We start from the raw sequence: 139,253 nt of genomic DNA, 5'->3' as shown, positions 1-139,253 counted from the left end.
CTAAACACCGAGTGCTGGTATTTTACTGCTCTGAGCATCTCCCCTCCACCAGCAGAACAGTCTTAATGGGTCAGTTCCCCAGCAAAGCCATCTTATCTCCACTCCGGGAAATTAAACCCCAGAGCACACAGTCAGAACCACTGAATCGTTTGAAAGGATAAAATCCACTTAGAAATCCCCTTTTTCCAATTCCCAAAACAAACATGTCCAGGTTAATAAAGCTACGTGCTCTCACCCAGAACAGCTCTGGCAGGAGGAGAATTTTAATGCACTGAGCAGCAGGATGGGATGGAAAATTAACTTGCAAGAAGAAGAGCCTTGGCTGGGTCCTCTCTGGACCTGGGAAGGGGCATGGTTTACAGACATGCTTTAAAGAAATTCCTCTTAAAAAGCAGAAAGGAAAAAAACCTTCTGAGAAGTCTGACTCTAAGACACCTCAAAGTTGAGGGCCCAGACTGTATGATACAAGGGCTCAGAGGAAAGAAAAGGGGGTGGATACAGGCTGAATCTCATTTAGGGGTGCAAAGTAAAGGAAGGTAGAGGATGGACAGGGAAACATTTGGCTGGTGAAGCTGGATTTTGGAGCTCTTTGAATGTCCCAGTCCTAGTCACAAGGAGTTGGAATATTCCAAGTCTTTATTTGTCCCCAGTGTTAATGAGACAAAATCTGACCACAACTCGGAAGAGAAGTCTATCTGCACAGCCTTAGGCGCTTTCTTCCTCTGCTGTTCTTCCTCATTTCCTTCCCACTCTTTCTGTACTCAGAGGCTTTGACCACACCAACAGGTGGGCTCACATCACCAAGCCCCATGACTGTGTGTGTCCATCCAGTAGCAGCCACCTGGCCACATTCACCCTCTGCCTAGAACAAGCCAGCTCAGGACACCCCTTGCTGGACTGAGCTGCATTGTGTGGCCCTCTGACCTACCCAGACTTTTTCAAGAAGATGTTGAGCCTGCATTAAGGCACTAGTTGGGTGAGATCTAAAGATCTCCAGAATTTTGACAGGGGTGGCCTCCAAGCATGCGCTTGAGGGGTCTGAACATGATGGAAGTGACATGGGTCCCAAGAGCAGGCCCAAACTGCAGTGTTCTTTGGGAACATGACTCCAGGCACAGTGGCTCCAAATGGAACCAGTAAGTCGACCTCAGTGGGACCAGCTTTCAGAGTCCCTCTAGCCTGTTGCCTACTTGGATCACATTCAATGCTTGAGTTTATTTCTGTTAGAGGCCCTTCTGGGAAGGAAGGACATGAAAACTCACCACACCTGAGGAACCAGGCAAAATAGTGAGCAACAACATCAACGAAAATAAATTAAATGGATAGCTGTGCACCAGAAAAATTGGATATCACCTTTCGCCACCTCTGTTGTCTGGACAGCATTCTGCAATGGAGATCTTGGACACAGACGATGTAAAACTCTCTGTTGCAATGTGAATATTGAAATTCCAGAGGCACCAGGCACATCTGCACAGATGGGAAAATTACAGTTACTGCGCTTGAGTGGTATGACAAGTAATTTTTTTGCACCCCGAAAAACAGCTCAATTGTGGGAGGAATGTGTCAGTTGCAATTTTGTGACTTAATGAAATAAGTCAACCAGATGGAAAGAAGAGAGGAAGGTGAGCCCACACAGTCTCATGGGAACACAAAGGCCAACGAAGCCAGCTGCTGGGAAGCAGACATCTTGTCTGGGAGACTCTGGAGTCACCAGTGGGGTAATGACAACAAATTCCCCAAGCAAGAATGCTTCTTTTCTCCAGCCTCTGGGGATGAGACGTTTCAGGAATGCATGGCCACTGCTTTACAAAAAGACTTGCTCAGATCAGCAACGATCTTAGGGGACTCCCGGTAGAGTTCTCCCTCTCTAGATCTGCCAGGACATTGGTGTCTCTCAGAAGGGAACACAACAACACAAAGGCTGAAAACTCATCATCACTCACAGAGGTCAAGAGAAGCAAAGACCCACTTTCCCTGCAGACTGGTAACCTCCCTGTGATGTGCTCAGGTGGCCAGGTGGCTGGGGGTGACTGAGCCACCATTCCTTGGTGGCTGATAGCTGCAGGAAGAACTCCTCTGAAGGCTCTATCAAGTCACAAAAGCCCAGGTTTCTGACCAAGCAACGTTCACACGCTCATTATAAGCTCACTGGGAAAACAGTGCTGTGAGACAGCCAGCTTTGAACTTTCGCTTTTATTATTAGGGCAGAAAAGATCAGGAGGTTGCAGAGGCTGACAAATTAAGTAGGAATCAACTATAAGAAGCTATTGCAAAAAAAGGAGGCTGATCTGAAGAAAAGTTTATTGAAGGGAATGCAGTTCATAAGGCAAGGAATAGCTCGGATCCCAGTGCTCAGTGCTGCAGGAGCAACGTTTGGCGCCTGCATGGCAATTCAAGCTAAGGTGCCAAGAGCGGCCGTGGAAAGGGTCAGAGCTGAGCAGAAAGGCGGGGAGAAACTACATTGCTTGACACAGAGATGGGGAGACACATGCTAGTGTTCATCTACAGTCAGGGTAGATGAGGAGACAGTCAGGGAAGAGCAGTCAGCGCAAGGCTGACACCACGCTACTCCGTTTTCACATAAAAGAGTCAGAAAATGTCCAGCAAGTAAACAAGAAGCATCTTTTCATAGCAGCAGCCCACTAAAACACACCCTTTGGCCAAGGATATACGATCTTGCCTGCTTAAAATAACCACTGAAGGCCCATGGTACATGGCTCTCCCGAGAGGAGGTTTTGCAGCAGGAAATTGATTTCCATAGGTTCACTCATTAATTTTCATGGCACCCACAGTGTGTTTTTAGAACAAGCAGAATTATTAATGTTCAAAGTTACCCGAGCACGGTTGGGTACACAAGGCCTTCTGGAAGTCAAACTGGGGCTGATGAATTGGGGAAGAAATGGTCAGAATGGACCAGGTCCACTCTTCAGACCTCAGCCGAAGGCAGGGCAGAGAGGGAAAAGCAAAACCCTTAGAGAGAAGGTCCCATGTCCTCCCAATGACTCTTCAGTTTAGAAGGGGAAAAGCATAGACATTTAGCTTTTAAAAAGGGAATGAATTGTTTATTCGCACTGGTTTGGATCTGCCCTGCTTCTGAACCACCCTAGGCTTCCAGGGAGCAGGACGACAAGCAATTAGGAATGGTGAAATACTCACAAGGGCTAGATCTAGCCCCTGGCTGGCAACTCTGATCTTGCACTTGAAATCACACCTGAGCTTTGGTAACATCTAAGCTAATTAATGCAATAACCAGCCCAAGTCTCCCATATCTAAGTACAAGCTGTGGCCAGATATAAGCTAGTATCCCCAAAAACATCCTGAATTATGTCCTGGCTAATACAGGAGGGAGGATAGGAGCCTCATGGCCACAAAGGCATCTCTGATCAGATCTTTTCCCATCCTGCCTTTGTACAGCTCCTAGCACAATGGGGCTGAGTCTGTGCCTGGAGCTCCCGGGAGCAGACAACCTCACTCCTCAGCACCTCAGAGTTTTTGGGCTGCTCCAAGGATGCAGCCTGGTCCTATCCACACTGCTGCAGCCCTCCAGCATGCCCAGTGCTGCTCACTTCTCTGCTTGTCCAAATAGAAGATCCAGGCACGGATAGCCGGAGAATTTTGCTGTGCCAGGGGATACTTGTTGGTTGGCATCACACAGCCTGTGATCTCGCCCCATTAGAGCAAGAGAAAATAAGTACCATTTGTTAACATGCCAATCGTTCTTTACACTGGCTGATTAAAAAATAATTACCCACAGCCATTATTGAGCACTCTTGCAAATGAGCTGTGGGAAGCTGTGACCGTGCGCTTAGCACACAGTGTGTCTTACTTGTTTCAATATTATTTTAATTAAGTATCTGGGTAAAAGGCTTTTTTAATGTAACTTTCTTTTCATAAGTGCAGAGCACGGCTCCATGCTCAGCTAAGCCGGTGCCAGACCAGTGTAACCTGCCACGGTCAGCAGCGTTACTCCAGGCTGGTGCCAGAGTGGCAGCAGGATTGGACCCACTTCTTAGACATATGCACAGAGGGGAAGAATGCTCGTCTGCTCCCGAGGGACAAGGTGGTAGTAGATCAGCCCCAGAGGGTGGCCTGGCCCATGCTGGCTGGGAAGCAGGTGCCACCTCCCCACATCACTCTTTTCAGCACCTGCATGGCTTCTGCCTGATGAAAGTCCTGGGGTGTCTGCCCACTTCCTCTCCCAGGGCATCCCCAAGGGGCTGGGGCACACCCAGGCCACGTCGGGAGAGCCCCCAGGTCCTCCACCCCGGCACGTGCTTGGCTCTGCACCCGCTGAGCAGGTCCATGGATCTCCCTGCCTCCAAGCATAGATCAGTGCTGCAGTTACTTTGGTGCACAACTCAAAGCAGCCACATTGGGTGCTTCCACCACTTTCTTTTTTGCACGATTTTTCCCCTTTCTGCATCCCAGCTGTGGCTGTAATTAGCAGAGGACACACTCACTGTCATTTATTTTGTGCTGTGCTTGGCCTTTCACATCTGCTTGCATTCTCCCAGGTAGGTTTTAAGCCACAGCACTTGTGCAGCATCGGTTTCAATTATCTCTTGTTTGCAAGAGAATTAGCTCAGCAAACACATTTCAGATCCTCAGCTGGTGTAAAACTAACATTGCACTAGAGAAATCGAATTACCATGTAGATTATACCATCGCAAAGCAGCTTCAGAGATTCCTCTTCATCTCTCGACGCTCCCTTATCAATATAAAATCCTTCTCCAGTTATTTCCAGCAGGTAAAAAGACGCCCCTGAGACAATGGACTCTGAAGTCCTTATGAAATGGGACTGTCTCTCCATCACAGCCTGGTGGGGGTCTCCTGGCCGAGGCAGAGTGCTAGGGCTAGGTTGCAGCCTGGATGGTACGGCTGGACTCCCCACTGCCGTGCTTCCTTTAACTGAGGCACAGGAGTGCACGGCACAGGCATGCAGCAGCCAGGGTTTGTGCTGGGCTATCCCCACTGCGCCAGAGCCCGTGCTCTGTTTCAGATGACGCAAAATCAGCGCAGGAATGAGCATGTCAGGGTCATGGGCAGAAAAGGCGCAGCTGAGGGACCTGGTAACAGGTCATCGTAGTATGAAGAGCTTGCAACTGAGGAGATGAATGAGCTCTGACTGATCTCGGGGAAAGAGTCAGGCGGGAGGGTTTGTAAAGCAAAGGCTCTGATCCTGGTCTTCTCCTGGAGCAAGACAGTAATTACACAGCTTTTTAGTCAAATGGACGTTTGTTTTTCCCCAGATAATTCCTCTTTGTGAGCTGAGAGATGTACTAATTTCCATAGATGCTCCAGAAACCTGAAACTCTGTGCTTCAGACTTTGCATAGACAAAAATAAATACAAATCCGAGGGCTTTTCCTTCATTTCAACAAAAACTTATCGCCTGACTTCTTTTTGCCAGAAAAAGTAATACATTTCCCAAGCAGCTCTAGTTACTGCAGACAACTTCATTTCCCATCCCAAATATTGCCATGGCAAGAACATAGAAAGCAGAATTGATGGGACTAGATTAGATCAGACAGGAAGCCTGCTGATGAAAAGCTGCTGCCTTTGACTCTGTGCCCATTCAGGACCATTAGCAACCTCCTTCTCTGTCACCCAGGGATGTTGCCCTGTTGTTGAATTCACCCCTATGTAGCAGTGCTGCGTCTCCCTGAATGTCTTCCTGCAGCCTCAGTGTACAAGTGCATTTTGCCCTCTGAGTGCACTCCCCTCCGGTGGAACTCCAGTGAAAAAAAGAAGGAACTGCTGTATATATAGTTTGGCAACACACTTTGGGATCCCTCGGGATAAAGCTTGCTGGATCAGTGCACTTTACTATTATGAGGATGTGATGACTATTCTATTCTCCTCTGAAAGCCAAGCGAGTAATTTCCAAAGTCTCTCTTTTTTTTTTTTTTAATGCAATAACCCTTCCTTGTAACTTCCCCCCATGTAATAGCTGTTTCCAGTGTAGCTTCACGGTGGGTCACCCTGATAGCCTGGAAAGGTGCATTTGCCAATCCTTCCTGTCTTTGACATAAGACCTACTATATCTTATTTGCCACCACATTAAGCTGGCTGAGACCGTAGCAGGGTTGTGGATGCCGTGCAGTTTGCTATAACATTCTCTTTCTCTTTTATTTTTCTTTTTTTTCCTTCCTCGGGTAATTTCACGGTCCATTAGATTCCTGTAGCTGCTCCCTGCAAACACACACACATCTCTGCGGTGCACGGACTTCCCTCCCACCAGCCCAGGTGCTGAGCAGACTACACGTGTAGTGGTCACGCTTCCTCCAGGGCTCTGGGCAAGCGACCTGGCCAGCACCATGAGCACGAGCCTCCTGGACACTGAAGTCCCCCTCAGCCAGCGCACAGCAAACATGGAAGCGCTGAGCCGAGCTGCTGGGTGAGCACAGGCCCAGGTTGTCCATGTCCCAGTGCGGAGCAGTTTGCATGGCACCCATCTGGCAATGGTACCACAAAAAAAAGAAAACATAGTAAGAGACTGGGACAGAGGGAGCAGCGGGGTTTACCCTCCAGCCTGCCGACAGCCAGGGTTATTGCAGGAAGCGAAGCATCCCCTGTGCTTGTCACCCAGAGCTGCCTCCAGGCTGCTTCAGCTCCCCATGGTGCCTGCAGCATCCTCCCCTCACAAGGGAGCAGCTGAAGCCTGGCGCAAGATTGCTGCATGGGAGCGGAAGACACAATCTGTCCCTTATTTTTAAACCACCTGGGGAAAAAATATCTGTGCGAGCGGATTTTGCAGCTGCGTTACACTGAGGTCGGTTCCCAAACTCAGGGAACTGGGGAGCAGTTTCCCCATGGCTAAGTCAGCGCAGGGAAGATGCGGTCCTGAATTTGCTGGAAGAGGCTACCCCTTCCCTCGGGAGTGCCAGGACTGGCCACCCCTCTTCTGTGGCCTCTTTGGACAGGCACAGTGTGGATGGTGGGGACTGATAAGACTAATGTCTCTCCAAAATGACAGCTTCTACTTGGAGTTTGCTTTCTCTCCCAGACAATTGAACTTTGAAAAAAGCCAGGAGCAGAATGTGAATCCTGCCTGGAAAAAAAAAAATTAAAACAAAAGGAATGAAAAGAAAGATTTGGTGGAGCTAAAGCACAAAGAAATGTTATTCATGGGCATTATTGATTAAGTTTTGCTCACCAACACATACGTAAATACTTATCTCTCGAATGAATAAGAGCCTCTCTAATGCCGGAGGGAAGGAGGGAAAAGATTATTGAAAACGTGAGGGTCAGAGAAGCATCCGGCTGCAACGGATGCATTGAAAAGATAAACGAAGACGTCTCTGTCAACAAATCTGTCTGCCAAAGACCAAGTGCGATAGAAGGCAGCGATTTTCGGGCCCTAGAAGCAACGCTTGGGCTTTGATAACAATGGAATAAAGATTGTGGAGCAGATCCTCAACCTGGGTTAAGTCAGCGTCACAGCCACGATCACAGAGGAGCTACACCAATTTACACCTCCTGAGGATCCTGCTCACTCTGGACAAAACAGCCTGTTAGCAGAAGGGCAGGAAGCCTGAGATTTATGACAGTACCTGTAGGGCAGAGAGAAAAGGAAAGAGAAAATCTCTCTCAGGGGAGAGCAGCAATAAGAGTGGGAGAAATGGGGGCTCTGACCCATGAGCACCAGCAGATCCTGCCGGAATCCCTGGATCCCACCCCAGCATTGCCTTTCCTGCTGGCTCTGCCGAAGAAGTGGTAGGACACGCGTGTGCCTGCAGATGTCTGCGGCCAGAGGCTTTGGCGGGTGTTAAAACACCAGTGCAAATCACGAGCATCCCAGGGATCCTGCTCCCTGACCCTGCTCCTCAGGGCCAGCTGGGACACCTGAGGAAGACAGCAGACCTGATGAAGCTAAATCTGGCTGGGCCTGCAAGCCGAAGCCCACTGTCTCATGTGTATAAATGTGGCACAGTGCAAAATAGTTTCAGTAACCAGAGCTGGGGCCCCCACATACCTGCAAAATGAAGGGTGCAGACAGGAAGGATGTGGTGCTGAGCATTTGGTGATATCTGCCCAGAAGTCCTTGAATCATCTGAAGACTGTGAGGGACCATCAGAATAATCTGTGCTGACATCCAGGATCCCCAGGGACCACGGGATCAGCTCATGCATCCTGCTCCCAATTTACAGCTCCACAGCCATAACTTTATGTTAGGGCAGCAGCACTGTCTCAGGGACATATTCTTCCCTGTTCGTCACAGCACAGACCTTACCTTTCTTGCCATCTGCCACTGCATAACCTTCCCAGGGCAGCTACAAGCTACAACCTCTGCTTGTGAGGGGAGTGAACACTGGGCACTGTATGGGCTCGATTTCCATTGAATGGGAGGTAGCAGCTGGCAACAAGGAGGACAACCCCAAAGCCAGCCATGGCCAGCTGGCCTCAGGCCCAAAGGGTCGTTTAACACAGGATCCTGGGGGCTATAATAGCATATGCCAATAGCAAATGCCCAGCAAGGAGTTATGAAGGGTTCAAGCATATGGAGCTACTTCTCTTGTACAGTCTCCAATGCTGCAGGGATTCGTAGTATGGGGACTCACTGAGATGAAATCTTTGCATTAATAACCTCAATAAATAGTTGTTCTTCCATGAATTTTGTCCGGTTGATTTTTGAATCCCTCAGAAATGCCAGCACCTACTAAGGCCCATGGCAAGAAGCTGCACAGCATAACTACAGCTCATGGACGTCCTTTCCTTTGCTTTGAAGCTGCCAGCTGCTAACGTAGCTGGGTGTCCCCACTGTGCTGCATTTACAGACGTGCCTCAGCCCTCTCAGTCTGCTGGTTTCCAGGCAGAAGAACATCTTTCCCTAGGGGGGAGCAGCCCATGCCTCCGAGCTCTGCTGCTCGCCCTGAAGCACTCCGCGAGTGTCCACACAGCAGGGACAGCGGGCCAGGACTAAGGCAGCCCCAGCACAGGGCACTCGGAAAGCATGTGCTAGATGGGGGTGTGCACTGGGTTTGTAGGGGTGTGCGAGACTGAGCTTGTCTCTGAGCTGCTGGGAGGCATTGGGGATCAGTCTGTGCTACACCTGCTCCACTTGTGGGACCTACACTAACGTGTGCTGGGATGGGGTCTCTGAACTGGACAAACAACTCCAGGGCTGAACCCTATCAGGACTGGAAACCTGCTCTAATTCTATGACTGGTGCAAAGAGCTCACAACCAAGTAAAACCCTCTGCTTTTCCAGCAGCATGCTCTGGCCCTGGGATGAAGAAGTTGGTCTGAATACAGCAACACAAACGGCCTTAAACTTTGATGTCTTGTGAAAAATAAAATGAATATTTTCGAACCCCAAAATCATGGCTTGCAGCGAGGCTTGGGGAAAGCTGGTCTGTGGTGGGATGTGATGGGAAAGTCAGGTTTCCTTCAAACACAGGGACCAGGAGACACCATGGTTCTCCCAAAAGCAGCTCTGCAGCTGCAGAGCAGCCATGAGCCACTAGGTCTGCCCAGCTGTATCCAAGGTCAGGTACCTCCAAGCCCTCTCCTGGGTATGTGGACTTTGCAGGTAGACCTGATTCCCTGAACACCCAGTATTTGCCCCTGCATCTCTGCTCAGGCAGGAGGGCATGTCTTCACGAATGGCAGCAGCTGAGGCCAGGCACTGGGGTCTCTGTCCGTGTAGCCCAGGGCTACAGAGCTGACCTGCCATCAGCTGTGCCAGCCATTCCCTCGTCTGTGCCTCATGCCTCAGTTTCTCCATCTGTGGAAAGGGACACAAGCTTCTTCCCTGAGGTCCCAGATTTACTGGGGCACCTGCTCAATCCCCTTGCATGGAAAGGAAAAGAAAGACTTCTATGCTTTTCCTATGTACTGTCCTTCTGTCTCTTTATTTTCTAAAACATAGGCAATAAAGTTAATACCAGCCTTGATGAATCAAGGCTCAGGAGCTGGAGCAGGGCAGCCTCTAGTGGCTGCAAGCCAGGAAATATCATTCCCCAGAACCCACATTCAGGAGATGTTTGTTCTCCAAAGCAGTTGCTTGAATGAGACACGGCCTCCGCTGCTGTTACTTTGTCCCAAAGCCCATAAATATAAACTCTTTGACTCCCCCTCTCTGTTTTATATCTTTAGCTCCATGCTGCCTGAGCAGTCTCTCAGCCACTGCTTCCATTCACTCCTCCGAAAACCTCCAAACCCAGGGGGCTCCCATCCTGTCCCACACAGTCACCAGTGCCGAGTGAGCTGGGACCCAGACCTCACTAACATGCCACACAACATGTTAGGGGTACTCGTTAGCATAGCTGGAAATAGCTCTGGCACCAGCACAGATGCTCTCCTGCAGCTGATTGCTGTTACCCATTGGATTTGCTGTGCAGTCCGTAATTGCCAACACTGACTATGGACAGCAGATCCATCAGAATTGTTGATGACCCACCTGGAGAATTGCTGCCCTCTTGACTGCAGGGTGGTCTGGCCAGGAGGGAAAGAGGGGGGCAGCATAGGTCTCCCTTGCATGGGCATGGGGAAGAAGGCTGCCCAGGCCTGCCCTGGGGAGGGATCTGCAGCTAACCCAGTCGTTACTCCACAGCAAGCTATTTGCAACACCCATGGACACAAGCCAACAGGAATCAGTAAGGCTTGGGAGAAGTGCTAGGGATCCCCTTGGAGAACACATCCCTGAGGAGCTCCCAGAGCTGACAGTCACTGGGCAGAGCAAAGCAGTCAGACAGTACGGTTGACATGAGGACAGTTCCCAATAGGCCTAATCTGTTGGGTGATGATAGGCCTCCTTGCAAGCTTGTGTCCCTCCTATGGAAGGAAAAATATTGTTCCCTATGGAGGGGAGTCCCACAGACCCATTGCAGACCTTCAACTTCCCCTCCTACAGGCAGCGTGAACATAAAAATGAGCAAATAGAACAAGCCAAGTGAGACAAAAGTCTTCCCAGCTGCCTCCAAGAGCCCTTTGGCTTTGGCTTGGCCCATTCCCACTCCCTGACACATCCCATTTTTATTTTTCTAAGTCAGAGCTCTACAGCTAATGGGTGAACATTGGGATGGGGAAGAGATAAGACAGACAAGATGCAGAAGCTACAGCTACATGAAGGGCCAGTCTGTTTGTGGGATGTATCAAAGGACAGATTCCTAGACAGACAGACATATATAAATCGATTGGACAGAAGATAAAGAATAAGAGGAATTCTTTATACTGCATTGTGGGACTGTCATCTGCCAGACATTGGTCAGAACATGCTTTCCTTCCCCATGTTGCATACGGATGGCCAGTAATACAGTGCAGTCTTGACACAGCAGATAGCTAACCACTGACTGCTGATTCATCAATTATGTAGGCAATTTAAACAATATGGTGTATGTCAATAATGCAGGCAGCAATTTTATTTGAGGATAGCCTAAAATAAAAAGAGGGTGGGGGAGAAGTCAAACAAAGAGCTCTCTCTGCAGTGAGGAAACCATGACTCACCACTGCGCGTGTGTGCGCACAGCAACTCGGGGCATCTCCTCCAGCTGCGCTCCCACTGTGACTGGTGGTGAAACAAAGTCTGCTGTGAACCTGCTCCACTGCATTTTCAGGGACCTCAAGCTGTGACATAAGATCCAGAGATGGGACAAGGTTAAATCCAGCATTGGAAACAAGGCCTTGAAGACCTGGAATCATAGCAGGTAAATCTTTCATGTCAATGACCACAAGCAGGTTTTCCTCCACATCTTTGCTCTGGCATACTCCAATTTTACTGGGGGATGTGGTCTCCTATCTAGGCAGCACTGGATCACATGAGGCCACACAGCTCATCAGGGACTTTGCAGCTGTTCTGGACATCATGCAGAAAACCCTTAGCTCCAACGAAGTGAGGCTATGTAACTCCCAGACACTCAATATTTAGGTTATGGGATGAATAGTTCTCAGCCTGTACATCTCTATATAAGATGTCATTTTCTAACAACAGAGGAGGCTCTAATCTTGCAGAGGGAGAAAACATTGGGTCTCCTAGTTAGAAGGAAAAGTCAACGAAGTTCAAGTTTAAAATACCTAAAAGTGTTTTGAGGTGAAGGTGATTAACCTTGAGACTGGATTTTTGTGGGGCTGGGAGCATCCTCTGTTAGATGGATGCTTAACATCAAGATAGGCTGGGCTGCATCTCTGTAGCATGAATCACTTGTCTGAAGCCAGCCAGGGAACATGGACATATAATAGAGAAATTCATGCTTCTATACTGAATATCACCTTCTTCCTTTTGGCTATTTCTCCTCTTTGTCTGGAGGAAATAGCTGGAAACATCTGAAAAGCCCTATGGGATTTCTTTCCCTTATCCTTCTCTTTGCCACTCTATAGCTATTCTTTTCAGAAATTGCTTATGATTTCAAAGGTAGGACAATTTAAAATAACAGATTACAGCTGCCTCCTCAGAAAATGTATCATAGGCAAGATAAGCCAGGGCAACAGCCAAACAAGCTCCCGAACAAGCTGCAGGGGTTACATGTGAGGAGATGAGGAAAGGGGCTGAGACATTTGTCCCTTCTTCATTGCCAAGACTATTGAACCAGAGCTCCTCTGACCAGCACCACCTTCACCAAAAGAAACCCAGACCTGAACCAAACTCAGCCTGGGTTGCATTGATCAGAAACCCAGCTAAACAGAAGAGGTGGCCATTTTCATCAGAGCGCTGTGTTCTTCTGCTGATGGGAACTCTCGAAATTGCCTGGCTGTGCTCGTTCTTTCAAACTGAGGCAACTGCAAAATTAATAGCTGTATTTCTGAAAGGGATTTAAACATTAATAATGAAGAGGGGATACAGCTCCGCAAGGTACATTAGCAGTCATTCTGGGTTTCATTCGCCTTGTGACTCTGTCATTAAGCATTGATGATGGCCTTTGTAAATTCAGGGTCCTTTTATGATGGAGATCCCATCTATTAGGAATGGGACGGAAACATGAGAAGGCATGGGTTAATTTTACCTCAGCTGTACTGATTTGATCTCTTCTCCCCTTCATTCCCTCTCCCCAAAGCACAATGGATCCAGATATTTGGTTTCTCCTAGGAACATGGAAAGATTGTGTTGGACCCACACCTTCCCTGATGGAGAAGTCATGCTGTTTCCTAGTCACTCACAGATTACCTGGCCTGCCATCGTAATTAGCTCTCCTGCAGAGATTGTGCATTTTGCTGTTTGAATGTTCAGCAGAGATTCTCTTGATCAAAACAGGAAAGGGGCCAACACAGATTCGTTTTCAGAGATTGTTAAAACCATTCAAAGGAGGAGCCACATCCAACTCACTCCCTTTATCTGACACCAGCACTGGAGCAGACTCAGAAAGCCGGCAGTCACAACATCTGTCAATTCTCACAAAATATTCCCCAGCCATCAGTGCCCATTATTTCCCCCATTCAGTGAGACAAATCACTCATGCACCTTGTTCCTCACTTCCCAGTAGGCTCCAACCAGAGATGTTGCAGACAAGCAAGCTTCACAGAAGGCTGTTTCTGTCATAATCAGCTCACGCACTGAGTGCTGAAGTGTCTTCAGATATCAAGACAGTATATATTTGGCTCCACTTCATCTGCATTGCAGGCAGAAGCATTCAAAAATAAGGAGTCAGGCCCTCACATCCCAAGTATGATAAAACATGCCCACTGAGTTCTCCATACTCACTTCCCAGTTTCTGAACTTTTGCAATCTCAGGCCATGACTTCCAAGCTGTTTTTCATGATTATGAAACAGTGTCCTTTTCTTTACTAAAAGCTTAGACTCACAAGAATTCATCTGAATCCAGAATCCAAAGCTTTAAAACAAACACTCATTCTTGCAAACATCACAATAAAATTATGTGAGCCAGCAATACTTGAAATAACACCCAATTTGTCTTCCTATTTCCTTGTGTGATTATGTCTTTCGTTTCTGTGAGGTAGAAAACCTTGAAAACAAATGAGTGTTTGATTCATTTCATGGAAAAGTTCATTTTCTAGCTCCTTTACTTGCTTGCAATGTTTGGCTACAGTCTGGGCTAGAGAATGTTTTCTGAAAAATAGGAAGACTTCTGAATCTTTGGGCTTTCTGATCCCAGAGGGGAAGTTCCTAACACCCTCCTGCCTCCAGCTGGTGTCAGAGTTTCCAGCGACATCTTGGTTGCAGCGGTACTCAGAGCACAGGATAGTTTTCCAGCCTCCCATCAGGCTTACTTTCCTTTTTATGACTTTCTCATGTCTGAGCACAACACTGTAGACAACTGATGGCCTTATGGTTTGTCCATATCATAGGCCAGATTTGACCTGATAGCATCACTTTAACAGGTAAACAGCAAATAATCCCCGCAAGTCTTAGACTGCATCTATCTACACATCAAACTTGGAAGCAAACTGCATTCATCCATGGCTGAGTTAGCAAAGGCAAGTTGTTGTCCCCCAGCCGCCCTCAGTGCCACATGAGCCTGTACTACAGCAGTGGGAGCAGCTGCTTGTGATCCCTGCTTCCCCGCTATGTAACCCCAACCACAGCCAGAGGGTCACAGCCAAGATGCAACACCTGAGCACCATTTTCACCAGATATGAAGTGGCCAGACACTCCTGGCGAGAGAGAGTTCTGCCTGGGGTCCAGGGTCACCTACTGCAAAAAATCTCTTCCATTTTGCTTAGTTGAACCTCTGGTTTTTTTCCTCCCCCATATATGTGCCATTCCAGGTCTTTTCGCCAACAATAAGTCCACAAGCACATTTCTACCCCATTTGTTTTACTGCATCCTGTTACACTGCAAGAGTTTGGACCAGAGAACACAAACGCGGAGTGTCTGCGCAAAGCAATCCCCAGATTCCCCCTATTGTTCTGTGCAGAGCTGGAACAATACCACATTGTCTGCTGACAATGGCTGACAGAAAATGAAAAGTCACTTGAACCTCAGATTTATGGAATGAGCAGGATCAGCTAGGCCTGAACTGTTCCTTTCTTGCTGCAGGGCACCATTAAAGACAGTGCGAGGGTACCTGAAAAAAAGAAGAAAGGAGGAGTATCAGAATATCAGCCCATTGCAAAAGGAGAATTGAATGAAGCCCTTCGGTAAAACTATTACTGAATTTTCAAACACGTTTTGGTTCTGTTTCTACTAAACCTACTTCGTTCTTGCTCCTGCTGCACCCTGAGTTAAACTGACTTTTTAAGGATGTTTTATACAGCAGAGAAAGGGTTGGCTGCAGGGTCAGGTTTGCTCTTAGGCCCCAGGATTACCCCTGAAGTTTGAAATGAGGTTCCTTGCAAGAGGGCAGCAGGGGTGCCAAGCTCTCCCACACCCATTGGATGATGCTCAGATTGGGGCAGGCACAACATCCTGCAGTTGCACGCAGCACTCATCTTTCTGTCTATCTCTAGTCTAGACCTGCTTCTTTGAGCTGGATTCCCAAACAGAGGAGGCCTCACAAGTAATTAAAGTTTCCTTTCATTGTATGCCACCGGGTTATGGGGTGATCCAGGGATTATTGAACCTTTTCCTTCCCTAGACCCTTGGGCAGCTGCCTCTCTTTCCTAGGTCTGTTTTGAAGAGGGAAGCCCATCAGCCTAGCCCAGAGATTAACTGTATCTAAGAGCAGCCCTGAAGCCTGCACTCAGCACTGTTCTCCATATCCACTGGATCAGCACTAAATCAGGATGCACCCAAAAAATCTGTCATCTCTCCAGCCTCTCCCAAATCTTTTCTTCAGCTCAGCATTTCATTTCATTCATGCAACATCCAGCTTGAGCTACCACAAAGTTCTCCAGCCTCGCAAAGAGATATGGCCAATTTAGCAATATAATGAATGTACATACATAAAAGTTCTGATTCAAACACTTCCATTAGATTTAGTCACTGGCTCCCAATACAAAATGATGGTGACACCAATTTCTCCTCAGCCTGAGTGACTAATTGTGACACAGAGGCAATTAGGCTTGGTTAAATGATCCATGTCCCTTCAAAATAATGGTCTGTCAAATTGCATTCACCCAAAATAATCTGGGATTGACTTGACAATCAAAATATCTGTTTCTTCAAAATTAATAGAAAACCCAGAGCTCCTTGTTTTTCTGTAGTGCAGCTGGGTAATGAAAAGGCTGCCTCTCTGCTCATGAGGAAGGATGGACCTCCCCCAAGGGAGATGGGAACAGGAATTAAAAGGCTATATGCTGCTGGAGACAACAGCTATCACAGACCACTTGCTACAGGCTGAATACAGTCGGCAGGGGCTGGACAGACTTCTATGGCCTTCTGCAAACCTCCCTCAAATCTCAAAACCACAAATCTGGCAGTTCAAAACACTCAACTGGAGCAGAGGAAGACAAGACAGGCAGGATCTCCACATCGTCTGCCCCAGACCCCTGAGCAGGCCACCTCATCAGAGGCACCGAGCCACCTCCATGATCTGTGTTGCTTACACCCAGAGGATGATGCTCTGGCAGCTTTCCTCCAAAGCAGCCCTGCAAACAGGCATTTGTGGCCTATGAGCTGATCCCACAAAATCCACAGCCCTTGGGTCCTGGGAGGTGGGCTGGCTACCTTGTGAAAACACCCTGCAGAGAGCACAGTCCTCCCAGGGATGGAGGCAGCAGTCCCACCTGTGAGAGATCAGCTGCCTGGAGGACAAGGGACAACATCTCCAGGGCTCAGACAGCAGAGCCTTGAGCCCAGAGTGCTCTGCACTTCTCCATCAAATATTCTCATCCAGCATTAATGAGGACCAACCCTTGAGGTCCTTACCTAGTTATCTGCCTCTGCAGGGAGCTTCTGCTAATTAAGCACAGTGGGTTAATTGGCAGAATCCACACAGACTTCCCTTAGGAGCAAGGCATCAGGAACACATTCCCCCTCCCCTGTTCATGCTGGCACCCCTCGCACTCTGCAGTCACTGTTACCTGCTGAGGATTCGACTACTCATGCAGCACATCCACTGCAGCAGCGGGGACCCAGCTCCACAACCCCAGTGAAAGATGGCCTTGCAGCTTAGGCAATTTCTACATTGCCCCCAGACTGGGCTGATGCAATTTACAGCCACCGCACAGCTCACTATACCCTGCTCTGAAAAGAGAATTACAAAAGCAATTACCAGCTTTAATGAAAATAGATACTCCAGCCTGCCTCACTTCTGTCTCTCCACTCCCCGTGAGGGGCCAGTGGCATGAAGGGGCCACAGTGCAACCCAGGCACAGCTCGGATCTGCTGGCACCCACATCCCGCTTGTTCACACTTGTTCTTCAACAGGCAGCAGAGCAGATGAAGGCAGCTTTTCAGGCAGTTTCACTGAGTGGATTCTCACATGTCTAGTTACGGTATGTTTTCCCCTTAGAGATGCTAATTGGGGTCTTTCTCCTTCCTCTTTCATTGAGCTTAAGAGGAACTTGATATCTTTGAGACTCTGTTCCATGACAGCTTTGGCTGAAATGGGTCAATAGGCTCAAAGGTATCCAGGGCTGGGGAGAGAGATGGGGAAAGTGGCTGTGTGGCTCTGATTCACAGGGCCAAGCTGCCAAATGAGAGATTTCAAGCCCAGAACAAGGTTTCTCCTCTCCTTCCTGCTCCTCTTCTCCTCTCCAAGCAGCAGGGTCCAGTGTGTCAGGCTCCTTCCTCCACACCATGTCATGTCCCTTCCCACATCTGTCATCCTAATCAATCTGTCATCACCACCTGCAGTCAGAAAGTGTTCTGGCCTGGCCAAAGGTAATGAGAAATGACTCAGAAGAGGAGACAAACTGAAGTATCTGAAGCCCAGACATGTAGTGCATCTCTCAGGAGGCATTGCTGGGGCTTGGGACCTGCAAAGAGAAAGCACAAAGAGCCATCATCCTTCAGGGCTTCCCTTTCTCCACCTTCACTTCTATAGTGGCCTCTTGGGACCACTTTCAGTAACAGGAGCTAAGGAGCATCCTCTGCTTAGACGTAGATTACCACCTGGCTAGGAAGAAGTTGTACTGCTTCCTTCCAGAACACTGGTCCATCCCATACAATTTCCTCCTCCATGTGACTGCTTAAAGCAGTATGGACTGAGACAGAGTTTCCAGAGAGACTGAGCCTTGTATTTATATACCAGTGGCTTTAGTTCTCAAGCTAAATGGATTAGCATACCCTGTTAAACTGAGCATGGTCATTTATTTTTAACTTCAGGCCTCCTCATTTGTGTTTCACATCTGGGGGGAAAAAAAAAAAGGGGGGGGATTCTGTGCCCAAAACCTTGTTTATTTTCTCCAGCTGGTCCACTAAGAGGATACATCTCCCCACCAACCTTGCCTTGCTGGTGTGACCAGCATGCAATGCTGACACAGGATCAAAGCTGACAACAGCTGAGCAGGTACCAGAGCAGTGATGCTCCAAAAAGGCCTCCCAGCATCAGGGACAAGCCACAGACAGTGACCCAGCCAGCTCCTGCAGCCCCAGGTCCCCAGCTTCTGTCACCCTGGGACTCCCACCACATCCAGGATGTCTGGCTGCTCCCAAAAATCCAGCAATGAGCAGAATCACACAAACACACACAGCTGAAGGAGGGCAGGAAGGCGTTAAGTCTCTGTAGCTGAGCTAGCTCTCCTTCTCCTGCAGTGGGGATTTCATCCTTTATTTATGGGCTGGCCTCCTCTCAATAGGAGAGATTTAAATTTTTCAGCAAGGTCTATGTCCCATCACCCAGGGCCGTTTAAATTTTCACTCACTTCATCACACACAGACATCAGCACAGGCATCAGCAGGAAGACAGTAATTAAAGCAGGAAAAAGATGAAGGTAGGGGGGGAGTCAGGTCTGCAATGATTATCTTCTATGTAAAATAGGATGATGTATATTTTACAAGATGAAAATGATCAGCCTGTTGCTCCACTCAGCCCTAACTGAACACGACACTTAAAACAGCAACATTAAAAGAGCTTTTCATCAAAATCTCTCCCCTGCCAGAGAATACTGCTGCTGAAGATTACTAGATGTGAGAAAGCCCCAAACTCAGCTGTTTTGAGCAGGATGCACCCAGCAATGACTGATTGCTCCTCAAAAGCAAGTTCAAGAACAGAAAGTTGTTTGGGACAGGAGTCTCTAAACATAATTGTAATATGGGACATTTCCATGTGGGGTCCTGACTTGTGCAGCTTAAGGGCCCTGATTTTCAAAGGCTTCTGAAAACCCAACTCTGAGACAATAGGGCACAGTCAGAGTCCACACGCAAGCTCCCAGGCTTGCTGCCTCCCATAGCCAACCCCACCACATGCAGAAACCACTGCTGCCAAAAAGGCCATGGACAGCAAGCAGCTCACAGCCTCAGGCCCAAGGGCTGAGGTGCAGTCCCTCGTGGTGCTCAGACAGGACAGGTTTGAGTGTCAGAGATAATTGGAGCTATCTCCAGCAGAAGCCACTGGGCTATTTTCACAGAAAATGAGCTCAATATAGTGACTTGTTCAAAAATGAATTTCGGAGAGGGAATGCTGCTTAAGGGAGGAGAGCTGGTCATCATCTTGCCATCTGAAGCATTGCTCCACACTCACTATGTCAGATCTCATTTAGATGGCTAATTACAGTTGCAGGAGAACAGAGACTGAATGAGCCATAAAGCAAGCAGAGGAGGAATGTGTTCAGTCAAAAGGGAGAGCAGGCACTAGAAGCCATCTGATCCCCATTCATAGCTGGGGAAACAGAGGCATGGAGAGACAGTGACTTGTTCACAGTCACACATGGAGGCTGCTGCAAAGGTAGAAACAGAAACCATGTTTCACAACACTCCACTAGGGAGCCTTCCCCCCCCCACCACCACCTTTTCAAGCCACTCGCCTCAACGTGAGGAAGCAGCCTGTTTGCCACCCTTCTACCCGTCCCAGGCCATTGCCCCATATGCAAAACAAGGACATGGCCCCCACAGACTCTAAGGCCTGCAAGGGGTCACAGAGCTTCACAGACTCAACTTTCCCTACCAGCGTGGTAGGGGGGACACAACACAGACTATCCTGCATAGAAATCCTCACTCCCAGGCCACCACAGCACAGGAGAAAGAGGTGCACCCAGGAACCCCACTTGTCACTTGTGGAATGGAAGGTGAGAAGTTTGTTTTTTCTTCCACATGCTGGAAGCTCTCTAATTGCACTAGACTGTTTACCAGAGAAGGGTGTAATTAAAAGTGAATGGCTGCAAGTCTTTTATGATCATGAATACTAAAGATAAACACTACATCAATATTCATTTAAGCAAAAACAAAAAGTGAAAGGCAGGACTTGATTCTGGCTGGCACTTCAGCCTTTTATAAGTGAGATTACACAGCTAGGGAAAAAAACCAAAAATAATAATAACCTCAAAACAAAGCAGCTGAGATCAGCAACTGTCCCACAGTGTCCTTCCCTGGTGCCCTGTCCACACAACCAGGTCTTTCAGAGTAAAGTACAGGATACTCCAGAGATGACAGTTAAAACAAAGTGGCCCTTCTCTATCCTTGTTTTCACCTTTTGGTTCTCTTTTCCAGCCCTCCCTGGCAGTGAGGGGACAAAAAGCATAGCAGCTACCACAAGCAGCAGGGCCGGATGGTCCTTCAGTCTCTCATTAGGGCTGCCAAAGCCACATCAGTGACATGTTTGTGTGGGTTTGGTACCTTTACCACTGTTTGTATCACAGTAGTGCACAGCATCCTCACCACCTACACAGTTTATAAATACAGCCCTACTACCAGCTAGGATTCACGGAATAGACCATTGATGTTACACAGCCAGGCAGTGCCAGGCCCCTAGGGCACCCAGTGCACATGATACCCACCAGCCTTCAGTCATTGCAGACTGGTTTTCCCCAGGGAACCCAAACTGGGAAGCAAGCAAAGGTTTCTGTGTCCCAGCTCAGCCCCCACAAGCATTATAAAGATATCATTAAGGAAGAAATGCATATAGATGCCTTGCAAAAAAGATCTTCTACAGAGACACAGGTCTATCTCCTTCACCTGCTAGAGGATCCAGGTGTCTCCCACCCACACCACCACAGCAAGTAGATTTTTGTCCTAGGGACCAGACACACCACAGCTCATTCAGACAGTACCCCAAGGCTTTTTTGGTAGGTACTCACACTCCTGCAAACCCTGAGTGAGCTTGGTGCAGACAGAAACAGGAAAGGAGGTAAAAGACAGGAGCAATACCAGGAGCAAAGAAAGTCCTCCCAAAACTTGATGCAGCAACACAACACAACTCCTAGTTCCTCTGTAGCTTTTTATGCAGGCTCCTGGGTTCCCCCTAACTGGTCTCCAGGCAAACGCAGTGCACCTGAGTCAGGTCTGCAAAGATGGTTAACCCACGGTTGCCACCAGCCCTCCATACCCTGCTGGGCAATGAGCCCACAGTCCTGAGCTTTATCCTGAGGCTGTGGGACCAAGTACTGTGATGAACCTTTCACTTCTGAGAGATTATCACCCCCAGTAAAAGCTGTGCTCTGCAATGAGCAGGATGGTCTTGGCCACAGTGCTAGGGGTGAGGCCTCAGCTTTGCCAAAGATATAAAACTGTTATTTAAACTTCTTCTATCTTTAGGCAAGGGCAGATGCATGTCTAGGTCTGTGCCTGATGGTATCTCAGATGCTGGCTTCAAATTTCTCCCTTCATCAGCTTGCACTCTGCTTCACCTCTGCTCTTATAACAGGCTCTTGGTAACTGCACTGTGCCCCAGAAGTGGCCACATCCTGACAGTGGGTGAATCACCTGTGCGCAAATTGTTTTGCAATGCTATAAATATCTGGTATCGATTTTTGTGCTCAAATACACCTCCAAGGATTCACTCATGAATGAATAATGGGGACGTTGCTCTCCACAAGTACAGCCCAGTGCACCATCGCTTTCTGCCTGCTGCTGCCCTCGGGACTAACAGTCTTCTCCTTCTCCCAAATGTACTGCTCATCTTCAGCTGAGTTTTTGTGTCTTGGGGAGTTGGTTTGGGGCATGAGTAAGAACCAGAATGTGACTTGAATGGCATTATAAATGTGGTTCTGTGTAAAAGTACAAGCCACAGTGGGTTTTGCAGATAAATAATGGCCCATTGCTGGGTCTCATAAATGCAGGTGGGTTGTTAAAATCCACCCAGCAGTCCTGTCTCCTGCTGTGTGATCTATAACCTATGTTCCCCCTCCAGCCTACAGAACATGTTGTGCATTGCCTGCCATTTGTAGGGTCTCTGCACACCTTCTAATGACAGGTGGCGGGTGATTAACAGGTTGTTAATGAGAACAGAGCTGGTGTTTGTCGATAATATTCCACAGCCAGGCCCACACAGCTGACATGAGGAATGACCATGCACCGTCTGGCTTGGCATAATGCACAGCACCTCCTTAGAGGAACACAAACAGCTTGCAGTCCTCTCACCACATCCCTCCTTCACTGAGTCCTTCTCTGCTCACCTGTCTGTTCATTGCCAGAAGTTTTCAGTCCTTGCATTGCTGCTCCAAGGGATGGTCAATGAAAAGGCCAAATGGGCCAAAATTTCTCCAGATGGTCCTGCTCTGAGGGCCAGGAGAGCTAACCAGCCAAGATGGATTATTTCTAGCTGTTCCCTTCAGCTGGCCACATTCAGGAAGGTCAGCTCTGGGAAACGCATTTATGTGTTAGCTGAGTAAAGGCTTTAAATGTTTTTATTGCTATTGTAATGGCTCATCCCTTCCAAAACCAGAGCTCACATGCTCACCCTCAGCATGAGAAAGAAAGTGACACTTAGGAAAACTGAAGTATGAGATGTCAGGGACCCTGCCATGCTGTGCCACACTGTGTTTGAGGTGCAGCTTCTCTGTCAAGATACAAATCCATCTGTGGCTGTGGGTGAGCTACTCATCTCTTGGGCTGTATCAGGGAGCACACTAGCATCAGTGGCCAAAGGATTTGTCTGAGACACATTCTTCTTGAAAAATCCCCTCTACACAGCTGTATTATCTTCCAGCCTTAGCAGCTTTACAGCAGCACTCATCAGCCATGTTCAACCCCAGAGGCGGCTGCACATCAACTCCAGAGGAACAATTCCCTGCGTGACCGAAAGGCTCTGCAAACATGTAGGTTTCTACACGGGCTACCACAGGGGACATTCCTACCCCTGGCTGAGTGCAGATGAGTCATTTGGCACTGGCACCTCTACAGGAAGAACTGCCTGGTGGCTGAACCAGCCCAACACCAGGGTTTTGCCGTTAGTTTTTGCCCCACCAGATCCAGAAGCCCTGGATGTCACAGTGGCATTTCTCCGTATACCAAGACTTCTCTGTGTACTTTTCTATTCAGGCCATTTTGTCTGAGGTAACTGGCATCATGAAAGCCTTTGAAAATGCTTCCTACCAAGGACATGGGCAGAGGACTGCAGCATAAATTTGCGTTGGCCACGGCATGCTTGGGCAGTGCCCACAGCCCGAGTGACAGCAAGCAGTAAATCACCACCCGTCCCAGCTCCTCCAGGAACCAAATGGCACCGCTGGGAGCCACCGCTCATGGTGAGTTGCTCCCTGACACCATCCTGCTACACTAGACATTCACAGACCAGGATCCACGGGGGCAGGATCCTTCACCTCTGCAGCTGAGAAAGGCTCCCTGGTCCATCTCAGCCTCGCCACAACCAGGAATTAAAGAGTCTATCCAACCCAAGAGAAAATGAATGTCCATCTCCTCTGGTAGGCAATAGTTTGGGATTCCCAGGCCTTTGCTTTTCAGGCTTCCTCAGAGGTGAAAGAGGCTGCAATTCAGGCAGAGCGTTACAAGGCCAGAACAGGGGCTGTAGACACAAATGCTGGGAGCAGCTGGCAGCTACAGGAATTGCTGTGAGCCCTCTGTGTAAGCAGGGACCGACGCTTTCAGGGCCATCCCTGGCAATGACTTATGTCGTGGTTAATCAAAGAGCCAAATTCAGACTGGCCAAGACTCTGGAAATGAAAAAGAGGAAGGAAACAATGCTCTGAGTTTTTCTGTTCTTTTTTTTTCTTTCCAGGGAAGCAAGGTCCTGCAAACAAACTGTTGATTGAGCTTGGATGGCTCGCATGTCATCTGTGCTTGGGAACGTGGCACAGCGTGCAGTCCCCTCCAACACTGCGGATTTGCTATCATCCCCTGCCACCCGCGTAATCATTTCAGTCATGGAACGCTCTGCCCCCGCTGCAATTTCACAGCCGCTCGGCTGGGGGGAAATCACAGTGATTTGGGCTTGTCTGAAAGTATTATGGTGGCACAGTTCCTTTTAAAGGGACACTGATGTACGTGGAGATGGAGCAGCCTTGGCTGGATCGTCGTGGGAGTCCTGAGGTCTCTCAAAGGTGTGTAAGGGATGCTCTGCTCCTTGTTGAATGCCTAAATCCTTTACAAATCTTGTACCTGTCTTTCAGTAGTGACACAGAAACAGCCAAGGACACATCCCATCAGCTTGGATTGTGTTTCAGCACCCAAATCTCACAATCTCAAAATCATTTAGGGGCCTTGATTCCAGTGAAATAAAAATCAGAGCAATACCAAAATACCCTTCATAGTTGGGGCCATCACCCATGGTTAAATACCAGCACAAAGACAGAGTTCTGAGAGCTGTCAGGAGCAGGCGATAGAGTCGCTGGGCCCCAGCAATGGGAAAAGATATATTTGCCTGGGCCAATATATGACACAATATCCTGATTCCTCTGGTTTTCTTTCAGTGTTAAGTGAAATTTTTCCTCAGTGCACCCTTCTGAGCTCCCCTGAGCATCCCCCAGTCTCAGCAGAGAAGGGAACACCAGGTGGATGAAATGACATCCTGACCATCTTGTATCAATCGCGAATGCGCTCTGCCAGTCAGGGGTGCATGTGTGTCTCGCTGTGTGCAGGTAGGGGCAGAGGAAGGAGGCAGAAAACAGGAAAAAGAGGGCTGGATATCTCCATTCACAGCGTTATGCATCTGATTTCCTTTTGTAGCCAAATGAAGCATCGATTTACTGTGAATAGCCACTGGGCTGTGTTGATAATGTGCTAGCTTTTTTCTTTTTGAGTACCTTCTGATCAATGCTGTGTGCTGTTTCAATGAGTTACTTCTTTAAATGGCTGTGGCATGAATCCCACCACAGGGCAAATACCAGAGGAGGCCCAGCATAGCCCAAGGGCAGGAAGAGACACAACTCACCTGTCCTAAACAACCACCCGGCCCTTAAAATTTCTCCCTGCCCAGCCCACAGGGCAGAATTATCCACAGGAGCATCATGCACAGAGCAGGTCCCCACCTGGCCCCCCCCAAAAGGTCATTTGGTCCAGACCCCAGAGCACAAGGAGCTGCTTCCTCCACTCCTGTTAAGCCCTACCGCAGGGATATCCCCAGGCACCTGGGCAAAAACAGCAGTCAGGAAGGACATCTCCTCCAGGCAGCGCTACGGGGTTTGAGGCCATGGCAGGAGGCCACCCGGATGGGGGTCCCCCAGCGGGATGTCTGCCTGAGCCTGCAGCCAGCCCCAGGTGGGCAGAGAGGGTGCGTCCTCATTGGCAGTGCATGGGCCGGGGGGGCTGGATGGATGACCTAAGCCACTGCCTCACACAGACCCCCAAAGTTGTCCCTCTGCTTTGGGACCCAGCACCAGCCCTCCCCGAGCTGGTCCCAGCATCCTAGGGAGGCCCAGCTGGCGGACACCCTTGAAGGCACCCTTGCAAGGCCAAGCGCTCAGGAGGACTTTCCCCGCGAATGTCGCCAAGCAGAGGTTCAAGTGCCATCTAGCGGCATGCAGGGCCAGCATGGGATGCAGGGAAGTCCCGATCCTGTCGGCTCTGCTGTGTGGCACCAGACATGGCCAGGCCACGGTGCCGAAGGCTGCTGCAGGAAGGCCTGGCTCCCACAGCAGCGGGGCCTTGGATGAACCTCTGTGTCCCCACAGTGCTGTCATCTCAGGGAGCAGCTTGCCACAAGGTGAAAAAAATGCACCTTTTTAGCAGTGAGGACACCGGGCAAATGTCCCAGCCACCCGGAAAGCCTGGTGGCTTCAAACTGCATCACAAATAGCTTTCCCCCATGCTCTAACCACTGAGCAAGCTTTCCTCTCTTCACCATTTCTGTGTACACTCCCTCTGAATGTGCCCTCTCCCCACCTCCGTATATCCACCTCTTCCCATCTCCATGTGTCTGCTTGCTCCCATCACTGTATATCCACTTTTGCTATCTCTGTAAATATGCTTTTCCCATTGATGCATGATGCTTCATCCGTTTCTCCTCACTTTTCACTCCTCACGTATCCTCCTTTTCCCACCTCTTTGTGTCCTTCTCACATATCCTCCTTTCCCCACCACTGTACCTCCCCTCTTTCCTCCCTCCCAGCCTCACAACAGTAGCTGCATCCCAGCCATGTCCACCCCAGGCTGTTACAGCACACCACAGAGGAGACAGCAGGGCAGATGACAGCAAAGCCACCAAAGGACCTGTCTCATCCAGGCTCACAAAGCAGCGAGATGGTTGTGCAAAGGGACCATTGTGCCCTGCTCAGGCTCCTGAGTGTCTCCACTGCCACCTCTGCACCCTGTCCCCCAGCAACACCCCCGAGGTCGGCATTGCTGCCTCCTCAGCACTGAGCCAGAGCAAAACCTCGCAGTGGGGCGCTGCAGGCCCTGCCCATGGCTCACCACAGGTGCCCTCTTGGGCCCCATCAGCAGCGAGAGCCACGAGGGGGCTCCAGGAACCCATCGGAGCCAGAGGACAGCTGCTGGGAGCAGACCTCGTGGGCCATGAAGCCAGGCTTTCCTCCAGCACCCAGGATGAAGGGAGCTAAGGAGATGTTGCAGCTCTGTCAGGGAGCAGGATCTGCCAGGATGTTCATCCCTGATGCACAGGCCAGGCCAAGAAGCAGTGCATGTGTGGCAGTGGGCCCAATACAGGGTCTGAGAGCGGCTGTGGCACTGGGCTGTGCTGGCCTGACCCAGGGAACAGCAGGATTGTGGCCTCTTGCAGGACACTGATGGTCAATGTAATATCATTTATTCCAGCTGTGCATTCATGATGCTGTTTTATTCCTGCAGGGCCAGATTTATCTCTCACAGCTGTTTTATCCCTGTCTAACTCCACTGAGTTTAGGGGTATTATTTCTAAGAGGCAGATCTGGTCCCAGCATCAAAGAAAAGCCTTGGACAGCGCTGCTACGTTCATGCCTTGGCCTGTATCATGGGGACACAGGAGCAGCTCAGCTCCAGGGATGATCTCTTCAAGGATGGGATCAATCTGTAAGAAAGCAGGTCCAAATCCATCTTCTCATTTGTCACAGTTTAACCCAACTGTCCCTTCAACACATGGGAAGAAAACACTGCTCCTTAAAGATTCAGCATGCCCACTTCTGATATTGGTGGTGAGGCCTCAGATAATGTGTATGCAAGGCAGGGACAAGACTCAACATCCTTGACATTACTGACATAGCCGTTTATAACCTGTATGTTTTAGGTAAAGAACAAATAGAAGTGTTCCAGGTCAGAATCAAGGTGAATCTTGTCTGGTGTCCTAGCTGGTCAGCACCAGATCCTTCTCTCAATGACGCTTTTCTCCTTTACTGTGAGCAGACAATTAAAATGGCAATGTGAGTGGCCAGGCCTGGCTCAGTTCCGCCGTGTATTTGGCACCAGTGGCTTCTGGCAGCTCTGTGTCCTCAGATTTCTTGGGGACAGTATGACAAACCATCCCAGCAGTTTGCTATTTCCTATCACTCGAGTACCCACTAATGCCAAGGCAGGGAATGGTGAACCCAGCATTCCTGTTCCAACATGAGTTTTGCCCTCCAAGTCACTTTTACTGCAGAGTTTTCTGATAATGTGTATCTTTTCTTACACATAGCAGGACTTATTTTCTTATTTCTTATAGAAGGACAGGAGTGAGGATAAAACAAACTGTCCTCCCCCAAACCACTCACTATACCCTATTCTTTGAGCATGAGCCAACATAAAGCTGTTTGCAAGTCTCTTTTCACTCTAGTTTTGCTTCAAATTGTAAAAACCTTGTAATTTGGGGTCCTTTCCCTCACAGACCATCTCTTAGACCAAGCACCTTCAATCTGCAATGGACTTCATTTGATTTAATAGCAGGGCAGGGGGTGATGGGGAGGGGTCTCCTTTTGAGGGTGCCTGGACCACAGTAATGCTCGCCTGCAGAGCACAGTGCAAGCCCATCGCTGTGTGCCAAGAACTGATGGAGGTATGGTTCAGTGCAGTGCTGGGGTGAACCCCTGCTCTCTGGGTTGTCTCGGAGGTGGAGTCTGGTTTTGAGAGGGGTTCGCAGGTAGGGGCATTTCCGACAGTATTTCTGGGGTGCACTATAGCAGTCCCTCCCCTTGGACAGGTGGGAATAGCCCCGGAGAAGGCACTGCAGCTTGAACAGATTCTTTCTCTTCCTTTTGCAGGTCCCTTCTCCCTCACAAAGAGACACTGCAGCCCAGGGCCTACATTGCTACAGCAGCCAGGGAAGACCTGGAGCGCAAAGCCCACATGGCTACTGGATGGCTGAGAAGCCCCCTGCTTGGCACCTCAGACCCACAGCAACCCTGGGGCACAGAGTCTCTTGAGGCTGTGCTGCCATAACCAAGGGAGGCACTGCAATTGCCCAGATGAATGGATTTCTTCCCTCTATTTTGGGGAGGTGGGCCGCATAGCAGTGGTGTGGGACACTGCATGCGCTGGGAATGGGGTTTGCATACGTGTGGATGCATGAAGAAATGGGGAGGCATGTGGTTGCAGAGAATTTTAGGCACTTGGGGACAGCAAAAGTGAGGTTGCAGCCACTCAGCCACTGCCTCTAAACCTTCTTTAGGAGCCCACACTGACTCAGGCCAGATGTGGTCAGAGAAGACCCTGGTGTCCAGGCTGGCCAGTGTGAGCTTGCAGGGGGCTGCACTTCCATGAAGCAAAGTGTTTGGGAGACTGGCATGTGGAGACAGGCACTGAAGCAAGGAAACCCCTCAGGATATAGGTCTGCAGCTCAGTCACGGGCATGAGTCATCCCTTTCTGCACTCCTCATTTCAGAGGCTCTTTGGAGCAGGCAGGCCTTTTGGACTCCACCAGCTCAAGCCATTTCATGCACCAGGCAGCGCATTAAGACATCCCTCTGCTTTAATGCAGCAACTGCGATATGGCAGCAGTTGCATCTGCAGAACCAGAGGGCACTAATTCACTCCATGTGAGGTGGACTTAGACCCAGGAGCCAAGCAAGCCCACAGAGAACTATCTTCTCTCCAGCATACAGAGCCTGACCAGGATTAATCCAGCCCAGGAGCAGAGGCAGCTCTGTGACAGACGGGTGGCCATTGCTGCAAAACATTGGCTTTCCAAGCCTGCCAGGAGGCAATGATTTGGAACAGGTTTCTGGGAGCTGTGCAGGAAGTGCTTTTTGGAGTGGTGGCTGTAGCACAGACCTCAGGCCCCCAGGTCCCCAAAGAGCCATGGACCCTGGTTCTCCACCCCACTAGCAGAGGTGGGGGGGTGCAGCAAGAGGGGAGAGGGCAGGCCTGGGCATCTATACCTCATTTTGCCCCAACCGATGTGTGCCTCAACCTGCAGGGCCATGTACACCCTCTCCTGAAGGGGATGTCTAAACAGTCCGGACACCGTAGAGGTCAGATGGAGAGAAGAGCTGCAATAAGAGTTTTCCATCCCTAAAGCCCTCTGCATGACAGGCATGGTGCCAAAGCAACCCTGTACAGTCTAGCAGGAAATCAGCCCCAAGGGCTGCTGGTATGGTGTTCGTGCTCTCTTACACTCCAGGGCCTATGGGGTCCATGCGGATGCTTTAAGCCCATGCTACACCCAGCAAGATGGGCAGAAAGCACATGGAGCTTGTGTTGCCACTGTGTGTGTCCCAGACAAACCTCGCAGCATAAACACAGGCTTTGACCCTCAGAGATTTGGCTTGAAAGAGGCGTCAGCAACTTCCGGTGTCCTCAGTGGCAAAGAAGATGTCACTTCAGAATTAAAGTTGCTCCTGAATTAGAGAAGCAATTCCAAAAAGCTATAGAAGGTTGTCGTGATGGAAAAATGAGGGTATGAAGGACCCACCCTGCAGAATAGACAGGGAAAAAATAGATCACAATGTATTCAGGGCTCAGACAAGAGCACACTTGCTTGCAAAAATAAAGTCTTGCATTTGACACATTGCTTAGATATTAATTAGTTTGATCAGCTTGCCTGGGTGTGTTAACATGAGTGAGAGTTGGTGCTTGTACAGTGATGAGCTGTTAAAACTTCCCAAACAGAGATATGAATAATGACAGACCCAGATCTCCCCTTTATGCAGAGCCTTTCCACTATTTTTTTAGTGCTTTTCCACTCATACTTTTCTATTTTACTCAACTTAGTCTCCTAGGTACTATTTCTTCCCCAGTGCAGAACCAGAGACCCACAAGAGCAAGCGAAGCAGCTGTGCAAAAAGCCAAGGAGATGTCAGTCCCCAAAGCACAAAGGCAAGAAATGGAAAAAGGAGAAAACTCTCTCTCTCCTCTTTCCCCCAGTCCCCTTCACTCCTAGCTTTTGTAGGGGCTGCACATTGCTAGAGGGATCAAAGACATCCCAGACATGAGTGGGAGGCCTGAGTTAACATTGCCCCTTTAACAGCGGAGCCACAGCCTGACATCAGAGGGCTGGTGAGTCCTGGGAGACTTTGGAAGCCGTGCCAACACATCCTTGTTTCCCTGCTTCTTTGCTCCTCTTGTTTGTGTGTGCATTTTAACACGCTGCATATGTATCTGTGCCTGCCAGTGGATGTCTGCAGGGTTTACATTAACCAGCTCAAGATGAAGTTGGTAAACAGCTATTAAAGTTCAGCTTTAAAGTTCACCTTTCTCACGTCTCAAAGGGTGTCACTTCTGGACGAGGGAGTCACTTGCATCCTTTGGTTTCCTATGGGCTGTTCCCTGGTTTGCAACCCAAACAGATTTTATTCCTAATACTTATGCAGACAAGTGGGGTTTTGGTTTGTTTGTTCCTGGCATGGGGAGGCGAAATGAATCTCCTGTGGCTCGGGGGGGGGGGTTCATGTTTTTACTGTTTCTTTGATAGGAGGGAGTCAGGATCAAAACCTGTAGCTCTAATGTTTAAAGTCCTCAGTTGTGAACAGAGCTGGCACCTAGAGCTGCTCTTTTCTCCCAAACAAAATGCTGAATCCAGCAATTCCTGAGCTTTTCAGGAGGTTGAAAACTGGCTCTGTTTTTTTCAGACTGTCACAATTAGAAAGTTTCTTGGAAGACAGACTAAAGTCCCAAACCCTGGGCAGCCTCAGCACAGAGCAGAGAAGTCAAAATCAAGTCCTGAGTGTAGATCCCAGCTGCAGAACCACATCTAAAGCTATTTATTCTTGCACAGGTTTTTTTCACACGTTCTTGCCTTCTGTTTTTGCTGGAGCCTCTGTCCCTATTGAGAGGCAAATTTTAGCCATCTGGCAAAGCAGCCTGTAGAAAAAAGAGAAAACACAATGTGCATGGGCACACACACACACACACACACACACTCACACACACACACAACTCTGGAGATTAAGAAAGACAAAAACTTAGCTGAATCCCCTGGCTTTTGCTGAAGTGCATCGGGCAGCCCGACAGAGCGAGAGGAGGGACTGCAGGAGCGGGCTGGCGGAGGGGAGGACAGTTTCAATGCCGTCAGGTCTGTGTGTGTGCGTGTGGGGATGTGGGGAACCGTTGGAGGCAGGGGAAGGCGTGACCTGCATGGAAAATGCCAGACAACTCCAGACACACACACATACACGCTCACACGCTCACAAATCTCGGCACAAAGATAAGGCGGACAGTGGAGCGCTTGGAACGAGGCAAAGCCATCCCCCAAAAACAAACAACCAACCCCGCGCTCCAAACCGACCGGGAAACTCTCCGAGCTGCAAAATGAGGTGAGTACCTACCGGACGCACTGACCCCGGGGTCCTGCACACTGTTGTCTCCGGGCCAGGCCAGGGAGAGGGGCGATCCCTCTGGAGAGCGCTTCCCTTTGATGAGCGTGGCTTCGGTTTCCCCGTCTGCGCGCGAGCAAAGCATTGCTCACGTCTCGCCTTCGCGCTGTAGCGCGGCTTGTGTGCCAGAGCAGCGGAGGAATGCGAGCAGGCTGCGAGGCGCTCGCGGCCGGCGCGGGCTGCTGGGTTCGCAGCAAGGGAGCGTGAGATTACTGCAGTGCCGCGCTTTATGTGCGCAGCGCGTGCCGAAAAGTGCAAGTTAGGCGCTGCACGGGATTCATGTTTCTGTGCACACCACGGTCAGTTTTCACTTTTGCATAAGGATAAGACTTTCCTGGCATGGGAAACTTTGATGTTATTTTCCTTCCTCTGTTTAAAGAGAAAGCGAGGAATTGCACCAGTGAAAGACCCATTCAAGTCAAGGAGGTGATACCCATTTACACCAGATGAGCATCTAGCCCTTGTGCATGTACTCTGACCAGAAGAGAAACAGATTTTCCCTTCACACATTTTTGTGGTTTCAGACAAGCTGTCAGAAAAAAGCATGTTCAACCTCACTCTGCTTGAAAGAAAAATCGATCCAAATTTTTCAGCTCCCATTAACTTTGCTTTGTAACCAAGAGCTGGGGAAAGTGATGGCACTACAGAAATGAGCCCCAGTAACACACTGCCCTGGTTTCGAAAGAACGCAGACAGGTTAAAAATAATCCACTTACATAGCTTCAATTTCCTCACCGTTGAGCCCTAATTTTGAAACTGTATGTACATATGTATGTGAGCAGTTCCAGCAACTGCAGTACACACCTACAAGTCTTTGCCAGGCCTTAGCACCTATTTTTAAAAGTCTAAATATTCCTCTCTAATGGCTGTAATTTTCTGTATGCTTCTTTTCCTATGTGCACTCCACTGGACGTAAAGGGCGTAAGCTGTGCTCCTCATTCTAGCTCCTGTGCAATAGTATGAACTTCTGTGTTCGGACCTCCAGAACGAGCAGAGCTGTGTGCGCCTCCCCTTGCACTGAGAAATGCTCCCTTTATGCTCACTTTCGTGCTGCAAATGGAGCTCAAGGCTGGTGGGAGGTCAGGTGGACTGCTGCTGATTTACCTACCTACTCTGCCCAACTCTGACACGAACAAGTTGGTGCCTGTGGCAAACTCTTTAGGCTTAGATTTTTAAAAATTGAGTTTGATGCTAAAAGAACTCTAAGGACCTTAACCTCTGTGTGCTTCTCTACCTGGGGGAGAGCTGCCCTGAGAAAGACGGAAGAGAGAAGAGAAGAGAAGAGAAGAGAAGAGAAGAGAAGAGAAGAGAAGAGAAGAGAAGAGAAGAGAAGAGAAGAGAAGAGAAGAGAAGAGAGGAGAGGAGAGGAGAGGAGAGGAGAGGAGAGGAGAGGAGAGGAGAGGAGAGGAGAGGAGAAGGAACATGCTAGGTTATACTTGCCCAGCTGCGAAGAGCTGTGCTGTGAGAGTCAGCGATCCCAATCTGACAGGATGAAGCTAAACAGTAATAATAATAATAATAATACTTAGCTGTTACTGTCATGATGCTTTCATTAAACTGATTTAGAAAGCATCATTATTTTATTAAGTGTCCTTATGTTTATTCTTCCATTAAATGAAGATGCCCATCAGAGCCCTTGCTGTGGTTTTTTGCACCTGCTTTACACACTTCTCCAAGGATCTTCCCATCCCTCCCGTGTGCGGCTGCATGGCACCCTGCATCCTGCCTCCCTGCAACTCAGCATGGAGTTTGCTCATGGGAACGCAGCACTGCATCTCCTCTCCCACCCAGCACCTCACACCAGATCTGCGCCCCCCCCCAGGCTTCCCTCTCTGGAGCATGGAGGAGGAGAGAGGTGGTTGTGCTGTATCCCAGAGCCCTGTGCTAAAAAGCGTCCTAGCAAGCTGCAGCCTTGGCCCCAGCCTCCCATGCCCAGTGGGTCCTGCGCAGTGGCCTGCACAAATGCACCTGGGAGCTCTGTTCATTGCAAGGCCAGGAGCCATCCCGCGCTTCCTGCCTGGCACCGTGGCATCAGGGAACTGGATACTTGCCAAGCATTTAGACTGGGACAGAGCAGGCCCTGAACACAGACGCCCCATATGTTGCCCTGATGTTGCAGGACCTGCTCCTCTAGGACCTGCCCCTAGTCATACGGCCAGATTCCAGCGTCTCTACCATGACACCTTACACGACCTGCTTGGAAAAACAGACTAAGCTCTTGACAGGATTTGGCATTGCAAGAGCTTCATTTGATCTCCCTTTGTGTTTTCCAGGTACCGTCTGGCTTGGTCCTTTTGTGTTGTTCTGCTCTCTGTGGCAGATGCCATTGAGCTGACAGATATGTTTGGAGAGATCCAGTCCCCGAACTTCCCGGATTCCTATCCCAGTGACTCGGAAATGACATGGAATATTTCTGTGCCCGATGGATTTAGAATCAAGCTCTACTTCATGCATTTTGACTTGGAGTCATCCTACCTCTGTGAATACGACTATGTAAAGGTGAGCTGTGGTGTCACAGGGCAAATGGAGGGGTAGCAGGGAGACTGGTTTGGCCAGCTGAGAGAGGGTAGTGCTGGAAAATCTGGGAACACACTATTTTTCACCATTTATTAGGTACAAGAATTGTCAGTCCAGTGCACGACAGGGCAAGCACAGATAAGATAACATACATTGGACTAACCAGTGAGTGGGACACTCAGGTTCAGAACTTAGCCACAAAGGCCCAGGTTTCTGAAGGTATTTGGGCACCTACTTCTCATTGAACACAATGGTATTTAGGCACCTAAGTGCTGATGAAAGGGAGATAAACCCCCAACCTGTGCTACTGTAGTGCCAAACACATGCAAGGAGAGTGCCTGATGAGTTGTGCGCCTTCACCAGGCCATGGCCGTGTGTGTCCCACAGACAGCCAGGGCTCCCAGCTGTGCTTACAGGTTCTTGGGACATCCCATCCAGTCCCAAAGGAAGCAAGAGGGAAGCTTTAGACCTGAGCTTGAGTGTGCAAGCTTGGATCTGCGTCCACGGCCTTCCTCCCACAAGCAGCACGGTTCAGACCCAAAGGCTTCCTTGGGTTCACTGCAAACCCATTTCACAGCTCAGATCCAAATTTCAAGGCCATCTCTCACAGATACCTACAGCATAAACAAGCTATGGATGTTCCCAGGGAGCTGTCATGACCAGTGACAGAAGATTTCGGCCCGCTTCAGCACAGAGCAGACCTCATCGAAACCACAGTGGGCCACACACTGCTGTGCCTCAGAGCATCCTTGTGCCTTGAAACATATCTCCAGACGGGGCTCTTCTTCGTGTCTAGAACAAGCTAGGTTCTCCCTCTCTTTGGACTAGATAAGGTTTGCTGCTGTCTGGGCCAGCTGTAGCAAGCAGGCACTTTCAATGTTAGCTCTGCTGAACAGGGCTGAAACTAGGCACAGGTCTCACTCGGCCCCTCGTACAGACACAGGTGGAGTGTCAGTCCAGGTCTGCAGCCATAGAGCTCAGCCCTGACACTAGTTGCCAGCTAAGCAAAATTATTATTTCATTCTTGCACTAAGAAAATGAAGCAAACGTTTGTGTTTGTCCTCTTGGATCTGCTGTTTGCTGTTTCAATTTCCCCTTTGCGCTGGCGCTCCTTCTGCTACTAACAGTTCTTATTGAGGTTTGATTAGTTCTTTCTGCTTCTCCTGGATCTTCTCCAAGCAGAAGGGCCAGGGACATATATAGAGATATATTACTTTAAAAACCCAATAGGCTCAAGGAGTGGATTTCTTGGAAACTTTCCCCATTCCAAGCTTTACCCCTCCTCCCACCCTTCACCCCCTGCTCATTTTTCCTTTTTCAAAAGGCTCCCTGTTACTTGGCCATGGTGCCAATTTGGCATCGTAACTATCCCTGCCGCTGGATTTCCATAAGAAGGCGGTATTTTTCACAGGGATTTAGATCTCAGCTGTATAAATTTGCTCCAGGCTGAAACTCAGCTTGCAGAGCCTCCACCAAGGAATTATATTTGTGTTGAAAATGTTCAGAAAAATGTCCATCTGGATGGATTACGGGGGATCTGTAAGCTCCTCCACTAGGTTGAGATGTAATCCTGATGCTGCTAAACCACCAGCTAAGAAAATGTAAGGAGAGCACACAAATGACTTCATGGCCATTTCCCTCCCTGGGTCTGTGTGTGCAGCTTCCGTCATCATCAGTACAAGGCATGAAAAGAGAATCAGCTCATGCCCTGTCTTTGATAGAGGCCAACGGAATAGTGCCTGTAGAATATAGTTATAGACCCAATGTATATAGGTGCTTCTCTTTAATACTCTGCCAGTTCCAGTAAAGAGGCTCATCACAGCTTAGAAAGCCAAAGGTGGCATCTCTGTGTTTGCCAGTACTTGACAGATTTCCCCTCCATGAATTTGTCCAGTTGCTTTCTGAACTCATGTATGAATCTCTGCAACATCCTGTGCCAGAGAGTTGCACAGGTTCAATATGTGTTTACGCGTGTGTGTGAAGAAATTCCTCTGCTTGTTTGTCCTCAACAAGGCCCTGATCCAAATTCTGTTCAACTCTCCTGTCAGCCTCTTCATTGTCTTCACTGCTATAAGAATGAGGTCAAACACCAGGGCTAAATAGTCCCAGTACAAGGCAAGAAAAAACAAAATCCCAGCTCAGGACAGGTAGAAAGCAACTGTGCATGTGTGGCCTTTGCTTTCATTACCTTCTCAGTCATCCACATGCCTGCTCTGGAGCAGTGTAGAAAGTAATCTTGAGTGGCAAGTTCAGGGGAAGCCAAGCTTCAAACATACACAGATCCCTGCCTTCGGGGTGGTCTTCTGAAGTGAACAGTTTCCAGAGCTCTGAAACAATGGCTAATTAAAACAATAGCTGTTTATTTATATATATAGATATATGCATGCATATATATATATAAAAAGAATATGCAGCTTCAAAAGCAATGCTTACAGGCCAGGAGGATTGTTTGTGCGAATGGAGATGGCAAAGGCTGTGAGTGGTGCGTTAGGGAGGGAGTGAGCCAGAAGGGACATGAGGGACAATCACCTCTCAAAATATGCACCCAAAGAAGGTCAGCCCTGCACAGGTAGGAAACACCAGCATACAAGCTGTCTTTGGAAGTTGAACTCAGGACCTTGGTGAGTCGGAGACAGCCTCTCCCAGGCTTTTGGATCCATGCCCTGAACTGTGTGCCAGGGCCAGGAGGGACCGGGAATAAGCAGCTGTGGACGCTGGGCTCTGTGCTCTCTTCTCGACTCCCACCCTCCAGCTTTCCACCCCACACGCTGCACCAGCCCTGCCAGGACAAGGGGGATGTTTGCTCCCCTGTGGCCTCTCCCTCAGCCCTCACCATGCCACAGACCTGCAGAGCATCCTCGGGTCCATCTCACCAATGATTTGGGATACATCACCTGGGGTGGTCTCACCTGGATTTGCACAGAGTTTGGCTCCCTTCCAGGGTGCCACAAGTGCTGCGCTATCCTGGTGCACCCAGAAAGCAGTGGCTGCAATCAGGAAAAGTGGGTTAAGTGACTTGACTAGTGTCATAGGGGAGCACTGTGGCAGAGGCAGGGAGCTGCAAGATGAAATCTGAATGGCTTTTTGTGTGAAACTCTGCTCCAGACTGGACAGATGGACTTAGCTTGGGCTGAATTTCTGCGTCTTGAACTGGGCGAAGCAAGAGGAACTTCCAAGGCTGTGATTCAAAACCTCCATGTGGTTTTTCAGGGTTTCTTGGGAAGCAGCTGTCACAGCTTTGGGTCATATGTCTGGAGCACCGCCAGGCTGGTGTTCACCCCATGTGGGAGTCAATTTGTCACAGAGGTGCCAGGTGTTTTCCAGGCCAACCATGGGGAGATGGGTTCTGCTAGAAGGAGTGTGCAAAGTAGCCTGCAGTTTTCCTACAGCTCACGCAGGGGCTGGATGGCTTTGCTGTTCCCTGTTCACTTCTGAGGGGCCTTCATGTCTAAATCCCCCAGCTGGTCAGGGAGACTGAGCCTGAGGTCCTATCCATGTGTTTTTGCACATACTCTGTCAAGCCCTGGAATTAAATCAGCCTTTGAAAGTTTGGCAGCATGGCTGGGACCAAGTTCTGGAATGAAGAAGATGAAGGCAGGGCCTTTGGTGAGATGACTTCCCCACAGTCAGCCTATGATGAGTCCTTGCAGGCTCACAGTCCTGGTGGGGTTGCCTATCTTCACCCCAAGCCCTGCCACTGGGTCCCAATTCAGGATGGCACATGCTTGAGGCCTGGTAGATTTCAGCACATGCCATAGGGCTTTCCTTTCACTCCTGCAAGCACAAACTGCGAGAGTGGGAACAGCCATGCCAGGGACATCGTGCTCGGGGAGAGCAAGCAGTTAATGCCCCAGCTCCAGGAAGCGGCTCGGGGGCAATTGTGAAAGCTCTGCGATGTGATGGAGCCGCATCTCCCTGAGGTTTGGCAAGGCATTCAGGGCACGTCACAGACCAGCGCTGCATGCGGCGTCCTCGGCTTGGGGTTTGCCGCCTCCTGCCCGCAGGCTGGCAGAGAGGGAAGCCCATATTTGCCTGCTTTTCAGCACTTAGGTAATGCCAGGGAAGGGCTGCAAACTGCACTGTGGCCTTGTGCCAAGCACCACGGTCCCTGCAGAGACTGTGGGTAATCTGTGCTGTCGCGGCCCCTGCAGTGCCAAGTGAGGCCAGGGAAAGAGCCCGCTGCCACCTCCAGGGCCGCACGCAGCCTGGGGCACCGGGGACCACGCGCCAGTCCCATTTACCTGTTTGTCTGCTCAGAGAGAGCAGGGAGGGTAGAAAACCAAAAAGCAGGGCTTGGCATGAACCTGGGCGGGGCGGGGGGGGGGGGGGCAGTCGTGCTGTCAGCCAGGCTCAGCTGGGGGTAATCAGGGCCCTGGAGCTTTGGAATTCCACGTGGAGCATGTCAAGTATCCCAGAGGCAGCCAGGAGGACAGAAGAGCCCAGGGCTTTGCTGCCTGCATTTCCCATCATGATGGCTCTGACCAGAGGAGCCCAGTGACACCTGCCACTGCCTGCACAGTTAGGGGCTGTGGTCATCTCCAATGCAGCCCCAGAAGGAAAGAGTGAGGAACAGCCAGGGAAAGGAGCCAGTGGCTCCACCACAGCCCTGGTATCCTGTCTCACATGCCCCGGGAGAAGCAAGCCCAGCCCAGGCATCCTGGAGAATTAGGGCATGTGGGCACAGCAAAACCGCCAGAGGAGACAATCTCGAAAAGCCAAGCCAAGTCCCCAGCAGAAGCTGCCCATCCTCCCTGTCCCATTGCAGTGAGAGCGCTTTTCCCCAAGCTGCTGTGCATGTTCCTGTGGGAATTCAGGTGCACATTGGCATGCTGAAGGACTCCAAAAGCACATCAGGGAGAGGATGGACGTGTATTGAGGAGAACATGCATGCATACTCAGAGATGATCTCTGGGAAGCTGAGATGCAGGCTTCTGCTCCTGACTTGGGCTGTCCCATCCAAGCCTTGTTTCCAGCAGTAAGTAGCATCATCAGTCATTTTGCAAAAGCCCTGTTAATCTGGGTGTTGTCGTCTTTCCTGCACTTCGACTCCACAAGGGCTATTCTGTGCCCTTCCCTGTCTCTGAGCATCTCCTCCCCATGACATGTTCCCAGTGTCTTCAGCCTGGGACTGCAATTTCTCTGCCTAATGAGCCATTTATATATATTACAAGCGGTATGTTTTGCCCTCATCAGCCCAATTAGTGCATTCCTGGAGGGCCGAGTGTGGGGGTGGTGGCCACATTTCCTTATTGCAGCTTCGTGCTCTTTTCCGGTGGCAGATACCAAACCGCCAGGCCAAATTCCACTTGGGGTTTGGGAAGTTTCGTTAACTCACCCATTGCAGGAGGTATCTCTGAAGCATCGCTGCTCCAGCCTCTTCAGGAGCTGATGCCCTGGGGAAGGCTTTCCTTCTCGATGAGCATTTGGCCAAACCAGGGTGCCCCAGACCTCCAGCCGCAGCAGGGAAATGTGCATGGGGCACTGGGGCTGTGCGGCTTCTTTCACCGCTTCCCATTGCATCACGCCAAACTCTTAGTCACAGTCCAAGACAAAATGCAGGGGACAGAGCCCCAGCTCAGGGAGGGACCCCGTCTCCTTCCATTTCCTTGGGAAGAGAAATCCTAACAATGGGCTCAGGAGCAAAGCGGAAATGGGAAAGACAACAGGAGGCAGGGGCATTCACTTGTCCAGCTTCTGCAAGGGTAAATTTAAGGCACGAGAGTGTCGCTATACTTTATTTTTCAAAGGAGGATTCTTTCAGCGTATTTTTATAGGGAATTTCTCTTCGGCAATTGATATTTCCCTCAGGGACACATCTTCTCTAGTGAAAACGTCGACATCATGACCCTAGAGGGAGAAACTCCAAACAAACAACCAGGATTTAATTACCAGCCTGCTCGCTGGATGTAAATGATCTACGAAAAAGTATACAGTCCTCAGCAGCAGCAACAAATATTAACCAGGGAGGATGACCTCTCTGTTTAGTTTACTGCCGGAGGGCTGTCTCTGCTCCCTGTGTCTCAGGGCATGGGACACATCACAGATAAGGGGCTGCGGATACCCTCAGCTGCAGCCCCCCGGGCCGGGACCCCGGGCATGGCCAGGGCTGCGCAGGAAGGGCTTCCCGCTGCATCCTGCTGCTCAGTGGCTCTGGCGCGGTTTCGGGCCAGTGGGAAGGGGATGAGTTCGCGGCCGCAGCTCACGCGTCCCTGCAGGCAGAGGTGACAACTAGGGCTGGCCTGAAAATAGAGGAGATGGCTGGAAACAGTTCCTTCGGACAGAAGATGCTGTGTGTCGTGTATTCACACTGCCTCAGACAAGATTTCACATTGGGGAAGGAAAAACAGTGCACTTTTCAATGTGGCTGAAATGCCAGGTTTTTACACTTTGGGAGGGAGCAGTGCCCAATTTTCACTTTGAGATGATATTTTGTTCCAAATCGTTCTTTATTTTAGATTTAAAAAAAAAAATCCAAAGCATCACAGTGTATTTTAATGTGATTGAAACCAGATGGACCCCAAATAACTTTTTGTTTGTTTGTTTGTTTCAGAACTCTTTTACACACACATTCACACACACAAAATTGAATTGGGTTTTTGTCCCAATGTGGGATGCATGTTTTTTCTCCAAATTCTCAAAATTTAGCATCGGAAAGTCTCTCTCTTTTCTGGCCAGCTCTGGCTCGTATGAGAGTATGGAAAATATCTGCAGGCAATGTCAAGGCGTGCAGAGTTGCCATTTCCATGTCGTCTTTCCCTGGCGTGAGCGAGTTTCCGCCTGTACGCTCAGCCCTGGGAAATTTCCCCTTTTGCTCTGGTCTGGAGGGTCTCTAGGCACCGGTGGCTGACATGGGAGCCAGGGGCGGCAGCACAAGGAGGGTCTCACATCACCGAGTCCAAGGTGAGCCCAGGATGGCCCTGCAATGCCGCGTGGTCCCTGGCCAGGCAGGCCACTTTCTGCAGATGCTTCATGGCAGTCGCTGCGCTTCGGCTGCTGGCTCACTGCTCTTCACACCAGGGAGCTGCTCTCTTCCTCGTGGCCTCAATAGCCACCACTTGGCGTGAGCGGCGGCAGGCTGGCATGCTCGCAGGAGCCCGCATTCCTCCGCAGAGTGGTTATTCATATTCAAATCTCCTGGGGAAAAGCAGACAGTGCTGGGCACTGGAGCTGGGAGCGTTTGCGACTGAGAAGGGGGTTGGGGGGTGGAATAGCAGGAAACCAAGATGGGATCATAAGGACTCAAACCTGAAATGTTCTTGGGGAAAAGAGTGAGGAAAAAGGAGAGGAAGGGGTTTCCAGAAAAGGCAGGAGGGTTTTCTGCAGGGATTGCTGGGCCTCCAGGCACCAACAAGGCCATGCTTTAAAGGTATGCAAATAGAGGCTAGTGAGCGTGTGAGGATGGCAACTGGACATGCTGGCCCATTGGCTTCTCCCAGCGCCCACTGGGCCACAGGACATAGCTCTGAGTCAATATGTGCCTGGCGCTGCACATTTGGGACTGGCCGGGACCTGAGCAGCAAGGATACACACAGGGACAGCCGGGACGAGACTAAGCATGTGCAGGCCAGCCTGGGGGATGCAAATTAGAGATGATTGCAAATTAGACCTGACTGACCTGATGCAAACCAGACATGGGCTGCAGCCTCTCTAAATGGGCCAGCAGTGAGGTTGTGCATGGCTTGTTCCCAGCAGGCAGGGGCGGTGATAACGGGGACACGCATGGGGACCATGTGGTGTGGAGAGAACAAGCAACCTCAGAGAACGAGACATCCCAAGTGGAAGTGATTAATGTCTGGTCCACCCAGAGTATGCAGTGACTCCAGCTCTCACACTGGCACTGCTAACAGGTTGTCTGCTCTGCTTGCCGTCTCAGCATCCCCAGGGCTGAGGGGCAGAGAGTTTCCTCGGGAGTCCAAGTGCCCTTCCAGCAACACCGCCTGGCCCTGCAGCCATCAGACAGATGCTGCTGTGCTGATGAGCGTTTAGGTGGAAGGAGGAGGCATCTCAGGAACCGGCAGCTTCAAGTGGGAATGACATAGCCTGGGGCTTATTTTCACACACTGTCTTCTGCAGCACCTGCCCACGCTCTCACCTCACCTCCCAAACAGGATCCCTTCCTGCACCCTCTCCTTACAAACTCCCAGCAGCTCTCTACATTCAGGATGTAATGAAGGGGGAAAAGCTGGAAATTGCTTCTCCAAAGGTGGCCAGGCTTCCTGGATCGCCCACCTGCAGTCCACCTTGGGAAGGCTGAGGAGGTGCAGGGCAGAGCAGGATGGGGCACCCAGGGGAACATGCTGAGGTGCTGCGATTGCACGGAGGGTGCAGGGGTGAGGAGGACACACGCACTACAGTGCAGCCCAGAATTCAGCTCTGTGTTGGAGTAGTATGTCCTTAGCCTGTAGCTATCAAAAGCTGTGCTTCTGACCTGCTGGAAAATCTCAGGCAGCCTTAGGAGGCTCGGACAAGTCTGCTGACCTCTGCAGCAGTGAGGGGAGGTAATGTTGCAAGGGAAAGGGAACTGGGCTGGAGCGGAGCAGCTGGGGCAAAGGAGGATGTGCAAACCATGCAGCACTGGAGCTCCCGAAGCCTCATGGTTCCTCATCACCAGCTTAGCCCTGAGTGTCTGGGCAGCCGATGGGCTGTTGATTTGTACAGGTGGGAAAAGTCATCTCCTCCCATGCAGAAAGCATAGAGTGGAAAAGGCTCTGAGCAGCCAGGCAGATCAATGGGTTACAGTGCTCTCCTGTGGCCCAGTGTGGCTAGGTGTGGAAGGCTGAGGTGAAAGCACTAACGAAGAGGACTCTCCACAGGCTCTTCCAAACCACATAAATTGACTTGACGGTCTGGGAGCAGGAGGATGTGAGAATGTCTGGTACCGCACAGGCTCAGTTGGCTCCTCTACAGAGCCAAGTGCTGAGCAGAGTCCAGATAGCAAGTCCTGAGCCATGCCAAACACCAACTCAATCTTTCTGCTAATAGATTGAAGCTGAAGACCAAGAGCTGGCAACTTTCTGTGGCAGGGAGACGACAGACACAGAGCAAGCCCCTGGCCAACAAGTGATCCTGTCTCCAGGTCCTTACATGGGGCTTACCTTCAGATCCGACTTCTCCAATGAGGAACGCTTCACTGGCTTTGATGCCCATTACACAGCCGTGGGTAAGCAGCACTTGGCCTCCAGGACTAGCTTGTCAGGGTAGCGTAACAAATTCACTACCCGTTGGATCCCCTGGCTAGGATCACATCCCAGCCCTCACTTCCAGGGACCCGATAAGGGAAGCTGAGGTCTTTGTCTGCAGCCCAGACCCTGCTCCTTGGGGTATCACTGGGCATTCGCAACACATAGAGAGGCTGCAGAGTCGAGATGTACCTGTGGCTGTGTGCCCTAGCAAAGCCTTGCCTGCCAAGGACCTGTTCCCAGCAGCTACAGTAATCCTCTGCCCCTTCTCCACCCTGCCATGTCTGCAACATGATCCACCCCTTGGGATAACAGATTTCTCAGTTCCTGTGATAAATGCCTCAGTGGAGAGGGATATATAGAGGGTCCCAGGGTGACCTTCTTTCCTTTCTGTCTCCTCTCCATCCACCCTAGATGTGGACGAGTGCCTGGAGAAAAGCGATGAGGAGCTGGCATGTGACCACTATTGCCACAACTACATCGGGGGGTACTACTGCTCCTGCAGGTTTGGCTACATCCTCCACTCTGACAACAGGACCTGCAAAGGTACCATCCAGGCACAGCTTGGACATGGGGATGGTCACACAGAGGGGGCCCTGAGCAGGCCACAGAGCTGCAAAACACAGGCAAAACTGCTTTCTCTTGCTCGCAGGAGGGACCTCTTCCCCTACAATAGCCTGGGACTGAAGAGTGCCCAAGGCCTGCTGTCATCTTGCATGGGAAGGAGAAGTGGTTTCCCTGGTACTCCTCATCTAAGCTCTATAGACCTACTCAAGACAGAGAAATGAAAAAGTTGAGCCTCTGCTCTAAATCTGAATGAGCTGATCTAGATAAACTGGGATTAGCTCTCACCCTGAGACCCTCCATGTCAAAGGCATGTTTGGAGATGGCTATGTTGGGTCCTTCTTGTATGGACCCATATTCAGAGCCATGAGCATGGCTCCCCTGTCACACTGAGCCACCCAGCAGATCCCGCTCCGTGCCTGCTATGGGGATGAGCAGGCAGGTAGCTGGGTGCAAGAAGGGTCTGAAAAAGATGCATCTGTGAGTGGGATGAGGGAAGCTGAGCTGCCGGGCATCTCTTATCACAGGGGCTTCAAAGTGCACGCAGTGTCAGTCAGGGTCATAGGAGAGCCAACAGCCCTTTCAGCCCTGTACTGGGGCTAAAAACCAAAGAGGACTTCTCTGTAACCACCTGCCCAGGCTGAGCATGGGGCATGCAGGGGAGGCTGGATATGGGGAGAAGCCAAGTACTGGGAAGGCGAGTCCACAGGGGCTTCTGAGCATGGCCAGGACTGGATGCCGGCTGGCCAGGCACTGAGCAAGCTGCGACTGTGTTTCAGTGGAGTGCAGTGACAACCTCTTCACCCAGAGGAGTGGGGTGATCACCAGCGCTGACTTCCCCAGCCCCTACCCCAAAAGCTCAGACTGCTTGTACCGCATCGAGCTGGAGGAAGGCTTCTTCATCACCCTGAGCTTCGAGGACAGCTTCGATGTGGAAGACCACCCCGAGGTTACCTGTCCCTATGACTTTATCAAGGTGAGCTGTGCTCTATGTGCTCCCCCTGTCCTGCTCTCTCTTCCTATCATTTCCCCAGTATTACTGTGTGATGGTCCCTGGTCCCTCATGATAGGACCGAAATTGCCCCAGTCTAAATGGGGGTGATAAAGCCAGAGGAGCCCAATGCTTGACTGAACCCATTTCTCTCACCATGTCTGATCTTGCCCTTCTGAGGCAATGATGACCCTTTTTCTGGTCCTTGGCCCAGAAGCTGTTCACGTCCCATCACCACATGATGCAAAAGCTCCAGTGACCCCACTGCAGTGAAGTGTCCCCAACCGTCAGCCTCAGGGTGAAGTGAGTCCCCAGCATTCGTGCCTCCTCAAGCCACCCACTCAAGCCACCCACTCTTGTTTCCCCTGGCAGATCAAAGCTGGACATAGGGAGTTTGGCCCTTTCTGTGGAGAGAAATCACCGGGACTCATTGAAACGCAAACCAACAGTGTGCAGATCCTCTTCCACAGTGACAACTCAGGAGAGAACAGGGGCTGGAAGCTATCATACACAGCAATTGGTAAATCCTGCTGTTTTCTTCCATTTTCTAGGCTTGGGGCAGGGGAAGGATTTTGTAAACCCTGCAGGTGGACACTGTGGGTTTGGTGGTCCATGATCCTGTCTCTGGAAAGGATTTGTGGCAGAGATCACAAGAAGAGAGGAATAAAATAACATGGAGACCTCCCTTCAAAGGGTGCTTTTTCTTCCTACTCCAGCTGGGCCCTGAAATGATACCATACTGCAAAGCAATGCAGCTCTGGGCAGGATAATTGCACAAGCTACTGTTTTTCACTCCCAGGCCTGTAACGCCCAAAACCAGCCCAGGACTGGGGCAGAGACCTGGAGCCTCCTCTCCTTGGGCAGAAAGAGCCTAGCAGAGCCCTGGTAGTGTAGGCTAATAGCAGAGAGCAGAACAGAGGTGCTTCACTGCCAAGGGGACAGGATGGTAGAGCTGGGATTCTCTGTTTGCTCCAGTTATTCAGCTAAGTTTCATTTTGCTTTGCTTGCTCTTTATTTGAAGGGAACCCATGCCCACTGGTGCAACCACCAATCAATGGGAAAATCGAGCCTTCCCAAGCCAAGTACACCTTCAAAGACCAGGTTGTCATCAGCTGCAACACCGGATACAAAGTACTGAAGGTACAGGGCAATGGCATAGAGCTGGGCACTTGAGTAGGAAGGGAGGGATCCTTCATGTTTTCATCTTAGATCACTGCAAAAGCAAGAGCTCTTCTGCTGGACAGGGATCTGAAGGGACTCAAGCACCCCTGTTTCCTCATTTAAGAGAGGAGTGCTCTTTTAGAGCAGCAAGACCCAAGCACTATGGTGTGACACATCATCACACACTGCCACCAGGCCTTGCCAGGCTCCAGCAACACCTGGCTTTTCTCCTGCCATCAACTTATCTGCCCACCATGGGCAAGACATATGTGGTGTCATACAGCTGGAGGGACCCAGGGAATCCATCCCCTGACCCAAGGCAAGCTCAGCCCCCAAGGGTGTGCTGATGGGCTGTGCCCAAATATCCCTAGGGTATGCAGTCCTTTCTCCTAAACAGGGGTGATGCTCCCTGGCCACATCCACCTTTACTGTTAGAGGGGTTTTATCACTGTTACAGTGGGCTCATCTGACACAGCATTTGTGACTCCTCATCCCCCCCACAGCAGGCACAGAAAGGAGACTATTCCCCATTTCACTGCACCAATTTTTACACATTTGCCAAATGGATCCCCCTGGTGCTGTTATACCAGCTAGCTTAGTCCTTCCCTAGCTTCTCAGGCATGTCCAATACCCAGTCATTGCTCTCCTCTGATCCACCTGTCTCTGCGTGCCCAAAATAAGACTCTTTCCTTCCTGAGCATCAGGAGCTTTTCAGTCCTGCCAAAGCCATTGCATCTCCATTTGGGAGAGTGAACTCGACCCACGCACCACCCTTCCCCCCTCCTTAGGGCAAGGACGAAGCCTCCTTTGAAAGCCACAAACACTCCCTTCCAAAGAAGCAGGAGGAGAGAGGAAATGGCACTTTTCTGAGCCATCCTCTTAGCATTCCTCTGGAGCTGGCCAGCTCAGAGGGTACGAGGCTTGGCACCTCCGTGAGAGAAAAAGTCACTAAAATCCCCTGGGGAGCTGCCAGGACACTGCCTGCTCCCCACCTCAGTGGGCTCTGATTCAGCTTCCAGGGAAACCCGTCGGCCGGGCACGTGGGCGGCCAGCCTTGGCTGGCCGGGTGGTCCTCTGGGACTTTGTGAATGCTTCAGCAAGTTGAGGGGGCTGGGATTTTGGCAGGCCATCCCCAGGAAACAGCTGAGCACCACAGGGAGTGCAAGTGACTCACGTGGTGGCTGTCTTCCCTCCAAACCAGTAGCCCGATTTGACTTCCAACATGGATCTGAGTATTTCTTTAACCTCTTCCCAGACTCATCCTCTATGCAGAGCCGCTTCCTTACCCACCTTTGGCCAGAGTAATCCAGCACCTAGAATAAGAACAATTGTCTCCAATTCTTCTGCATTCAGCATGCCACTGAGTTGCTGGTACTAAGCAAAAGAAAACTCTTTGAACGCTTCTTACGATTTTATTATGATTTTTAGCTATAAAAATCCTCTTCCAGGGAGTCTGGATATATCTTGACTAAATCACCAAGAATTTGATTTTTTGTAGAAAGCAGCATTTCCTTGCTTAGTACATTGATGGTGTTTTTTACTGGCATCTTCTGCACAGGATAACCTGGAAAGCGACTCCTTCCAGATTGAGTGTCAAAAGGACGGGACATGGAGTAACAAGATCCCTATCTGCAAAAGTAAGGACACCCTTCCCCACCCTGCCAATGCCCTTTTCCTGCTGAAATCATTCCATGGTAAATGGAGCTGCCCTGCCAGAGCGGAGTTCCTTACTCAGAGGTGCATACCTAGCCAAAGAAGCTACATAACTCTGCAAAGCTCTCTTGGCTCTTTCTCGGATAACATAACTGGGCTAGGTCCAAATGCCATAGGCAAGAGGTTTGTTCCTGTCTTTAGATTGCTCATATAACTTGATTTGTGACCAGCTCTACTGTCTCACTGTCAAGAAAAGAGCCACCCTGGCTCTTGAGAGATGGCTCCCCAGCAGTGAGGTGAGAAGCAGCACTGTCTGAGACAGGTCCACCATGATGTGAAGGATGCTTAGGTCATGGGGACTGCAGATGACTTCAAGGGGAGATGAATCCAGATCTCAAAATATGAGTGAAGTCTAGGCAGACTCCTTCCCGTTTAAAACACCTGAGAGCTTTAGCATTGATCAGGGCTTCCTCAGAGCCTATTTGACTGCAAAATCTGGGCATCGCTCACATCAAACTGCCTTTGTGGCAATGCCCATTAATGAATGGTTCCTGCTGGAGGGAGGGAGGGAGGGAGACGGCCAGTCCCAGGTGAGTAAGAGCGTTTTGTCCAACCTGTTAGATAAATCTGGGACACTGATAATCTGGTTTCTTGTCTGAATTTCCTTCCAAATGAGCCCAGTGGGATCAAGGGCATTGGAGAGGTCCCAGGTCCTAGCCCAAAGCAGGTGCTAAGTGAAAGGGTTGAGAAAAATTGCCCACATATTTACAAATCTCAAAAAGGGAAAAAGGGCAGAAGAAAGGAGATTCCTTTTGAAAGGAATTGCATCATCTCTTCTTTCATCTAACCCCGTTCCTCTCTCTCAGCTCGGGCTTGGGAGATGCGCTTTTCATGTGCCTGATAACACTTCTTTCTTTTCCCCAAACACATGCTGCTATCTTCACAATCTACTGTAAGGCTGACCCAGGGAAGAGAAATGTAACAAAGACCTTCAAAGACAGGCAGGAATAGATGCACTCAAGGGATGTGGGATCCAGGCTCTTCCCATCGGGGCAGATTCTTTTTATTTTCGTGATATTGTGGATCCTACCTTAGGAGAGTATTTCTGGAAGTTTAATTCATGTTTGCTCTCTCAAAATGCAAAGTGGGAGGCTCTTAGACCTGCTAAATAATTTCATATCTGAAAGGGCTCCTTACAAAGTATGGGGTCAGTGATATCTCTGCCCTGCAAAAGAAACTCCCCAGTCATACTGCTCTCACTACAGCAGTCTCCCATGGATTTTGTCCAGCACTCTGCTTGAGCAGAAATCAGTTAAAAATTACCACTGGCTAGAAAAAAAAGAAAAAAAATCTGGGTAAATAGTTTTAACCCCCAAAAGCATTATTTTTTTGGAGAAAATTGAAATGTTTACCTACGTTATTCCAGGCAGGCTGGAACTGCTCCCTTCTTGTATGATATGAATCACTACACTGAAATTCCAGGGCTTTTTTGGAAAGCCAAAAAGCCCCTAACTGGGCAATTCAGGCCATTCCCACCTCCCCTGCCTCCCACCTCCCCTGAACGTCTAAGAGAGGCAAAGCATGAGCAAAAATGGTTTGGAAAGAAATGCAAAAAAAAGATAACTTCTCAGCCAAGGTGGATAAAATCCAGCTCTGCGGCCTGGTGAGAGAAAACACCAACCCCATGAAGGCTTGTCCCAGACGCTGCCCCAGGTTGCCGCGGTGGAGCAGCTGGAGAGGTTGCCCAGTACGGCACCGACTGCACCGCAGCTCGGGGCCCGCAATGCCCCGCAGGGCTTGCTGGGGCGACAGGGTCGCTCATTAATGATTTCTGGTGTTTTGGGGGTTGGGTTTCCTGCATGCCTCTCTCTGCTCATCTACTAATTCAGCTTTCTCTCTCTCTCTGCTCTCCTCCTTCCCCTCTGCCTTCGGCGCAGCTGCAGATAGAGCCGACAACCAGACAGAGAGAAGAGCCAGTTCGGAACAAGTGGCGGCATAAGGCTTGCGCTGGCCGCCCCGCCGAGACGGCAGCCTGTCTCGGTGTCCCTCTCCGATCTGTCCGGGATCCAGGGCAAGTTCCCTTTGTCTCAGGCCCGGCTGCCAAATCCATCTCTGCGGCTTGTCTAACTGGCATGGCACTCTTAACCCCTCCACGCCTGGTGCTTCCTTAACTCCGGCTCCATCTCCAGAGGGGGGAAGGAAATTTGGAGTCAAGACCCCTTTCCCTCTGTCCTGCAAGAACGGTGCCTGCCCGGTCCCAGCATCGCTGCTCGGGGCGCAGGTGCTCTCGCGAACCCCTGCCACGTCCTCCGCATCCCTCCTGCTCCGCTCGGACGCCATGGCCCGGCTCTGCTCTCCCTCAAAGACCACAGTTTCGCAAGGAACAGCCACCATGCGCGCGGCTGCCTGTTTGTTTGTTTGTTTGGATTTAACCTCCCGCTGCCCTTCCTCTCTGGCCCAGCATCACAAATAAGAAACACTCCTTCCTCCCCTCTCTCCCAGCGTCCTGGTGCCTCACAGACCTTCCTCATGCAAGGGAGGCCCAGAGGATGGGCTGGCATCAGAGGCTGCACACCTTTGCCTGCAGGGCACTGAGCACCAGGGCACAGGAGGTTGCTCTCCCCAGCTACCCCTTTGCTCCCTGCTGCTGGCCTGGCAGAGGGAAGTGTGAGCTGGCATCAGGCCGGTCACAGCCAGAGGAGATCAAAGCCACATGTCTGGCCTCAGCCATGTCCCAGGGGCCCAGGGCATGCACCCTGGGGTGCATCAGGTGCCTCACTGGGAGTGACCAGGGATGTGGCCTGGCAGCTGGAAGAGGAGGGATAGGTGCACACTGGGGAGCTTGGCACTAAATAGCCCCTTTCCCAAGGCAAAAGTCTGGAATGGCCTGAAGACACAAACGTGCTCCCCTATCCCTTTGGGCAAGTCCCAGGATATTGGGGGGGGGGGGGGGGCGCGGGGGGGAGGGAACAAGTCTATGCAAATGACTGTTCTCCAGGCATCAGGCCTCCCTCAGGCCTGTGGCACACACAGGGAAGGAAACAAGCCATGTGCATTAGTGAGCCTATCCCCTGCAGCCATAAACAGCCCCAGAGCAGACTTGCAAGCTGGATTGGTCCCCAGACATCACTTCCCTCTTTCCCGCAAGCTGCGGCATTCCTCAGCATCTTATAAAGCCCCTGTGGTTGCTGGCACCACAGCCCCAAAGCACCACGCTCCTGAGCACCACAAGAAGAGAGCGGGAAAGCTCAAGCCAGACGGGGACCCATGGGGACTGGTGAGAGGAGGTCCATGTCCCCCTCTTCTGCCCCTCTGCAAAACCCAGGTACCAAGAGCCTCCTCCCAGCTGCACTGCACCCAAACACCCATCTCCCATCACCTGCTGTCCCTGCCCACCAGGTAGGAGGTGGAGAGGACCCTGGTGAACTGTGGGCTGCAGCATTTTGCCATAAACCAGGGTTTTCTCCCCCAGACAGGTGGCTAACCCTGAGCATCAGTAAACATCCATGGTGCCAGCAGCTGCTTCTAGCTAATTCTCTCTTGGTCAGTCTGGATCACTGCATGAGGAGTTAGGGCTCCTGCGCTCAGCTCCTTGTTCTGATAACCAGCTCCCAATCCTCTTGCACATAGAAGAGGCCCACAGAGTTCACATCATCCCTGGTCCACAGGATCTGCTCCCTGCAAAGGCCCCCATCCCTTACTGAACTCCTCATCTTAAAAGTGGCAGGGTCTAGCTGTGGAGAGCCGCATTTCCTAGACAGGGTTGGAGCCAGGTTCCTGCCCTCTCACAGGAGCAGGTCTCCTGGGGTGGGAGACACTGAACAGCATCACCCAAGTATGCACTGCCAATCACTCACACTACAGGGAGTCAGCAGGTCCCACGGGGCACCCACAAGGTGACTCCTGGCTTTGGCAGAAGAATGGTCTTGCAGACAGGGGATCCTTCTCAGAGTGGGTGGCACAAGCCTGATCTAGGGGACAGTGTTGGGGGAGAGGCTGGGGAGAGCTCTGTGAAGGATCTAGGGGGGAAGGGGACCATGGACAGGCCATGAGAAAGGCAACAGCACCCAGAAATCCTTCTCCCTCCACCAGGCCCTAAGCCCTCATCAGGGCTGGGTGAAGCAGAGCCAAAACTGCCCATATCCTTGGCATGGAGCATGCAGGGTCTTCCCCACATCTACTCATTTTCCCCCCCATCTGCAGACCTGTCAAGCCACTCTCTCTGTCCTTCACCTCCTGCTGTCATGGGACAGCTGGGATCTGGGGTTGCTCAGCCTGTGCTGTAAGCACCAACCAGCACTGCCCGGTATACAAGGCCCAGAGCAGGAGGGATGGGGCTGTGTTGTTGGCAAAGCCTTGCACTCAAAGGAGTCTACCAATGCACAAGATAGTAAATCACTGCATGCTTTTTCCTGCCCATTAGCAGGTGATGCAAAGACATACTCCCAGAGCTTCTCCCAAAGTTTCTTACCTGCCTGTGCAGTTTCTTCCCCTCTCAAAGATACAACAGAGAGATCTTGCACTAAATGCAGGGCTCAGGAGGGGCTCTCGGCATGGGGTCTCCACTAGCATGAGCAGTGTCAGCCACAGTCTGTGGGATGCTGCTGGTGTTCAGAAGTGCTGCCAATGTGCCCCATCTTTGCAAGAAGGCACTGGTGGGTTTCATGGGGCCAGGCAGCGAGGGGACTGCTGCCCTGCCTGGAGATGGGGGACAGGCAGCGAGCCAGGAGCACAGAGAAGCCTGGCCAGGGGTAACGCAATGGCGGGGCAGCGGAGGGGGGACTTGGAGGAGAAGGCTGGATCTGGGAATGTACCTCTGTACTTCGGCAGGGCTGGGACTTCCTCCACCGCCTTCCTGGAGACCAGAGGGGAGACTGAGCTTGCCACCGAGGAGAGATGGAAGAGGCAAAGACTTAAATTAAGCAAAGTCACAGCCTGAGGCTTTCCACGTCCTCTCCTGCACAGTTCTGGAGGCCCTTGAGCTCCTCTGCAGCAGGCCAGAGGTGACTCTTGACCCCTCAAGAGGCAGCAAAGGTGGAGAGGGAGCAGCTGTCTGCCCCTCGGAGAGCCCCACAGCCTTTCCAGGCAGCATGCGAAGGGAGCTGCAGGGACTCCCTGCTGTAGGGTGCAGAGGCAGCCAAGCCAACACAGACGTTAGAGGAGTAGAGAGTTAGGCAGTCCATTGGTGGCTAGGAATAGAGCTGGCTTGCCTCCAGCTGCCACCTGAGGCAGACTAAATTGCTGAAGGGGTAAGCGTGTCAAGCTGTGCTCCCTGCAGTGCCCTAGATGGGGGATACTGGGCTACACGGGCCTCCATATAGGACCGCTGCTATTTGCTGAAGCCTGGCGTTACCTGCCTGCTGGCAAGGCACCCTGAGAAACGGTGCAGTGCTCAATCTCGTTTCTGTGTTGACTTTCAGTTGCTGACTGCAAAGCACCACCGGAGCTCGAGCATGGCTTTGTCACCTTCTCCTCCAGGAACAACCTCACCACCTACAGGGCAAGCATCCGATACCACTGCCAGCACCCTTACTACCACATGGCACCCAACAGCACCGGTGAGCAGTGGGGCAGGGCCGTGCCCCCCCCGGCACAGTGCGGGTGGGTGTGCAAGTGTGGGGGGAGCTAAGGATGGCTGCCCCAGCATGTGCTGCAAGCAGCAAGCTATGCATATAAGCTATATACATGCACTCTGCATCTGCACTACCTTGGTGTCAGACTGGTCTCATCCTGCTCCACAGCAAGGTAGGACAGAGCTGGCACCACGTGGTGCTTTGATCATGGCTTTCATAGCGTTGGCAGAGCAGAGTGGCCAACGCTCTCCATATGCACATGGCCAACGCTCTCCATATGCACAGGGCAGCCAGATCCATCAGCTACACCTGAGGTCCAAAACTGCTGCAGAGCCCAAGCGCATACTCCAGCCCTCCTTCCTCCTCCCTCAGCAAGGAAAGCCAAAGGATTTCCTCCCATTACAGTGTCCCTGCTCATACGCCCCTGCAAACCCACTGGTCCTGTGCATCTGGTCCCAAGCATCTGGCACTCATTAGTGTAATGGGCACTAGCAGCATTAATGGGACAGCAGCTCCAAAGTGAGGCTGCAGGCAGAGCACAGCCCTCCAGAGGACTCAGGGCAATGACACCAAGGGTGGTTGCATGTCCCCCACACACAGAGACAGGACTGCCAGGACCCCTCAGGGAAAAGAGCCCAGAGGACTTGACAGGGAAGTCACATCCTGCTCTAGAAAAGTGCTCAGAGGCTCCTGATGGCTGGGCAGGGTCTCCTCACTGCAAAAGAATCCCCTCAAGCCATGCCACAGCCCAGCTAACACTTTGCTCTCTTCCAGCCACCTACACGTGTGATGCACTGGGCATGTGGAGGAGCGAGGAGCTGGGGACCAAGCTGCCATGCTGCCAACCAGGTACCAGGAGCTGGGGTGAGAGCAGGGTGCCTGGTCCCACAGTGAGGGGTGCAGAGGGGACATGTGCAGGGACAGGGATGTGTCTGTGCCTAACATGACCTGGTGCTTCCCAGATAAGGACCCTGTTCTGTGGCAGCAGTACCATACGTCATGGGCTATACGTATGCTGCCTCTGGTTGCAACATATGGCCAAGAGAGTGATGGGGACACAGGCCTCCTGCTATCCTGGCTTGCTGGGTGCTGGCTACAGATGGCCAGGGTGCAGAGGGTGTCTCCAAGCAGCAGTGACAAGGGCATGTCTGTGGTGGTGCGGGGCCAGGGCTTAGGCAGCAGGGCTGCTGCAGCCACTCTGGCTGTCCAGGTGGCTCCGAGCTCCCCGCTCCAGCAGAGGAAAGAAACCAGCAGCCCCAGCACCCAGAGCAGAGCTCGCTGGCCACAATCAGCCCAGAGTCACCAGAAGTGGCATGTGCCATGCAGCCAAGGGCAGAGCATTACCTGTCAGCTCCCATTAGCAGTGTGTCCACATCCAGGAGTAATTAGCACCTCTCCAAGCCTTGCAGAAAAACTCAGCTGGTTCACGAGGGAAGAAAAGTCCCAAGCTTTCAAGCAATGGCAGAAATGTTTGCAGCCAGCAAGTTTCCAGGCCAGGCGCCCACTTGGGATCAAACAAAAGTCCCCAGGACATTGGCTGCCCCTAGCTGAGCGTGGGGCTGGTCTGGCTGCCAGGCAGGGGGGGAGCTGGCAGCAGCTTTGGGTGTGGGTTATATGTGCTGTCATCTGATGTGCAGGGATGCCTCTCTGGAGAGGCGCAGGGGTTCAGCCGCTGCACAGCACCTGCAGCACCCCACACACTCAGGAGCTCAGGACCTGGCTCATCCCCATGGTGGGTACTGCAGGGTGTCCAGCTGTGTTAAGTGATCTGAAGGCCAGAGGAAGGATCCCATGAGATACCCTGGTGCCTGTGGAGTTCAGAAACCAGGCTTGTGGTTGCTCTTGTTTCAGCGGCTGCTCCCGGCATCCATCCTTGATGCTTCAGCCTGAAATAATTTGAGCTGGGAGCATATGGGGACATCTTTTGGGGCCATAGTTGCTTTCATGGGCCATTTCCAGACCTCCTGATTAGTGACAGAAGTCAGAGAGACTTCAGGAAAATGGAAAATCCCAGAGAGAGGGCGACACCCTCCTGAGATTGGGATCTGCAGGCAGCAGCTGGCCAGCTGCTCTTCAGATCTTCTCATGTCTCACGCTACCTCCCTATCAGTAGAAACTCCTCTTCCAGGCCGCTCTGTGTCTGCCTCTGCCATTAGCATTTGCAGCCTGGTCAGCATTTTTGATATGTAATTTAATAGAATAAATATTTGGCTGGATGCGCTTCCTCTAAAATCATCTCACTGGGATGGCTGTCAGCTTTGGTGCAGGAGAACAGCTGGGCTGGGCTGGGACAGAGGAATTATTTGCCTAAGCATGTTTCCTATTCCTTACAGCACTGGGAAAGGCAGGGGAGCTAAATGCACAGAGAGGCACACTCCCATGCCGCCTGTGGGAGTTACAGTTTTCCTAGCAGCAGATCTCAGCCACAACAAATCAGTGTTAGCTCCTGCCCTGCTTACAAGACTGCCTGCAGCCTGACGTCGTCGCCCTGGGGGGTCAGGCTCTCTTTTCTGTGTGGCTCTGCGACCCCACATCCCTGGCAAGGGAGCACAGCTGGCATCAGGGCAGAGTGCTGGCATTTTCCTTGGAGGACATGGATTTTCTTTGTGGGCCTAGAGCAGTGAGAGCAGTCCTTCCGGTCCTCTCCCACCTGCCTCCCAGCATACCTGTGCTGCTGGGATTTTGGGGCTCTTCCAGCTGTGGAAGGGCAATGATCTTCCCTGTCATTGTCCAGCCTGCCCAGTTCAACCCTCTCAGAGCTACCTTCAGTATGCTGAAATCCTCCTGTTCCTCGCACCAGGTTGCAGTCCCTGGCTAAGATGGTCAGAGGCAAACCAGGCAGCACATGGGGCTCTTCAGACATTAATTCGAAGGCTGCCAAGGAGCTGAGCAAAGGGAGGCTGGTTTGGCTGCCACAGTTGTGATGAGGACTCAAGAGGGAGGGAGAGCAGCCCACGGTGCTAGGCAACATCCCACAACCAGCCGTTCTCCAGCCACAGCTCCTCTGACAGCATGAATGCCACAGCCCTGGGACCACAGGGACCTTGTGACGGGCCCCAGAGTGAGGGGTGAGGCCGGGCTGGGCTGACATAAGCCTCCAGTCCTCCCATCGGCGTTCCCCTGAGTTTCTTGGCACATGCGAAGCAGGAGCCGGGCAAGTGGCAGGATGGTCTGGAAAGGGCTGAGAGAGCTCACAGGGGAGTGTGAGGTTGCAGGATTACTTACTTTGCCTTTCTGTTTCTGAAGTGATGCAGATCCAAACAAATCACTCCAGAAACTGAAGTGCAAAGTCAGGAACTGATGGACTCCTGCAGAGCCGGGACAGCAGCCAGAGGAAGCTCCCAGCCCCAAAGATGCCACCTTCTCTGTGCTAGCATGGGGGACTAGTGGCTCAGCTTGATATTGATCCTGTCTCATTGCCAGCTGAAGAATGGCCTGTTTTGGCCAGGTTGCCATAACCATGGGAACCCTACAGCCATATTTCAGATGTGCACCCTGGGGAGATACAGGGAGAGTTCAGGCCCTCTGCCCCACTATGAAGATATTGCAGGCTCCAAAGGTGCAATGATGGATGGGGTTGAGCAACATGCATTCATCAGAGTAGGTAGATTATGCCGTAGGCTTAGTGGCACCTCCTGAGACAGCCACTTGAGATCCTCCCTTGGGTCTTCCAGGCTGCTATTTAGGAGCAGATGCCATGACTGGGGTTTCCAAGGGCATGTGGGGGAAGGGGGTACAAATACGGGAAACCAACAGGCTTTAGACTCTAGTCCCGGCCTGCTACTGACCTATAGATAAGACACTTCCTTACTCTATGCCTCATTGTCCACAACCACAGAAAACATGGGACAGCCCTAGGGCTTGGTATGACCATTTTTACTGCTTGGAGAGTAGGTCCCTATTGTCCTTGGGCTGTGAGCCAACAAAGATGCCGCATGCTCCAAAAGTCTTGCAGAAATAGCTCAGTCCAACAGAGTGATGAGATGTGTCCAATGTCATGTAGCAGGTTGGTGGCAGAGGCAGCACTAGCACTGAGGTGTCCTAGTCTCATGCTTGAGCCATCAGGCTTAGGGAAATACAGGGTGGCTCCTAATACACAGAAATAACAGGACAAGCCATGCAGGCTTCAGACTGGCCTCTTTCTCCCTGAGTAGCTTCAGTGAGGGCTGAACAGGGTCTGCAGGTAACACCCCCTTTCCCTTATGGAAGAGTAATAGGCTGCCCCTCTCCAAGGGGGGACAAATGATGGCCAACAGAAATGGTCCTACCAGCAAGGGAGACACAAAGGGAGCTGGGGCTGCCTTTAGGAAGCAAAACCCTGCAGAAGGACAGACATGCTCCCTTCCAGACATACTTCCAAGGACTTGTTAGCATAGGGGATGGGATGCAGTGCCCAGCCTGCTTCAAGCTCTTAAGTGCACTCTGCCAAGAGAAGGCGAGGATGGCAGAGAGGATAGGCTTTATCCACTAGAAAAAGGAGAGTTGTCCTCTACAGAAAGAAAAGACACAAGTGAGCATTTGGTTATGAAGATAACCATCCATGTGGTATAATCTACAGGGGTGTCCCTTTTTAGCTGTTCCCTAGATAAGTGCTTGCTCAGCCGGGAGTAACTGTCCTGTCCCTTTTGTCCCCAGTGTGTGGCCGGCCAGCTCGTGCTCTACCTGGAATCATCAAGCGCATCATTGGCGGGCGAAACGCAGAGCCCGGTTTCTTCCCCTGGCAGGTCCTGATTGTGGTGGAGGACATGTCCCGGGTGCCCAATGACAAATGGTTTGGCAGCGGGGCCCTACTCTCAGATTCCTGGGTGCTGACAGCCGCCCATGTGCTTCGCTCACAGCGGCGGGACAAGACTGTCATCCCCGTCTCCAAGGAGCATGTCACTGTCTACCTTGCCCTCCATGATGTGAGGAACAAGATGGATGCTGTCAACCGGACAGTAGAGAGGATAATCCTCCATGAGGAGTTTGACATTCAGAATTACAACCATGATATTGCTCTAGTCAAGCTGAAGGAGAAAGTGACCATGGGGAACTATGTTATGCCTGTCTGCCTGCCTCAGTTTGAGCATGAGCTGGAAGGGCCTCACCCCAACACACTGGGGTTGGTGGCCGGCTGGGGTATCTCCAACCCCAACATCACCGTGGATGAGATTATCAGCTCAGGCATGAGGACACTGTCCGATATCCTGCAGTATGTCAAACTCCCAGTGGTGCTCCATGCAGAGTGCAAGACCAGCTATGAGTCCCGGTCAGGGAACTACAGTGTGACCGAGAATATGTTCTGCGCCGGATACTACGAAGGTGGGAAGGACACTTGCTTGGGAGACAGCGGGGGAGCCTTCGTCATTCAGGACCCAGGGACCCGGAGGTGGGTGGCCCAAGGGCTGGTTTCATGGGGTGGTCCAGAGGAGTGTGGCAGCAAGCAGGTGTATGGTGTGTACACCAAAGTCTCCAACTATGTGGACTGGGTGGAGAAGAAAACAGGCTCTTCTGAAAGGTGGACATTTCTGGACCCTGAGCTGGAGAGATGAGTGACTAAGCAGCTTGCAGCTGCTGCTTTGTTATTTTTGTTGTTTTTAATATGCTCCAGACTCTGGTCTTTCGCAAGCAGTAGCCACAATGCTCAGCCACACTCCAGGCCTTTGCCAGCCCTCCACACCATGTGTTTCACTTGGTCCCACATCCCTTTGCTTGTGCTCTTTGGAAATGTTTTCTAGGGAGCTGGGGGAAGGCAGCAAAGGGTTCGATCTCAGCCAGCTTCCTTAGCTTTTATTGCTGAGCTCCAAAGCTTGCCCACGCTCCCGGGGAGGCTCCCTCCAAGCCATGACAAAGGCACAGTGATGGAGGAGGCATTTTTCTGCTACCTAAGCCTTGTTTATGTACAGAGAATTTCTCCACACCCCAAGCTCTCACACCTGCTCTTCCCATCAGACAATGTAACTGCAGGAGCAACAGGGGCTGAGGACAATGTGGAAAACCCAACGGGGCAGGCCTGGGCCTCACAGGTCCCCCACACTGCATGACAGCATTTTCTTGTGAAGAGTAGTGAGAGAGCCCTGGGGTTTGCCAATATTTTTATTTGCAAACAAATGTCCCTGCTTGATGGTATCTCAGGTGGTGCTCTACCTGGCCCTGGGGGTGCGAGGATGTTTCCACATTAGCCCTAACCTTCAGCCATGGCTGGAAAGCTTATATCATGTCATCAAGCTGCTGAGACAGCACCGACCCAGATGGACTACTCTACGTACCATGTGGGGGTGGCAACTCACAGGAATGGGGAGCAGAGTTTGGCCTCAGTGTCATCCTCACATCCAGCCACCACCTTCTTGCCTCCCTTCCTTATTCATCACCTCCATCACCTCAAGTGCTCTCCAGTCCTCCCTTCAGACCAGATCTTGGGCTGGTTTCCAGCCGCAGTAGACCTCCTAAGGAAAGATTTCCAACACACAAGACAGCATCACATCTTCTGGGATGGCAGGAGACATGTACATAACAAACATTGATTCTCAGCAGAAGCATTTCAGAGAAAATGGACCTATTGCCACTGAGAGCTATGGGAATGGAGCCAACCTGCCTGCAGCCCTTCCTGGGGATTTAACCTCTTCTACGGGGCCTGAGCAGTCTTGCATGGTGATTCGTCCATTGTCGCAGGAATCAAGTTCCTTTTGGTTGTTTTTAAGATCATTGACCTGGCTAGTTTACAGGTTAGTGATGGTGTCCAGAGCTCAGTTATGACTCTTTTGGCCTATTGTGTATGTCTGAGTCTCTCCAGCCCTAGACTCAGCCCACCTTGCCCAAAGTAGTGGAAGGATTCATATCTCCCGCAGCTTCTTCTGTGACCTGTGCAGAGAAGTAAGCCCTGCCAAGGAACAAGGTCAGGTAAGCATAGTTTCCTTCAGCAGGGACATCTCCTCCACTTCCCAGTAAAGGCCTCCTATAGCTGTCAGCATACAGAAATGTGCCTGCTTTCCTTCCTGCACCCATTTAGCCTCCTTTGGGCCTGTCCTCCTCCTCCTTCAGTTTTGCTGCGCACAGAAGGAATCAAGAGCAAATGAGTTACTCTGCTACTTTGCCTGTTGTTCAAAAAGTCATCTGTAGAGAACATAGAGGAGCAGGAGGCCTAAGGAACAAGTCTAACTTGAAGACATGCTAAGAACTGTACTCATGGCTATGCTGTGTAACTCCAAGGGTTTTTTTTTTTTCATTTTTGATACTCCATTCTGTAAAATATCTGATGTCATGTAGGAGTGGTTCTGTGTAACCTTCCTCCTGAGGATAAAATAAAACTTTGGTATGTTATGATCTCGTGTCCTGAGGCTTTCATTCCATGCAGGAGATGGTCGGGGCTGAGGGCAAAGGCTGGTCACAAGTCTCTGCCTTGCATTCCTGTTCCTTCCCTGTGGCATCTGCTCTCTGTCTGTGAGCCCCCATCCACAATGACCTGAGCTCAGCACAGACCAGCTCTATGTCATATGTAGTCTTCCCATGCCCAGCACAAAGGTTGGACTGCAGAGCACAGAAAACATGGGAGAGGTGAGGTCCAGCTGCAGCCAGTCCCAGACCCTTGACCCTACATGAACAGACCTATGCATTCCCAACAAACATTCTCTACTCAATGAACTGAAGGAGGGTGAACAAAACACTAAAACAGTCCAGTGCCACCTATGCATGTACTGCATGGGCAACTCAGCCCCCACTTTGACAAGGTTTAACCCCCTCCATACACTGGCAGGGACTGTCATGTTGTGTTGTACCTCTGCCAAGGAAGAGAAGGCATCAGGGACTAGTGGCAATGGAGCAAGTCTGTCTGAAAGAAGCTTTTTAGGAGAGCTAGTCTATGCAATTCTGGATCTCACATGGCTTAGTGGCATCCTTCCTGCCCAGCCACAGCAATGCTATGGAATACCAGGTTCTAAAATCCTCGCTCAGGTTCATCAGTCCATGGGGTTTACAAGTTTGAATACCACCCAGCCTCCCAGGGATCTGTGCCTGTGAGCATCCAGATCACTTTGGGAAATCTCAGTCTTTAATTACCATCAGCATCAGCAGCATTACCATTCCATGTGGCCTGAAAAAGCAGGAACAAAAGGCTCTTTGGAAACCTTTAATAATGCCTGGAACAGGCTAGGAACCTGCTCAGAGTCCAACACTGGGACATCTCACTATAAGATCCAAGTGACAGGCTTGACATGCCCATCACTCAGGTTTTGAAGGGAGGTGCTCTGCATAGTTTTGCTCCACCAAACCCCAGTAATAGTGACTGCTATATCTGTATGGGGTACATATCCCTAGCATGTCATTTTCTTCCCTCTGGTTTCAGTGTGTGGGAAGTCCAAGTCTTCCAGAAGCACATTGTCCCAGGTCACAAGTGGACACTACTCCCAGCGAGGAAGCTCCCCTTGCGTTGCTTCTCTTTCAGAGTAGCTGACTCCTCTGTGCAGGTCCTCTGCTGCCACCACAGCACTGCAATGGACCACCTGATGGGACTGTGGCCCTGGCAAGGCATGGCACTGCTCCACGTGTCTGTGCCCTCCATCACAGCGGGGAGATGATTCCCTCCAAGGGGATGAGGCACAAGCAGTGCTGTGAATTAAGGAGAGATGGTGGTTTGAGAAGTGCTGCAGACACTCAGAGCCAAGAGGACTGGCTCCCACACCCCAGATCCAGACTGGGAGTGGAGGAGGAGAGGACACACTGTCAGCACCCTCTAGCAGTGATCCCCTGGTCATCGCCCTGTTTCCAGCAGCTGGGCAGCCCTTCCCCAGAATAGCTCCACAGGGCTGGTGAGCAGCAGAATTTCACTGAAAAGTCAATGTGCTGTGACTGAGCCGTGAGCAAATATTATCACTTTGCTCAGTCACTCTCCCCAGCTGTGACGTGAGAGTGCTGACACTACTGGGTTCAGAAGAGTCCAGAGGAGAAATAGGTCAGCTTTTCAGCAGGAACAAGGCAGCGCAATGTTTAACCAGGCAGGTAGCTTTTGTTAGAACTATTGATTCAACTGGATAAAAAAAGAGGCTTTGGGGAAAGCAGGAACTGGCGACACAGCACAATGTGTCATGCCAGTTGCTCTGCAAACCCTGCCATGGGTGGTGGACTTTTCAGTAACAGACTGTGGGTGACCTGGTTTCTTGCCAGGTTGCCAATGGCTCCATTTCAGCCATCCAGGGCAGACAGGGTCTGAACTCAGAGAAAGCAGAAGAGGCTGGATGGGGAGAAGCAGGAAGAAATGAAATGAAACACTAGGCAGACCACTGCAAGTTCACTTCTTCACACTGGTGTCTCAAATCCCTGCCCGTCTCCTCCTGTTGCTGGGACGCTGTGGAGCCCTAGCCACTTCCAAGGCTGTCTCTGCCTCTGTTCTGCATGTCTGCGGTTCTTCCAGGTGGGTCCATGACCCATCACACTTTCCTATCAAACATCCCAATCCACAAAGCCGACAGCATGAATCTGAGCTCCACACTAGCCCCTTTCCAGGGCTAAATTCTGCCAGAGACAGTCTGTTGGCTTTTCTCCATCTCAGGTTTCCATGGGTCAAGCAAGGTGTTTGCCATTTCAAGCCCTGTACCAGTTTGATGCAGCACGGTCGCCCTGGGGCATTGATGGGCCCACTGCAGCCACCCAGACCCCAGTGTGCTAGCAAGGAGAATAGAGGGCCATAGCCCAAGGCAGGCAGGACTCAAGCTCAACTCTTCTGCAGGCTGAAGCACAGCTTGCATTGCAGGGAGCCCATGCTGACTAGCTGTCCAGACTCACAAACGAGCCATGCATCGCGTTGCGGATCGAGGTCTCCAGCAGTAAGCATGGCGAGTGCAGTGATGCCTATGCCAAGCTCCACAGAGCCATGTCAACAACATGATCTGTGTCGAGAAGAAAGAAGGTAAAACTTTGTGCCATCTCCAACCTCACACTCAGGCGCCCTGCGCTCTTCCCCCTGCCTGAGCCAAGGTGAAGAGCAGTCACCAGCAGTGAGCCATCAGCAGCTCCGGGCTTTGTGAGAAGGGGAGAGCTGTCAGGGCAGGGAGTGTGGGCTGAGGGGTGCTTTTTGCTAATTGTAGCAAAGCTAATTTGCTACCATCAGCAAAGTAGCTGCTCTGCAGTAAACACACATGGAAGTTGAGGCAGGGACACAGCTCTGCTGGCCCTCTCTTCTCCACATCACAGGCTGTGAAAATGCAGCCCTTGGAGAGAGCTTAAAATCATGGGAACTGTTTCCCTCCATGTGCCTGGACCTAGGGCTTGGAGCTGGGTTACTTGTCCCCATTTTCCTGAGGCACAGATCTGAAATAACCCCACAGATCTCCACTGGATTCCTCTGGGCTAACAGCAGGCAGCGGGGTGGAGGGCAGATGGCCTGGCTCGTTCCTCACGGGCCAAAAGACATCAGAAGGATGAAGGGGAGGAGAAAGCAAAAGCAAAAGCAAAGCATGGTCCCTTGGGTATTAAACCATCAGCTGTAGGATCTGGGCCTAGACATCTCCCAGGCATGTTACAAAATGTTGCTGCCCCAGAAGGGATCAGTCATAAATACTTTCCTCCTCCTCTGTTCATTAGCTCTACAGTGAAAACCCCCATGCAATGCACCCCCTGTCCCCTGCACCTACTTTTTCCATCTTCAGAACTCATGCTACCTGAATAAAAGTAGGTGTTGGATAACTGTGATACCCATTAAAAACTATCACAAGAAAGTTTTGACCGAAGGAAAATAAAACAATAATTCATAAGATGGTGATGCTGCAACTTGAGCTTATGCTTTAAGATTCAGTACATATATATAAAAATGTCAGTTTCTCCCACGGGAGATTCAAGTCTGCTTTATTCGTTTAATTATCAGGCACAGCAGGTGTTACTGATAACGCCTAATTTAGGCCCATGACTTTCTAGTGTTATACAAAGGTCTAAGATTCAAAACTTTAGTAATTCTCCTCATTGACTATACAGGAAAATTGTCTATAGGGAGATGATTCACAGCACATACCCCGAGTGCCTGAAGAAGGTGAGAGTAAATACTGAACATCAATATTCTCCACAGAGTGCTGTGGATCCCTGCAGGTAGCTACGGAAATCACAGCCCTCGAGGCCTCTCGAGGCCGATGTTGCTCGCAGTAGCCATCGAAGGGGATCGACACCGAGTGCTCTCAATATTGAGCGGCATCGATGCCTGTCCAACTGCAGACCTATCGACGGGGTTCAATATCGATATCGAACCCCATTGATAGGCCTCAAAACCGCTCGTTCTCCGCAGGCATGCCTAGCTTTTGCTCTGGGGCCCAGGTTGCTCCCGGGAGGCGCCGCAGCCTATCGCCATGGACCGTTTTTCACACCGATGGGCCTTGAGGAGTATGGATTTCCCGACCTGTCGCTGGGGCACCACGTCCATAGCGATTGATCCCCCTGACCAAGCACCTTCCCCTGTGTGCCTCTGCGGTCACCGTTGCTCCTTGCAGGGAGGCCTAGGAACAGGCAGCAGATGAGAGAAAGGAGAGCAATAGGAGACCTTGCATTTGCTGACACTTTGCAACCTGCCAGAGCAGTGAGAGCCCCTCTTCAGGGAAACAGGCATGGAGACAGCAATTTATCAGTCTGGCTGCAGTGAAAGACCAGTGAAACACCACCCCACAGAGAAGGTTTGCCCATCCCTGGCTGAATGTGAGTGCTAGGAGTGAGCTGAGACTCAGCTGCAGCAGTGCAGCCACAGACAGGCTGGTGCAGCATGCCGGGGGCACAGCCATGGCCTGCCCAAGACCCTTGGGGCTGTGCACCGCATGCCATGTACTGCACTCCTGGCCATTTGCCATGCATCTCATCAGAGAGACTGCAACAGCCCAGGGGCAGGACTGAGCCGTGGGGGCTTGCTCTGGGCTCCAAAAGCACCACAAGGCAGGAAGAGCTTCACTTCTAGGGCAGTGTCCTAGGAAATACTTGCAAGACTGGCAGAACTGAATGTCAGAGGGAGCAGGTTGACCTGGAAGGACCCCCAAAATGAGGCTGTGACTGAGGCAGCCGTGTATGCACGGGTGTCTCTAAGTGATGGGGAGAGGGCAAAGGGGCAGAGCATCCCCCCAACACACATCACATGGGATGCGGGAGGCAGATGGGCGTGCGGGAAACTTTGGAAAGGAGATGTGGGAAAAAGCAGCATACTCAGCCAAGGATGTAACTGGGAGAGCTCAGGGTGCGTGGGGAGGGCGTCGGGCAGGCTGAGGGATGGCTCTGCCCTTGTGAAAGAGCAGACAGAGCCAGGCAAGAAAATCAGGACCCCTGCAGGGATGTGGTTTCCACCAGAGACAGCTTACCGGGCGGAGGCAAGGGAGTTCCCCTCAGCTGCTGGGTGGTTTGGGAGGCTGCAGATGGCCAGAAATGACGACTGGGGCTGGGAAAACCTCAGCATGGAAAGAAGAGGACTGCAGGCAACGGCAGCAAGAAACTTGGCCCTGTCTTAGCCTTCATGACATAATGCTGGCGGGGAGAGGGCAGGCTGGGAGAGCTGCCGCAGGAGGGGAGGAGGCCATCCAGGCGGCAGGATCAGCCTCCCCCTTCCTGACAGAGCATCTCAACACCAGGCCGCCCCAAGTACAGTCTCCTCCAGAAAGACAGGTCCATTTACTCATGAGCAGAGCAGCCCTCTGGGTCCCCACTGCCACTGCTGCCCCACCAAAAACACAGATATTCATTCCCTCAGCAAATATCAAGGAGGACCCTCATCATGGGAAGCTCTGAGGGAACTCTGAATGGACCAGAAAGCTCCAATGTGAAACCTGCTGGAGGAATCATCCTCGGGCTACAAGAGGTGTCCGGGAGATGCCTCGCAGAGGGCAGGGGACATATCCTGCCCAGGCACAAGCCGAAGCACAGGATCTCCAGACTTTCTTCAGTCATTCCTGTGGAGATCTCGATGCCTTTAAACTGTTCATTGAGCCTGCACCTTGTTCCTTAAGGCTGGGGGTTGCTCAAGTAATAAATATTTTGGGGTTGTCACTGCAGCAGTCACAACGTCCCTGAGTCTGGAAAGTTTGGCACTTTCTGTCCCCTTGGGAAAAATCTCCACAAAGGATATGGGCGGGGGGGCAATGCTACAGGGAGCCAGGTGGTTGCAGGGATGGAGACAGGACACCCCCCACATGGGGAGGGCTGGCCAGTCTCAGTGCTGGCAGGTCACTGGTACCAGTGTAGCACTGGAGCTGGGCTCCAGAGATCTCACAGCTCCATCTGCTGGCTCCACACCTGGGGCTGAGGGAGGCCGTGGAGGAGAGAAGGTGCTGGGGGAGGAGGAGAGTTGTTGGAGTTAGTGGGACCGGGTGCTTAGGAAGCAAAATCGACACAGCCCCTGCACCATACAGGCTTTTCCTGGTTTTTTTTTTTTGCCAGTGGCTTGCAGGTTTTTACACATGAAAATACAGGCGATTCTGACTCCAGCAAAAGGGGGAAAAAAGCAAACCCCAAGTGAGTAGCGCAAATGACCCTGACACAGCAGTCAGGAGAGCACCTGGGTTGTGTGAGCCACAGGCTGACTCTGCACAAGCTACATGGAGGATGCTGGATTTGGCTAACTTGTTTCCTTCAGCCCATCTTTCTTCAGTTAATTCAGTCATGAAACCCTCTCTCTTTTCTACCATGTCCATTTTTAGCAACAAATCATTTGCGAAGTCGGAAGGTGACAGATGCGGCTGCCTCAGCGACTCTGCAAGGCTGATCCTTGCTGGACCAGTTTGCCAAAGAGCCTCAACAACTTCAGAGTCAAGAGTTACCAGGAGTTGTTCACTTCAGCCCTTGCTATTCACAGTGCACAGCAGGTCACCCAGATCACTCGTCTGTGTCTCTGTTCCTCGACTACCCAGACTGAGTGTATGAACCACGGAGGAAACAGCAGAAAGGCAACAAGTGAGCACTGAGGCTCTGGTTTGTGGGAGATTCCCAAAGCTTTGGGCAGGGGGTCCTAGCAGCCTCCCACGCTGGCCACCTTCTTCCCAGCGCCCGGGCACAATCAAGGACACTGTGCTATTAATGCAGAACAAGCCAGCAAAGTTGATGAAAATCTTAAAAGCAATTCACAAGCCAAGTGCCCAAGCCAGCTTTTCTGGGATGTGATACATAATAAAAATGAAAAACAAAATAATAATGGCAGAGAGACAACAGGGAATGGTGTTTCCTGAACTGGGGTTAAACCCATCCAGGTCCTTGTAGAGGGCTCCAGCTGATGACTGCATAGGTGCTGCCAGCACGCTGCTTCCCCAGGGCAAGGCTGAATCTCTGCACGCCTCATATGACCCCTTGTAGCTGGATTTCCCGTGACGGTCCTGGTCTTTGTATACCTGATGCACGCCCAGGCGACAGGCCTCACAATATTCACTCTTGTGGGGCCCGCCATGCCCACCGATCACAACCTTGTGAAGCTGGGGCCAAGCAACATGCTCTCCGTAGCATTTCTGCTGGATGCTGGTGACCAAGTCCAGCAAGACCAACCTGGCACTCGTCTCACTGAAGATCGGCTCTGCCCAGGCACACGCCAAGCACTTGTGGCACTGCTGCATGAAGGTCCTCATCTTCACCCAGCCACATCCCCTGGCCCTGTCCAGGTACATGTGGAAGAGGATGACCGCCTGGGCCGAGCCCCACGAGTGCTGGCACTGGGTGCACTGGAAGCTGAAAGAAAGGGGAGCTGCAGTCACAGATGGAACAGCCCTGGCTGCCAGCAGGGAGAGAGGAGCACAAAGCAAACCCAGCACAAAGCTGGAGACCCACAGCACAGGCCGTCTGGGCACTTTCCAGCTTCTTTACAGCCTTATTTCTTACGAGCACATGGCCATACTTAGATGCAAGACTCGCCACTCTGCACCCCCTCCCTTTCTAGCAGTCCTCCAGAGGTGAATCAGGCTGAGACTGCTGCCATCCCGCAGGACAAAGAAGATGCTCCCCAAATCCACGTTCGCCTCTGGATACCAGTGAGGAAGTCAGGATGCCACTGCTCAGCCCTGGGCTGTTCGTTGCCCAGCATTGTTGTCTAGCATTAAAGGTAGGATCTGACCTGCTTTATCTCTCTCTGGCAAAACATTCCCAGCAGAATTACCCTGGAGAAGCAAAAGCAATAGCCTTGGTCCCTTGCACAAGCGGGACACCAGCCCCGGCTGCACCCCAAGCTCTTCCTCTTGGCCCCTAGCATTGCAAGAGTCAAGTGCCCTTGTGCAATCCCTGCAATCCCTATTTTACAGACAGGGGAAGTAAAGCACGGCGAGGCTGCACAGACCTGCCTAATGCCACAGGCAGGGTGGGGGCCTGGGATGTGGCAGTGTCCTGGTGCTGGGCCAGGCAGGGGAGAAGGGGGAAGGCTCCCACTACTGCACGTTTTACAGCTCACAGGAGAGCATGAGATAGTGCCAGACCCAAAGTTTTATCAAAGTTTTACCAAAAGCCACAAGCAAGCAGGGCAGCGAGAGATTAGCAGAGGCAGACTGCTTCCTCCGGGAGCAGAAAGGGTGTGCCTTTAAAAGAGGGGTTTGGTGCAGTGCGTAGGTAAAAGGCATAATTCTATCCCCTGCATGCAGCATTTCACCCTACCCTCTAAACCAATTGCCAGCTAAAGGCCGGCACTGGCTGTCCACTTCTCCAGCCCTGCAACAGACCCTCACCTGGCAAACGCATGCTCCTCCACCACTTGCTTCCAGCCCTGAGGCAGGGCATTGGGAGTGAGCTTCTGGTCCATCTTCAGGACCCACTTGTGCTCTGGCTTCACTTCCTCTATCACACCATTAAATATGTCCCTCCAGGAGTCCATCCGCAGCCGCTCCATCTCTGCTTGGGGCTGGGCGACACTGCCCTGGGCGCAGGCAGCAGTTCCCACACTGGTGCCCTGCTCCCCTTGCTACCTCCTCTGGAGCTCCCCTTGCTATCTTCTCTGGAATGGGCACGGAGAGGAGGTTCCCTGTCCGGGCTTGCTGAGGAGTACAAGGGGCAGGAGCCAAGGCCTGAGCGCAAGAAATGAAACCAAAAGGAGTTTTGTTTCCAGTGCCCAACTGGTGTTTTGGTTTCTGTCTCTTTTCCACCTGGCCTGCTGTGTGCCCAGGGAGGGCTGGCTTGCTCATTTTTAAGGGAAAAAGGGAAAGGCTGCTGCTCATCCGTGTGGTTCCTCCCTGGATGGGCACCCCAGGGTGCTGTGAGTGGGGAAGGGCCAACAGGAAACCCAACACAGCTTGGACTCACAAAAGTTTTCCTGACTGGTGACAAATTGCTCCCAGTCCCTCCTCTAGCCAAAGGCCCTCTGCTCCCCGCTAGGAAAGGAGCCAGTACCCAGAAGGTGATGAGTCTCAATACCAGGGCTGAGAGCTCTGCTCTGTGGGCAGGAGAAACTCCACCAGAGGAGGAGGTGTCCCAACTGCTATTTCAAAACCTTTTGCAAGCGTTTACAGTTGTATGTCATCTGGACAATTAACCCTTGGTTTTCTGGGCCATGGGACATGCCATCCCCATTGGTAAATTCTGCAGGAGCCCAACACTCCACTCCAGGAAGGTGAGAGGTTGAATGAGTGGTGTCAGGCTGCTGGAGGACAGGAGATTTCCTTCCATCTCCATGATGCCCATCATGTGCCCAGAGCGTCTCAGGGCAAAGCAGCAGCATGCAGAAGGAGTCAGCATCCTCCCCTTTGTCCAGACCCTGTAGCCCCATAAATACAATTTTGCCATGACCAGCAAGTCTTTTTTATTTACCTGACAGGGTAGGGCTTGTTGGACTTGTCTTGGCCTGAGCTGATTTTCACTTTTTATGGCAGTGAGAGCAATTGCAGAGCAGTCAGGTGACTACTGCCTGACTTTGTCTTAGCTTTAGTTGACCTTTGCGCAATCATGCAGTGTGACACCTACTGTCAGCAAATAAATAGTATTAACAGGTGCTTCCCCTTCACAGAGCAAATGGTTTGTGCCCCAGGAATGAAATGTGGCCTGGAAACATGCCAGCCTGGGGCGAGAGCTGGGGCCAGGCTGCAAATGTGGTCACAGTGCTGGTCCCTAGGGGAGGTGAAACAGATCCCAGAGGCAGCGCAGGGAGGAAGCAGAGCCCTGGAGGGCTGCCGCAGCCTTGCTGCGCCGTGTGGGCCAGCTTGGAGGGCTTTGTGTTTGCCAGGGTGTTTTTCAGAGCTGTTTTCACCATACCAAAGCTCAGCCTCTGGACACTTCTGGAGGCCAGTGCAGTCTTCAGGCCTTCAGTCACACAGTGGATACCCAACTGCATCCAGGGCTGGGGCAGATGCCCCTGTACACAACTCTAGGGAGGCAGTACCACCGTCCGTGGGCACCTGATCGCTGTGAGTCTGCAGCAGACCTCCAGCTCTAGCTGCCCTTCAGCTGCTCTGGGAGCCCAATTTCACTAAGGCCAAAGCCAGGAGAGAGAAAATACACAGCAGTAGGATGTTTCTCCCCTGAAAGCCGAGACTAGCCCAGCTGGCAGATCATGATGGCCCCAAGCTTCCAGACAAGCTGTTCGCACATACCTGGGAAAGGGTTTGGAGAAAGTAAAAAGCACAGATACATTCTTTGGCTAAGAATGAGGGGCTTATTTTATTCTTGCAAGCCTGCCCTACCCTTCACATCAGGGATCTAAGGGATGTCTCTGTGCAGCATATGTCCCATAATAAATTACGGGATCCATCAGACTTCCCTTGCAGTGGTCTGTGAACCGAGACAAATGACAGCTGACCATGGAGAACCACTTGTCCAGGTGCTCAGTGTCCTGAGCCCATAGCCATCACTCCAGGTTTCTCTTTGCAAGCCCCACCTCCCTCTACTTGTTGGTGAAATAAAACAGAACAAAGAGGAGCATCACCAAAACACAGAGTAAACAGCCACCAACGAAGCAGTAACGTTTCCAGAGGGAGGTGCTGCCGAAGGAAGGGGGGCAGTGTGTTGGGGTTGCTTGGGGTGTCAAGTCCCAGCCTCTCCAGATGCGGCGGGTGCTGGCCTCTTTCACATGCATTGAGGCAGCCGGTGCCTGGGCTGGCCTTGGCTCTTGGCAAACCCTGAGCTGGCAGCCCTCGCAGCTGGCGCTGTCATGCGGCCCCACCACTGGTGCTTCCACAATGACTTCAACGAGGTCGGAGGGCTGCACTGGCACATTGTAGCACTTCTGGAGGATCTTTAGCACCAGGTTGTCCAGGATCCTGGCCATGTTCTCCTGGCTGAAGTCAGGCTCTTCCAGCTGGGAGTCAGGGCACTGTCTGCATGCCTGGTGAAAGACTCTCATCCACGCTGCTCCTGCCTGCATGCCTGGCACCGGCGCCGACTCCAGCGCATGTGGAACAAGATGTGCACATTGGCCGATGACCACTTGTGCCAGCACAGGGAGCATTGAAACCTGCCAGGTCAAGGACAAGACAAGCTCATTCTCAGCTCCTTGCACTGAGCCAGTGGCCTCCAGCACAGTCTGTAGGGACCAGGGCAGCCAGAGCTCATGGATTAACTTCATACAGGCAAGCTTTACACTGGATCAGCCAACAGCCCATCCTACCCCCTGTCAGCATAACACTTGCCTGGGTAGTTCAACATACACATGAGATTAGGGCTGGCCCCAGCATTAAAGATTTTAGGACCAAGGCTGCCTGCTGGAACCAGCCTATCCCCCTTTCCTCGTCTGTCTGGGCCCTGCTGCCAGGAACAGGGGCCCTTGAGGAGGGAAACATCAGCAATCAGGTCCGTGTGGGGCTATGGCTCCAGTCCCTCACCCATGCCCGCACTGCACAGCTCAGCGGAAAGTGAGCTTCAAGCCCAGAGGCTGAGGAAATCAAAAAAGAAGAAAAATAGAAGGAAGGTGTAGGTGGAGGCTGCAGGGCAGGTGAGAAGATGTCTTGAGGAGTTGAAAGGGGTGTAACCCACAGCTGCTCTTTTGCAGTGTGCATGGCAGCCACTGCTGTCTCCTGCTGGCTGCTCAATGCCTGGTGTCCTGCCCAGGGTGGGTGATGCTTGGGAGGGGGTCTTGCATCACCATCACTAAGCCATGACTGCTCTCTGCTCCGGGACCTCATGGCCCGGGTGCAGGGGCAGAGACTGCTCAGGCAACCCTGCCTGCCCCATGTCTCAGCAGATTGGGTGTCCTACCTGGGCCTCTCCTCTTCATTTCCTGCCATCCATCTTCCCTTAACCATTCTGCATCCCTCTCCACTCCTTTGCAGCACAACACCTGCCCTCTTTGCACCTCCCTTCCTCCCCCATGTGGCTGCGGGGTGGCATGGATGAAGGGCTGTGTGCACGCTCTGCAACCCTTTCTCCATGGCTGGCATCACCCTGCTGCGTCTCTCATTTTAGAGAGGGGAGGAGGGCGTGGGAGCAGTGTGCATGGAGACTCCTACGAGGCACAAATCCTTCAGGGCAAGGACTTCTTCCCGAGTCATCCATGCACAGAACTGACCCAGAAAATCCAGATGGAAAGGGAGGAAAACCCATTAGATTTGCCAGCTACAGGGTGTTACTCTTCCTGTCTGCTGGAGGAACCATTTGTATGTTGGAATGAGCATGAAGCTCTGGCCAAGTGCCAACTGTGTTTTGGCCTGTTGGAGCTGCCTCACGCTCCTCCCCTCCAATTATCATGGGTTTTTTCAGTTTGGAAATGAACCCCCCAAGTTTGGGATGAAATGGGAAACCCCCTCCTGCCCTCACTTGCCTCCAGACTGCCCCTTTTGTTTCCTATAAACTAACATCGAGAAAGGAAAAGGCAGTCCCTCTGCCGTTGAGCCCGTGCTGAAGCCGGACAGACCCATCAGCCAGGTCAGCCAGCCTCCTGCCAGCCCCCTACCTCTCAGACGCATGGTGCTGCATGAACTCCTTCCAGCCAGGCTTGAGGACATTCAGTTGAATGGTACTGTCCTCCTGAAGTATCCACGGCTCTGTTATGTACATTTCCTTCAACTTTTCCATAAAAATGTCCTGCCAGGTCTTCATAGTCTCACCTGGAGCTGCGGAAGTGGCAGGTTTGAGGCTCCATCAAAGGGTTCTAGACCGAGGTCAGGCTTGCAGCTTTTGGGTGCTGCTACCTGTAAGTAACTTTCTTTTCCTGGACTTTTGCTCCCTCATGGGCTCAAAGTCAAGTCGTTGCGCTTGTGAAGGGGAACTTTTGCTCCCTTGTAAACAGTGCTACCCTGTCCTGATTCCTGCACTGAAAGGCTCTGCTGACACAGCATCAGGTGCCAGCCAGGCAAAATGTCCCCCAAAGCAAAGACAAGGTCTCCCCAAGCCCCGCATGCTTCTGCACATGAGGTATGGACGTGAGAGGACCTCCTGACCCCACTGAAGTCATGCTCTTATAGCATGGATCTGTCTCTACTCAGAGATTTTGAAAATACAAACCTCCGCCAGGCTGTCTTGGCTGGCCATGACTACCAATATCATGGCAGTGGGGGGAAATGTGCAGAGATTGTGCCCAGCACAGGATGATAGAAGTGAAACCTTCTGAAAACGCAAGACTCAGCAGCTGATAAGCCCGAGGTGGCCTTATCGTTCTTGAGAGCTGCTACCAAACAGGGCCTGTTTTTAAGAGCTTTCAGTAAACCCAGCAGAAGAGGCCTGATGTGAAACCGTGCAGTGGAAAGTCGAGGAGGCCAGCACCGTATGTAAAACTGAAACAGGCAATTTGCACTCTGTGCCGAGCGCACAACAGGGAGGTGAAGCCAGCACAGGCCAGTGGTGAGAGCTTGCGAACCGACCGCAGGCTGCTTGCAGCTGGCTCTTTCCGAGCTCACCTCTCTGCTAGGCGACATGTCTGACCTTCCTGCCGCCACTTCTGATCTGCAAGGAGCAGTGAAGGATGCTGGATGCCCAGATCCCCCCAGACATCCCATGGGGAGCAATGAAGGATAGGAAGCAGGTTAGGAAAGAGGCCAGATGATAGCCAGCTTTGAGAGAGATTAGGACATGTGGAGTCTGATAAAGCAGCTTCAGCTTGCCATGGAAAGCAGACCATCTCATCTAGCCTGGAGCTTTTGGAGGAGACAACGCTGCGCACAGAGCAGGTACACAGCTCCCCAAATCACCCCGTCTGCTGGCTTGGCAGAAGCTGCCTGGCCTCAGAGGAAATGTGTTAGGTGGCCTGTTAAGGGCGAAGCCACCATGGAAAGAAATCACAGCTCTTTGGGTCGGGCTTCCAGATAGGCAAGTTCCCACCCCAGAGTTTCACTCAAGCTCCCAGAAGCCAGCAGGATTTAATTTAAAGACTGTAGGATAATAAATCCTGCAGTATAACAGACATCTGCTTAAACAGGGCAGAAGGATCTAAGAGTCAGACTTCAGATATTTCACAATGACTTCAAATGCAGCATGTCCCCATGGCAGTTGCTGAAGCTTGTAACATAGGCCAAAAGCCCAGGTGACTCCAAGCAGAAGTGCCAGAGCTTGGCCCTGCCTTGGAGCTGGCCTGGGGCAGCGGTTGCTGGGAGGAGCAAGACCAGCTGAGGCCATCAATGAATAGTGAATTGAACAGCGCCAGGGAACAGCTATCAGCACTGGGTGCCAGTGTCTGTGCTGTTGAGGAGTTAGACACATCTTGGCCAGGCATAATTTAATGCTATGGCCATAGCCTGAAGTTGTCAAGGACAGAGGGTGGTCACAGCCAGCCACGATTTTCAAGGCAGACAGATGCATTCGAGACCCTTAAGCAGAAAAAGAAATAAAAAAGGGAAAGGACCAAAATTATCCATCCACCAGTCAAAGCTCAGCCTCATTTTTATGTGGCTGTAAGTGAGAACAGCGGTGGCCTCCACACCACAGCTGGTCCAGGCTTTACGCTCAAGGGCAGGCCCTGCTTGGGTTAAGAAAAAGCACTGAACAATTGCAGGGTTGCCTCTGATCCATATATTTCAGCTCAGCTAAAACCGGTGCCAGTGAGGGATGTCTCCTGTTGATATTTTGTCTAAGGGAAGGGGGAGGATGCACATAGTGCCACAGCGCCTGGCACCTCCAGGAAGGGGAGCAGCGGCTCACAGCAGCCAGCAGCAGCGGTGGCGAGGAGGTGTTGAACAGCACCAGGCACATCAGACTTGTCCTGCAGATCCTGGGAGTAGAGATAACTACCGCAGGATGGCAGGGAGCCTTTGATATTTGCTGCTGGAAGGGAAAAACTAGCAAGTCCTTTGTACCAAGAGCTCTCCAGCACCTTTGCAACACACACTACCCGTTCTGGGAGAGCAGAGGAGGTGACAGGGTCCTGCAGCAGAGCCATTCTTCTGCTTTCTTCTCTTTCTTCCTGCCAAGTGCCTCACACAAGCAGGGCCAGTCCACAGCTGGGACCCCCAAGCAATGCAAGTGAAAAAACAAGGTGCATGCCAGACTGCTGCTCCTCGTGTCTGGGCAGTGCAGCTGCTTCTCCTGCACACTCTTCTCCACCCCTGGGTGAGCCAAGATGGCTCGCAAAGGAGCACGGGGCAGAGCTGACCCCACTGCGGGCAGGAGCAACCGCACAGCCATGCAGCTGCAGCCCCGGGAGCACCCAGGTTTCACAGGCCCTTCAGCCCCCCAGTAAACCCATATCTGTTAAGGGGCTGGATTTAAGACAGAGGTGCCCAAGCCCAGGGTTTAGCTGGCTCTCTGTAGTCTGCAGAGCAGCACACAGGCATCACCCAGTGTGAAGGCAATGTATGAACACTGCAAATCACCACTAGGTGCCTGCAAGACAGGGGAGGACTAAACCCTCGGCTCAGAGATCCCCATCCCACAGGGTCAGGGCCAGGATGGGGGCCCCGAGGGCAGTGTAATCTTATATTTTCCCCTGAAGCTGCTGTTTCTGGCCAGTATCGAGGAGAGGCTGAAAGCAGAGAGGCCGCGTCTCACTGAGCAGAGCAGGGAATGCCTGTGGAAGTGCCAATGCTTCAGAAAGGGAGCAGTGGGATGGCAGGGAAGGAGGGAGGGCTCAGCCCCTTTGCCAAGCAGGGAAGAGGCAGCACACACCAGCCCTGTCTCTGCCCCGGGTTTGCTCATTAATTATTATTTCATGTCAGTATAACAGGAACCGCAAGCTCCAGTCTCAGACCCTGGTGCTCGGAGCTACACAAACACAGCAGAGTGAGCTCAGCCAGGACTTTCAGGATCCTGGAGAGTTACAGAGAGCTAGCAAAGCCCTAACCTGCAGAGCCCAAAGCTGACCCATGGTGAACCACATCCCCCTGCACCCAATAGGCCAAAGCAGCAGTGTCCCGCATCTGCCCAGCCTTTTACATGCCAGCACATGAAGCAGCCACACCAGCGCCCAGGACGCACAGTGCGACTGTCTCTGCTGCACTCTCACCGCAAAGGAGAGGACCTCCAGGGAGGTGGAAATCTCCTCGTGGGGAAAGAGGGAGAGAACTAAGGAACTGATAATACATTCCTCAGCACTGCTGGGTTATCTTCATAGTTAGCATCCTCTCCCTGCTATGCCTTGGGGTGTAAAAGCCCCGGGGCCAGGGCAGGAGAGCCACTAGCCATAGGGTGACTGGGATGGAGCCACTTGCACGATGGCATTGGCCGAGATTTACACTGGGGGGCTGAATCAAAGAAAAATCAAATGGTTTTGACTTCTCCCAATTACTTCAATGGCAGATGCATCTGTGTTAAACACCTGGAGCTATTTTTAGCAGAGGACCCCCAGGGAAGCAGTCCTTTCTCCAGGTGCTGTCATATTCACCTAGACAAACCGATCGCTTCGTCTGGAGCATCTGTGGTTGCAGCCCTGCTCTTCCTTCCCAAAGCTGCTACCACAGGGCGGAGGGAGGCTCTCCGCCAAGGCAGGCACCGCTTCCCCAAAATGCTCCTTCCTCGGGAACGCAGCTCACGGGGGGCCCGGTGCTACCCCTGGCACGGAGACAAGCCCCCGCCACCGAAAGCCTGCCACCGTGGAAATCAGCCCCCTGTTACGTCATGGCAACACGACTCAAATCACGACTCAGGCTGTGCTGAGTCCTCGGAGTCATCTCTGAGAAGGAGCCCGGCGCTGCTCCCTCTATTAAAGCCTTTGATTTGCTGTTACTAAAGGGACTTTCCCAGAACCACCCACGGAGACGAAACTGCTTTGACGTCCTGTTCCACTTTGCACACACCTCCCGGCGCAGCCCGAGTGCCTTGTCGCCCGACAGCACTCACCTTGGAAAGAAAAGCGCTCCTGCAGGTGCCAACACAGCCTGGCCTCGGCAGGGACCGGGGACAAACCTCGTCCCTGTCCCGGTGCGACCACGCTGGGTTGGCCACCCACCGGGGCCAGACCCACAGATCCCCTCCATCCCGGTGCTCCGGTAATGACCCCCTCCGGGTATGGAGAGATGCTTGAAGGAGGCAAAGACACAGCAGCCTGGGTGGTAATTTCCCTGCCACTTTCACATACCCTAAAATTATTTGTGACTTCAACCCACACCTCCGGGTGAGCCGATCAGGCACTATGAGGAAGGTTTCGAGCTCAGACACTGGAGTCGAAGCACCCATGTTGCTGGCGAGGACCCTGCTGGGGTCCCCTGCAGAGACGTCGCTCCCCAGGGATCGCCTGGTGCTGGGGGGGAGCCGATGCTGCAGCCAGGACCTTGGGCTGTGAGTGGCATCCCACCAGCTCTGCACACACAGCACCTGTCCGTGTCCTGCTGCCATGGCATTTTGGAGCCTGGCCCATGTGGGCGATATCCTGGTTCGGCTCCGTGTATTTTTTTCTCTAGCATGGAGGTTTTGTGCTTGTCTTTCTGGAATTTCTTGGGGGAGAGGGGCATATCTGCTCTTTTCTGCAGCTCATCAGGGTGAATTTGATTTCTGCCTTTTTCCCAGAAGGCCCCCACACCCTTCCCAAATTGCCTTTTGCCTTCGTTAGAGCCATGCACTTCCTTTTCCCAGAGAAACACTGTTTGAAGTATCTGCCTGTGAGCTATCGATAACTGTTATTGGGATATAGTTTGATAGGTAGCCATCCACCCACAGTGTGAGAATTTCCAGTTTCCTAATTTGCTTATGAGAATGTCATGTAAGGCTGCATGAAGATAGTATCGCTCCCAGTTTCCCTGCATTACCCAGCCAGTCACTCTAGTGAAAAGGAAATTAGGTTGGTTTGACACAATTTGTTCCTGCTAAATCTGTGTTCTCAGCCCCAGTGCTGCCTCTCAATGTTTACCACTTGGTGACCTTACTAATTTGTTCCAGCGGTTTGCTGGGTACCAAGAGCAGTTTGACTCATCTATAATTTCCCAGATCCTCCTTTTTTCCCTTTCCTTGAAGAAGAGGGTAAATTGGGTATCCCTGTCCTCCCAGGACATTGTTCTGCCCCAGCTCTCTGCACTTCTGCTCCGAGCCTGTCATTATTGATGGTAAATGCCTGTCACCCCGTAACAGTGATGCCCATGTCCTGTAGAGACAAGCAATGGCTATCGGATCCTTTGCAGGCTGGACTATCTTCATAGCCAGGCCTTTAGAGGAGAGGGTCCACCTATACCAGGGTAGATTTGAGGCAAGGAGGACCAAGTCCCAAGGAAATGAGGATATGCCCTAGCCAGATATACAGAGAGGGGATATCGCCCAGGACTTCTGGGATAGTGAGGGATGCTGAGAGGTGGGGATGGATTTGAGGGAGGGGCTGGCTGTGCGATGTTGGCAGAAAACGCAAGCAGACACAAATGGTGTTTGGCTCCCTGTTTGTTTGTTGGACCTCATGATGGTACCTCCAGGCTTAAGGAGAGAGCTCAGCCCCCTCCAGCAAGACTCTATTCCAGTATGATGGGTAGGAGGTTGCTCTTGGGCACTGTCCTTGGCCAGACTTTCAGTGCAACAGGCCAAGGACTAGCAGCAGTACCATATCAGGGCCAGGCCCTGTCTGGCTGGTGGGGTGGAGGCTGACTCGCTTGCCCTCCAGGCCTGGGAGCAAGAGGATACCCAGCACGAGTCCCACCTGGCTGGTTCCCTCTTCAGACAGAAGATCCTGCCAAAGACAGGAAGAGAGAGAATGAGAAACTATGGAGCCAACTCAAAGCAAAACTAGAGAAAGCAAAATGAGGCCAGCGGGAGGAAATGCAAATGTTCTGCAAGCCTACAGCATGCTCAGTGAAAGGCAGGAGAGCAAGGCTCTCAGTGGGAAGGGATGGAGGAGATGCAATGGGCCTGAACAGGTCAGGACACACCAGGATTGTGCAGACTGGCTGTGCTTACAGGCCCTGGCAACTTGCCCTGAGAGCTCATCCCTCCCACCAACATTGACCAACATGGGGTGCACACCAGTTTACCCCCAGCAGGTCCCCTCTGGACCAACAGCCACTATCCCAGTGAGGCAAGGCCGTGAAAATGCTTCCATCCCACAGCGTCTGACAAACCAGTCCCACCCAGAGATCACCACCCATAAATCTGAGGGGCCAAAAACACGCACACCCTGCTGAAGCCTCTCCAAAACAGAGACTCAGCTCTGAAACCTCCCAACTCCCCATGAAAGGGTTGCTCTCAGCATGTTGGCTTGTAAGTGAGCAGGATCGTGCCATCATGCATGACTCTACTGACAGTTCTCCCCCAGGCATGTGCAATGTCCCATTTTGCAAGAAAGGCATTTTACAATTTCATGGTACAATTCTCCACAAAGGAGGTGTTGCAAGCAGCAGGAGAGGACTTCCTCTCCATCTTCATCTTCCTACCTTGCTCTCTCAAAATCTGGCTTTTCGGCTAGGGTTTCTTTAGGAAATGGTTGCCCACAAGGTGTTCCCAATCATCTTTAATCAAGGGCTGGTGTGTATGAAGAGATACGGTGCCTTGTTAAAAGCCACATTGGTTCTCAAGCATGTACCTTGGGCTTTCTACTTGTTTAGGCATACCTCAGACAAGCCAAATTTGCACATCCAGCTTCCTGCAGATGCTCATGGAGATCAGACTGAGCTCTCCGAAGTCTCCCAGGAGGACCTGGTTATCTCCTGGCAGGCAAGGCCCCGTTGTAAGACTGGAGCATGGGGCCCGTCAGCAAGCTCTGCTCTCCCAAGGCAGAGGTCCTGGCTGATGCTTGGTCCCAGGAGGCTGGAAGCTGACAAAGCAATTTTGGCACTGATACTGCTGGCGGCCCTTGTTCCACTCATCAGGGGAGCTCAGGGTATCCGTGGTCGGAAGCGGTTGCTCAACTGACAGACCGGAGTACACAGGAAATGGAGTTCAGCTTCAGCGACCACAGCCACCACCTTGGCTGCACACTAGCTACTCACATGTTTGAAAGAGCTGTTAGGTTTGCAGCCCTTGGACAGAGTGGCTGGGGTTGGACAAAGGTGGCTCTGTGCATCTGTGTGGGTATGTGTTTGCAGGTATGTGCATCTTTGCAGGTAAGAGGTGTGTATGTGCATGTGTTCAGTGCACATGTATCTGTGCATGTCTGCAGGTATGAACGCAACTTTGCAAGGGGAACCATGTGCATACCTCTGTGTTTGAATGTCTGTGTTTGTGTGTGTCTTCACATGAGTGTGCATGTCCATGGTCAGGCTAGGAATTTGTGCCTCTGGAGTGATCACTAGAAAATCAGGAAATCCCTCCCGTTTGGCTTCTATATGCTGTCACAAAGCACAGGGGAAGTGGCTGTCAGCAGCACCCTCTGTCACCCCCAGTCAGGGTGTCAGTAGGCACGAGGGGGGCAGAGTCATCCCTATGTCTTGTCCCCTCTGGCCTTCCAGGAGTGATGAAAGACTGACAGCAAGGAAAAGGAAGGTCTAGCTGCTATTTAATTTTACAGGACCTCATTCTTCTCTCATTTGCACTGCCATTAGCCTAGGTTTTCCAAAGTGGGATGCTGGGGAACAGACTCGGGCCCTGCTCTTAGCCTTTCTATGGACAGTCATTTTAATGCACATGGGTTAACCCCAGCAGCTGTGGTGCTGCTGAAGTGAGCAAGGTCAAAATCATAGGTGGTGGGAAACTGGGCTACTTGCTCTACAACAAATCTCCTCTCTGCAGCCTAAATCATAGACCTCCAAAACCATGCCACCCACATCTGGTGAGCCCAGCCCCTCCAGAGCAGTGCTAAGTCGTTGTGGCAGAAAGACCAGAATCTGCCCTATCCCAAACCATACTGCCCCTGAGCCCACCACAGCCCAGCTGCTTCTTGCTGTTGGCTGGGAAAGCTGGAGCAGTTGAAGGGCATCAACCTTTGAGGATACAGGGTGCTATCTCAGCCCCCCCAAAAACCTGATGTGAACTGCACCTTAGTCTCATAGGTGGAAATGAGTTCCTCAGGTCCCTGCTTAATTTGGGAGCAGAGGAAAGGGGCGTAAACCTGCCAGTGGCACAAATATCACCCTGCCAGCTGGTAGGGGTGCAGAGATGGGCAAAAGCACAGAGTGGGAGGGCTGTGGTCAGAAAGACTGAACTAATACCATCACCAGGCTGGAGGGAGAGTCAAAAATGGGAGTTGCTGCTCTCCTGGCTTGCATGGAAAGACAAAAGGAGTCCTTGTACACAAACACACACCTGCACGCTCAGCCAGAGCTCGGCTCCTCAGTCCAGAGCAGGATGCTGGGATGCAGATGCTGACACTCATCTTGGGGCACTGCTTGGTCTAGGGATGCTCCGTCGGGGGTCTGAAATCTGCATCCTGCCTGGAGCTCACCCTGGTGATGAGCAACAGCTAAAGGTGCAGGATCCCAGTCAGGCTGCTGGGTGGCTGGGGGACACAGGCATGGCTGTGGGTCAGATGCTCAACCACCCCTAATGACAACTAGGGCTGCTTTTGCTGTGCCCCAGCCCTGCCAGCTGGCTCAGCGCCCTCCAGGCAGCTGCAGGCCACCGTTTGCCACAAGGAGAAGGGTGTTGCAAAGCCCCAGAGCAAACTGCAGCCGGGCACCCAGCACACCCAATAGCTCCAATTTCTTCTGCTGCCCAAGAGGCAGGATGGAAAAAGTGAAGCAGGGCCCACCTCTTGTGTGTGTCGCATCTTACAGGAAAGCCAAAAACAAAACTGCTGACTGAGTTCCCACTTCTCACTCACGGCAGCCGTCTTCTGCCTTAGCCTTTCTGATGAACCAGGCAAATCTAACCCAGCTGGCCATTAAAAGCAAAGCAGAGGATTTTTATCAAAACTGTTGGGATAGCTGTTTGGGGCTGAGCCACTAGGCAGGTTTTGTTCTTGCAAAAAGTCCTGAGGGGCTTGGCTGCACATTGACAGGAGTAAACATTACAGGAGTTATGGCAATATCGGAGGTGGCTATTGGGAGCTTTCAGAGGCACAGGAGACTGAAAGAGGCCACCGAATCTACTGTCCCGCCCTAAGAAAGGATGTAAGCCATCCCTGACGGATGCTTGTCCCATCTGAGCTGACAAACCTCCAAACCGGGGACTTCATAGCCTCAAAAGGGAGAACTTCTGGTGCCTGGCTCTCCTTGCATCTTCCCCTAATGTCTGAGCTGGCTCTCGAGGTTATGCCAGTTTTAGTCAGAGGTAAGGAAAAAAGAAATCTGCTGACAGTGCTACCAAGGTGTGAAGTGCAAGTGATTATTGCTTGTTTCGGCATGGTTTCATAGTCTCCCTGGTAGGTCTCTGCTGCTTCTAAACCCACTTCTTCCCAGAGTGTCTCCAATCTCTAGCAGTTATTTCTTCTTTCTGTTTTGGTTTCTGTATAGCTTCTGTTAGGTTGCACATCCCCAGCATCACTTTCAAGAGGAAAATGGAAGCTAGGAGCCAGAAAGCTTCAGAGCTGGGATGTGACAAGGGCTCTCTCATCATGGGGCTGCATGATTAGCCCCATGTGATGGCAGCAAGGCGCTCAGGCAAGCTGGGGACGTTTGTCCCCAGGCAAAATGGGCAAACACCCTGAGATGAGCTCTGCAAGGGAGGTCTCGTCTGTGGCTGTCTGAGACCTGTCTGCACCCAGAGCCAGTTTGGATCACATATCCCTCCACCTAGACAGGGGTGAGAGAAAAAGAGCAGCTTATTCTCTAAATTATTAAGAGTAGCTTCATAGAAGATCAGCTTGTGTATCACACGGAGAAGCCCAGGAACCACAACAGACACTGCTGCCTCACGGCTCTTGTCTGAGCTCTGCCAAGAGTCGTTATTTGCCGGCCCACGCACTTGCCATCACGAGTCAACAAACACCCTGCCTTGTGAAACCCTTTATTCATCCCCCTGGGCTGGATCCCTCTCTCACCAGGGCTGGCAGCTGCCATGAGTGACTCCCAGCTGGCGCTGTGCCCACACAGGACTCTCTGTTGGGAAGAGCATCACCATCCCAGGGCCAGCTCCCTTCCTCCCTTCCTTCCACGGACAAATGGGCGGATTTCCCCTCCACCAGAGGAGGAAACCGCCTGGAAAGATAAGGAAAACCAACTGTCTCCTTCCCACAGGTCTTTCTAAATAGCTCTGCATCAAGAAGTCTGTGCTCCAGTGCTAGGAGAAGTCTGCGGTCCAGCGCAGTGTGGAAAGGGCCATTTTCTTCTGCTCAAGCAAGTCCAGGTTCCTGCTGGTTGGCAGAGGCAACCATGTCAGTGCGGCTCCCTAGGAGTCACTTCAGCTCATGCCTCTGTGTACTCAGAGGCATTTTGTTCCCCAAATTTTGCTTTGCCAGTAGGTGTGGACCCAGGCAAAGGAAGTAGCTCGGCCGCTCCCGAGAGCCCCCGGGAAGAAGTGGCAAGTGGAGGTAGAAAAACCAAGGGCAAGGCATGATCTTCAGTGCAGAGACCCATCAGCATCCCTGCTCTGCCCCTATCTGATCCTCCCTGTCTTTAGCAGGCCTTTGGATCCCAGCAGTACAAGCCAGCAGGGACCTTTCCTCATCCCCTTGCATCCATCCCATGCCCATGGTGCCTGCTGTGCCTGGGAGGGACCGTCAGGTGCCAATTCCAGCAGCAGGTGCCTCCGTCACTCCAGTCCCTCAGTGCTGGTTTTCACTAGCTGCAAACTGTCTGGAGCAAGGGGAAGGGGGGACCTGTCCCTGCCCAGACACGGCCGTGGCAGGGCTCACAGATGGCTGCCTGACATGGAGAGAAAAGGGGTGCCAGTGCAGGGCAGGCTCCTGCCTGGGCGTCTCCGGGGAGGCCGTTGCAGCACAAAGATGGGAGAAGGTGCATTGTGGGATCCCAGATCCTCAGCAGGGCTGTGGCTGCACTTGCCAGCTCCTCTGGTTCTGGTTTTTCTTCCCCCGCTCTGGCGTAACTGGTTTTTCCTCCGGGAAGATGATGGTGGCATATTCAGTCTGGTCAGCTGGCTGTATCTCGGGGGGCGTCTGCGTGCGCTGGTCCCACTGAAACTCCAGCACGCCGTAGTCCACAGTGGGCACAGACACCACAGGGGGCTTCTCCTCCTTCTGCAGGGCAAGGAAACTACATCAGGAGTGGTTCAACCTCCATCTAGAGGTCTTGTTAATCCCCAGCACAAGCCTTTCACAGCGAGTGCCCTGACCACCTCTGAAGCATGCCAGGAGGGCAAGAGTGATGGAAAGCAGTAGGAAGGACATAGAGTGATATTTGCTAGGAGAAGCCAGACTGTGAGCTTCGAAACTTGAGGTCACTGCTGGGGCCACACAGGGCTCAGAGCTTCCCTTGAGCTGTGTGCTGGGAGACACCGGCACACAGGCTGGGCTCCCTGCCCGCCCAGTCTTTGAGGGAAGGAACGTGCTAGGAGCCCTTTCTTCACCTCTCTGTTGGACACTGAGCCAGCCAGGGCTGGAGCACAGGGTGCACAAAGAGAGCCCAGCGCTGGGTTCATTCAGCCTGGAGAGGAGATGGCAAAGCAGGACCTACTTGCTGTCTTCAGCTACCTAATGGAATCAGAGAGATGGAGCCAGACTCTTCACGGTGGCACCCAGCGAAAGGATGAGAGCAAATGGGCGCAAGCTGCAGCAAAGGAAAATCCAGCTGAACATATGAGGAAAAAAAATCCCCCCACACCGATTGCCTAGAGCAACCCTATCTAATGTCAAAGATAGCCCTACTTTGAGCAGGGCTTTTTGGCATATCTTTGAGAGAGACCCTGTCCTACCTCAGGCAGTTTCTGATTTTGTGATGGGGCTGTGTTGCAGGTGCAGAAAAGCAGCTGCAGCTGTGCAGAAAAGATTGAGCAGCATCAGGGAAGATATGAGATGTGAGAAGTCTGTGAAGGTCTGATAAAGGGAGGCTCAGCACCCTCTACTCCTGCACCCCAGTGCCATGATGCTCCTGCGCAGCAGAGCGGAGTGTTAGAGGCGGGAAACTCACCGTTGGCACATTTTCACTCGGTGGTTTTTGCACATCTGCAAAGCAACACATTTGGTTAGAAGATGCTTCTGTGCCAAGACAGTGTTAGCATCCAAGCCTGGGACTGACCCAGTGCCCACATGGCCTCAGAGAGCACTAGACACCGTAACTGTCATGCCACGCTTTGTTTTTCTCTTCTTGGGCTTTAACACCCTGAGCATTACCAGAACCTCTGAGGTGCCAGCCCACAGGCCAGGGTGCTGCTAGAATTAGTGGGGTCAAGATCCTCGAGGGTCCCCAGGGCAGCACCATCCTCTCAAGGTGCAGGTGCCCCTCTGGGAGAGTCCACCCCTTGTGGCCAAGGAAATGTCACCTGCGCTGAGGCGGGGAGACAGAAAGGAGCCCCAAAGGAGCACGGGCAAGATGCATGGGTGAGCAGGGCCCAAACCACCCTACTCCTCCTCTGGCATGGGAGAGATGGCCGGCATCTCCTCATGTGATCCATAAGCCCCTGGGACACAGGTTGGCCCATGAGGCTCCCAGCACCCTCCTCTGCTTTGTGGCCTCTGTGTCATGGGGCCAAGCCAGCCCTGAGTCTGGGCACGGTGAACCAGCCCACTGACTCCAGGGAATGGCAGGCATCCAGCTCCCCCTCACCAGCTTGGAGCGAGGTGTGCTGGATGAGCATCACACTGCAGGTCACCCACAGAGCCTCGAGCCCCCCAGCGCAGCAGTGTCCCCAGAACAGGGTCCCCGGCGTGTTCATACCTCTTCTCCTATGTGTGACGGTGAGGTAGCCAAAGATCAGAAGCACAACAGCGCCAACCAGCAACAGGATACCTACGAGCACAGCCTTGATGTGGTCTGGGGGGTCGCTTTCCTCTATCTGAGGCTCATCAGTGGCGTTTATTTTCTCAGGAGCTGCTGAAATAATCATCCAAAAAAGGGGGAGGGGGGGGAAGCAGGTCAGGAGTATGAAGCAGCCTCTAAAGTCTCTGTGAAATGTAGGAGGGGAATGCACTGGGGTCTCCCCAAAAAAGGATTGGTCATGGATGAGCTGCTGCAGCCCCACCATGCCTTTGAGGGCCCTGAATTTTGGCCAGCATGGGAAATAGGGGTGGTTTTGGCCTGCACGTGTAGGAGAAAGCCCATTTTAGGTAGTGAGGATGATCCCATGCTGGCCAGGGTGTTGGGGTGCAAGGGGCTGGGACCCTGCTCTGCACCTGCAGGCAGCCCCGCAGCACAGCCCCATGCCCAGCAGCACCCTGCACCGGGCATGCTCCCCACCAAGCCTCCTGGCCGCTTCCATGGCTTGGGGCTGGCATGGCAACAGCTCATGTTGGGTAGGAGACAAGACAGTAATTTTTGTGGCAGTTTCCCTTTCTACTAAAGGCCACTTTCAGCCCCTAAAAGTCCCCAAGCTGCCAAGCAAGGGCATAGCAGTTCTGCAGTGAGACTGATGCCTCCCATGCCACAGGGCTATGCAAATCCACATCCCTCCTGGGCACCATGTCGGAAGAACAACATCTGCGCAACCACTGCTGCTCGAGGGGTCTGAGCCCTGGCTCATCTCCACCAGATGCAAGTCCCTTGCTCTCAGAATGAAGGAGCTGTTCAAGGGTGAGGGCAGCTCCCTGCATAGGTCTCCTGCCTCCTTTCACTGAGGGCATGCTGCTCCCCAGAGCATCGCTGGGGAAGCAGCTGCAGGAGGAGGGAGACCTCCCACCCCAGGGCCAGGGCCAGCCACAGGGTGTATGGGGAGGAGGGCAGGCTGCTGTGTGTCTCCAGATTATGCATGCAAAGGAGAGGAAAAGAGCAGAGCTGTGATTTCCTGACGTGACAGATCCGATCCCAACTGGGGTACTGCTGGGTTGCTCTCCCTGCATGCCAGCCTGCCACAGGAGCCTGCAGTGCGGCTGGCAGCCATACACCTCACCAAATGTGGGTTTCTCCATCCCTGGTATGCTTCTCAGCACTGCATGACACTCAGGGCTCTGGACCCCCAAGCCCATGTAGAAATATTACATACTGCTCTAGGAAATGATCTCAAAAGAGTTGATAATGCGCCTGATCAGCAGGAAAGAGCTTTGGTTGTCTCTGGAGGCCCCCCAGCTACCGCTTTGCAGCCTGAAGCCCTGGGGAAGGACACGCTGCAATGGGGCTGTTTGGGGTGACATTGGCTTGGGCAGAGATTTCAGCACACAAGCTGGGAGCATCAAGCCAGCATCTGTGCAGGGCTGCCTGGCACCTCCAGGGCTCTGGCTCCTGGGCTGCAGGGAGGTCCCCTCCTGCTCCTCTCATGCCCCATGTCCATGCATATCTGACACCAGTGCACACTGCATGTGTGCCAGTCGCCTCGGCTGGCAGTTGTCCATAAGTAGCCCCCGGACTGAGGAGCAGGGCAGAGGGAGGGCTTTGCTCCGTGGCAGGCACATGCAAGGCCCCACGCTTATCGCGGCCCATCACACAGGTCTCGTCCCCGTCAAACAGCTAGGCACTGCAGGGTAGCACTGGGGGATGACACCGATGATCCGTCCCCATCAGCCCAGCCCCCAGACTGACCTGTGACCACGAGGTGGGACCGGTTGCTCTCAATCACTTTATCAGGTTGGAAGAAGGCGATCAGCCCACAGTAGTAGGAGCCTGAGTCATTCTGGTGAAGGTTCAGGATCTCAATCTTGAAGGCAGGAGTGTGGTTCGTGAGCAGGTACTTCTCCGTCTTCGTCTGGGGGTTGTTACGGCTGATCTCAGCGATTTTCTGAGGCTGGCTGTGGTTGGTCTCTTTGTACCAGTTGAGGCTGTACTCCAAGCCAGAGACGCTCTTCATGGAGATGTTGCAGAAGAAGGTGGCTGAGCCACCTGCAGGGAGAGTCAACATGGCTGGGAAGAAGGTCACTGTTTGGGAGAGAAGAAACACGGAAAGGACATGGTTACAGCTGGCACCCAGGCTGCCGCAGGCCCCAGGAGCATCCTTGCCTCCCATGCCAGCATCGGAGTTATAAAGAGGTAGTGAGACCCCACTATTGCCCCTGCTAGTGCATCCCAGAGAGGGGTGTGATGGGCTCCCAGCCCCAAAGCCCTGTCAACCCACCATGCTTCTGGCTTTTATGCCAAAAGCTCCATGCATTTCTCAGCATTTCTCAGCTCTTTCATCTTCAGCTCTTTAGGGCCCCTAAGGGGATTTATAACAATCTGCTGAGGAGCACGTGTGAGCCCAGCCCCATGCCGTTCTCAGCCTCCCCAGCTCACCCATGGGTCAAGCTCTGCAGGTTTGCCAGGGACCGACAGCCAAACACCTGGCCAGTTTGGAGCATCACCCCAACTGCAGAGGATCATACACTAGCCCATGCCTCTGCCCTCGAGCGAAGGGGTACGTGTACTTGCCAGCCAAAGGGCGATGCTCAGGAGTAACTATACCATGGGATGGTTTTAGCAGAACAAATTCTGCTCCCAGTTACACACAATTAACCCCCAAGAATTTCTCCAACAGGGAAAACAGACTTTGGAGGTTGTATTATTATTAAATCTATGCTCTATTTTTATGTCCGAGTCATCTCACCTCAGCTGATGTCACCTCCAAAACCAAGGAGAACTAAGTACCCGGCACAGAACACAAGCTTGCCATGTGCCTGGTGCCCTGTCTCACTCACTCCGCTCACAGCTCGCCGCTACCCTCCAGGAGTGCAAAGCAGCGGCACTGCCTCAGACCTGGTATCCAGCCATCCCCAGCTTTGGACGAGCAGATGGAGCAGAGTGACCTGGTGCTGGTGACACCGTCCCCTTTCCGCTTGCTGTCACGGGCAGCAGGGACACCATGAACATGAGCCACGTGCCCTTCACCACCTCCAGAGCAAAGCCAAGGCTTCAGATTTACAGTAGTGCCCGCTCCCCCTTCTGTTCCCCAGCAAGCCCCAAATTAGAAGTAATTATCAATAATGAGCTTATCGATAATGAGCCAGCCTATCCTTCTCTCTGTCTATCCCTCGCTTTAGCTGTTTAAGTTGCTCAAGCATGCAATATCCAGGCATGGACAACCTGACCTGGCAGGAAGAGGTAGCTGTTGTATTAACTTTTGTTTAGAGCAATAAAAAGGAGAGGAAGAAGTGTTTTTCATATGGGTTATCTGACCAAGCATATAATCTAATATCTAATCCAAACCACCCAAGTATTGAAAAGGCCCTGCCACTGAAAAACCTGTGTGCCCTTTTCAGACATCACCACTGACAGCAGCCCCTGAGCTCGCAGGCAGAACCAGAAAGTCCCTCCTGTTCCTTCGGCGTAGTTCCTGCGGTATGAACACCATCTTGGGATTATTAACCGTATGCGGATCCCGGACAACTGCTTCAATAGATACGGGATTAGGTGGAAAACTGGGCTGAAAAACTATGAACGAGTTTAAAAAGGAGGAAGGAGCTGGGGAACTGCCCCAGGTTCCTATCAGATGTTTGCTGTGACAATGCCTGAGAGTTTTAATTTTTTCAGTGTTCCGAGGTTTTTGTCTTTAACAGGAAATATTCAGCAGGCTCAGGTCTCTGCTTCCTACCAAGTGTAGCTGTCAGCAATGAATGAACCTCTTAAGCAGAGGTTGTTTTTCTGTTTCCCTGCCTCTTTCTAGCACCAAACCCACAAACGGTTTGTCCCTGCCTGGACTTAATGCCCACTGAAAGGACAGGTGAGGCACTTTCAGCCCTGCATCTGAGATGGGGACAGAGAAAAAGAGCAGCATGAAACAACGAGGCAGGCCCCGAGAAACTGGGAACATGTGCGCTGGGGCCGGGCTCTTAGTGCAGAGGTTTCATCAGGGCTCTTCATCACACTGCCCTGGCTCTCCCGCTCGCCTTCCCTCCTCTCCCAAAACTGCCCCAAGCAGAAACACATGCAGAACCCTGGACCTGTTAGGGTCAAGCTCAAACCAGGAGGCAAAGTCCAAAGGGGCAGCCTGAAACTGTGAAAGCCAGCACAGGAAACCCCAGGCCCTGTGTATTTCTGCCAACCCCAAATTTTCAGCCTAGGGGCTCAGTGCCAAACTCGGATCACAGCCAGTGCCCCCACGGGGGGCTCAGGATCCGCTGGCACCACAGGCCGAGTGTCAGCTCAGCACCTGGCCCCTGCTCCATCCTCTAATCTCATATCTAACGGTGCATCACCATTTCCCTTGCTTCAGCCAAGCGTACCCAAAAGGTTCGGGTTTTCTGCCTTCTTGATGCCGGAGCTATTTTTACTACAAAGCTCCCAACCCACAAGTGTTTTCCACCGGTACAAACGGCACGGGCTTTGCTCGCACGCACGCTGTGCCCCGGGTACCTACCCAGCCGGGAGCCCCCCAGGACGGGGCCGCAGCACAGCAGGGCGGCGCAGAAGCTGGCCAGGGCAGCGTCCGTGTGGCTCCACGTCGTCCTCCCCACGCCGAGAGCCATGCCGAGGTGGTCCCCTGCCCCAGGCAGGCGCGCCGTCGTGCTGCCGGTGCCGCGAGCCCTGCCGGTCGGCTGTCCCCGTTTCGGTCCCCACGGCAGCCCCGCGGAGCTGGCTGGCCCTGGGGTGAGCACGCCAGGGGCTGGGATGGAAATGAAACGTGCCCATCTCTGCCCCAGAGGGGAACCCTCACCGCCTCCCGCCCCGGCTTCCTCCTCCGCGCAGGCAGCTGCCAGCTGAGCCGTGGCCTGGCCCCTTCCCCTCCCCACGCCTGCCCCTTCCCACGCAGGCACCCAGCCGCCGCGCCGAACCATGAGGGGCCCGGCACGGCCCCGCGGGGTGCAGGGAGGCAAAAGGCAGCTTCCTCTGCCGCACCGCCTTCCCGGAGCTCGGGCTGCCGCTTGTTCGTGGGGCCCCGGGGAAGCTCCCGGGGATGGAGGCAGCAGGGGACATAGGGCTCTGGCTCCAAGGCTGCCCCACGTGGGGACGTGGGGTGCCCGTGCCAGCGTGGGCAGCTGGTGCAGGGGACAAGTCTCCTGGCATCAAGCCGCCGGGCTGGGTCAGAGCCACTGCGACCCCAGAGGCTGCTCCCACTGGCAGCGCACAGGGAAAAAGGGAGCAGGGAGACCAGCACATGGAAAAGAGAGAGATAAAAGGAGAAGGGAGAGGAGACCTCACAGAGATGGACGTTTGGCTTCTTTAGGTCTGTTTCTCCACTAACTTTGCAGAGAGCAGCGGTGGGTGCCCAGCGCAGGGGTATCGATGGGGTGACCTTTGCAGCAGACTTCTTTAATTTCTCCCCTGGCAATGTTCCCTGCTCACGTCGCTGACTAATATCCATATAGGAAATAACCCTAAATGAAATCATGCTATTCACTGGCTCCTCCTGCTTCTCTTTAACGCAGCCTCGGTGCACCAGCAGTTTTGGAAAGCGTCAGGGGAAGATTAATAATTGGGGTGAATTTTTCTCATGATGATTTCGTGATTTTCCAGACTTTCAGAAATGAGCTGCATGGCTGGGGCTGGCTCATGTCTCGCTTTCAAACACAGCACCAGGCAGGACAGTGGACAAGGATGCAGCCCACTTATTTGGGATGACCAAGGAAGTTTTCTGAGCCAGAGCAGGCAGAGCTCTGAGTCTGGGGTGACAGCTCAGCCCATCCTCTTTTACTGTCTCCTCCTGGCACTTCAGCTTCGCCCCTCTCTCATGAGCTGCTTGGGCTAAGGAGCAAGCCGGTGATCTCAGGGGCTGTTCCTTCCCTCCACCTCTGCATGCAGCCTGGCCTGGCCTGAGGCCACTGTGCTGCCTAGCAGGGTTGCAAGGGAGGCACTTTTCACCCAACACAACAGAGCCGGCTGGATGACAGGTAGTTACTGCCTCTTCCTTTGCAATTTTCTGGTTTCCCATTTGGGAAAAAAAAAAAAAAAGAAAAAGAAAAAGGGGAAGGGAAGGGAAGGAAAAGGAAAAGGAAAGGGAAGGGAAGGATTCAGAAAAATGTGGAGAGTTTCATTAAAAACAAACCCCAGAAAAGGTGATAGCTCATCCAAGGAGGCTTTTCCTTCCAGAGGCTTCGTGCCTCCAAAACCACGGCATCGTTGGAGCACCCCAACCCCATTCCTTTTGGAGACCCCCTTGGTCCCCAGCTCAGCCATGCTGCACACAGCTGTGCACAAGAGCTTGCTGCAGGCTTTACGAAGCCCCACCAAGGGCTCCACACCATTGCTTCTCCTCTGCTCAGAAGACACACAAAAATGAAAAATAGTTCAGCCAGTCCTGGCAACTAACTCCCTTGGAGAGGTGATGGGCAATGCCAGGGGTTGAGCTGGAGCAGACACATCAGTGTTCTGTCTCCTGAGCAGAGCTGGTGAAGGAAAAGAGTCCGAACAGGCCATCATGCAATGCAACTTTTCCCTCCTGCGTCTAGTGGCTCAGCCAAAAGTAGCATTTGTGAGTTTAAAACCCCTCAGTGGATGTTTCTTCTGCGCACATGTCTAAGCAATTTTATATGAACTTTTGGAATTCACAGATTTTTGGCCCAGAGCTCCTAGAGTAACCCCCCACTCCCTGCCCAAAGGCCCTGGAGAGATGGGGCCTCACAAACCCATTTCTGAGGGCAACGCCAAGCTGTAGGACTGCAAGCCCTGGGCTCCCTCCCCAGTTCTGCCACCACCTCTTGACTGGCCTGGGGAAAACCTTTGGCAGCTTGTTTTACCCTCTGTAAAACAGAGGTGGTGACACCACGCAGCTTGCAGCTCGGATGGGTGTGGGGAGGGTTATTTAGCACTTGCAAAATGTTTTGGTTTCTAGTGGTGGAAGATGTGACAGGTATTACATTACAGAGATAGCATCTCGCTGAGTTAGGGATTGGCAGGAAAAACTGGCTCATCGTGCCCGTACTGCATGGTCCCCATGCCGTCACCCTGCAGCTCCGGCTGGCGACCATCTCTGACTAAAATCATAGCAGGATTGCTCACACTTTCCAATACACGCTCGAAATGAGGCATAAGGGGATTGTTGTTATCTGGGGCGGGGAAGGTGACATGTCCACTAGAAAACAACAACTGCTAAATTTAGACTGAGAGGCAGAATTTTTTTGACACGCGCTGGGAAGAGTGCCTGGCTGGGAAAGACCCCGACACCGAGACGCGAGCTTTTCCTGAGCGGCCCTTCGATGTGGTGTGTCCCAGAACAGTGGGAATAGGGAAAACGCCAGTTCTGTGGAAGAAAGGCAGAAACAGGAAACCTCTTTTCATCTGCTGGACAAACACGCGCTTTTTTGGTGCAATGTGAGCCCACGCGAGCCTTGTGCCAGGCTTTCGCCTTGACAGAGCCACCTGCCAAGGAACCACCAGGACGGCTGGGCTCACGCGTTTGCCCGGAGCCAGCATCAGGGCACCCTGTTTTGCCAGTTGCTTCTCCAACCCTGGCTGATTTAAAGACCCCCAGCTCTTCCTCCAGCACCAATTTAACACAGAGGCTGCAATTTCATTGATTTAACCCTGGATGCCCTTTGGACTCAGGCAAAGTCCAGCTTCCTGCACTCAGCCAGACCATTTATCTCCAGGCTGGTGCAGCCACTCCATCTGGAGGTTGGAGGAGCCTCTCCACCAGCATCAGGGGCTGCAGGAGCAGGACCACACTTCCTCAGATGGCTACCAAAACCAGGGCTAAAAATAACCCACTGAAACGCATAGCGTCAGCACAGTGCTGCTAGGCGGCCCTAACCCATGGAGGTGCTGGACAGTGCTGAGCGCACGAGGCTCCCGTGGCCGTCGGGGCGCAGGATGAGGCCCACCACCCAGCCAGGAAGCGCAGGTGAGCGCGCAGAGCCACCGGTGTGCTCAGAAGAAACCACAGGCGCGGGCGAGCCGGGAGCTCTCCAGCAGAATGCTGATGGAAAGCTTGCTCTGCTGCAAGAGCGAGAACAACTTTTTTCCCCCTTCTTGCTTGAGAATAAAAAAAAAAGCAAGAAAGAAAAAAGCGAAGAAAAGATCAATCTCGCTGCACCGAAGCACGGGCAGCTGCAGCTGCGGGGGAAAGCGAGATGCGCAGCTCTGGGCGGGAATGAGATGCGGCGCCACGACGGAGCCCAACGGGTGCCACCGCGCGCTGCAGCCGCCAGCGCTGAGCAGCCTGGCCCCGACCCCGCAGCAGCCCCACGCCTTGGGCAGGCTTTGAGCCCTCCTTGCACCCGGCTGGATGCACACAGCTCCCTGCTGGCTCTCACGCCAGCTTTTCCAACCCCAGCTGAAGGAAAGCAACCCAATGCCAGCGCAAATCCACAGTGCTGAGGGCCCAGCACCGGCCGCAGGGAGATCCTGCCACCTCCTTCTCCACGTGGCCCTCAAACGTGGCGAGGAGGAATAGGCACACCTTTAAAGGGTTTGAAAAGTGCAGGCCACAACCCCACGCTCCCCAAACGCTCCCCACTCATGCTAGTGAATCCCTTTCAGCCCAAACCAGGGAGACTGCACATTTGGGGGATGGCAAAGCAGCCAGAAAGGAGATTTTCCCCAGGCCAGCCCTGCCTCCCACTGCTACCTGCTTTAAACTGCAACAGCCAAACCAGGGTCATTCAAAGTAGCATAAATTGAGGCAGTGGGAGAATCCTGCCCCTACCAAGGCCCTTGGCGCTGTGACCAAAATGCAGTGATAGCGGCAGGGGGTGCAGTGTCACAGGGCTAAGCAGGAATGGGACAAGGGCCGGGCAGCAGCGGGCAGCGAGAGCAGGATGCCATGGGAAGAAAGGAAGTGTTCAAACTAAAAAAGATCCTTTGATGCTTTAAAAAACAATTTCTCTGTCTTTGAGCTGGAATATGGCTGACTGCATGGGGCAGTCCTCTTTCTCCTGAGCCCTTTTCTACTTGACCACTGAAAGAGAAGGGCTAGAAAGGAAGGAGAAAGAGGGAAAAGTGAAAAACCCAGTTTGTTCCTCAAAGCTAAGAAACAAGAACTTCAGCAAGCACATTTCACCCCATTTTATTTCAGCACAAATGTCCCTTTTCAGCAAAAAGAAGCTGCCCCAGAAGAGCCAGCAGCTCTGCCAGCCAAAAAAAAAGCAAGCGAGGCCAGCCCAGGCCAGCCCAGGCCAGCCCAAGGCCAGCGAGGCACTGCAGAGGACGGCATCCTGTTCCAATATAAAACCACATGCTCCATCCGCTGGCTGCAGCTGGCTGCGACAGCCCTGGCCAGAACCGGGGGGCTGGAGCCCTGTGCCAGGGCAAGTGTCCCACCGAACCCCGGTCTCCCTGCGGCAACCCCCGTTGGGGCATTCAGCTTGCGCCCTGCAGCAGCCAGAAACACCCTGGGCGGTCAGGTCAAAGTGTCTAGGGTCAGCCCTGAAACGGCTTAAAATTACCTGGAGTATTTAAGGAGCACTGAAGTGTTGGACAATGATTAAGAATGCAATGACCAAACACCTTGGATGCAGCCGGCTGAAGCCCAGACTTATATGCCTTTAAACTCCAGGGAAAAAAAGATCCCAAATGAGTAGGGAAATGTAAGTTACCACAAAAAGATGCTGAGGAAGAGAAGCTCACAGGCTTGCAATGCTCCCCTCCCCAACTTTTTAACTGAATTCACATCTCTAGGTCAGAACCAGGCAGCAAGCAAGAGTCGCTCAGGCAAGAACAGGAAATGGTTAATAGTGTTTGCAAATAAATGCAGAGAGTGCTTGATGTCTTTCAGATACTTCTCAGAAATTAGAAGGGCCTGTGCAAATGATTTGCATGAGATATGCCTGACCCTGAGGGGAAATGAAGCCAGGCAGCTCTAACCCACACTGGATCACCAGCCGCAGGGGGAGTCGGGGCAGGGGTGAGAGTGAGTAAGCACCAGCTAAGTGGAGAGATTACGCAGAGGTTAGGACATTAAATTGTTCCTTTACCTTTACGGAGCAGAAATCTGCACCGTATCTTAGCACATTAATTGTAATTATGAGGAATCACCTGGCATTGCTGGCAAGGGTGCACTGTGCAAGGCGCTGTATGTATGTGCCACAGGAGGTAGTCGCTGGCTTCAGCAAGGAAAGGCAAGTTGGCATTTCTGCTTATGGACGGAGGTGCGGAGGCCCAGACCAATCATACTAAGGGCTCTTACAGATCATTTCTACGAAATGATGCTGCTAAAGCACCCAGGTCCTACAGACATCAAACGCTCTTGCTGATCAAGACCTCAGGAGCCCACCTGTGCTCAGAGGGGGTTTGGGGCAGGAGCAGGCACGACTCAGGATCTGTCTGTGCACACACACAGTGCATTAACCCACATGGCTATACTCTTCTCTGAAAGCTCCTCGCAGGCTATACCAGCCCCTTTCTCCTCCTTCCCTTAGAAAAACTGCAGAGGCACTTCCCTGGCCCTCTGTGCAACTTCTTGTATGGACCAAACAATTTTTGGTGCCGGTCCTTGAAAGTAAAGCAAGCTTTCATTCTGGGAAAGGCAGACATCCTTAAAGAAGCCTTTAAAGGCTTTAAACTGCATCAGACCTCTAACTCCAGCCTACAGCAACCCGACTCATCTCCAGACCCCAAGCATCACACTCTCTTATAGACACACCAGACTGAACTACTGCCACTCCAAAGAGCATCTCCCCCTCCAAATCTTTCGTCCCTCTTCCCCTCCGGCATCGTAGAGGCCCAGGCTCAGTGAGACATCAGGTACCAACCAGGGAGAGACCTACAGTCCCCGGTCCCCTCTGGGCTGCAGGGGCTCAATCCCCCTTTCACGGGAGGCCCCCCAGTGCTGGCTCTGCCCCATGGGGTGACCTGCTCCCGCCCGCTTGTCCTCATGCACTTTTCCCCTGCGCCCCACTCTTCACAGCTGAGGGGGCTGTCTTTTGGCAGTGATCACGGCCCCAGCTCCCCGGCTGACAGAGGGGATGAGCAGTAGTCACTATCTGATGGGGAAAAGCGTGGGTTTGGTCATGAGACACGCACTTCCATCAAGAGATGTCAAGGTAAGGCTGCGCCATGCGCGCCCAGCCTGCCACCAGGGTGCCCGTGAGACAAAGCGGCCCTGCGCCCCAGTCTGCAGGGACCAGCCTCTGTCACAGCATCCACAGCGCTGAGCAACACTTTTTGGACTTGCAGCCTCCCCATCTTGGCCAGTCAAACACAGTTTGTTTCCTCCTGCTCTCCAGGGCACTCTAAGCTGCCGCAGCATGCTCCACCCCAGAGCTGGCTGCATTTTAGCGCTGTTTCCATTCTAACCTGGGTGAGCGCTCACAGACCTTTCTCAGCAGTGTCACCAACTGCATGTAGGAAACTTGATCGAAGCGATTGCTGTACCAAGATAAACAAAAGAGGAAGCAGGATGTGAGCTTCTCAGAAGATGACTGTCATAAGCTCAGCTATATGCCAACCTTCTTTGGGACAGAAAGCAGCTGTGGACAAGGAAGAGCACCCAGTTGGTGGCAGCTGTGAGATATCTAGGTATTTGAGAACAGGAATTTTACACCTATCTTGAACAGTTAGGAAGTTCCTGGAGCAAAATCCATGGCTGGCCTTAGACATCAGGTAAGAGAACAAAACAGGCTGGGACCTCTGTGCTGAAGGATTGGCATGCACAGCCTGAATACAGAAAAGGAGCACAGAGTCAGAGACGCTATGTGCAGGAGCCCAAAGGCAAAGACGAGGGAAGTAGGCTTTATAGTAACGATCTCAGTCTTTGTTTTCCTCTATCTTGCTTAGTCAGACATGGTCGGAGCAGCACCCCTCTGCCCCTGTAGGACCCCAGGCATCGCCAGCAGTACTCAAGGGCTGGAGCTGTACGCTTAGTGGTGGGAAACCACCAGATTGCTCGTGTTCAGCTGGAAAGCTGATCTTGAAAATACATCTATGTGTGCCAACTCTCACTAACACACCAGGAACTTCTCTGCCCTACTGGCACGTGGACCACACACACAAGGATGCAGTCACTGAAAGCCACTGAGTCTTTTGCCACAGCAAGGGAGGGGGCAGCAGCTCACGCTTTCAAGTCTTGCAGTGGAATTTGAGTACGGACATTCGTGCCACCTCGGTTCAAACAGGGCACATGTGAAGTACCAAAGTAAGCGAAGATCTCTTCCTGGCTGATGAGCAGGAGGCCATATCTCTCACCATCAGCACTTCTGACACATTCGCTTTCCCCAATAATAGAATCATCGAACTATTTCTTTACAACAGTAGAATACAGCAGTCAAAAACAACCCCCCACCCCTGAGCAGGCTCTGCCGCGCTGTGGCATGCTCCAGCGCAGCCCTGCCACAAACCAGGTGCGTTTGCACCGTGTGGAGGAGGCGCAAGGGCAGAGCGGGGCGCTCCCAAACAAGGTGCTTTTTTCTGAACTCCCCCACCAGCCCCAGGACCCTTCAGGGCTCTTCACCCTTTACATTATGGCAGGTCCCATCTGAAGCCACTCTCTATTCTTCCTCCCTCCTTTCCTCTTCCTGTCTGCCTTGGAGCTGCTCTCATTGAGAGCTAAAAATAACCATCGGGATAAAATATTTATTTTTAAATTTATTGTTTTTTAATAGCAAGGCAGTCAGGAGCCATGCCTCGCACCAACTCGGCATCCTCATCCCATGCCACCCTTTCCACACAGAGGCTGCCCACGGTTAAGCACAGCTAACGCAGAACGGGAGCCTGCGGCAGGCAGGGCCTCGACTCCACAGGCCTGGCCCCCGGCGACGCAGCCGCTTCGGGAACACCAGCTGCGGTGCGGAGAGCAGGCGCTGGGCACAGAGCAGGGCCCAACCCCAACGGCGCAGGGCTGACACCGGCCCCGGCGCCCGCACCCACCCGCGGCTGCGTGGGGCCTGCACCCCCCCCGTATGTGTGGCTGCCCCCCTATGGCCTGCTCCCCCCCCACCGGCTGTGTGGACCTGCCCCCCGACGGTCTGTCCCCCCAGCTATGTGGGGCTCCCCCGCCCGTGACCTGTTTCCCCCCCCGGCTCAGGGCGCCCAAGCGTCGCTGCCGCCACACGAGGCGGGAAACGGCGCGCGGCGCCATGACGCGAGCTGACGCCGCGTGACGCGCCGGAAGCGGGAGGGGAGGGACCGGGAGTGGGAGGCGGAAGTGGTGCTGGTTGCCGGGTAACCAACGCCGGGCTGGGCCCGGGGGGCGTCGCCATGGGCGAGCTGGGCCCGGAGGGTGAGGCCGGGAACACGTACAGCCTGCGGCCCGGCTTCCAGCGCCGGTGGGCGGCCCGGCTGGGGCTGGGGGGCTGAGCTACGGCGGTGGGGTGGGTGCGGGGCTGAGGGGCCCTCGGGGTGCGGGGCGGGGTTGTGGGGCCCGGGGATGGGGATGTGGGGCGGGCCTGGGGGGTGTTGAGAAGGGGTGGGGATGTTGGGGACTGCAGTGGTGTGGGGCCCGAGGGCTCTGGAGATGTGGGGTGGGGGTGGGGGGCTGGGGGGCTCTTGGTGTGTAGGGCAGGGCTGGGAATTTGGCCCTGGGGGTGTGGGACTGCAGAGTCTGGGGGTGTGGGGCAGGGGTGGGGATGTCAGGCCTGGGGGACCCCAGGGATTTGGGGTCAGGGGGGCCCTGGGGGTGTGGGGCAGCAGTGTGGGGCTGGGGGGGCCTGGGGATATGGGGCTGCGTGGGCAGAGGTGGGGTGCTGGGTTTGCTGGACTCACAGAACATGTTTTATACCAGTGGTAAGAGAGGGGGGTGCACGTGGGGAGCAGGGAAGATGCGCTCTGGAAGAGTTACCTCCAAGGAAGATGCGCTCTGGAAGAGTTACCTCCAAGGACTGACCAGACAGGCGGGGGGTTAGCGCCTGTGCTAATGCTTGCCTCTAGCTTGTGGCAAGATTGATTAAGTAATCTCCATTTTAGCTGGCCTTTTTTTCCATGGTTTTTACTTTGTCCTTTTTAATAACTCCATCTGGGAAAAATTAACTTTTCATTTCTCTATGTTTCTATATGTTGTGTGAACTTTCTGGGCCTTTTGTTGCTGTTTTTTGCCCTATTAGTTTTAAATCTTCTACTGTAAAGGAATGTATTCATGCAATACTGAAAGAGAAGTTGACCAATGTACAGTACATCCCAGAAGAAATGCCTCAACTTACCAAATCCTTATCAGAGATGATAAAAGATCGACTGAAAGGTGAGGAGGTTTGCTGGGGAAGTTGTTTCTTTTCTTATTGCGTTCCTCTTTCCTCCTCTATTATTGAAACCTATTCCTTCACCATTGACTGACTCCCGTGTAGTGTTATGGAACAACCTGGCCTATATACGTGTGTTCCTCTACTAGAGGAACAGACAAATATGTTTCCATATAGACTAGCTAGTGTTGGACGTCAGTCAGTCTTGGATGGGTTCCAGAGGGAAAGAAGATAAATTAGAGGGAAGGATATGTGATGCTTATTTGCCTCTTGTTCCAAGAAATAGAATCAGTCCTCACTTGGGCTTTTTGCTGTAAATTAGATCAGAGTTGGGTCAGAATGGAATAGCAGGGTGATCAGAACAAGGTCTAGCAGGAGCAGCGAAGGGAGAGAGAGTTAGAAGTGCAATCCGTCAAGGAAGGGTGTGAATGCCACCCTGCACCACTGGATAAAGGTAGTGGTGGCGCTGTGCGGGATGCCCTCCAACAGTTTTGAGTGCAGCAACTTATATTCAGGATCCAGCAGGTGTTTCCTGCGCTCAGTGCTGGCACAAGCACAGAAACGTGAATTGGCCCCATCAGTGTGCTTGCCTGTTTCCTGGGGAGAGGCTGGTGCTCCATCTGCTGGGCTGGTGTGCAGCAATCGCAGGGAAATACTGTCACCCTCCACACAGGCTGTGGCTTTTTGCCTCTCCTAGAGTTATGCATCTGTTTTAAAATGAGCAGCAGCTGTAGTCTCAGCACGTGTTGATGCCAGGCTAGTATGCACAGAGCTTGGCTTCAGTGGTCTGTAAACACACGCACAACAGTCTGAAGCAAGACTGGCCTAGGAAAGCTGTTGTACCAGCTGCCATCTCTGATAGGCCTTTACGTGGTGGATGTTACCAGACCCAGCATGTCACGTTCAATTTTCCAGTGGAAACAGTGTGCTGGAGTCCTCTCAGGATACTACTTTGTTGAAGATAAAGGCATTAGGATGTGTATTTTATTTTAAATGTGCTTATTCTGATTTGTCTTCTAGAACATTGACATGGCCTGATTGGATCTGGCCTGTGCCCTAAAGGTATTTGTTAGCTATAGTGAAAGAACCACATATTTCTGCAGACACGTAACTTAAACCTGCACATACTTTTATGTGGCATTTTATGCCAGCTCAGAAGCAAAAGAAACTTCCTATGTGGCAGAAAAGTCTTTAAAAATCCTTTGCCTCAGAACAGTTTTAAAATAAGCCAATTTCTTTAAATTGGATTTTGTCCACCAGCAGCCTTATTTACATTCTCTCCATATTTTCAGGTGTTGAAAGTTGTAGAACTAGAATACTCACATTTATTGTGGCTGTTCAGGGACCTCATCTTCCTTAGATGCATCTTTTTAAAGAAGCCAAATACTTTGCTCACCCTTTAACTCCAAGAAGGCTGTGCTCTGTATGTATGAGAATGAAGCCATGAGGCAGTTTGTCCACTTTATCAATTGCATATAGTTTATGTTGTATAGGACACTGCTTTGTAAACAGAAATCTTTAGCTGTCTGTGTCCTGTATTGTGGTTATCATATTTAAATATAAGTATAGAGTTTGAAGTTGTTGTTCTCATTTTTTCTTTCTCCAGATGAGGGATTTGACAGATACAAAATGGTTGTGCAGGTTGTGATCGGAGAGCAGAGAGGAGAAGGAGTAAAGTAAGTTCTGCGTGTTTTAATTGCATTTCTATTGCTTTTGTTGTGTTTTTCCCCCCTCTCCCCCCAGCAAGTGCTTCTGACTTTCCTAGATACAAAAATATCTCTGCAGGAGCTAAAAAGTGAAGCACTTTCTTTTCTCTTTAAATGGCTTTAAGCAAGTGAGGGCTTGGAGACACAATTTCCATACTGTGGCTAACTGAGTTACTATGAGTCAGTTGAGCTGTGAGAATTGACGGTATGGTGGTCCTTAGCAAGGTGAAATGCTGAAGAGCAATTGTGAGGAGTGTTACAGGAAGACATTTTACTTTATATTCATGATGGAGTAGAGCATGCATCCAATCTGTTATCAAGGCCCTGCTGGTGCACAACAGCCATGGTAACTCACTTGTGTCTAAATCATGATTCAAGGCTTGATTTCCGTAAGTACTTCCCTTCCATGTAATCTCCCCCAAATAAGCATTTTTTCAGAAGTATAAATTTCTATAATCTCTATGTTACGCTGTCATGAAAATTTAGCTTCAGTTGTGGGTACTAAGCACTTGAAATCTAGCCCTGGATGCCTGCAGTCAGAAAAAAAAATTCCTCTTTGCTGATGTAGTGGGCTGCAGCTTTCCAGTACTGCTGAGTAAGGAGAAAATGAAAGGGAACAGCCCACAAGGTGTATGTGCCTTATCTGCTGGGCTTTATTATCGTGCCTGGGTACTCGAGTAGAAGATAAGTGCAGCAGACCAGTAATCAGATCTGCCGCTTCAACGTTCTGGGGGTCAGGCAGGAATACCTGTGCCTGCTGTTTGGGCTTTTGCCAGCAATGTCCATCTGCAGGCACACTGCTCCAGAGGCACTGTAACACAGTGAACGGTTCAACGAGGTGGTCTGATCTGAAACATCAAACCCAGCAACATGGATTGTAAGGAGCAGTTGGGGAAATCCTCTGGTTTGCAATAGACAGGAGGCTAGATTAAATCATAATCACTAATACCCCTGGTACAAAATGTTGGATAACCAAGACTTTCTAGAGAAAGACTGAAATATTGGGCAGAAAAGCAGGATGGCCCTGAGGGCTAAAGTAACAGAAGAAGGACGAAATTCAGCAATAGAAATAAGTCATACACGTAGGGACTAGGAACAATACATTGCACGGCAAACAGGGAGCCTGTCAGCTGACACTGACTGGGGCAGACAAGGAGCTGGGCAATTGCAGTAGAGGAAGGAGAGTGTCAATGCCATTAGACAAGGCAGCTGTTAGATCTCACGTAGCATATCCTGTGGTGGTCTGGTTCCTCATCTCCAAGGTAAGGCTCAGACTGAAGCAGATGCGGAAAAGGGCCCCCAGGATGGTCGGAGGCAGAGAGCCTACATATGAAAAGGCTGGGAGAGCTCAGCTCACAGTCTAGGAACACGAGGGCTGCCAAGCAATATGATAGCGACTTATAAATAAATTGGGAGTATGCACCACAGGGGTGCTGAAGGTGAAGGACAAGAACAAGTAAGTTAAATTAGCCACCGATATGCATAGGCCAGAAGTTACAAGATTCTTAAGCACTAGAGCAGTGACATTTTGAGACCTCACTGCTGCACAGTGGAGATGGCAGGGTTGACAGCCAGTGAGTTAGGAGATGGAGCTTGATCAGTGTACAGAGGGGGTTACAGCATGCGATGGAATTCAGCGGTAGGGATCTAGGCTCAGGATTCAGGAAATGTTTCCAGTTCCCTTTATCTTTAAGAGAAGCTCAGGCTGCTTTTCAGGGAAAGCATCTGTAATCACTTAAGTTCTTACTCATGGACTGTGTGGATAATGGCTTTGCTCTATCTCCTTTGTCTAGTATGGCTGCGCGATGTTTCTGGGATGCTGACACTGACAGCTATGCTCATGATGTTTTTATGAATGTAAGTATTGGCTGTTTTACCATGGAGAACTATAAAGCTACTGCTTCTTGTGTGACAGAGTGATCTTACAATATAGAACACATAAAAGCAACCACTAGACCATTTGGAAGGAACTAACACTATCAAAAGAGTATGATGTACATCCTCATTCACAAAACTTACATATATTTATATGTATACAGATATATATACACACACATATATACATATAGGTATGTATACAGATACATATGTATATACGTATACAGATATAATACCCAATATAGTAAAACTAATTTCCTGAGTAGATCACACAGTACTGTACAAAAGTCAGTATAGTCATTCCAATTTTACAGATGGGAATCAGAAGCACTGGAGACGTTGAAACATAAATATTTTCTTATATGCTTTGCTGAACACCCGTAGAAGAGTTTGGCTAGAATCCAGGACTGAGGAAAAGTCAAGTTTTTCTTTTAAAACCCCCTTGCTTACTGTCCTGGTTAGAGCACTTTGCAGGTTAAATTGTCTCTGAAAGGATTCAGACTCTGCTCTCATTGCCTAGACACTGCTCTAAGGTACCAGGCTATGCAGTGTTTGGGAAGTGGAATGTGCTCTTCATGAGCTAGACAATACAAGCAGGAGCATTGCTCTTTGGTGGTTAGGGCATTTGTCTGGATTGGCTTTTGGTCATTGCAGCAGAGATTTTTTTCATGCTTTCTGCAGTTCCTAGGTCATCATTGCCTCTTTCTTGCACTGCTATTGAGAATATGGTGGGACCCACCACAGCAATGCATGCAGATCCTGTATTAGGAAAGGTACTCTAAGAACAACCTCCAGGTGGAGCCCAGAGGGACACTCAGCTTTCCATCCCGGATAGGTGAAGGCAGGAGACAAGGGTTAAGGTATTCAGCTCTGACAAGACTGAGATGCTTTTGAGTCCACACAGAAACAACACCTTGACACCTTTGGGTATTTGAAAGGAGTAAATTGAGGCACTTTTGGCCTTGACACACACAGATCTGGGTTACCCAGCAACTGAAGTGAATAAAACACTGACTAAAAGACAAAAACTTACAATATATTACAGTATAAGGTTATTAACAATTTTTAATGTTCAAGTCGAAATGTTAGCTGTTAGCCTTTTCAGTTAGGCCAGCAAAGAGTTTGCCTTTATTAACACAGAGCCTTCCTCTGTTTTTCTCCAGGACAGCCTGTTTTGTGTGGTAGCTGCGTTTGGCTGTTTCTACTATTGAAGATGGTAAAGGTTGCACAAAAGGACTGGGGGAGAGGAAGAGGGGATATTTTAGGGTATTTTTTGTTAACATACTGTAAAGTACCATGTCCTTTCTTTTTTAGAGTAACAAAGTACAGCTCTGCAAAGCACATCCTACACCTGTCACACTACAACATCCCTTCTTCCTTGTTGATATCAACATAGGTTTCTTGCTGATATCAGTATCGCTTTAAACAGATTATTGTTATGTCCTTTATTTAAATCACCTTCTGTTTTATATAAAGTCAACTGGTTTTGTTCTAAAAAAGCATACCGCTAATAGCCGTTGTTTCTAAGATAAACTCAGCTTTTGTCTTGAAAGGGTTACATGCTTTTTTGTTAATTTCCTGAGGTAAATGAAATATTTCTAATAAATGTAAACATAATAAATGTATGTATTTACTTTTTGTCCCATGTGCTTGCACTTGCCATTTCTACCATCTGTCCCCATTTCCTCCACTCTGCCAAATATACCAGCCTTGAATGCTTATGTGTGCTTCTCAGATAACCATTTTCTGAGGATTCCTTGTAAACTAATCCATAAAGCTGACCTTATATTCTGGTTATCCAAATTTGTTCTGATGACTCCTGTAAGAATTGGGCTGTCAATCCCAGCTAAGTGTCACAAGAGATTACATTAATTTATAGGAAGACAAGGTATTTATAACCTGAGGGCAAGCCAGTAGGCTGCCACCACACTGACTGCTGATACTCCTCTCTGCTCTAACTCCCCACTTGGTCAGTGCACTTTGGCACCTGTTGACACTGTGAGTAATCAGTCCTATTGCCAAGTTCAGTAGATACGGCAGTGCTTTCTCAGTCTTTGCCTCTGCGTAACTCTTTGGGTTGCAAAGGTGGATGCTCAGTGTCCAAATTTGTTAGATCTCTAGCCTTGAAAGGAATGTTTGTTTTGCTACTGTAAATCAGAAAAGGAGTGTTAGTCTCATCTGCCCACGAGTACTCTGTTCCTGAGAGTGGGGTGCCACCAGAACACATCTTAGATGCCCATCTTCAGATGGGATGAGTTGCTCTATGGTGATGCCAGCTCTGTCTTTTCACTAACTGAGAAGAAAGAATAGATGAACAGTTTCAGCTGGACTTTTAGATGGCTAAAGTTGGGTGAGCTGAATCCTGAATCCCACTCTCACCAACGGTTATGGCAGGACACTATCTGTGCAGCTCTTAGGAAGCCCAGAAATAACAAGTTATGATTTATCTTTTGGAATCATTCTCTTGCCTACAGTCCTGGAACTAGCACATTCCTGTTTCTGTAATATGTTTGTTTTTCTGTAATATGTTTGTTTGAAAGCATGTTCATCTAATTTTCCTCTAAGAGGATACTGATAGTGACTTCCCTGGCTGTTATACCACTACTTGTGGCTGTCACAAGCTAAGGAAGCTGCAGAGATGGTGCAAGGGCACTTGTTCAGGCTCTGTGATCCTGAGAGTGCAAGTTTGGTGAACAGTGAAACAACCCAATAAAAGCATTTGCCAAGAAGTGACAAATAACCCCAGACTTCTGTGTTGATGTATTTTTATCAAGTGATAGTGATGATTTTCACCTTCCACCTGCTCTATGGGAGGAGGGGAGCTTTTTTTTTTTATGGCTGCTTCACAAAGACATTTTATAGGACACTGGTTTCATTCTGTGATAACTGAAATGTAGCTAACCTTAACTGTAGCTCTACGGTAGTCTGTGTTGGGTATCTGATGATACCTTTTCCCTCAAGAAAGACCAAACACCTGCTGAAGCGATGAAGACTGGTATACTTAAGCCTTTATGGTGAGCACAAAGAATCCTGCAGCACAGCATGCTATAAAAAGCTGTAATGAAACCACCATTGTGGCATCATTAGATCAATTAGATCTAATGGATCTAAATGGATCTAATTAGATCTTCACCACTTGGGATGTGATACCCCTATGTCTCCAGGCTTGCTTAGCTCCCTCCTTTGTTAATCTGCAGAATTTAAATTTGGTATTTACAGTCTCAGGAAAGTCTACAGGGCAAAGTGTGAAACATATGTCTGTTGGGCACAATGTGGCCTAAGAAAGTGAAATTTATGCAATGTCTTTTCTGCATGGTTCTCCACCGGCTCCTCCCAACATCTCCCCCCCCCCGTTACTTTGGAACCTAGTGGCCAGTTTCAACCAAATTGGGTAGCGATTTCAAAGACAAGAAATTCTAAAGAAAGAAAGAAAGAAGCCAGGGAGAAGAGTGGCCCAGACTGAACCCTCGGGAGGGAGGAGACGGCAACAAGCGTTTGCGGGCGGCAGGAGATGGCAGAGCGCCCCCGGGGCGAGAGCACAGACACCCCGAAGCCTCAGAAAACCACCCCGAGAGCTGCCCAGGGGCCGCTGCGGGCCGGGGTCTGGCAAGGCCCCTCGCGCGGGGCGGCAGCCAGCGGAGCGCGGCGTCTCCTCCCGGCCCCGCAATAGCCGCCACAGAGCCTGGGGCCGAGCGGCGGCCCCGCCACAACGAACCCGGGGCAGAGCGGCAGCGGCGGCGGCGGCGGCCCCGGCGGTACCGGCCCCGGGGCGGCGGCGGGCCGGAACGGAGGCGCGGGGCGCGGTTTCCCGGGGCGCGGCCGGTCCCTTCCTGCGCCTCCGGCCCGACACGCAGCGGCTCCGCCCGCCGCCCCGTTGGCGTTGGCGGGAGCGGGGCGGGGCCGGCGGCGGCGGCACCGGCACCGGCACCAGCACCGGCACCGGCACCGGGCCGCGGAGGTGCGTGGGGGGGCGTGGGGGGACGTGGGGGTGGGGGGGTCCCTTCCGCGGGGTCCTTCCTTTGGGGGGCTGGGGGGGGTCCCTGTGGGGGGGGGCTCGGGCGGACTGTGGGTCCCGCCCTGGGGTGCTGTGGGGGGCACTGGGGTGGCTGCGGGGTCCCTCTCTGGGGGGCCCTGGGGGGCTGTGGGGTTCCTCCCTTGGGGGGCATTGGGGGCGCTGGGGGGCTGTGAGGTCCCTCCTTGGGGGGGCTGTGGGGACAGGGCTGTGGGGGGCTGTGGGGCACGGGGGGGATGCGGCAGGGTGTGGGGTGGGGGCGGAGGGCAGGGGTGGCCCTGCAGAAGGTGGGGCCCTCGCAGTGGGGCTGGAGAGGTGCCACTATGGGGGAGGCAGGGGGGCTTTGGTGGGGCGCATAAGGGGGCTGAGAGCACCGTGGGGGGTCAGGCGGGGCAGTGGGGCCAGGGGCCCTGCATGGGGTCCTGGGAGGAGCCGGGCTGGAGGGGGGCAGCGGCCCCAGCGCCTTGGGGAGGGCCTGGCTGCAGACGCCCCCGCGGAGAAGTGGGGCTCACTGTAGGGTGCTGGCGGTTTGGACACTGCTCTGCCACCCGGTGTGGACGTGGAGCCGAGGGGGGAGGCGTACCTGGCGTGGGGGCTTGTGTGGGGCAGCAGGGCTTGGGTGAGTGCTGATTCGTAGGCCTGTGGGGTGCCTGGATGCGAGGGGAGCAGCTCCTCCGGCAGCACAGCCGGTGCGTCCCGCCAGATGAGGGGCCCTGAGCGGTGTCTGCTGGGGGCAGAAAGCACATGGGGGAGACGTGGCTGTGCGCGGAGCTTCCCCCTTTGGAGAGGGAAGTGGGAGAAAGCAGTGTGCGGGAGCCCAACCGCCGGGAGGATGAGCCACCCTGGGAGCCCTGCAGCTGCTGGGCTGGGGGCGAGCTGGGCTGCACCGGGGGGGGGTGCGCAGGACTGGCGCGCTGGGGGATTGCAGGACTGCCTGATTTGGGGCGGCAATTGGGGCCAGGCTGACAGGAGACAACAGTGGATGCTTTGGGAAACTTTTAAGTCTGCCACTGGGGCTTTGAGTGCTGTGGCTGTGGGAGGCATCTTCTGACCTATGGGACACAGCCAAGGACGGGGGAGAGAGGAGCTGAACAACTAGGAGGTGGCACTGGCTGTAGAGAAGGATGGTGTGACCCAGCTGCTGCACAGGCATGTGTCCTCTTTAACGCTTTTTTTGTGTCCACCAAAGTCTTGGCCATGCTGATTAATGGTTTTGTAATTAGACTTAAAATCCACGGTAATTCCAAGAGCTCGGATGCTTCTCACTAGCCCTTACTCTCTGTGGAGGAAGATGCAGACTGCTTCAGGTGGCTTTCCCTCCTCCCTTTTTCTGTCCCCACCCTGTCTTATTGCAGCACCAGGTCTCCCAGTCAGCAGCTGCCAGAGACTAGCATTGTCAGAAGCAGATACTGGTGGGGTTTTCATCCACAGGACTCCTGGGCCTAAAAACAGCCACCATATTTACTTCTGAAATTCAGACAGCAAATTCAGACAGCTTTATGCTGAAGAAATGTCACATACATAGAATTATTAAAATTGGTGCCTTGGACATTTCTTGGTCCAAGATCTTGATTGTAATTGTCTTGAAATTATTGTCAAATGAGCCACTAACAGTAATTGTTGGAGCTAAGTATTTACTATTTATGTGTAAACCTACTAAAGGAGGCCGCCTCCTCAGGTCTCAAAAGCTTCTGTTGTTGAACTGTATAGCAAATACAATACAATGCAAATCAAAAGTCAGGACAGAATGACTGCCCATCCTTGTACCTTGATGTCACTGGGCAAGCTCCAAATCTTCTCCGATGTTCTGTGTGGACCCTACTCTTGCTCCTTTGCTAACTATGAGGGAGACTCAGTGCCTCGGGTGTACTTAGGAGGGCTGTGAATTCGTGGAGAACATCTTGCTGGCGATTTCCTTTTTTAGTGTTTCGTAGCAGTTCTGCCTAGGTGACCATGCTGCACTGTTTTCAGTTGTGGTATTGTTATCTTAAGCCATTTGGGACTTTGTTGGTGGAAAACAGCATCTTTTCATAGACTGCAGAACACAGGTACCACGTTCCTAAAGAGATCTTCTGCATGCTTAATGATGCTTGGGCTCTGCTTGAAGAAGTTTTATTGGTCTGCCTGTAGCAGTAGGGGTTATGAGGCTTGGAGGTTTTTTATTAAGTATAGCAAAGGCCCTGGTCTGGATGCCGTTAATACAGTGTGTGGCACTGGCTGGACTGGAATCACTTCTATGTTCATGTGACTATTAGTATGCAACAGGATAGCAACCTTTGCTGAACCAGAATAGTGGAAGCAGCCCACGTTTTATGTGTAGACAGAACTCTGTGTGCCAGATCCTGCAGTAACCTTTATGATGAGTTTGAGGGCTTAGACCCATCTCAGTAGAGTTGAGACGCTGACTGTGGGAAGAGCAGCCATGCTGCAGAGAGAGTTGTAGTTTTCTCTTCAGGTGACCAGTCTGGGTCACTGCCACTGTGCTATTCACCCTCAACTTTTACATGAGCTTTAAAAACACCCAAACCTAGTGACTAGATGATAGGCAGATGCCCTCAGTCTAGGGAGTCAGAAGGATCTGAACCTCAACAAGCCTGGACTGTGAATGAAGTTGTCTTGGAGCTTGGGGAAAATCTTTAAAGTACAGAGTGAAGAAAGATCCTGATCTCTCCCAGTCATTACGTAGAGGTTAACCCTCACCCTGCAAACAGGCTTTGATCAGTTTCTAGAGGAGGCTGTGATGAGTCCTCCGTCATTAACCTCTTCCGAGTCCCACTGTCTACAGCAGATCTCTACAGAGATACATATCAGTAAGATTAATCACAGGCTGGAGATGGGGGAGAACTGAGAAAAGAGTTACCAAGTCTGTTCCCCCCATGAGTGAGGAATGCAGGGTCATTTGGGTGCCTTACAGCCTGGCAAGGTAAATTACCTGAAGTGACAGAACTTCTTCCTTTTCCCAGAGGATCTCACTTACGTGTCTTCCATGTGTCATGGCTATTTTTCATTGCAGACAGCTGGCAGAGTGCAAAGTTTAGTAGTAGTTGCCTGCAGATGAGTCAGCAGAAGAGAAATAGCTTGCTTCTATAACGTGATCTTGTAGGCAGAGCAGAACACGACAGTGACATCTCATTATGCTAACGCCTTCCAAGTTCAGAGGGATGGTATGGAGCCTGAAAGTAGGCTGTGCCATTCGGGGAACTTGTGCGCTTTGGGTATCGGAGAGGCCTCACTGTTCCAGCATGCCAGTCTTGCACTGGCTCAGATCTCTGCTGGGAAATGCAGCAGCTACAGACTGGAGTGTTTGCCAAGTTGTTGCACTCGCCTCGTTTTGTACAGACTTTGAGACTAAGTAGCAGGATTTATTCTGCCTCTTCAAGTAAATCTACAAGCAAAAAGCAGACGTGGCACAAGAAATTCTGCTTCTTTGTGTAAATCTGCAAACAATAATATTCTCTAAGAAATTCCTTTGGACATAAAAACTCAAAGAATGCGGATGGGTCAGGTCCTCATTCCATCGATGTGCTTTGGGTGCAGAAATATCAGATCTGTTTTGTTGGTGTAGTGTGAGGCAAATAGTTTTCTGACACCAAAAATGCATACGCTCAAAGCTAAACAAAACATCAGTACTGTTCATGAAGATGCATTCATTGAGATAAGCCTCTGGCCAAGCAATGGGATATCCTGCACCAATTCTAGGACCTTCTCCATATGCCAGAGTGTTAACTTCGGTGTTGTGGTTAAATTCCAGCTCGGATGATGCTGTAGTTAACTCACACTAAGGGAAAAAGTCTTAAATTCCATCCCTGCCTATATAAATACTTGTGCGTGTGAATTGATTCCTATCATTTTTCCCTCCCAGAAGTGGCTGCATTTTTGTGTCAAATGAGTTGAGCTTTGTAACATTACTCTCAGCAAAGTGCTTGATGATTTCTGAAGGTTATTCCTGCCACAGTTTAAAGAAAATTCCTATTTCTTCCCTCTATCACTTCCCACCTTCATTCAGGATCTACATTTAGGGGCCGAACGGAGTGATTTCTTGGCGAGGGAGGTGACTCTCCTCCCATCTGGCAATCAGCTGCTCCTTGCGGAGCCCATCCAGCTCTCTCTCCAGAGGTGCGCTAGCTGGCAGGTGATGCAAGGCACTTGCATGGATATAGGATGTGAACCAAAGAAATGAGTTTCGGAAGCAAAGCCCCAAGTGTCTCATAAAGTGGCACAGAGACTGTGATTTGCCCCATGGGCCCTTCCCTAATAGGGTTCTTTTTAACTTTGCTCCTGGTGCTCATATTCAGCACAGACTCAGTTATGCAAGGGGGGGTGGTGGCTTAGGCCAAAAACAATGCTAATATTTTGCAACAGAGCTCTTTCTTCTGATTATGCCAGATTTTTTAGTTTTTCAGAATGAGCTCTCAAAGGAGCCTTCTCTTTCCCTTTCCCCAACTGCTGCAAATGTAATTAATTTTAGAACAGTCAAGTGTTTTTGCTTCCCCAAATGAGCAAGAGTGTGTGTGCTCATGTGGTAAGCTCAGCTACAGATGCTGGTCGCATTGTTTCTTAGTAATTGTTTAGGGTGCTATTTTAGTCCCTTGGGTCAAAATAAAATATTATAAGATTAGTAGCTTTATCGCAGTGAGCTATAGTTTGTTTTTTAAGAACAAGTTGGTCCCAGTTTTGATGAATGCTGGGTTTGTGCTGGGAAGATTTCTGAGAAGCACACTAGCCACAGGGTAGGAGTTTTAAAGCTCTGAAGAGTGGTAAAATTATTGTTTAATTTCTGCATTAATTTGAGTAATTAACAGAGCTGCGTCACTTGCAAAGCACCCAGCTTAGCTCTCCGGACACCGCAGAGGCTCCTTTGGCAAGATCCAGCCTGTCATATCAGAGCAGAGAGTGCATATTTACACCATCCTCAAAGCAGAGATGTCTCCCCGGGTGGTTTGCAGGTGGAGTCACTTTGGCTACTGACAGGCCAGGCCGCTGCCTTCCCCTGGGCCCCCGTAGCCAAAGCAGGGCGGAGTGGTGCCACCTCGCAGCTGCAGCGGTAACACCTCTGAGCAGATTGCCTGGCAGCTTTTAGTGTCTGACCATTGCTGCCTGTGTAATACGCAGCAAATCCATTCACTTAAGCTGTTGTTTGCTATCATGTGACCCTGCACACCTGGAGAAGTGGAAAAGTGAATGAGGCCAGAGGAAAGAGAGTGGGTGGGTATGGAAGGGGTTGGAAGAGGCTCTTGGAGATTTCTACTGCTCTTGGACAGTGTTTCTGTACAGCAGCATATAGCGTGGTGTCATCCTGTGCTGGCGCCCGCCGTTCTTTAGCTGGTCATGGCCGATGCACCCAGCAGCAAAATGCTGGTGGCATCTCAGAAAGAGAGCGTGCTTGTGTGTGGAGATGTGCAGGGAAGTCTGGTTGCCCTGATGGGCCAAGCTAACATGAGAACAACCTCGCCTGTTGGTGCATAGAGGCTGATATATCTGTGCTTTAGCACCAAAGCCTCTGATAGTGCTTTTTAATGTCTTGCTGAGGGTTTGCCCTGCAATGTCTTGGAACAAGTGCCTTCAGCATGTTAACAGACCTCCTGGTTGTCTCCCAAGAGGAAGAAAGTGAGTGGTCAGAGAATGAGGTGACCTGGAGCACAGCGAAATTATTTTGACCAAGTAACAAGAAAATCTACAGCTGTTTCCCCTTATATTGTCCATGAACGTTCAGGTTACTTGAGCCATAGGCAGAGGTCTGTTTGTTTTACCTGAACTGGGTGGTTTCTGGTAAGACCATGGTGGTGAAATAAATCGCTGGTGCAGAGTATGCTTGTGAGATGGCACTGTGCAAAACCTAAGAAATGCTTATTTCATACCCCATGTTTTCAAAGGCACTGTGGAAGCTGCTGTGTTTATAGCATCCCTGTGCATGGCTGTTAACTGAAGATCCAGGATTACTTGCATGAAAGCTAAATGTTTGCTTAAGAGTTTGAAGACATGGAGCTTAGGGCTGCAAACTCTTTATGCCTGAGATTACTTTCGCACACACCAGTATGTTTGTTGTTAGGAAATAGTAAATAGATTACCGGAGTAGGGGAAACCTGGCAAACTTCATTCCCAGGCATCGTGGCATGAGTGCTGGCTGGATCATCCAGTTCTGAAATGTGTATGTGACGGCCTTTCCACCATTCCCTCTGGAAGACGGTTTGGCTTTTCCAGCTGTTCTTCACTGTCACTTTTGTCTTCTCCTGAATATTTTTTGGCTTCCCAGTCATCTGAGATTCTCTTTTGCTTTTCTTAGTGGATCTCTTTTGCTTTTCTTCGTGGATCATGTTAGGTCTAACGTAGTTTTGGGTGCCTATGCGCATGTAGCCCAAAGCCAGTTCAGCTGCATTTGGCCCTAACCCGGTTTGTGAAGTATCTTGTGGATTCTAGGTGGGGAGTTGTAAAGGAGATCTCTCTCATTTCAGTTCACATATTATTAAACTGCACTTGATTTCTTACTTTGGAACATTCCTTAACTTGGAGTCATTTGTGCTTGAAGAAGTCCACTCATTAAATCTGTATCTTAACAGCTCTCTTCTGTGAAGTTTGTATTTCTCTGTTGCTGAACACCAGAGCTGTGCCCCGTGGGCCTTACTGAGGGCAGTCCCACTAGTCCTGAGCAGGAATGCTTGGCAGGGACCAGGATGCAACTGCGTGGCCTGGAGGAGAGGGATAGTGTTTGGAGGGGCATCTGCCCTCTCATACCTTGTACGGGTGTTCTTGCCCCACCTAACATGTTCCAGCACACCCACCGCGTGCGGGTGGGGAGAAGCTTTGAATGCCACACGGCTCTCGTTGTTAGGGTGTAGAGGCATGCACATAAGCATCATTCCTGGGCGGAGGGGTCACGCTGCTCTCGGGAAAGGCAGGACAGGAGTGCCATTTGCTGCCCTGGAGATCTGTACATTTCAAGAGAGCAAGATGGGAAATATCTGGTCGCTGCTCTTTAGTCTTAAACTTTGCAAATACAGCACCTGTTTCTAACTCTTGCTGCAGCTGAAAAAGGGAAGGTTTGCTGCCATGCATTAGTATAAATCCCTAGCTTTCCTTCAACAGCATGAAATGCTAGGCTTCCTCATGGTCCCAGGCCCTCTTAGGAAGGTAGCAGTGTATGAGGACTCCAGTTCAAAAGCAGGGATGGCTGAACTCTGGATAGCTGTCATGATTTCTGTCCCAAACTGGCTGCCTATCAGAGAAGCAGCTCAGCTGAACCGCCACTAATTATAATCTGGTACATAAAAGGAAGCCAGAATTTAGTGTGCCCTAATGTGTCATCCGTAGCTGCTTCACAGCCAGCTGAGTCACCACTGCAATGGGGACAGGGGACGAGAGGCGAACATGGTGGCAGCCACCCTAAGGTGAGCTCTCCCCACCAAGGAACTGCAGCTCACTGTCACACAAACAGCAAACTGCAAGCAATCTAGTTATTTAAGTTGTGACTGTGGGTTGTTCTCTCTTCTCTCCTTTCCCCACTCTTATCATGCTGCTTAAAATCACTGCCTTCTCTCTTCAGGACTGTGCAGGGACCCAGCACACCAATCAGCTGTCCTGAGCGGGGCAGGGAGGGCAGAAGGCTGCAAGAGCATTTGCATTCAGTATCATCAAAATGAGAGCAGGGGGAGGGCCGAATGTGGACTGGTCATACCTTAGGCTGCCTTTCAGATGCTGGAATAGCATAATTAGCCTTGTACTAATGATTTATAACTTGCATTGCAACTCTTGTGCGAGTTTGTCTCCAGCCAGCTGACTGCTGCACGCTTCTCTCTGCAGAGCAGCTCTGAGTTGCATTAAATGATTCAGTATTCCCACCAGGCACTGTTTGTCAAGCCTTGGCAGCTGATGCCAAATACAGCTGGCTAAGCCCCTTGTTAGGTGGCTGTGTCTTTGGGCTGACCTTCTGTATCCTGAGCCTGTTGCTGACTGATTTTTGCTGTGGAAGAGCTGAGAAATACATATTTTTTTTTTCTTTTCCTTCTTCATTTTATTCTAGTTCTTATTGGACGTGCTTGGCAAGATGGAGCCACCGACCTCCTCCAGGCTGAATTCCCGAAAGAGAAGAAAAGATGGATCTGGCCCCAATGGGGCAACAGAGCTGGATGGAATCCCTCCAAAAATGTCCCGGCGCTCATTTGTAAGTAAGCAAAGATGCTGAGCTTTAGGTGCCTGGGAAAATTAGGACATTGAAGTCGTAACAGCAAAAAGAGAAAGGTGATTTCTGTGTGTGTGTGTGAGGACAGAGACAACAAGGGGGAGGAAAGAAGTAAATGATAGTAGCTATCCTTCTTGCAAAGCCAGTTTGAAATCTTCCTTTGCTCATGCTAATAACATACTTACAACGTGGGCTTAAATTAGGTCTGAGGCAAGCGTCACTAAGCTGCTTTTGTGGCGTGTCCGGGTTGTTTGTAGTCACTTAATCTGTGCCCAAAGAGGTATGCAAACAGATATGCACATACTACAGATGGGGAATAATCATTGTTTTTTCACAGGTGGGTTTTCTTAGTGACTCGGGGAGGGAGAAATACTCCAGGTAAGCATGCTGTTACTCGTGCACCTAGTAGGAAGTGTTCGGTCCTGTTCAAGTCAGGGGAACTGCAGATGGGTTTGAAATTTGTGAGCACCTACAGAAGGAATCTACTGAAACTGCTGTTTTAAACACCAGGAAGATGGCTTAGCTTTTGATTCTCCTGCTCTGGCAGGAGGCTGTGTTTGTGTTATCAGTACTTCAGGAGTGTTCAAAAAAAAAATCTTTCTAGATCAAGCTTGGGATAGCTTTATGAAGATTAAACCAATGGTGTCTCTTCTAAAGACTATATCAGTTAATTCCAGTATAAAGAATTGACTTTATCTTGTCCTTGCTGCAATATTGTGATGATGGGCTTTTTACAGCTCTCCTCTGCCCCCTTTCCTGGGGCTCTCCGTGTGTATCACATGTTCTCTAGCTGCTCTTTCCTTATCTCTATCAGAAGTCAGCTGCCACCCATTCCACATCATACAGGGTCATAGTCCTTGGTAAAATATGGTGACATGTTGAAGCTTTCCTCTCTTTGATAACAGAATTTTGCTTTTCAGGAGTACTTCAGTCTTGTCCCAGGGTATCGGACAGATGCTAATGAAATAAGAGCAGCAGCAGCCTGCAAAATGCAGTGAGAGTTGGGAGGGGAAAGTATTGGGAATGGAGGCTTGAGCTGTTGAAGTGACTTATCCCACAGAGCCTTAGTATCCTTGGCTTTTGTCAAAACCCACGCTGTCCCTCCTGAAGACCCCATATCTTTCAGAGAGGAAAGAGAGGCACAAGGCACAGACATAAGTTATTCCATGGGATTCTCTTGCTCTTGAGGTTGGTGTCTGTCCTGTCTTAGAAATGAAACATCTGTCTATGAATAGAACAAAACAAGTAATATCTAGCTGCCCTCTAAACTTCCTGGCTGTTTCTTTTTAGCCACAAGGCTAATGTAGATCTCCTGATAAGAGATTTTTTTTCCTCCTTTTGTGAAAGATGTATTTAACATAGCAAGGGTAGTAGAGTTCCCTAACTATAACATTACCTCGAAGCCCTTACAGCTGGCTGACAGAATGTTCCCTTGAAGCACCAGGGCTCAGCAGCAGATGGTAGTAACAAGCCTGCTGATGCATAAGCGCCTTATATTGTGCATGTCAGGTTGTGTCCTAACTCTCGTAGGCGATGCAGAGGAAGGGTAAGATTGACAGGAGCTTTTGAGGGCATTTCTCTGTGATCCTCTGATGATTTTGATAGGCTTTTGTACTTTTATTCCTAGCTTCATATCAGGTATGTGACAACCAAACTGCAAAGAATCTGCTTTTACTCCCAAGTCCTAGATACAATGACCATGATGAAAGGAGAGGAGCACAAGCCTTACTTAACAGCAAAAAGTATGGAAGCTCGGCAGTTCATTGAAAAGCCAGTAAGATTGGATTGGGCAAATGAACTTTTCTGTTTTTAAAGTAAGAGCTTAAAGTCTCTGAAGTACAAGCAGGTGTCCAATGAACTCTGGAGAACTCCAGAGTTCTCCAAGAACCCCATGCAGTAAAATATGGGATCTTAACAGAGAAGGTGATATAGGAAACGTGGTTACTAGAGCCTCAGTAAATGCTTTTGTTATTGATTTTCAGCAACATTGCTTTACTTGAATGCAGTGGCTAGTGGTCACTTTCCTGTGCACTTCCCTTGGAGATCTGTAATGATGAATAACATTAACAATAATAGCAGTGATCCTTCTGGGTGCAGTGTTGCTGTGCACCATGGCAGGATGCTGCGGTGGGTCAGGAAGTGAGCAAGGAAACTGCTGATTAGCTTTTTGCAGCTTAAAGGTGCTATTGTAATGATCTGCAAGCTTGTTTCCTAGTCTTCTGGCTCAGGAAAGAGAAATACATTGCTGCCCCACACCTTCCTGCTAGAAGGAAGTTGGGCTGTTTGTTCCATTATGGGAAAGGCAGATGTTTTGTTCCCATTCAGAGGAGAACACTTTCAGAAATGATACCTGGACTTCAGCTGCTAATTTAACATACCACTGTAGTCGAGGCAGTAGATTAGAGAAGATCCTGGAGCATTTGAATGAGTTCTGCCAAAGATCAAGATCAGTCTCTCACTGTGTCAGGCTCAGAAATGAGTGGTGACACACACATTCCTTGGAGATTCATGCTGCTGTTGGTATTGCTCTTCTGCTGGTTCATATACTCAGATGGAGGAGCCATTAAAATCTGTACGTCACAGCACAGGCACTCAAGCACAGCAATGTGGCTGTCTTGCCTGGGTGGGCAGAGCCAAAGCCGTGACAGTGAGGTTTGCTGTGGCTTGATTTCTGCTGTTGTGAAGGGCTGTTTGTCAGAACTGGCTGAGCCTGAAGTCTCTTTAGGGGTCCCAGTGTGAATTACTGTCTCCTTAACTTTACTTCTCTGCCTCTCTCTCTCTCTGCCTCTCTCTCTGCCTCTCTCTCTGCCTCTCTCTCTGCCTCTCTCTCTGCCTCTCTCTCTCTGCCTCTCTCTCTCTGCCTCTCTCTCTCTGCCTCTCTCTCTCTGCCTCTCTCTCTCTGCCTCTCTCTCTCTCTCTGCCTCTCTCTCTCTCTGCCTCTCTCTCTCTCTGCCTCTCTCTCTCTCTGCCTCTCTCTGCCTCTCTGCCTCTCTCTGCCTCTCTCTGCCTCTCTCTGCCTCTCTCTGCCTCTCTCTGCCTCTCTCTGCCTCTCTCTGCCTCTCTCTGCCTCTCTCTGCCTCTCTCTGCCTCTCTCTGCCTCTCTCTGCCTCTCTCTGCCTCTCTCTGCCTCTCTCTGCCTCTCTCTGCCTCTCTCTGCCTCTCTCTGCCTCTCTCTGCCTCTCTCTGCCTCTCTCTGCCTCTCTCTGCCTCTCTCTGCCTCTCTCTGCCTCTCTCTGCCTCTCTCTGCCTCTCTCTGCCTCTCTCTGCCTCTCTCTGCCTCTCTCTGCCTCTCTCTGCCTCTCTCTGCCTCTCTCTGCCTCTCTCTGCCTCTCTCTGCCTCTCTCTGCCTCTCTCTGCCTCTCTCTGCCTCTCTCTGCCTCTCTCTGCCTCTCTCTGCCTCTCTCTGCCTCTCTCTGCCTCTCTCTGCCTCTCTCTGCCTCTCTCTGCCTCTCTCTGCCTCTCTCTGCCTCTCTCTGCCTCTCTCTGCCTCTCTCTGCCTCTCTCTGCCTCTCTCTGCCTCTCTCTGCCTCTCTCTGCCTCTCTCTGCCTCTCTCTGCCTCTCTCTGCCTCTCTCTGCCTCTCTCTGCCTCTCTCTGCCTCTCTCTGCCTCTCTCTGCCTCTCTCTGCCTCTCTCTGCCTCTCTCTGCCTCTCTCTGCCTCTCTCTGCCTCTCTCTGCCTCTCTCTGCCTCTCTCTGCCTCTCTCTGCCTCTCTCTGCCTCTCTCTGCCTCTCTCTGCCTCTCTCTGCCTCTCTCTGCCTCTCTCTGCCTCTCTCTGCCTCTCTCTGCCTCTCTCTGCCTCTCTCTGCCTCTCTCTGCCTCTCTCTGCCTCTCTCTGCCTCTCTCTGCCTCTCTCTGCCTCTCTCTGCCTCTCTCTGCCTCTCTCTGCCTCTCTCTGCCTCTCTCTGCCTCTCTCTGCCTCTCTCTGCCTCTCTCTGCCTCTCTCTGCCTCTCTCTGCCTCTCTCTGCCTCTCTCTGCCTCTCTCTGCCTCTCTCTGCCTCTCTCTGCCTCTCTCTGCCTCTCTCTGCCTCTCTCTGCCTCTCTCTGCCTCTCTCTGCCTCTCTCTGCCTCTCTCTGCCTCTCTCTGCCTCTCTCTGCCTCTCTCTGCCTCTCTCTGCCTCTCTCTGCCTCTCTCTGCCTCTCTCTGCCTCTCTCTGCCTCTCTCTGCCTCTCTCTGCCTCTCTCTGCCTCTCTCTGCCTCTCTCTGCCTCTCTCTGCCTCTCTCTGCCTCTCTCTGCCTCTCTCTGCCTCTCTCTGCCTCTCTCTGCCTCTCTCTGCCTCTCTCTGCCTCTCTCTGCCTCTCTCTGCCTCTCTCTGCCTCTCTCTGCCTCTCTCTGCCTCTCTCTGCCTCTCTCTGCCTCTCTCTGCCTCTCTCTGCCTCTCTCTGCCTCTCTCTGCCTCTCTCTGCCTCTCTCTGCCTCTCTCTGCCTCTCTCTGCCTCTCTCTGCCTCTCTCTGCCTCTCTCTGCCTCTCTCTGCCTCTCTCTGCCTCTCTCTGCCTCTCTCTGCCTCTCTCTGCCTCTCTCTGCCTCTCTCTGCCTCTCTCTGCCTCTCTCTGCCTCTCTCTGCCTCTCTCTGCCTCTCTCTGCCTCTCTCTGCCTCTCTCTGCCTCTCTCTGCCTCTCTCTGCCTCTCTCTGCCTCTCTCTGCCTCTCTGCCTCTCTCTGCCTCTCTGCCTCTCTCTCTCTGCCTCTCTCTCTCTGCCTCTCTCTCTCTGCCTCTCTCTCTCTCTCTCTGCCTCTCTCTCTCTCTCTCTCTGCCTCTCTCTCTCTCTCTCTCTGCCTCTCTCTCTCTCTCTCTGCCTCTCTCTCTCTCTCTCTGCCTCTCTCTCTCTCTCTCTCTGCCTCTCTCTCTCTCTCTCTGCCTCTCTCTCTCTGCCTCTCTCTCTCTGCCTCTCTCTCTCTCTCTCTCTCTGCCTCTCTCTCTCTGCCTCTCTCTCTCTGCCTCTCTCTCTCTCTGCCTCTCTCTCTCTCTGCCTCTCTCTCTCTCTGCCTCTCTCTCTCTCTGCCTCTCTCTCTCTCTGCCTCTCTCTCTCTCTGCCTCTCTCTCTCTCTCTCTCTGCCTCTCTCTCTCTCTGCCTCTCTCTCTCTCTGCCTCTCTGCCTCTCTCTGCCTCTCTGCCTCTCTGCCTCTCTCTGCCTCTCTGCCTCTCTCTCTCTGCCTCTCTCTCTCTGCCTCTCTCTCTCTGCCTCTCTCTCTCTGCCTCTCTCTCTCTGCCTCTCTCTCTCTGCCTCTCTCTCTCTGCCTCTCTCTCTCTGCCTCTGCCTCTCTGCCTCTGCCTCTCTGCCTCTGCCTCTCTCTCTCTCTCTCTGCCTCTCTCTCTCTCTCTCTGCCTCTCTCTGCCTCTCTCTCTCTGCCTCTCTCTCTCTGCCTCTCTCTCTCTGCCTCTCTCTCTCTCTCTCTCTCTGCCTCTCTCTCTCTGCCTCTCTCTCTCTGCCTCTCTCTCTCTGCCTCTCTCTCTCTGCCTCTCTCTCTCTGCCTCTCTCTCTCTGCCTCTCTCTCTCTCTGCCTCTCTCTCTCTCTGCCTCTCTCTCTCTCTGCCTCTCTCTCTCTCTGCCTCTCTCTCTCTCTGCCTCTCTCTCTCTCTGCCTCTCTCTCTCTCTGCCTCTCTCTCTCTCTCTGCCTCTCTCTCTCTCTCTGCCTCTCTCTCTCTCTCTGCCTCTCTCTCTCTCTCTGCCTCTCTCTCTCTCTCTGCCTCTCTCTCTCTCTCTGCCTCTCTCTCTCTCTCTGCCTCTCTCTCTCTCTCTGCCTCTCTCTCTCTCTCTGCCTCTCTCTCTCTCTCTGCCTCTCTCTCTCTCTCTGCCTCTCTCTCTCTCTCTGCCTCTCTCTCTCTCTCTGCCTCTCTCTCTCTCTCTCTCTGCCTCTCTCTCTCTCTCTCTCTGCCTCTCTCTCTCTCTCTCTCTGCCTCTCTCTCTCTCTCTCTCTGCCTCTCTCTCTCTCTCTGCCTCTCTCTCTCTGCCTCTCTCTCTCGCTCTCTCTCTCTGCCTCTCTCTCTCGCTCTCGCTGCCGCTCTCGCTCTCTCGCTCTCTCGGCCTCTCTCTCTCTCTGCCTCTCTCTCTCTCTCTGCCTCAACTCAAACTAGTCACCCTGCAGAACTGTTTTGAGTTTTAACACTAGTTAGTCTTTCGGTATATGTGTAGAAATCTTGCAAAGACAGAGTGTGTCACTTAATGGCACTGCTGTTGCCTTGCTGCCGCTACGTAATGCACTCGCCTTTGTGTTCTCACGACTAACCTTCTCTGGCTGTTTAGGGACTGAGGGAACCAGCTCCGTTTTCAGATGAAGTGGAAATCGATTACAGCAAGCCATACATCAGAGTAACATATGAAGAAGCGATGAGAGGAACGCCTTGTAAGTAAAACCAAACTGGAAGGCATTGTATAAATACAGAGTTTTGGCAGAGGGCTGGGGTGATGACTTGGGTTTCCCTGAGACTGATCCAACCTTGTGTGTCAGACCATGTTTGCACCCAATGATTTAGTTAACGTTCTGGTGATAGATGACTGTTCCTATGTTGGTTTGAGCCTGCCAATCCCAACAGAAATTAGAGTCTGTTTGTGAGGAGCTGTACATACACCAGTAAGATGACTTGATGCAAATAGAAATTCATGTTTTAGCTCTTCCTGTGCCACTGACAGCTCTAGACTAGCATCAGAGCCAAACATTTTTCTGTACTTTGTCTGAGGCAGCTTAAAATTAGGCAGCAATTTAAAAATCATCTCTTAGAAATGGACAAATAAAACTGATATTCACCTTTTCCCAGAATATCCCCTTCTTGCCTGGATTTGAATTAAAGTCAGTGTCATTGAACACAACAGGCCAGCCCCACAACAAGAACATATCATTTTATTCTCTGAAGGAGACTGGGAGAAACAATTATCTTTGCAAGTCCAAAGCAGGAGGCAGAGGTTAGGACTGGCTCCTTCTGAAGGGAGGCTGCCCTCTCTTGCCAAGCAGTGTGTGCAGACGGAGCTGTCTGTCTTGGCCTCTGTTGCAGAGACCCTGAGACAATAAAAATACTGCACTTATTACTTGACTGTTGATGATGTTGAGAGGTAAGCCAACACTGACTGGGACCTGGCAGTGGTTTCCTGTGGCCATCTCTGGAAATCCAGTGCTTTTCATAGTCCACATTAGTTTCCCAGTGAAAGTCTCCAGAGCCTGCACAGAGGTTTCTGATTTCAGCACTGACAGCCTGCTGAGACTAAAAATACACTGCATGCTTCCTTGCTGCTTTTTCTGCCTGTGTTCAGGAACTGTAGTTGTTGCAGGTGTGGAGGAGGGGGAGAATGTCCCAAGCCAGTTTCCAGAACATGACTGTACTTTATTAAAGGCATGCAAGAACCAACCCTCTTCTGGCATGCAGGAAGCTTTTACAGTCTCCAGATCTTTGGCTCTTTGGCTCTTTGCCTCCTGGCACTGTCAAACTGCAGTATTTGTTGACAAGTGATTGTAAGAGGCTGTCCTCAAACTGACTCCTCTGCTTAGCTTAAACCTAACACCCCTCCATTTGCATCAAAGCGTCTTCTTACTGCCTCATGTGCTCTGTCTCTAGGCACCTTCAGGGCCCTGCCCAGATCCATGAGGGTTCAGCTCTGCTGCTAGTTCCCTCTGCCCCCTTCCTCATTGCAGCTCTGCTGTACCTCTGTCTATGCTGCTCTTCCAAGTCTGCCTGGCTGAATTGGGCCATAAAGCAGGCCATTCCCAAGTGTGTCAAATACCAAGAATGTGCAACTTTCTGTTATTAGCAGCAAGAGAGCTGGAGTTCTGTGTGGTCCCAGGAGACCAGCAGTCCGGGAGTCTCCTGCTATTACATGGCAGTACTAGACTATTTCACTTGACCTCAGTGCTGACCTCAGATAGAAGATCTATCTTGGTAGAGGTCACCAGAATAAAGCTTTGTTCCTCCTTATTTATCCATGGATTTAGTTGATAGCACCAGTAGGTCAGCAGAATGGGATCAGGCTTTCTTTCTGAATAGCCCAGCTGGGTTTTCAGGTACAGCCATATGCTTCACGGGACTGGAGGGAGCCCATGATGCTGGTGAGGAGCCAAAACAACCTGATGTCTTGGACAGACCGGTAGCTGTGGCAGTGGGCTGCAGAGAGGAGGATGCTGAGAAGGTTCTTGAGATGCCATCTTGGCTGGCAGGGGGAATCAGGCACCTATGAAACATTTTGGCCAGTTCCCCTCTGGTAGCTCACTGCTGTGTGGAAAGTTAATGCTGGATTTTGATTTCTGCAACAGGGCATGATCAGAGTTTGCTTTCCCCTTATTCTCCCTTTACCTTTTTTGGTGGGTATGTGGTAGGTTTTGAATCTGCCTTTGAATGTGGTTGTATTTCAGCTCTGTGGTCAGATGCATTTGTTTCCATGTGGGAAGGAAAAGAGCCAGCCATTTCTTTTCTCAAATCTTTCCTGGCTATAGCTCTGCATTCTGACAGTTTTCTGAAGCTCCCCCATGAGTTTCAGAACATCCCCAAGTGCAGGCATGAGCAATAGTTGCTTCTCCAGCAATGGATCTTCACAAATGTGTCTGTCTGTCTCTTTGGCACAGTGGATCGCCCTGTCAGAGTTTACGCTGATGGAATATTTGACTTGTTTCACTCTGGACATGCCCGGGCCTTGATGCAAGCAAAGAACCTCTTCCCCAACACATACCTCATTGTGGGAGGTAAGGAGTGATCTTGTTGACTTTGACTGCCTTAGGAGTGCCTCCAGCGTTGTGCACACAGATGGCAAAACTTGGTTTTTGTCTTTTCTTTATGGCCTTGGCGGCTGTCACTGCAGCCAATTGTTACAACTCCCACTCTGTTGTTGGAGTCTCGTTGCAACACGTTGAGAGTCAATAGGTCTGCAGAACGAAATCCTGTAGAAATGAGCACATGAGGAAAAGACTTCTGACACAGCTGTTGTAACTTGGCCTCTCTATTTTGTGACAGATGCTGTTGAGTTGCGCATCTGAGTATCAAAAAATACTAAGGGCAGTTGAGCATCTGCCGCTTGAATGAGACAGTTAAAGAATGAGCAATAGTCCTTCCTTAGCTGGCTGAGCTTTGCATAATCTTTACTATCCTGCACATTCACCTCCTTTTGCAGATCTCTGCTGGATTTTGCTTACGACCAATTCAAAAAGAGTATGGAGAGATAATAGTAGTTCCTTGTGCACAACTGGCCCCATAGAAGTCTGTGAGGCCCCTTTTTTTCTAAATAAAAGTTTCCCATTTTGTTTATTAGGCTCAAAGCTCTTTAGATGATACTGGGAATAACCTGTTACTCCTTGAGAGGATCTAGCAGAGGTTTTTCAGCCACACTCCTTCAAAAATATAAAGGAAAAGAAGAAACTTTTTCTTCTGGCTTCTGTCCTGTGCTGACTTATGTCTGCACAGTGCCTCTATAGCCATACTTTCATCCACCTTTTTGGCATGTGGTACCAAAGACATGTCAAACTGTGGATGTTGTCTATCATGAAGTGACCTCTAGTCAGCCTGTGTAATAGTGGTAAGGTGTCAGAACTGGAAATACTTCTAACTAGTTTTCTCAACTACCACTAGCTACCAGAAGCAAAATGAAACTCTGATCTGTAATATAGCATTAATAATTTCTTCGTGCAGCTTGTTTCCTACCACAGGTTCATTCATTGCTAAAGGTTATGTATTGTGGTGCTTCTGTATGTTTTTTGTGTGAGCTACAGTAGTGCCAGTGAGCTACAGTAGTGCCAGTGAGCTACAGTAGTGCCAGTGAGCTACAGGGCGGTGGGAGAGAGGAGAGGTGAGATAGTTGCTCAAATCTATAAAATGCTCTGAGTTTAGAAATCTTGAAGGCTGAATGACAACTCAGTGTACATAAATGTTGTACATCAGTCAGAAAAATAACTTCAGGTGAAAATATTGTTAACATGTTAATGCAGCAAACTATATAAGCATGCAATCTGCCTCTGGGAGTCTGGCAAGGAGGCAGGGAGCAAACTGCTTTCTTTGCACCAGGAACTGAGAGAAATGAGAGGCTACAACCCAAGTGAACATTGGCTTCAAGTTGGGAGCAGTCTCACCCTCTCTTTATTGTCTGTTTGTCTGGAACATAAGTACGTCCAATACCAGTGAGATTGATAATGCCTAGTTTACTTTTGAGTCCGATAACCAAGTAAAGCTCCTTCCTTAATGTCTTACATGCAGATTATGAGGAGTTGTTTGTTTACTTTCTTAAAGAACCTGATTATTAAACTAGCTTGATTTGCTGTGAACTCGCTCTTCGTTTTAGTATGTTTTTCCCAAGAACTGGAGTATGATATGGTATTTTATGAAAACAGAAATTGAAACCTAGGGAGATTGGGGGGTGTGGGGCTCTCCAGCTTCCAGGAGAGACATCCATCGGTAAATAAGCAGGTTTATGCTAGGTAGAGCCCCATGTGCCACTTCATACAGAAAGAGAGTTGTCTTCTGTATTGACCGGTTTTCTTGGTAAACATCATAGGTTCTAGAGTCCTGGAGGGTTTGGGGTGTAGATCCACAGCTTGGACAGAAATTCCCCAAACACTTGGCCGATTTCCTGTGATAAGCCTGAGTAGAATTGCCCACAAGCTTAATGCCCTGTTCCTGGTGCTTTGTGGCTGGAAGAGTCAGATTTGAAGGTGCCAACTTCTGTCAACAGCTGGAATTGTCTGGCTTGGCAGGTACAGCAGATGTGCGGGCAGAGTCCTTTTGTGTAAAGTACTGGGGTAAGCACCTTGGACTTGACTCTTCTCTGTGCCTGTTTCTTCAGTCTGCAGTGATGAGCTAACCCATAACTTCAAGGGCTTCACAGTAATGAACGAAAACGAGCGGTACGACGCTGTACAGCACTGTCGCTATGTGGACGAAGTGGTGAGAAATGCGCCATGGACGCTCACACCGGAGTTCCTGGCAGAGCACAGGGTAATACACGGTATCTTATCTGTTCTGAATTTTGATTATCCTGCTCTTTGCAGCAGGAGTTTATCCGTGGGCTTGATCTCTGTCTGAGCAACTCATTTTTGTTTAAAATCCTTAAATACAGAATGAGCTAGGTTATGGGAGCTAAGTAAATTTCTTGGGAGATTAAAAGCATTTACTGATCTGGAAGGTAATGTTGAAATAAAATGGAGATTGTGACAAGATAAAGAAGGCAGAGGGGTCAAGACGATTCTCACTGTTTCAGGAGAAGTTGGTTCTAGTGACAGTTTGGTTTGAAACAAGCAATAGGGCAGGGATAACATGGGTTGAAAGGGATTTCTGGAGGTCATCTGGTCTAACCCACTACTTACAGCAGGGCCAGCTTAGATCTGTGAGCTTCCCTGCAGCAGGAGACCAGACAAGCTGTCTTTTCAGCCCTTTATCAGTAGGAAAGATAAAGTGAAAGGAGCCTCTACCATCTGCTGACCTGCTTTGGGATTTGAAGGAGTTTGGGGTGTTCAGAGGAGTTTGCTCAGTTTCCCCTGGGTGCCATTAACAAGTCATTTTCTTTGTGGAGTTTAAAGCAGCTGTATCCTTACTCCCAGCTCCTCTTCTTTGGTGTGTGCTTACAAGCCTGATTGATATGCAGTTGCCCGTGAGAACTTAGGACTGCTCTGCATTGCTTTTTCATTAATCAAAAGCATCTTGCTGTTCTTCATCATGCCCGTCCATGGAGGTGTTGAGCTGGAAGTAACCATCCTTTGACAGAAAGCACGTAAATCTGCATTTCAGTGTAAAATTTTGACTCACATTGCTCTCTTAATTTTCAGATCGATTTTGTTGCACATGATGACATCCCCTATTCTTCTGCTGGCAGTGATGATGTTTATAAGCATATAAAAGAAGCAGGTGGGTCTGGATCAGGTTCTCTAGGGATTCTTTTCAAAGATCTGTAGTTTCTCCCGTGCTCCTGTATGGCAGAATTATATCAGGGGAAGTGACTGGCACTCTGCAAACAAGGTCCTCCCCCAGGAGGCTCTGGGGGCAAGAAGGAGCCCAGCTTTGGGCCCTAGTTCATAAGGCCAGGACTGTTCCACATCCCAGGCCGCGGGATCGTCCTGCACTAATTTCTGCTTCTAGTCTAGTTATCGTGATTGAAGTAACAACCACCTTTTTGGAAAGATATTCTGGCTTGGTTTACAGATTCTCACAAATAGAGAAACTGGCATAAACTTTGCAAAGTGGTCCCTCTAGTTGATTGCTGTAAAACTTGATGGAGGTGCAGCTTATTTAAATCTAGCTTCAAACCCAGCCCCCAGAGCTCGTGACGTTCCCACCTGCTAAATTGTGAGAACCCTTTTCTCTCCTGTCCTTGTCTCCACACTGTTCTAAATGCAGTGGGTAATAGATAATAGTCTTTAAACCAGCTGAAGTAAAGAGCTGGAGCTTTTAATTAGAAGGTATGTTTTGACACTTGCTTAGGTCTTCCTTAGTTTCTCCTCATCCTCCCAGAAAGGAGGACCCCCAGTATTGTATATTCAAGGGCAAAGACATGGTGGGGTGAGGACGGTTGGGAAACATGCTCATGACAGGAGAGGTTCTTCCTAGTAGAGGTGGCAGCAGCTTTTTGCCATCTGTTTTGCTACAGCTGTCCTGAGTCCTGTTCCTCAACTTTAGGCATGTTTGCACCAACTCAGAGGACTGAGGGGATCTCAACATCGGATATCATCACCCGGATTGTGCGGGACTATGACGTTTATGCCAGAAGAAACCTGCAAAGGGGCTACACAGCTAAAGAGCTCAATGTCAGCTTCATAAACGTGAGTTGAAGCGTGTCTTACAACAAGCTGCATGCAGCAGAGTTTTAGAGTGTATGGATGCAGATCCTTGCCTAGTGGGAGCACAGTCCTGCCTGTAAACAGCAAATCTGCAGAGCTAAGCAATTGCACCAAACTGGTGTCCTTGTAGTAGAAGTCAGGCTTCTTCCTCCCCTTAAACTTCTGCATGAAGAGCAGACCCACATGGAGGGATTAGGTTTTTGTTAATGCTGCCCCATTGTCAGAAATGACATCTTGGTGGCATTTTACCTGTTGAGAGAATTGAAGATGGGGTGAGATATGTGTTTTCTTCAATTGTATGAAGTGTTGGTTGTTTGTGGCAGCACCTGTTGTCTCATATTGCTTCTCTTCCCTCAGCTGTCTTCGTAAGGAAGAGTCATTTTTTTTAGGATTAAATCTGATCTTGTTCTCGCTGCGCTATTCTCCTCCTTGGAGCTGCAGGAGCAGCAGAGCTTGGGTAGGGGAGAAGGGCATGCTCCAGTCCTATACCTTATACTCTTAGCACACAAGCAGGATATGGAGCAGAAGGCTTCTCTAATGCAGGAAGTAAGGTAGTAAACGTTTCTCTTACCACTAAGACAGATATCATCTCTCTTTTATAAATACAATGAAATGCAAAAAAATGAGACCAGAGAGGTTATGGCTGCCTGGCCTCTCTTTGGCATATATCTCTGCCTCTGTTTAAGAACACCCAGCAACTCAGTACCCAGCAAAGACTTGTGCTGTCATGATATGCAGAGCAACCTACAGCAGGTCAGAGTAGTCAAACATGTTCTGTTTTTTCCTGACTCAAGCCTAATCTATATATTGTATAAATATTTCCCTGTTCCATGCATTGCTGTTAGATAGTGGCTATCTGTGCATTTAGTCTCACTCTGTTCTGTGTCAGTGCCTGCCACAAAGCATCTCAGTCCCACAGTGTGTCTGCCATTTAGGAAGAAGTGTCTATGAAGTGGAAGAGAAGTGTCATGAAACTAGTGGCGATGCTGAGTCTTAAGCAGCTTTTCAGTGTAATAACATAGAGCAGAGGCAGTCACTACTCAAATTTGGTGAGCCATATTCTGATCCACCATTTCTCTGCAGGAAAAGAAATACCACCTCCAAGAACGTGTGGATAAGGTGAAAAAGAGGGTGAAGGATGTAGAGGAGAAGTCAAAGGAGTTTGTCCAGAAAGTGGAGGAGAAGAGTATCGATCTCATTCAAAAGTGGGAAGAGAAGTCCCGGGAGTTCATTGGCAATTTCCTGGAGATGTTTGGCCCAGAAGGTGCATTGGTAAGGAGCCTGTCTGGGAGAAGGGGGAAGGGGATTTCAGAGAGCTTAGCAGTCAGAATCAGGTGTTCTGCAGCCCAGGCTCTGCAGAGCAAAGGCCTCCAGTTTGTCACAGCACTGGGTGTGTCCAGACGTGTCCTGCCACAGGCCAGGGCAGCATGGTTACAGGGAGCCTTGCCAGCTGCCTAAAGCCAGTTATGGCCATAGCAGGAGAAGTCCGTGTTTCCTCGGAGCTGGTCCATAAGCTCCAACATGTGTCCTGCAGGCCACTGAGCAACCAGGAGTTTGGCAGTCACTTTGTCACTTGCCTGGGATGGGTCTGAAGCTGCTTGCGCAGCACTGCTTTGCCAGTCTGTCCCACAATGTTGGCAAAGTATCACAGGCAGTTCATGCTAGAGGTGCTGGAAAATGGGTGGTGATGAAACAGGCCAGTCTCCAAAGGCTCAAGCTGTGCTTGGGCTTTTCCGTGCTTTTATATTGCACGAGGTATTGAAGGGGGGCAAAACCTCAAAATGTGGCAAGAGCTGTAGATAGTGTTGTTTTGCATTACTTTTTGAGCCATGTTAACTTCCTTCCTGCTTCCATCACTAGAAACACATGCTGAAAGAGGGCAAGGGCCGGATGCTGCAGGCCATCAGCCCAAAGCAGAGTCCCAGCAGTAGCCCCACGCATGACCGCTCCCCATCTCCCTCATTCCGCTGGCCCTTTTCAACCAAGACTCCTCCTTCCTCACCGGCCAACCGTGCCAGGAACGAGTCCACAGTCACCTACGACATCAGTGAGGATGAAGAGGATTAAGCTACCAGCTGGGGTTTGCTGCGAGTCGCTGATCGCCGAATCCCAAGTCCAGACCCACTGGGGAACTCTGAATGAGCAAGAGAGCCATAGGAACAGGGCTGACGTTGGGCACGGTGTCCTGAAGGCACCCGTCGCTCTTAGCAAGGGCTGCTGCCTGGAAGCACATTCAAATATCTTCTCCTCTTCCCTTCTCCCTCAAATTCCCTTTTTATTGTTTACGTTCTAATGGTTTCCAGGGGAAAGATGGTTTTTATATTTTAAGAAAATACTCTTTTTAAACACAAAGAATAGCGCTCAAGTGTGGCTCTTGTTTTGGTTTCTTTTCCCCTGTTAAACCTCCAGGTGAGAGGGAGAGTGGGATGCTATGCCCAGACCCTTCTGTCCCTCCTTTCCTTCAGCTCCTCTGTCTATTCCCCTCATGCCCAGGCAGTATCTGTGCTGCTGCCAAACGAAAGATCTCACAGTTCCTCAACCAGTGTGACCTTGAAAGCATGCAGGAAGCAGTTGAATAGAAAGGCTACTAGGAAATAGAGATATCTCTGCTGCACTGGAGCTGATAGGGACCTATCTGATGGACTCTGTAGTGCTCTAGCATCTCTTAGCTGAACTTACCAGCATGTTGCAGTGAGAACGTGCTGGGGAGTGGGATACCAACTTGGCGTGCAGGAGTTAGGCCCTGTAAGAAGCTGCAGCACCGCAGAATCCTTCACCACATAAGTGTGCAGCATTCACAACCCCAAATCTGTGAGAGGGCTGCAGGGGATGGGCCTTTCCAGCTTGTCTTGACAAGACTGCTGAATCTAGAGCTAAAATTCAACCCTCAGTTGCTGTTGGAGAGAAGAGACTGAGTCTTTCTTTCAGAGCACTTGCTGTCTGCGTGTTTCCTTGAGTGTATGAGAGTCCGTGTAGGAAATGAATGTGTGTGCTTCTTTGAAAAGTTTCTTGTCCTGGTCTCTGGTGTATAATACTTTTTACTGTCTGTCCAGAAGGCCCCTCATCACTGTGCTCGGTGCGTCTTTGTCTGCATTTCAGTTGCTGTGCTCTAAGGGCTGGAGCAGTCCTTTATACTGGTGCCGTGAAGTCGCTGCTGTAAGGACAAAACGTGAATTCATATGGCCAATTTGCTGTCCGTGTTGATATGTGCGGTTGGACAGATGAAGGGCATGTTTTACCACAGTTAAGGGTGATGGTCCCGTGTGACAGTTACCTGGGTTGCACATTAAATGCAAAAATCTGTGCTCATTTACACCAGCCCTTAAGGGAGGGGGCTGAAAGAGCATCAGAGAGAGCTGCAGCTTTTTAAGATTTTAAACATATAACCTGCTTGTTCAAAACCATGGTTCAAGTCCTGCCTGCTGTTGTGTGTAATAAATGTTGAGCTTTGTGTCATGGCAGTGGCCTGCAACTTCGCACTGGGAGTTGCCCTCCCTGCGCTGCATGCCCGCGCACCGAGTAGGCGGATGTGCTCTGTCCTGGCAGCCGGCGCGCAAGGGAGGGGGCTTGCTGTGTCGTAGCCATGAAGCTCCCGCTTGCTTTTCTGTTAGGCTTTGCCTGTGGCATCCATCGGCCCCAGCTGGAGCTTCTGGGGTGAGTTGCCAGTATCCTCCTGCGATGCTGGGAGCAGGCGAGGACGGGCTCGGAGGCCAGTCAGCAATGCCGCGGGGGGTTTTGAAGTGGGGATGTGGGGCCCAGGGAACAGCGATCCCCAGGAGGCACCTCGTCGATGCTGCCGTGTGCTCTGCGCCCCGAGATGCTTCTAGGGAGCCCAAGTGTCCTGCAGGAGGAGCAGGCTGCCGTTTCTTCCCAGCTCTTGTCTTGCTGTTTCTGTGTCACGCTGCCCAAAGGGCTCGACAGAGACTAATGAGAGAGACACCTCTTTACACCCTGCTTCTGTTGAGACTAGAATTGGTATGGGAAATGGTATTTTGGGAGTTCCTCATCTGCCACTTTGGCCTCCATCAGCCAAGATGTGTATGGCTCTGGGAGCGTGGCTGGCTGCTATTGATTTTTTTTAAGCTATAATGAGCAAATACAGTCACTTGATATAAACCAGTTTTTAATCCCCTGGTTTATGAGTGGTAGAGCACTTATTTTATATTACCCGCATTCTCTCTTCCCTAATCTTCCCTGCCTTTTTTCACCCTTCCCTCAAAATAGTGTTGTTACTTCCCTCAGTGGGATGACAAAGGCCAGGCTGCTTTAGGGCCTCGCCACTGTCTTAAACACAAGATACGTGACAGCATTCTGCAGCATCGTGTTTTGAATGGTGGTTTGTTCTACGGAGACCTTACGAATTTCGTGGTCTCTCTGCAAAACCTGGGGTGCTTGGTAAGAAGCCAGGCATGGTTTTACCTGTAACTTGGCGTAACAGAGCTGTTTCTTGTAACCAACAGTCCCTGCTTTCTCCTCACAGTTAAATTAAAATGGACGCTCCGATCCCAGACTAGTCTGGTTTTTGTTTTTGTTTTTTTGTTTTTGTTTTTTGGTGGGATGAGTGTTGTTTTCTCCTGGGTTGTTGGACTGGCCACATCTCCAGTGCTGCCCTGTCCCATCGGGAATAGGACAGAGCTTGATCTTTGGGCAAGATGTGTAAGCTGGGTTCTCCAGGGACATCTTGTCAATCACACAATGCTGCCACTTCGGGGCTGTCCTGCACACCCCTAACCTGTCCTGCTCGCTTTAAAAGAAGCATGCAGAAGGGATGTGTTAGAATTAGGCATGAAGTAAGCGGCAGAGCAGAAAACTAAAATTTCACTAGCATGCCTTGAAAAATGTGCGGTTCTCACGTGGAGATTGATGCCGCTAAATCCAGAGATGTCAACGTCTGTGAGACAGCCCTGCCTCCATTCCTCCTCTGAATCTTAGGCACGAGGCCGCTGTCCTAGGAGCTAGGGACTGCACATGTGTTTTCTTGTGGCAGAGAACAGCAGCAGGGCAAAGCTGGAAGGTGCCAAGGATGCTAGTAGGAGCAGGATTTAAAGAACGTGGCACTTCAATAGCATGTTGGTAGGGTTACAGGCGAAATTTTTTAATCTCTTGGAAAGTATGGCACACACATGCGCTCACAAATATTTTCTAGAGAGTTGGGACTTTATTGGGATCTAGTTCTTGCCACCTGAAGCAGATGCTGGGATAGTGAATACACTGGGCAGTAGCAGTGACTTTGGTGGGACAGACCAGAAATCTCTGCATCTTGCCCCCTGCCCTTAGGGACGATGTCTTGCTGTCAAAGGCTCCCTTTTGTAAAGCCTTCAGATTTTCTGCCTGCTGTAGGTATGAGGCTGGGTCTGGCTGTCCAGCAAGGCACCCAAGTCTCATATTTTGCTGCTTGTCTGTGTGTTGCATCTTGTCAAAGCCGTGAGATTTCTGGCCCCCAGCGCTCCTGCTGGTGCCTATAAAGCTGTGTCAGTAAGGATCATTCTCTGTTACCACGAATCTGTCAAACCATGTCAAATTTGACAATCTTGTAACTAATGACCATTGTATTTTCCAGTTGAGCAGTTTGACTTTGAACACAGCCACTCGGAAAAAGCTCAGAGTAGCTGTTTTTTCCCCCTCCTGGGACAGAGAACTTGCTTTTTCCCCAGAATAAGTAAATGAAATAGATAATATTTGGGAGCTTTGGATTTCTGACTCTTCCCTAAAATGTCGCCCTCGCCAAAGGTAACATGGCTGGGGGGGGGGGGGGGGGGGGGGGGAATCGAGAGGGCACCAGGGTCCATGTCACGTGAAGCGGACTGGTGCTTTAGTGGTGCCCGGCAGTGGGCTCTGGTCTTAGCACTGATGTTTGGGTGTCTGCTGTACATCTCCCTCCGGGCTGCCTTAGCCAGCCCTTCTGCTGCCCCCTCCGGCCCCAGCGCCATGGCTGCCTCGGGATGTCTCTTCTCAGTCAGTGTTCACTGTGATGGTTTCTCTGTGTGGGCCTGTGTGCACATGCATGTGTCTTACTGGCTTGTTCTTGAGTCGTCGTTTTGGCTTTATGTTTAGCCAAATAAATACAAAAGTAATTTTACCCAGTGTGTGTGCCAGATCTCTTCTGCTGTCCCAGAGCAGCAAGCTCTCATCCTGGTCTCCTCAGCTGCCATCTCAGGAGTGGTTGGAGTGAGATGCTCCATGGGGGGGAAAAAAAAATGTGCCCAGAGGTTTCTGTAAAAGTCATTGTCATTCCTGATGTCTGTCCCCACCTCTGTCCTAGGTGTAGAGCAAGTACTGTTGCAGGAACAGATCCTGGGCAAGGCCAGTTAAAGCAGCATTAACTAATTGCCTGTGTCATGCAAGGATGGGTCCCTCCTTTCCCCAGTTGCAGGCTGGCAGCTATGGATGCTCCCCCTGTGCTGTCAGGAGCAGTCCCTGCCGTGGGTCCCCCCATATGAGCCAGGCGCTCATATGTTTCCCTGGGCAGATGACTCAGGGAAAATGTGGCTGTCCTGGGATTGTCCTGGCCACCTGAACCAGGCTGGATGACTGGCAGGACCCTGCCTGCAGCACTGCTCTGCCCGGCCTTCAGGGTCCGTGTCCCAGCTGGTATTCAGCATCTCTTCTGCCCTAGCCCACCTGCGACAGACCCATGTCATGGCTGTATCACTCTGGGCTCCATCTTCCTCCCTTCTGTGCCCTCCATGTGAGTCATCACCCACCCCAACCTGGACAGGAGAAAACCTGAGCCCGCAGTTGCCATTAAAAGATTCATGTACAAATTTATCTTTATTCAGTGTCAGAGAGAGTCCCCTGGGCTTGAAAGCTGCTTCACAGATGATCTTTGGTTTGTGTCCTTCAAGTTTCAGATCCTTTTAGCCTGTGCTGCGATGCCCTTTTCCCCTCTGTGTTGCTTGCTCCCAGCAGCTTCCCAGGACCATACAAGGAGGAGGTGGATGGGGAGGGTGAGCCAGCACCCTGGCCTTGCTGTGCCCCTTGGCACCACCCTTTGCTCCCTCCTGCTCAGACCTTGATGTTGGTGTCCGCAGATGCAAAGCTAACGGGCTGGTAGCCTGGTTTGTCATCCTGCTTGCGGTAGTATATCCGGGTCACCACAGCTATGATGAACGTTTGCAGGATTGTCAGCTGCATATTCATCTCTTAAAGTGAGAAAAGAAGGGTTATTCGAAGCTGCCATTCTCTGCTCCCTGCCTTGTGGTGGAGGGGGATTGGCAGGGAGCAAGTGACTCCACTCCCTCATCTCACTACTCACGCTGCGACCTGGCCTTGGAGGAGAGGGGTGGCCAGCAGGCAATGCTGCCATTGTTGGCCAGGATACTGAAGATGGAGGGCTGCAGCGCCGTCAGGATGAGGAGAACCTGCAAGCACAAAGACCCAAGGTGACCCGGGTGGCACAGATGAATTGCTGCTGTTTACCTTTCTCTGCAGCCAGCTCCTGCTCTCCTGAAGCCAGGTGTGGGTATCACCCGCAGGCAGCTCCCGTTCCACCTCCCACTCTCCCCACCTATCTCCTGATCCACTTTCAGCAAGTCTGTGCTGCAAAAAGCTCTTCCTGGTCAGGAAGATGATAAGCAGGGCAAAGGGTTACCTGGAAGCAAGCAAACTTGGCCCCAATGTTCTGCTCTTTCAAATGCAACCTGGCCTGCCGGAAGAGGATGCCCAGGGCCCACAGGCCGAAGATGGTGGAGACGCCCAGGAGTGTATTGATCCAGAGAGCAACACTCTTCTCTGAGATCTGGGGGAGGCAGAAAACCCATCTGGGCCTGACAAAGCTGCAGTGATGCTGGCCGTGGCTGTGAGGCAGGGCCCAGCAGAGGCCCGGCCATGCAGGTTGTACACTCTCTGTCTCAGAGGCGGCCCTGTCTGTCCCCATGCCCTGGCACTCACGTCAGCAGGGTTGTACTTCCCATCAGCAGCCAGGACCAGCCCCACAAAGATAGCGACCGCCCTGAAGAAGGTGTACTGGAAAGTCCCCAGCAGCAGCAGTTGGAGCTTCCTCCTGGCACAGCAAGAGAGGCATGTGACATCCCGAGGTGCCCAAGCCCCTGCCTGGTGCCTTCTCTTCCTCACCAGCAGCAGGAGGGCCAAAGACAAGGGCTTAAAAGCACTAGGCTGGCATGGCCTTGCCTGGGTGTGAGGGCAGAGCCTGGCCCTGGGCAGCCCCCCATGGGCCCTGCTCCTCCCTAGGCTGGAGGGCTGCTGTCTGGTGTGGGTGGCAGATCTGGCCTGCTCTGTCCCAAGGACTGCTGTGGGGAGCAGGAGGGGGAAGAAAGATAATGCAACCCCAGGGCCGGAGGAGTGGGGTGTGCCAAGACAGCCTCTTTTCTCTAGCCACTCCCAGAGAGCCCCTGAGCTGCTCCAGTGCCCTTAGCCCTGTGCCTGGAGCTGCCTTCCCAGGGGCAGGGGTTTACCCCAACCTTCCCTTGGCCAACCTGGGGCCCTCCCTCACCTGTTCATGGTGATTCGGGGCAGGCAGGGGCAGCAGCAGCAGCAGGGCCCAGTGCTGGTCACCATGCGCACATCCTTCAGGGTGCTCAGCACCGCCTCCTTGCCCCCAAAGCCCTGCACCATGATCAGCATCAGGAGGTAGAAGCAGACGGCGAAGTACCTGGGGAGAAGGACAGTGAGCGCGGTCAGGCCTCATCAGTGCCCCGCTCACCTGTGCCCCTCAGGGGAGGCAATACTCACGCCGTGGTTGCCATCTCCACCACCATCATGGAGCGGGGGATCCAGAGACCGAAGCAGCTGACCACAGACACGACCTGGGGGAGACGTAGGCTTTGCACAGCAGTGCTCCTGCTTCCCGAAGTCTCGGACCCCTCAGGCAGCCTTGGCCCCGTGGTGCCTGCCTGCCTGCCCGCCTGCCGCGGGGTGATGCCTGCTGCCACCCCCCAGCCAGGACTCACCGTAGGTGCTGAACTGCTCCAGAGCAGGGTCTTCATCTTGATGGGGCAGCGGATCTTGCGAGTGAGGTAGAAGGCCTCCTCCACGAAGATGGCGACAGACAGCAGCGTCAGGAAGGTGGCAAGGCCCATGATGGAGAGTTCGATTACGTCCAGCTCTGCCAGGGAGGGATGAGAAACCAGGACCCATCCCGTTCCCCCTGGGCCACCGTGGCAGGGAGCTTCTAGGGGAACCACTGCTCCGCACCCACCTCGGGGCCCCTTTGTGGCACGGCTCGTGGCTGGGCTTGGGAAGCCGCTAGCTGTGTCCTCATCATGTCTGGCCCTGCTCCTCCCATGTCACCTGCCTCAGCACTGGCCCTCGGCTCTCTGGGCCACCCCGTTCTCAAGATCAGGGATGTTGGATGTGGGCCAGGCAGTGCCATGGGACTGAGACCTCAGCCCAGCACCCCACAGTCTTCCCCCCCTTCCTTGGGGCTGCTCCCTGCCTGCCCCGCTGCAACCACCCTCTGCCCAGCTCCGCGCCAGGGGCAAAGGGACGGTCCCCAGCTCTCGGCGGGGGCCAGGCCCCTCCGTCCTGCCCGTCCCCCCCCCCCCCCCCGCCTACGTTGCAGGAGCTGCTCGGAGGTGGGCGGCAGGGAGAAGCAGGCCGCCGGGACGCTGAAATTCCTTATCAGCATCTCCACGAGTGGCCGGGGGAACCTGCGGAGGAAGGGATCGCTCAGCCGGGCGGGGGGGCCGCGGGGGCCACCCAGCCCTGCAGAGTCCATCCCCCCGCCCCGTAACAGAGGGAATAACCCAAAACTTCACCCCAGAAGTTGGGATTTGCCCGGCTGCAAAGCGACCCGGCGCCAGCGGGTCCCCACCACCCACCTGGGGTCCGGTGCCAGCTCCAGGGGGGGCTCCATCCTGCCCTGCCGCTCCCCGGCTCTGCCCCACCGGCTCCGGGGCCGCTCGGCACTGCCTTGGCTCCCCCAGCCGCCCCGCGGGGTCAGAGTCCCGGAGGGCAGGGAGTGCGCGGAGGCCGCCGCGCCTCGCTGGAGTTTAACCAGCCGCCAGCGCTCCCCTCCCTCAGCCGCCGGCCCGGCGCTCATTGGTGGCCCCCGCGTGTCCCGGCCCACGGGGAGCTCTGCCAGGCCCGGCCGCCCGGTCGTCGACCCAGGTGCCGGTGCCGGGGGAGCGGCGTGTCGCCCGTGCCCGTGGCCGGGCGTACCGAGGGGAGCGGGGCCCCTGCCTGCCCGCTCCGTCGGGAAGCCCGGGATGGGGATGGGCAGGG

At 51.5% G+C, this 139,253-nt stretch overlaps 6 protein-coding genes and 1 long non-coding RNA gene across 7 annotated transcripts; 3 read left to right on the top strand and 4 right to left on the bottom strand.

Moving 5' to 3' along the window:
• Positions 1–31,203: 31,203 nt before the first annotated feature.
• LOC112979400 (uncharacterized) lies at positions 31,204–32,003 on the bottom strand. Its single transcript, XR_003258157.2, has 2 exons — positions 31,779–32,003; positions 31,204–31,314 (listed from the first exon to the last, which is right to left on the bottom strand). It is a non-coding gene; the product is annotated as an uncharacterized LOC112979400 (long non-coding RNA).
• On the top strand, positions 31,309–60,763 carry MASP1 (MBL associated serine protease 1). The gene is given in 12 exon segments (XM_026093552.2): positions 31,309–31,612; positions 31,614–31,766; positions 34,100–34,325; positions 43,326–43,503; positions 43,937–44,068; positions 44,866–45,062; positions 45,450–45,597; positions 46,099–46,217; positions 47,797–47,875; positions 53,312–53,449; positions 54,239–54,313; positions 58,100–60,763. Coding segments are annotated over 12 exon segments (2,406 nt in total). The 5' UTR covers positions 31,309–31,547; the 3' UTR covers positions 58,996–60,763.
• Positions 60,764–66,234: 5,471 nt separating this feature from the next.
• On the bottom strand, positions 66,235–69,337 carry RTP2 (receptor transporter protein 2). The gene is made up of 2 exons (XM_064517169.1): positions 69,091–69,337; positions 66,235–68,107 (listed from the first exon to the last, which is right to left on the bottom strand). Exons 1-2 carry the CDS (start codon positions 69,249–69,251, stop codon positions 67,513–67,515), a joined length of 756 nt encoding a protein of 251 aa, XP_064373239.1. The 5' UTR covers positions 69,252–69,337; the 3' UTR covers positions 66,235–67,512.
• Positions 69,338–84,166: 14,829 nt separating this feature from the next.
• On the bottom strand, positions 84,167–91,048 carry PDCD1 (programmed cell death 1). Its single transcript, XM_026093509.2, has 5 exons — positions 90,872–91,048; positions 88,126–88,458; positions 86,332–86,487; positions 85,585–85,619; positions 84,167–84,695 (listed from the first exon to the last, which is right to left on the bottom strand). The coding sequence occupies exons 1-5, from the start codon at positions 90,978–90,980 to the stop codon at positions 84,477–84,479; spliced, it is 852 nt and encodes a 283-aa protein (XP_025949294.2). The 5' UTR covers positions 90,981–91,048; the 3' UTR covers positions 84,167–84,476.
• An 8,439-nt stretch (positions 91,049–99,487) lies between these two features.
• DYNLT2B (dynein light chain Tctex-type 2B) lies at positions 99,488–105,773 on the top strand. Its single transcript, XM_026093554.2, has 5 exons — positions 99,488–99,650; positions 100,425–100,558; positions 102,163–102,232; positions 104,056–104,119; positions 105,304–105,773. Exons 1-5 carry the CDS (start codon positions 99,583–99,585, stop codon positions 105,349–105,351), a joined length of 384 nt encoding a protein of 127 aa, XP_025949339.1. The 5' UTR covers positions 99,488–99,582; the 3' UTR covers positions 105,352–105,773.
• Positions 105,774–107,941: 2,168 nt separating this feature from the next.
• Positions 107,942–135,150, top strand: PCYT1A (phosphate cytidylyltransferase 1A, choline). The gene is made up of 9 exons (XM_064516774.1): positions 107,942–108,098; positions 116,170–116,310; positions 122,576–122,675; positions 124,881–124,997; positions 127,085–127,236; positions 128,064–128,142; positions 128,911–129,053; positions 130,155–130,343; positions 130,932–135,150. Exons 2-9 carry the CDS (start codon positions 116,194–116,196, stop codon positions 131,136–131,138), a joined length of 1,104 nt encoding a protein of 367 aa, XP_064372844.1. The 5' UTR covers positions 107,942–108,098; positions 116,170–116,193; the 3' UTR covers positions 131,139–135,150.
• A 673-nt stretch (positions 135,151–135,823) lies between these two features.
• SLC51A (solute carrier family 51 member A) lies at positions 135,824–138,981 on the bottom strand. The gene is made up of 9 exons (XM_026093504.2): positions 138,851–138,981; positions 138,585–138,679; positions 137,981–138,135; positions 137,763–137,836; positions 137,524–137,682; positions 136,962–137,073; positions 136,663–136,809; positions 136,327–136,432; positions 135,824–136,213 (listed from the first exon to the last, which is right to left on the bottom strand). Exons 1-9 carry the CDS (start codon positions 138,883–138,885, stop codon positions 136,077–136,079), a joined length of 1,020 nt encoding a protein of 339 aa, XP_025949289.1. The 5' UTR covers positions 138,886–138,981; the 3' UTR covers positions 135,824–136,076.
• Positions 138,982–139,253: the final 272 nt, after the last annotated feature.

This window comes from Dromaius novaehollandiae, chromosome 9 (genome assembly GCF_036370855.1).
Source record: "Dromaius novaehollandiae isolate bDroNov1 chromosome 9, bDroNov1.hap1, whole genome shotgun sequence".
NCBI classification, from domain to species: domain Eukaryota; kingdom Metazoa; phylum Chordata; class Aves; order Casuariiformes; family Dromaiidae; genus Dromaius; species Dromaius novaehollandiae.
This window is presented reverse-complemented; position numbering and strand designations above follow the sequence as displayed.

Bases quoted from the DNA above. Each gene is read 5' to 3' on its own strand.
- RTP2 (XM_064517169.1), bottom strand. From the start codon at position 69,251: ATGGAGCGGCTGCGGATGGACTCCTGGAGGGACATATTTAATGGTGTG. The intron at 68,108-69,090 runs GTGAGGGTCTGT...CCTTTCTTTCAG, and splicing joins GAGGAGCATGCGTTTGCCAG to CTTCCAGTGCACCCAGTGCC.
- PDCD1 (XM_026093509.2), bottom strand. From the start codon at position 90,980: ATGGCTCTCGGCGTGGGGAGGACGACGTGGAGCCACACGGACGCTGCC. The intron at 85,620-86,331 runs GTATGAACACGC...GTTGCTTTGCAG, and splicing joins CGTCACACATAGGAGAAGAG to ATGTGCAAAAACCACCGAGT. The intron at 84,696-85,584 runs GTGAGTTTCCCG...CTTGCCCTGCAG, and splicing joins CGAGTGAAAATGTGCCAACG to AAGGAGGAGAAGCCCCCTGT.
- DYNLT2B (XM_026093554.2), top strand. From the start codon at position 99,583: ATGGGCGAGCTGGGCCCGGAGGGTGAGGCCGGGAACACGTACAGCCTG. The intron at 102,233-104,055 runs GTAAGTTCTGCG...TCCTTTGTCTAG, and splicing joins CAGAGAGGAGAAGGAGTAAA to TATGGCTGCGCGATGTTTCT. The intron at 104,120-105,303 runs GTAAGTATTGGC...GTTTTTCTCCAG, and splicing joins CTCATGATGTTTTTATGAAT to GACAGCCTGTTTTGTGTGGT.
- PCYT1A (XM_064516774.1), top strand. From the start codon at position 116,194: ATGGAGCCACCGACCTCCTCCAGGCTGAATTCCCGAAAGAGAAGAAAA. The intron at 124,998-127,084 runs GTAAGGAGTGAT...CTGTTTCTTCAG, and splicing joins CACATACCTCATTGTGGGAG to TCTGCAGTGATGAGCTAACC. The intron at 127,237-128,063 runs GTAATACACGGT...CTTAATTTTCAG, and splicing joins AGTTCCTGGCAGAGCACAGG to ATCGATTTTGTTGCACATGA.
- SLC51A (XM_026093504.2), bottom strand. From the start codon at position 138,885: ATGGAGCCCCCCCTGGAGCTGGCACCGGACCCCAG. The intron at 136,433-136,662 runs GTAACCCTTTGC...TTGTGCTTGCAG, and splicing joins CCAAGTTTGCTTGCTTCCAG to GTTCTCCTCATCCTGACGGC. The intron at 136,214-136,326 runs GTGAGTAGTGAG...TCTCACTTTAAG, and splicing joins CTCCAAGGCCAGGTCGCAGC to AGATGAATATGCAGCTGACA.